Below are 144179 nucleotides of genomic sequence, written 5' to 3'. Positions count from 1 at the left end.
GGTCCTCCCAGGTGTACCCTGTACACCCTCCACGGCCCCTGCAGGCAGCCCACACCACAGGGGACTACCCTGCATCCCTGGTCATGTCCCGCAGGCAGCCCACCCACCATGGGCATGCCCCCCAGCAAAGGCACATGTCTCCTTGAACTAATGAACACCAACTCATGTCCCCTTGCACCCCCACCCCCCAGCACTGTGGGGCACCTGCCAGCAGGCCCCCACCCATGTCCAACTCATGTCTCCCACCCCCCCACACCCCAGCACTGTGGGGCACCTGCCAGCAGGCCCCCACCCATGTCCAACTCATGTCTCCCACCACCCCCACCCCCCAGCACTGTGGGGCACCTGCCAGCAGGCCCCCACCCATGTCCAACTCATGTCTCCCACCACCCCCACCCCCCAGCACTGTGGGGCACCTGCCAGCAGGCCCCCACCCATGTCCAACTCATGTCTCCCACCCCCCCACACCCCAGCCACCAGGGGCACCCTCCACCAGGCCCCCACTCATGTCACCCACCACCCCACCCCCCAGCAGTGCAGGGTCACCCTCCACCAGGCCCCCACCCATGTCCAACTCATGTCTCCCACCACCCCCACACCCCAGCACTGTGGGGCACCTGCCAGCAGGCCCCCACCCATGTCCAACTCATGTCTCCCACCACCCCCACCCCCCAGCACTGTGGGGCACCTGCCAGCAGGCCCCCACCCATGTCCAACTCATGTCTCCCACCACCCCCACCCCCCAGCACTGTGGGGCACCTGCCAGCAGGCCCCCACCCATGTCCAACTCATGTCTCCCACCACCCCCACACCCCAGCACTGTGGGGCACCTGCCAGCAGGCCCCCACCCATGTCCAACTCATGTCTCCCACCACCCCCACCCCCCAGCACTGTGGGGCACCTGCCAGCAGGCCCCCACCCATGTCCAACTCATGTCTCCCACCACCCCCACCCCCCAGCACTGTGGGGCACCTGCCAGCAGGCCCCCACCCATGTCCAACTCATGTCTCCCACCACCCCCACCCCCCAGCACTGTGGGGCACCTGCCAGCAGGCCCCCACCCATGTCCAACTCATGTCTCCCACCACCCCCACACCCCAGCACTGTGGGGCACCTGCCAGCAGGCCCCCACCCATGTCCAACTCATGTCTCCCACCACCCCCACCCCCCAGCACTGTGGGGCACCTGCCAGCAGGCCCCCACCCATGTCCAACACATGTCTCCCACCACCCCCACACCCCAGCCACCAGGGGCACCCTCCACCAGGCCCCCACTCATGTCACCCACCACCCCACCCCCCAGCAGTGCAGGGTCACCCTCCACCAGGCCCCCACCCATGTCCAACTCATGTCTCCCACCACCCCCACACCCCAGCACTGTGGGGCACCTGCCAGCAGGCCCCCACCCATGTCCAATCCATGCCCCCCTGCACCTGGGTCCCAACATTCCCCAATCATGTCCGTAATGCCCATCCTGCCCTGCCAAAAGGCCCAACCAACTATCACACCCACCCACATATCAAAGGCAATTACATGTTACACCCCCAATGTAAATAATGCAATTTAACACATGTCTGTCACACACAATGGCTGCAAGTGAATGACAAAACACCCAACATGACATGCCTGAAAGCAATGAGATGATACGACACATTGAAGAATAAAAAAATATAATGTATTGAACAGCAAACAAGAAAAAACACAAAGCAAATCAAACTAAACAAGAAGAATGTCCAAGAAAAAATTATGAATTATTAAAATAAGGAAATTAAGAAGATCATCCTGGGTCCATGAGCCCTACCAAATTAAACCTAACTGACTACTAACTAAAAAGTGAACTATATACAAAAAAGTGGTGCATTGTCCAATCGCAACCAAAAAAAATTCAAAAAAACAAAGGAAACCTAACCCTAACTATACAACTATATACAAAGGCAGCGGGCTATTCGGACGGCTCACTGGTTGTTGTCATGGGCCAGGGCATCATCGAACTCCTGGTCAATGGCTTGGAGGCAGGCATGTTCCCTGGCCCCGAGGTCCCGCAGGGATAACGCAGTGTCCAGCTCTAACTCCCTGCGAAGACCCTCGAGGCACTCAGCCCGCCTCAGCGCCCTCCGCATGGAGTCCTCCGCCCTGACCATCGTGAGCCGTTCCTCCTCTGCCCGCTGCCGCTCCGCACCTATCCGCTGGCACAACCTCTCCCACACGGAAGCCACTCCCATTCCAGGGTTCTCCTGCCCTCCGGCCGATGCCTGCACCCCCGATGTTGATGGCCCCGAGCCATGATGCCTCCCACGTTGAGCCTGCTGCTGCCTCCGACGCAACTGCCTGTGCCAGCACGACGGCATCCAGGCTGATGGAAACCACCGACGCCGTCGTGCACGTGCCCTGCCCGATGATGCCGTCACATCCTCCATCTGCTGGGGTCCAGTTGCTCTGGTGTCCACCCCTGCTGGATCTCTGACTCCCGACTGTGGCAGGGATGGGATCCCCACCGAGCTGGCTGCATTGGTCGGGGCAGGTCCACAGGGGGCCCTGGTGGCATCTGGGCTGGAAGACGGCAAGGAGAACGACTGGTGGATAGCCTGCACAGAGGAGGAGAGGGCCGCCACATTGGCCAACACATGCAGGAAACCCCCGAACATGGCCGATCCCAATTGGGCCACGTCTGCACGGTGCACTTCGTGATGACGTGCGTGCTCCTCCCGGGAAGCACGCACGGCATCACGAATCACAGCCGTGCGCATCGCGACCCCAATCAGGACCTTCTCCGCACGGCCAGGGGTTCCCACGTCCGCAGGTGGAGGGGAGTCAGGTGACATGGACATCCCCACTACCTGCGGACGGGCCTGGGACGGGGCATCCCTGCTGGTGCATGGTGGTGCACTCACAGGGTCAGGGACAGCGACATGCACAGGCCCCTCCATGGTGACCTGTGCTGCCTCCTGCCCCTGGCCCTGGACTGCACCACTTGCACCAGCAGGGATGCCCCCACCAGGCCCCATGTGTGCCCCAGTGGCGGTCTCCTCCTCCTCTGTGCAAACCACCAACCTGGATGGCTCCTCACCGTCTCCCACCGTAGCAGGCCCCTGTGGGGGCTCACCCACCCCTTCCGCTGCAGCCGTGGGGGCATCCCCGCCGCCTTGCTCCACAGCGCCGTCTCCGCCCTCTTCTTCACTAGCCGCTGCGTAGAGGGAGACAAAGAACACAAGCATCAGGGCACTGTACAATGGTCCCCTAGACAGGAAGCAATAGCAGATGAGCACCACTGTCAAAGTACACTTCCATCATGTCCCTCCACAACACATGGGTCAGTCCAGGCAAAACACACACAGTAACAGGCATGGTGCATGCCATGGACATTTCCATGGATGTCCAATGGACTCTTGAAACATTCAATGATATGTAACTCACATGCATCATGCCTCATGCCCATCACATGCACACACTTCACCTCAGTCACATCCATCTGGCCCCAAACACACCAAACACAGCGGTTACAAGGGTAATTTGGCTGCTTTACTGAATCTCTGCATTGTCACACACATGTGTCATGCATCCATGGCATGCACAAGTCACAGACACGCAGGTCAGGCACACAGACATGGCTACCATATATGTACCTGGCATCAGCACCCATCCCTCACCCCCACCCATGTCCACGTACAGAGACTGGCATGCTCTCATGTTCTAAATCTGAATAGGGCTCCCCATGCGGCATTTCAACACATGCAACAACCATGTGCATCACACATCACTGGTCGCACATGCATTACCATGATGTCCCTGCACACATACATGCATACATGGCCTATGGCACACATACAGGCAAGTATCATAGAACCAGCACACCGCAACATGCCCTGTCTCACACAGTAATGCATGGACACTTACCGCTCAACTCCAGACGGGCCTCCCTCTCAAGGATCTGGGCGTGGAGCGCTGGGCGTACGTGTTCCAGGACCCTCATCTGGATGAAACTCATGCGGCCCCAGCCCCCCTCCACGAGGCGCCGGGCCTTCACAAGGGTCCTGGACCTCAAGTCCTCCCAGCGCTTCTTGATCTTCAGGACGTCGCGGGTTGCCACCCCCTCCGCGTTGATGGCAACCACACAGTCGGCCCAGATCCTCTGCCGTCCTTCCTTGCTGGCGCGGGACGATCCAAAGAGGGCATCATACTGCCCCAGGACATGCTCCACCAGGACACCAACTTCGGTGACAGTGAAGCTGGTGCCCCTCTGCCCCTCTGGCCTGGGGTTGCCACTGGTGCCAGATGTTGAAGTGCCCGACATGGCAACCCCAGAGGCAGGTGTGGGTGGGCAACTGGGTCCTGGGGCTGGGCTGTGGAGCGATGTAATACCAGTCGGGAGTCTTCTGTTCCAGCAGGGGTGGACACAGCAACTGGACCCCTGCAGATGGCTGATGTGCAGGCACCAAATGGCAGGGCACGGTGGCAGCAGGCAGGCAGGCAGGCAGCAGCAGATGGCACGTGGGAGGCTGCTCGGGGCACTGGGGGGCAGTAACTCGGCCTTCTGGGCAGGAGCGTGGGCTTCCGTGTGTTTTCGCGTGGCCAGCTTGATACGGAGTGATTTGGCACGTGAAAATCCTGCACGTCAGCGTGAAATCCGAGGAAAGGCCCTTAGCGCGTAAGCGTGTCAGCACGCATACGCGATTCTATTGGACCAGAGTCCCTCAGCGCGTAAGCGCGTCTGTGACGTGACCCGCACGGGTGTTCCCCACTCAGCACGTGATGACGGGGCACACGTGGAGATACTGCACGTCAGAGTGTCATCGCGTGTAATTGGACAAAAGTGCGCGTACACGCGATTGGCCTATGTACGTGTATTTAATGGGTGCGCGGCCACTTACACACGCAAGTACGTCAGCGAACCTGTATGTCACACGCTGTATCCCGTGGTGCGTGTGAATTTCCACACGCTATTGGACTGGGAACTGGTTTCCAGGGGTGCGCGGGTCACTCGCTGTATCCCGTGGTGCGTGTGAATTTCCACACGCTATTGGACTGGGAACTGGTTTCCAGGGGTGCGCGGGTCACACGCTGTATCCCGTGGTGCGTGTGAATTTCCACACGCTATTGGACTGGGAACTGGTTTCCAGGGGTGCGCGGGTCACACGCTGTATCCCGTGGTGCGTGTGAATTTCCACACGCTATTGGACTGGGAACTGGTTTCCAGGGGTGCGCGGGTCACACGCTGTATCCCGTGGTGCGTGTGAATTTCCACACGCTATTGGACTGGGAACTGGATTCCAGGGGTGCGCGGGTCACACGCTGTATCCCGTGGTGCGTGTGAATTTCCACACGCTATTGGACTGGGAACTGGATTCCAGGGGTGCGCGGGTCACACGCTCGCCTAGAACACGCGCTAAGCATAAATTGCGGACTTTAACAATAACAAGCTCAGACGCCAGGATGAACATACCGTTCCTAGCAGCAGTGGCAGTGGGCTACCAAAGGAGGAGGAGGAGGATAGTCAGGGCCAGAATATTCACACCCAGAACCAGCCTTTTCGGGATGCCTGATGACCAGGTGTATGGGAGGTACAGGTTTCCACCACACATCATACTGGACCTGGTGAGTGAGTGGGAGGATGACCTCACATCACCCACCCTGTGCTCCCAAGCACTCAGCCCCCTGGAGAAGGTCCTCAATGTACTGCACTTCTTAGCCACTGGATCATTTCAGCGGACAAGTGCCATAGTGGGTGGGGTGTCACAGGCCACCCAGTCACGCTGCCTACACCAGGTCTTGAACATCATGACTGCACGCCCATCAGTCCGCAGGCACATATACCTGCCCAGAACACCTGCAGAAAGGCATGCTGCCGCCCTGGATTTTTACGCAGTGGCACGATTCCCCAAAGTGCTAGGTGCCATCGACTGCACCCATGTGGCTCTACGTCCCCCCAGGGCATCTGAGCACGCTCCCACCTGCCATCTGCTGCTGCCTGACTGCCTGCTGGCCACGTGCCCCACAGTGCTGGTGGGTGGGGGTGTTGGGAGACATGGGTGGGGGCCTGGTGGAGGGTGCCCCTGCACTGGTGGGGGTGGTGGGAGACATGGGTGGGGGCTTGGTGGAGAGTGCCCCTGGTGGCGGGGGGTGGGGGTGGTGGGAGACATGGGTGGGGGCCTGGTGGAGGCTGCCCCTGGTGGCGGGAGGGTGGGGGTGGTGGGAGACATGAGTGGGGGCCTGGTGGAGGCTGCCCCTGCACTGCTGGGGGGGTGGGGGTGCAGGGGGACATGAGCAGGTGTGCAGGGTAGTCCCCTGTTTTGTAGGCTGCCTGCAGGGGCCGTGGAGGGTGTACAGGGAACACCTGTGAGGACCCACCCAGCCTAATCGCGTGTGATGATTCCCACGCACCCCTGTAATACACGTACCCTGGCTAATCGCGTGTATAACTTCACGCGTACCCCTGTAATACACGTACCCTGGCCAATCGCGTGTTAAACTTCCCGCGTACCCCTGTAATACACGTACCCTAGCCAATCGCGTGTTAAACTTCCCACGTACCCCTGTAATACACGTACCCTAGCCAATCGCGTGTTAAACTTCCCGCGTACCCCTGTAATACACGTACCCTGGCCAATCGCGTGTTAAACTTCCCGCGTACCCCTGTAATACACGTACCCTAGCCAATCGCGTGTTAAACTTCCCGCGTACCCCTGTAATACACGTACCCTGGCCAATCGCGTGTTAAACTTCCCGCGTACCCCTGTAATACACGTACCCTAGCCAATCGCGTGTTAAACTTCCCGCGTACCCCTGTAATACACGTACCCTGGCTAATCGCGTGTTAAACTTCCCGCGTACCCCTGTAATACACTTACCCTGGCTAATCGCGTGTTAAACTTCCCGCGTACCCCTGTAATACACGTACCCTGGCCAATCGCGTGTTAAACTTCCCGCGTACCCCTGTAATACTCGTACCCTGGCTAATCGCGTGTATGACTTCACGTGTACCCCTGTAATACACGTACCCTAGCCAATCGCGTGTTAAACTTCCCGCGTACCCCTGTAATACACGTACCCTAGCCAATCGCGTGTTAAACTTCCCGCGTACCCCTGTAATACACGTACCCTGGCCAATCGCGTGTTAAACTTCCCGCGTACCCCTGTAATACACGTACCCTAGCCAATCGCGTGTTAAACTTCCCGCGTACCCCTGTAATACACGTACCCTGGCTAATCGCGTGTATGACTTCACGTGTACCCCTGTAATACACGTACCCTGGCCAATCGCGTGTTAAACTTCCCGCGTACCCCTGTAATACACGTACCCTGGCTAATCGCGTGTTGAACTTCCCGCGTACCCCTGTAATACACTTACCCTGGCTAATCGCGTGTTAAACTTCCCGCGTACCCCTGTAATACACTTACCCTGGCTAATCGCGTGTTAAACTTCCCGCGTACCCCTGTAATACACGTACCCTGGCTAATCGCGTGTTAAACTTCCCGCGTACCCCTGTAATACACGTACCCTGGCTAATCGCGTGTATGACTTCACGTGTACCCCTGATATGCACGTTACCCGCTTTGCGTTCCTTGTTTGGCTGCCCTGTAAACTGGTCCAGGGTTAGCGCAGCCCTTTGCGATGATTTAGCGATTTTGCAGGCTTTTCCTTGCGCGAGGGCGTTCTTGGGGGCGTTACTGGCGCTGCTGCAGGGTCGCTGCGATACTCTGCGCCACGGCTGGTTTGGGAGCATGAAATCCATGAATACGCTGTGCGCGGAAATCGGTTTTATCGCACGTGCCTGGCGCAGTCAATCGCACGCGGACACTCTGCGCCAGCCGCTTGCGACACTTTTCTGCGAAATTCTATGAATTACCCTGTTATTATTTTGTTGAACTGGTGAGAGGATTGAAGCTTGGGGAAGGGAACGCAGAGAAGCGTACAAAAGGAAATGTGTTACTATTTTCAATAGTGTTTTCAAACTTGATGAAGCTGAAGCTTGGGGAAGGGAACCCTGAGGGACTTAAACATACTGAAGGTAGTTGGGATAACTTCAAGGGACCTGTGAAGAAGGTCTCACGAACAGCTCTGCGGATTGAACTTATTTGTGACATTTACCCAGCAACAACTGGTGAGAAAACCACCTGACACCAACCCTGGTTTCCATTTTTGTTGAACCACTATTTTTTCTTATTTTTGAAAAGACTTCCTATCGCATTTTTTTATAGAGTGAGGGCAAGCATAGGTTTAGACACAGACGGACTTTCATTTTGCACTCTTAGACAGAGATGGCCCTTAGAAACATTAGTTGAGGGAATTGTCCCTTCAGAGTTAGGGCCAATCAGGTTTTAAACCAACCCTAGAATTTTAGTCAATAGTTTTCAAACAAACCCACTTGAGTCTGTGTCTCTCTTGATACCATGCCTATCTCACACCACCCAGATCCTCTGATGGCCAGACGTTCAAAGTTGCTTGTCCTTAACAATGAGGGCATTATAATTAGCCAGGACCTGATCAACCAGGACGCTAACTTCTGCAGCTGAGAAGTTGAAACCCCTCAGCCTCACCTTGGGGGCGCTGGTCAATGTTCCGCACATGGTATATCTGAGGCTTGGGGGGTTACGCTGGGCCCTGACTATGGGGACTTTGGAGCTGTGGTAGTGTTATAGAGATGTGGAAGTCCCAATATGGCAGATGAGGTGATCATAGAGCCTGACAGGACAGCCACAGAAGAACAGGCTGTGAAGAAATACCAAACACTCCAAGGCAGAGCTAGTGGTCAGCAGCCAGTGACACAGAACCAGGCAGCTGGTGATGTTGAGGTATGGAGGGAAGAACTGGCTGGAGGAGGCAAGATACTCCACAAGGCAGGAGCTACAGAAAGTCACAGTTGTCTACAATCCACACACACAATGCAGCAGTGACAAAATCAGAGGAAGGGCCCTATACGAATAATTTCTTTGCCACATGCAGCGCACCTATGCGCGTAATGCTGTATATGACATGCCTGCCATTGCATGCATGGCGGTGGGGATATTTAGGGGGAAAAAAAGGCGGATTTCCTGGTGTAGGCAGGGTCTACAATATCTAGGGAGAAGAACGCAGATCACCTGGCGTGAGCAGTGTCAGTGATATTTATGGGGTACAACGCAGAATTTGGTGCTGAGATTTACAGGTACCTTGCAGTGAACGCTGCTTGCACCATTAGTAGAAGGCTCCGTGAAGACGGAGAGGACGCGAATGGGGAAGAGGCCATAAGAAAGGTCCACCTGCTAAATGTGATGGTGAGCCTACAGGTGCCCCTGTACCACCAAGGCTCAAGAGAGGCCAGCCTGTAGAGAAGGAACACGCAGCAACCCACAAAGAGGCACATGTCAAGGAGAAGGGGCCAACAAGAAAGAGGTGCTTTACAGATGAGGATCTGACAATCCCCACTGATTACGTCGACAAACACCAGGTCGACCTGTGCTCTTGGGATGGCAGTACCATTACCTTGACCCAGCAGTGGAGGATGAGGCAGGAGGTCACACACAAGAGAATGGGGACCTCATGCGATGGACCAACCCCAGTCTGGATAGGTTTTCTTCTAACCCATCCAAGGGTGACAGTATTCGATTCTTTCCCCAATCCAAGAAGGATTGTGCATTTTTTATTTCTCCTCATCCAGGACGAACTTTGTTATTTTTTTTTGTCCTTGTCCAAGGTGGACTGTATTATTATATTTTTTTCCTAACCACAGGGCAATTTCTGCTCTCGAGGGCAGTGTGTCATCTGCTCATGATATTGTGCCCATTTTCGAGCTGCGGACTGGACATGGCTCAGGTGAGTCAACTAACTTGGTCTTGTGGACTGCTAGAGCCTCCCACATAGAGTTGAATTTTCCATTCCACATTGTTATGTTATTGTTATGGCTATTTGTATAGTGCACGGTCACCCGAAGGCATTTTGGCGCTGAGGAGATAGAAGCCACACAAAGAGGCACCGCAGGATTAGTAGCTGATAGCTCAGAAGAGATGAGTCTACGAAAAAACAAATGATTAGACAGAAGTTTTATAGCAGATGGAAGGCTGTTCCACAGCTTTGCCGCTATAAAAGAGAAGGTGCACCCCCCTAGGAAGGGGGGTACTCACAGCATACCAGCAGAGGCTGAACGCAGTGGGCGATTGGGGACGTATTGCTCAAATTTGACACGCAGATATTCTGCGCCCAGACCATGTAAAGCCCGGTGCACGATACAGAGGGCCTTAAATTGAATATACTGTGTCACAGGCAGACAGTGAAGAGAGAGTAACACAGTAGATATATGGGATCCATAAGGGATACCTGTTGCCACCCTCGCTGCCAGATTCTGGAGTTGCTGTAGCCTGCCAACCAGCCCCTTGGGTTGTGCCAGGTTTAGGGAATTGCAGTAGTCCAGCCTACTCAAAATCATAGCTGCCACTACAAGAGGACGCAATGGTAGTGGAATCAAATGGAGCACTTTCCTTAATATTTTAAGCTGAAAGTGCCCCTGCTGGCATACCGAGGACACTTGGGCCATTAGAGAGAGATCAGACGACATGATCACTCCAAGATTTTTAACCTTAGAAGAGGGTACTAGAAGAGGGCCAAGACAAGAGGGTCAGAAAGAGGAAATCCATAGTGAAGGGTCAGGAGGGGAACCCACCATCAACACCTCAGTCTTGTCCCCATTCAATTTCAGCCAGTTATGTACCATCCACTCTCCAATGGCAGCAGGCACTTATGCAGGCATGCGGACGTCCTGGCCTGATCCAGATCTAAACGGATCAGCAGCTGGGTTCATTCACATACGAGCATCACCTCTTGCAGAGGGAGTGGATGAAGCGAACCAGCAAAAAGATGTAAATATTGAAAAGAACGGGGGACGGAGCAGAACCCTGGGGGACACCACAACTGAGATGTGAAGGTTTAGAAAACAAGTGTGGCAGAGAGAAAGTTTGAGATCTATCAGCCAAGAAGGAGCCGAACCTGGTCAATACCTGGCCTGATACACCAATGTGGCCCAGGCGAGTGAGCAGGGTTGCGTGATCAATGGTGTCTATCAATTGATGTGTATATGTGCAGTCTGTCAGACAGACTCCTTTAGCTGGTCCAAAAGTCCAATGTAATTTCAGGTATCTTGCCTCATCCTGTTCCCACACACCCTTAGAGGACCCCAGCACCCCATTTCCACCCAAGTTCCCATTCCCTCTGCTGGACACTGGCCCACAAAGCACCAATGTGGAAGCCCAGTGTTAGGTGGAGGTGGTGAGGGATTGACAGGACCACAGCTGCACCACCAGGTAATGTTGTGCACTGTCATTCATTTTCATGGCTGGTGACATATGTATCCCAATAGTGACATGATGTGGCACACGTAGGATTTGCATGAGTGATGTAATATGGTGATGATTGGATGATGGTCACTGTTACTGAAGATGTGGGCTGTCCTACGTAATTGTATATGTGCATGTCTCATTGATTAGCTATGCATGAGCTTTGTGGTACTGGTTACATATCCACGATTTGCTGCTCGGATTCAATCTGCTTGGAATATTCCTGTGCACATGTTTTAGGTGGGGGCTGATGCAGTAGGCTCTTTCTCATGTGGCATTACAATTGCAATCCTGTCATGTCAGCTTTGCATGCTATCCGCTGAAATGTGCCATGTCGAGTAGCCACTCCATGATCAGGGGTGGACTGGCCTATGGAGAAGTCTGGTGATTTCACAGTACGCCTTTGCATCCTGGGCCTCTTTTGTGTGGTATTTCCACATTTTGTCATGGAAAAAGGGCTGGGCTTGTGGGAGTGTGATATGGGTCCCCTCTGAAAATTCTTTCCAGGGCCTCTTTTGGTTCCAAATCCACCTAACTCTCACTTTCCACATACGTGGATGATCCTATTATAATGCGCCTATACACAATGTGTTTCAAGAAGCAACAAGACAAGGGAGGAGGGGGGCAGGAATGACAAAACAAACAGTCCTACCAGGCCATGTGACATTCAGATTGTGCAAGTACAGAAAACAGAAGTGCAGGGGAGAGTTTAGGGGGGGAAGTGCCGGTGGGTTAAGCAAGTGCTAGGGGTGACCAGGTGGACAGAGCCTGTGGAAAGAATAGAGTGCAGGGGCAGGAGGTCCACCTGATGGGTAGGAAGAACAGGGCTGAAAGGGCACAAAGAGTGCATGCCCAGGCCAAAGCAATGCAGGGGAGGCTGCCCCGAAATGCAAGTGCAGGCAGGGAGTGGGGGGGCAGAGGAGACATCGTGCACGGATAGACTGGTCGAGGAGAGCCTGGTGCCATGTAAGAATCTGAAGGCACCAGGAAGCCAGTCAATAGGCAGAGGGGAACATTAGCAAGGGAGGGGGAGAGGGAAGGAGGAAGAGAAAGGAGAGTCTTGAGAAGATCTGGAACTTTAAGGCGATCAACTCTGAGAGGGGCACAGAGGCCATTTCAGAGGGAGGCACCTTCGGAGGAGAGAAATCTTCCCTCCACTCTCTGCTTGGAGAAGCTTCTGATCTGCAGAGAGTTGGAGCTAGAATACCAAAGTGCTCTAGCAGGGAGCTATTTAGGGAGAGCAAGTTGTATGTAGTGGGGTTCCATGCCCCAGAGAGCCTTTTGGACAATGCAGAGGGTCTTGAACTTCATCCTCGCAGCAACCGCGAGCCAGTGGAGATATTTTTTGGCTGGAGAGATATGGTCCCTGGGCTTGAGGCCAAGGACAATCTTGCAGTGCTATTCTGGATTAGTTGAAGGGGGCGAAGGGTGGAGTTAGGTAGGTTGAGGAAGAGGCTGAAGACATTGAGTTTCTGGGGGAAGGTGAGGGAAGGGAGGGGTGAGGGAAGGGAGAATGCTCCCTTCCCTCACCTTCCCCCAGAAACTCAATGTCTTCAGCCTCTTCCTCAACCTACCTAACTCCACCCTTCGCCCCCTTCAACTGTCCCTGGAAAGCTCACCGGTTGATTAGTTTTGGCGAGCACTCCCTCCTGCTGCTTCTGGCAGGGGCGCTTGTATGATCTGGACCGAGTTCCTTCACTGGTCCCTTGCATGTGGTAGTCTAGTCCTGCTGCGACTAAGCCACTATACTTCAGGTAAGTGTTCCTGTTTGCCTTTGTCTTTCCTCGTCTGTTTTTGTTGTATTGTAAAGTTTGTTGTTTTGTATTGCTGTTCATTCCACTTTTGATGTTTGCTCTTTTGCTTTCTTCCCTTGCAGGTGATGTTGCCGGCCTGGCAGAAGCTGCGGAGCTCGAGGCGGCAGCCTGAGGGAATGAGGAACGAAGCTGCAGCAGTACAGTTGCTGGTAAATTGTTAAATAGGGGGCGCGCGGGGTTCAAATGCGGCGCAGCCCTAGGACGGATGTTCTAACCTTGTCTTTGTCTGAGTTTGTGGTTGCGGTGTATGGTGCTGCGGCATCGGGTTCAAGATGACTGGATGTCAGGAGATGAGTTTGAAGATTAAGTGATGAATCCCAATCCCAATCTCACGGGTGTTCAGGAGTGCTGTTTCCATGCCTCCGGCAGCTCTGAAGCCAGGCTGGTGGTTGTGGAAGCAACCAACAGATTCATTGTGGTGGATAAGCTGGGAGATGGCCAGCTTCTCCAAGAGTTTGCCCAGGAAGGGTTGGCAGAAGGCTTTTTGAGGCGAGGGTGCACACGAAAGTGCTTGAGGGGTGAAGGGAAGGATCCAGTGGCAAAGATGTGATTTCATAAATCAGCTAAGGCTGGAGCAAGGGAGACAATGTTGTCCTTGATAGTTCTGGAGGAGCAGGGGAGCAACTGTTTGGATGAGCCTTTCATAGAACAGACTTTTCTAGAAACCTCATCAGGTGATATGGGAGAGAAGGAGGAGAGTAGAAGAGAAGGGGAGTCTTGAGGGTGGGTGAAGGGTGTGATCAGTAGAGTGAGGACAGGATGTCCTGAGTTTTGGTAGTGAAGTGAGAGGCCAGTGAAGTGCAGAGGGCCAGCAAAGGCAGAGGTAAACTGGAGACTGCAGCAGTATTGGCGAGATCCTTGCAGATTTTGAAAAGTTCAGCCGTGTTTCTAGTGGCACCAGAGATGCAGGCTTGGATATAGGGCCTCTTCTTCAAGCAGATGGGAAGTCTGTATTGACTTTGAAGCAGACGGCAGGCCAGTTTGTCAGAGGATGTGCTTGAAGCCAGTCACTTGTGCTCTTGCAATTCAGAGAGGCCAAATTGGAGTCATACCAGGAGTTGCGCTTGGAGGCAAGCTTTATGCAGATTCTCATGACCGGGGCAAGGATGCCCAAAGTGTTGGTGATGGAGAGTTAAGATAAGTAAGGGCTGTGTCAGAGTGAGGGTCAGTGGCAGGAGTAGGAGGGGTGATGAAGGTGGGGGCAAATGCAGCAACTGACACATGATTCATAGGTGGAATAACGGAGAAGGAGACTGGCAGTACAGGTGGTGGATTAGTCAGGGGCCCAGGAGGTCTAGGTGAGAGGACAAGAAGCATGATCAGACCAGGAGAGAGCATTAGTGAGAGGATTGGAGAGGGGGATGTCTGCAGAGATGAGAGCATCCAAGGCATGGCTGGCTCAGTGTATTGGACCAGAGGGAAGAATGGAGAGGGAAAGAGAGTCACATAAGTTGCAGCATGGTCCAGAGGCTGCATCAGGGGAGTCAAGGTGAATATTTAAGTCTCTGAGGATGAGAAGTGTGGAGGTGGAGACCAAGAGTGAAGAGGTGAGGTCAGCCCACTCTGAGAGGAAGAGGGAGATCTGGCCAGGGGTCCTGCAGATGGTGGCCAGAGTCTGCTATGAAGCATTTGAAGGAGGAATAGGCTTGAGTGGGTATGATAGTAGCAGGGACCCACTCAGGGAAGATCAGGGCCACTCCAGACCAGTTAGGCCTGGAATTAGAGAGGATCTCGTAGCACACAGGAAAGTGTCAAAACCTGGAACAGAGCTGGCAGTGAATCATGTCTTGGTGAGTGTGAGGATGTTGAGGTCTTAAAGGAGGTGGCAGATGTCAGAGGAGTGTTTGACGGCGGAGCAAGAGTTGACGATCGCTAAACGGAGCAGTTTGCCACTTTCGAAGGTCTTCCTAGGAGGGGTACATGAGTGTGAATCACCTGTCTGAGGGGTGGCAGAAGAAGGAGTGGCAGGAGAAGGGATGAAGTTGATGAGAGATGGAAGACCCCTGTCGAGAAGGAGGAGGTTGAGATAAAAGCCCTGGACCATGATAGTGCTATTTAGGTAGACATTATTGATGGCCCTAGAGGAAAGGAATGATGCCAAGAGTACTTCCCAATGGGTGCCACCATTAATGGGAGAGGAAGAGAAAGTGGAGAGCACTGGGACCATATCGGGAGTCCAAGGGTCCGGAGAGGGAATGACAAAGAGGATGACAGGGGAAGTCTGCCTGGAAGAAGAACTGACATAGGTGTCAGCAATGGGCAGGCCTGGATTGGAGGCCAGGAGGTCCTTCATGAAAACCTTTCTTTCAGACTGCGCCGGAGGGATAGGATAGGTAATATAGTAGCAGTTAGAAAAGATAGGGGAGATGGATAGAACCATTGAGGGAGAGTGCAGAGAGAAGGAAGAGTGGAGAGAGGGAAAAACTGCAGTACACAACACCGATCTAATACGCACAGCAATGCAACAATCTAGAATCAAGTGCCCAGGAAATGGAAAAAAAAGCCTGTTACATCATACAACATACAGCAGAAAGCAGGAACCCTAGAAACACGTTTTCTGGATAGAGGAAAATCCTAGATAGAGGGATAGAGAGGAAAAGCCTAATTTCTTTTAAATACAACAGCAATGCAAAACACAGATTCGAATTTCCTAGCTGGAAAAAGCCTCGTTTTATAAAGACAACAGCAATGTAAAACACACAGATTGACTTTCCTTGAAAGAGGGAAAGCCCCAATGGCTACCTAAGACAATTCACCAGATGCCAGATATGGATAACATACAACTGTGTGGTGGAGCAGACTACAACTCAGTTTATAGGAGTAATAAGAGAGGAGGGACAGTTAAAGAGAAAGCAGTAATGGCTGTTCCACCTGATGCACCTTTCTTACCTTGTCAGTCGCAGCTGGTTGACGGCTGCGCTGCATGCTCCTACAGTGAATCAGAAAGCAGGAAGGAGGTTGAGGACAAGATTGGGGCACAGGGTTTCTGTGAAAACGAACACAATGGGCCTCATGCTGAGTTTGCCGGTCTGGAAATAAGGGTGCCAGTAAGCTCACCAGCACCCTTCTTTCTGGACTGGCAAACTACATGTTTGCCTGCCGGAGATGCTGTGCCTGACAGGTCTAACCCTGTCGGGCACAGCGGTCACGGTAGGCAAAGCCGTCACGGAAGCACCGGCACCATTAACAACAGTGCCAGTGCTTCCATTTCATAAAATTACTGGCACCTGACTTCCCGGATGCCAGACTTGTAATAGCCTGGTGGCACCTGCAAGTCAGGCACCAGTACAATTTTACGGGTCCGGCGGCAACCCGACGGTAGCACCGTCAGGGTTACCGCCAGACACGTAATGAGGCCCAATGTTTAGGCCCCATTTCAGTAAAAATGGCTGCAGGTGGAAAAAACTTACCTTGGCTGGCGGTGATCAGAAATGCACGCTGAGCAAGGAAGCAGGCCTCACAATACTGGCCTTACTGACAACGAAGGTCAGACCAATCAGGGAAGGGGGCATGAGGGGAAGCAGGTGCAGACAATCAGAAAGCAGGAAGCGGGTCGAGGACAATATCAGTGCACAGAGGGTGCTCAGGAAAATTACCACAATGTTTGGGCACAAGTTCAATACAAAATGGCCGTAGGTGGAAAAAACTCAACTTACCCCGGCTGGCGCTGATCAGAAATGCATGCCGAGCAGGGAAGTAGGCCTCACAACGCTGGCCTTGTTTGTTTGTTTGTTTATTTGTATAGCATGACAAACCCGAGGATATCCGGGCGCTTTGCAATTACACAATAGTAAAACGTATGTTACAGAGTACAGAGTTACAAAGTAGAAAAGGTACCAGAGACTCATTACATCACATTCTGAATCAAATAGAACCGGTTACATTATAAAAACAATTCCATGAGAATATGTGAAGCCATTACATGAAAATAGTTTACAAGTCAATGTACAAGTTTGCGTTACATATGAGACGACAGGGTATTCTTACTGGAAAGTGTAAATAGGCACAACTTCGTGGACATATGATTAACACTTACAAGAGTGCAGTTTTATCTTACATATTGAGAAAGCAGGTATTCTTACTGAAAGTGTACATAGGTAGGCTAGTTACGATATATACAAGATGAACAGGTTGATGCAGATTATATATCAAGCAAGAAGAGCCAGCATTTAGTCTTTTTTCTGAAGCTGTGGAGGGATGGGTGAGATCTTAACGCTACAGGCATGGAATTCCACAGCTGGGCTGCCATGACCGGGAAGCTGCTTCCCCCTACTTTCTTCAGCTTGTATCTGGGGACCTTAAGGCAATGTAGGTGCAAAGTTCTGGTAGGACGTTCTGAGATATTTTTGGAAAATGTGTCCTCTAGATATTTAGGGGTGCAATGGAAAGACATTTTGTGAGCTAGGGTTAATGATTTAAACTTGATTTTGTCATTGACTGACAACCAGTAAGTGTTCCGTCTGACGTCCGAGATGTGCTGTCTTCTGGGAATACTGAAGGCAGTTCTTAATGTGTTGTTTTGCATTATTTGCAATTTGTTAATATTGTGTTTACTTGTCCCAAGAAAAAGTGCGTTGCAATAGTCTATTTTCGAGGTAATTAAAGCTCTTGCCAAGGTGGTACAGCTTTCCGAAGAGAGGAAAGGTTTACAAGAGTTAATTAATTTACAAGTATAGGCTGAAGCCGATGCTGTAGCATTGACCAGTCTGTTCAGGTTTAGTGCAGAGTCGAGCTAAAAACCTAATGTTTTTATTTCCTTGGCTACTTGAGTGTTTATGCCATTGATGCTGAATGATTTAATCTGATTGCTCAATTTCTTTATTTTTAATGGCGAGCCAATGAGAAGGAGCTCAGTTTTATCGTCATTAATGCACAGACCCTGAGTGGCCTTCCACGCTTGGATAATGAGATACATTTTATTCAATAGGATGGAGCCAGTGTGATAATCTCCAGAGATAGGAATGAGAATCTGAATGTCATCTGCATAGTTAGTGAAGGTGACACCCAGATTATCTAGGTCATCAAAGAGAGGATTTGTGAAAATGTTATACATCGTTGGAGAAACACAACGCAGGTTATAGGTGTGGGCTTAGCTGATGCAATGAGTGGGAAAACTCTCGTAGGCCAGTTATTCAAAAAGGATCACTAAATCAAAAGCAGCTGATAGGTCCAACAAGAGGAGAAGGGCCAGTTTCCCATTGTCCTTTATTTCATCCATTTGATTTTTCAGGTCAATGAGGGCTGATTCTGTGCCATGTTTAGGCCTAAAACCTGACTGGCGGAATCCTAGAAGATTATTTGTTTCAAGGTAGGTCTGTATCTGCAAGTAGGCCGCCTTGTCTAAAATGTTCAGCAAAAAGGGGACTGTAGTTATAAGTCTATAGTTAGTCGGATATTGGGATCTAGATTCGCTTTTTTTAGAAGGGGAGGACCCATGCATCCTTTAGATTGGTTGGGACAGTACCAGAGTTGAAAGATGAGTTGATTAGGGAGGTAATGAATGGGGCTAAGTCATTATCTGCCTCTTTGGTTAGTGAAGCTGGACATATGTCTCCCTGGCATCTGGAAGGTTTGAGGGAAGCTATTATGATTTCCACTTCATGGCTAGTAACAGGGGTACATTTGAATCAATTGCAAGATTTGTCTGTGGTTCTAGCACTAGCAGGTCGTTAGATAAATCCTGTTTTTTTGCTTTCATTTTATCTTGTAGGGTAGAGATTTTGTTAGACAGCGCAGATTGGATATTGCTACACCAATTCTTGTCCTTAATGCAGGTGTCGGTATTAGGGATAGGTCACTCTAGTTCTCTCAGGATAATAATGAGTTCTCTTGTACTTGAGCTGGCTTTATTAATTCTGTCATTGTAAGTGTCTTGCTTAGTTTGGAGGATCTCTAATTTGTATTTTAGGGCAATTTTAGTGAAATTATCCTTGTTTTTAGCGCAGTAGGATTGTTTTTCCAAGTGGATTCCACGCACCTTTTTTCATTACGTAAGGATTGAAGGTTTGGAGTGAACCATAAGTTCAGGTGAGCTTGGGGTTTGCCTTTAGGCAGTTTTAAAGGTACTATTTTGTCAATAGCTTGGTTTATCATTAGGTTGTAGAGCTCTACCAAAACCTCCGCATTTGAACTGATAGATAAGTGATTGGTGATAGATTTGAGTAATGTAAGTACGTTTTCTACTGTTATGTTACTCTTGTTCCTTGTAGGTAATGGAGGTGCCAGGAAGTTATGCAGGGAAGGTTTTAGACTATTTTGCAAAGTGAAAGAGATCAAGTGATGGTCGGTCCAAGAAAGGGTTCATTAGATGTTATCGTGATAGCACAACTGAAGTCAGCCACCCAATCTAAGGATCTTACTTTAGTATGTGTTGGTGTATTGATCCTCTGGATGAATCCTAGTTCAGTAATAGTGTGTGTGATTGCGGCAGCATGCGCGTCATTTGAGACATTTAGCCCAAGGTTAAAATCTCCAAGTACTATGATCTATGAGCTCGGTTTCATGTTGGAGGTGAGTAGAGAAGTAATATCTTCCTTGAATGTTGAAATGCAGGCAGGAGGTCTGTATAGCAGGAGCAAAGTTATAGTATGGGAAGCTGCGAGTTGCAGTTTAACTGTCAAAAATGTGCCTGAAGGGAAAGGTAGGTGTGTCGAAGCCCTGAGTCGTAGATTAGTTTTGGCAATAAATGCAATGCTGCCTCCTCTTGAAATGTCCCTATCTTTTCTTAGTATGGTGTAATCCTTGGGTATAGCAAGAGAAAGAGCTGGTCCTGCGCCCGCATGGAGCCAAGTCTCTCTGATAGCTAGAAAGTGAAGTTGGTTAGAAGTTATGATGCCGGCGATATCTAGGGCATAGTAATGGGTGTATTAGTGACTTGGTTAAGTGAAGGTAAGAATAATGTTGGTCTTATATGTTCTGGCTGAGGTAGCTGCTCAAGTTTGTGGGTAGCTAGATTTAAGGAAGGCAAGAATGTAGTAGGTCTAATGCGTATAGACAAAGACGGTGAGGTAGGCATGATGGAACGGAATATGATGGCTGTATTGGCAGTGTCCCAAAAGGTGAGTGGCGTGCTGCAGCAGATTATTCCTAGTAAAACTATGAGAATGTGTAGACAAGAGTGCATGGTTAGGCTGATGATGTGATGCAAAGGTAAATCGAAGTTTAGCTAGACGGTGAGGAAGGGCCTATCTACATTTAATGCAAACACTAGTAGCTAATGTGGGAGTATATACATTCGAAAAACTAGTCATAGGATGGCTAGATTTAGCACGCTGCAGTTTAAGGAGCTCTGCTGACTTTAACCAAGGACAGCAGTTGAGATTGAAAGTCGGGCCAATCAGGGAAGGGGGCAGGAGGCGAAGAGGGCGTGGTGAATCAGAAAGCAGGACAAGGACAAGATCAGCACACACAGGGTGCCCAAGAAAACCAACATAATGTTTGGGCACAATTTCAGTAAAAATTGGCAGCAGGTGGAAAAATCTCAACTTACCCCAGCTGGCGCTGATCAGAAATGCATGCCGAGCAGGGAAGCAGGCCTCACAACACTGGTCTTGCCGAGAATTAAGGTTGGGCCATTCAAGGAAGGGGGCATATGGGGAGGCAGGTGTGGGAAATCATAAAGCAGGAAACAGGCCGTGGACACAATCAGCATACACAAGGTGCTTAGGCGAACTAACACAATGTTTGGGCACAATTACCGTAAAAAAAGGCTGCAGGTGGAAAAAACTCAAGTTACCTTAGCTAGCACTGATCAGAAATACTCTTCGATCATGGAAGCCAGCCTCACAACACTGGCCATGCTGATAATGAAGGTTGGGCCAATCAGGGAAGGGAGGCGGGTGCAGGTAATCAGAAAGCAGGGAGTCGGTCGAGGGCAAGATCAGCACACCCAGGGTGCTTGGGAAAACTAAAACAATGTTTGGGCACAATTTCAGTAAAAAATAGCTGCAGATGGAAACAAACTCAACCTACCCTGGCTGACGCTGATCAGAAATGCATGCCGAGCAGGGAAGTATGCCTCACAGCACTGGCCTTGTCGATAACAAAGTTCAGGCCAATCAGGGAAGGGGGCGGGAGGAGAGGCGGTCGCGGGGAATCAGAAAGCAGGAAGCGGATTGAGGACAAGATCAGCACACACAGGGTGCTTGGGAAAACTAACACAATGTTTCGGCACAATTTCAGTAGAATATGGCTGCAGGTGGAAAAACTCAATTTACCCTGGCTAGGGGTGAATCCACGCCAAGCAGGGAAGCAGACCTCACAACACTGGCCTTTTCCGAGAATGATGGTCAGGCCAATCAAGGAAGTGGTCGGGAGGGGAGGCGGTCGCGGGAAATCAGAAAGCAGGAAGAGGGTTGAGGACAAGATCAGCACACAAAGCGTTTGGGCACAATTTCAGTAAAAATTGCAGCAGGTGGAAAAAATTCAACTTACTCCAGCTGGCGCTGATCAGAAATGCGCAATGACACTAATATTGCATCAATTCTGGAAAAGATTCTATGAACTTGTCAAAAGTGTGCATAATCCTTACAGGGACCATTTCTGAATCTCCAGATATCAATAAGTCCCATTTCCCTGAGAAGGTTAGTGAAAGCAACTGCATTTCTGTTATCGACTCATGTAGATGGGAGCGTCTTATCCATGTCTGGATCTGGAACAAGGTTAAAATCTTACCCCATCATTACTTTACCATTAGCAAAAGCCAGAGCCTGCGGCAAGAAGGTAGCCACAATCTGATCCTGTTTATCATTAGGTTCATATATAGAGAAAAGCGAGAACATATGACCCATCAAGCGGCCTTTGACTCCCAGGAACCTCCCCCCTAGATCACAAAAAGATTCTTAGGCTTAACAGATGGGGTTGTCCTAGTGATAAAGATAGCCACAACTTCTGACTTCTCTCCCCCTGTAGCAAAGAAACTGAGAAAACTCATACCCAGCAGATGAGTCTCCTGGAGGAAAACAGAGGCTGTCAAATCACACAATTTTGACAAGACTGATTTTTTCTTCATTGGTGAATTTAGACCCTGGATATTCCACATTAGCATACAGAGTGAGTCTGTCAACATACTTTCAGGAGGGTTTGCCATGTGGTTCCCTAATCACAACATCCTCATAAGGATCCTTCAGAGTAAATACAATATCTGTCCTCCACCCTGTGCCTGCTGTCTCTATCCCACTTTCATTTTCTCTAATGACATGTCCCAATGCCCACCACCTCATCCCACTTCCCAAAATGTGCTACACAACAACCCGTATAAACTGAGATTACTAATCAAACAATATAGAGGTTATACCGAAGTTAGGAGAACAATTGCCCTGTTATTACAATATACCAGACTCCGTAAACTCAAGATCATAATGCAAATCACCCAACATCACGCCTAACAGAAGTTATGCCCACAAATGTTATTTAAAGTTGAGAAGGTTATTCCCAGAACAATAGACAAGAAAGACTCATTGAGCATTCATGTCAGATTATTCAGGTTCCAAGAGAAATGTCTAGTTTTACTACTCCTTCCAACTCTGGTTCAGGTTCCCACCCTAGAGGCACCCCTTGCGGAGGATGACTCAAACTGCCTATCTGAGGAAGGGGTTCCCTGCTCGTCTGGCACCAAGAGTTGTTCTGCTTCCTTCATATTCTTAATTGCCCAGTTCTGTTTTCAGTAGTTGAACAAAAACGCTGTAGGAAAGCCCCATCTATAGAGAATCCGCCTCTCGAGCAGCCATTCTGTCATTGGCCACAGGTTTTTTTTTCCTGGACAGGGTTAAAGCAGCGATCGTTACACCCCTAAAACTGATCTCGGAAAGTTGCCTGGATGCTGCCATTATTTGTTCGTTGACAGTGTAGAAGTGAACCATAGTAAGTATATCCGGCACAAAACCTTTACAAAGCTGGCTAAGGGAGCAGGTTTGATGTGTTCTGTACAGTTCGACATCCACGTCATCAGCAAGTTTAAGGATAAAACAAAATATACCTTATTTGGGTTGGCATCCCTAGTATCTGCACATTATTTCTTCGGGAGAGCTCTTCCGTGTCCTCCTGTCTTGCTTCGAGAAGTTCACTGCAAGCCTCTAAAGCTTCAATTCAATTAGCCTATTCGCTAGTTTTGTTAAATTGATCACAGCGCGTATTTTCAGCTTCTTCCAGGCGCTTTTCCAAATCCTCCACACCTTTATGTAAGGAGGCTATTTTGTGTGAGTTCTTTGACATGCTACTCTTGATGTCTGATTTGATTTCGGTAAGCCTGTGTTGGAGGTCCGATTTAGTGGCTCAATTGGGAAATTCAGCTTAATCAAACTCCTCATGGACCAGTGCCATCATAGTTTCACTTTTATTCCCCCTATCCTGAGCCTGTAACAGAATAGCAACATCGGAGGTTTTGTGTTCTTTACTTGATTTCGTCATATTGAAAGCCTCAGGATCATGCAGCCAGAAAAAAAAAGCCAAAGTCTTATGACAGAGGGGTTAGGCCCAAGCAAATAGGAGGGGTCACCACAATATGTAGTGTGCCCAGGCAAATAATGTTCCATGTAGCTCAAAGTGTTGAAGGACACTCTAGCACATCCAAACCAGACTTCATTCAAGTTAAGAGAGCAGGGCAGATCACTTCCCAAATGGGGGATCAAGCATTTCATATGTCAAAGCTTGCAGAGTCTTTCCCAACAATAGGGGGATTCCACAGCCCCAGGTCAGGCAAAAACACCAAATTCAGGAAGGGCCCCACTCCAACTGCAGAGGTCCAGACAGCAACTAGGAGCAGCACCCACAGTCGCAGCACCTCACCTTGTCTCAAGAAGCAGTCAGGGACAGCCTCCCGATTCACTTCTGTATGAGACAAAAATGGGGCACCCTTAATGGCAAAGGCAGCCTAGTCAAGGAGGCCCAGAGGATGCCAGAGCTCAATGAGGGATCGTAGCACCGGTGAGGACACCAGGGAAAAGGGCTTGCCACCTCCAACATCACAGCTCGCCCCCAGAAAGCATGGGGCGTGGAAGCACGGGCCGATGTTCACAGAGACCCCTATCAAAGAGTGGGCAGCACCAGTTTGTTGTGTGCAGTCGGACAGGCAGCCTCTGCCTCATTGATTCAAACACAGTAGTCCTAAAATTATAATACAAACTGAAATATAAGTCCTGAAATTATAATACAAACTGAAATATACACATACAAAAATATAAATGCTTGATGGACTCCAATTGCCTGATAGGGGATAAAATAAGACCTTGAATTAATGTTGCATTGAATGCTAAAACATATACTAACCAATGTTAAAATTAATCATGGTGAATGGGTAAGGCAATTGGTTCCAAATGCAGTTTCATATGTATATTCATTTTAAATCTGCATACAGGACAAAGAACAGAGAGCACTTTGAAAAAAAAAATAATACTTGTGTGGAACTAAGCTTCTTATCATACAGATTACAATGAAAAGCTTAGAAAAATATAAAGTTTGCAAAATTACTAATTGGACAGTTAAATAGGGTCTGGAACTGTAAAAAAGACCTTGATATTTTATTTGATGTGACTTACGGATTTCAAATTACAGATGCAACTGCAATTTGTTAACCAAACTGTACAATCAAATTTTGCTGAAAACGTTTCTCTTTTTAAACCATTTCCCAAACAGAACTTTAATGGACTAGCATCTGATAGAGAATCATAGGAATTCAAGATGACATTGGATTAAGAAGTCCATTTGGATCTTCTCTGACAAGTGGGCAACAAAGTTTTTTTTTAGCCCTGTAGCTCCAGGAATCTGATAATTGACTCCAAATTGCAACTTTTTAAAATTCATAGACCGTGTAATAAATAATTATTATGGGGAACATATCTCATGACCTATTTCAGTTTGTCTCATATTGAGGTATTGAAATGCATCACAATTTCCACTAGCTCGCAACACCGACCTTGCTTTTAATTTTCAATGTAATGTTCTAATTCATGTGTTGCAAGGTCAGCACTGCATTCTAGTGGGCATTTTCGGACAAACATTTAAAAGGGAAATGTATTTCCTGAGGGGAGGAAATCAGATTAAATCAGATTTTAGTAAAATCCCAAAAGTCTAAGCAGACTATATACTGTTCAGCCTGAAATACCTCTATAAAAGCCTGCAAATAATGTTCTTATTGCAAGCTAGTTATGACAACCCTGCTGACCTGTAATAAAAAAAATCACATCACTACAGCTCTCTACTCAGTTATTACAGTAGAGTTGTGACATCACAATGCCTGCTGCTTGAGCCAACACAGAGTATATTTCCAACTGTCATTGTAGTACTTACTTGAAGACATGGAAAGCTTTTCAAACTTCTTTCTTGTACAATAGCTTTCTATGACACTTTACAGCCATCAAATGATAAGGAACTTGTTACGGTAGTGTGTTTATTTTGTGCACTGTTGAGTGTTAAACTCACAAGAGCAAGCATCTATCTTTATGTTATTACTTATTTTAAATAACAAAATGTTTTTAGATTCATTGCTTAACGTTTTGTGGGGTTCAATGCATCCCCGGATGTCATTTGATGCCATTTCCTTCCCTTAGGAAAGTGGTGGGGTAGGATTGCCTGATTTGTTATATTATTTTAGGCCTGTCTGATTTAGCCTGGTCCCAACCTAAGTGAAGAACATATATGAGAAGCAATGAGTACACCTGGAATATTGTGTGTTGTCCCTGTAAAGGTTGGGGTTGCTATGGGTGCCCAAGGAGGTGATTCCTTAAATAGTCAATGAACATCCAGTGTTGCTACAGTTTTGTAATGTATGAACGGACCATTGAATGGCAAGGCCCTGTCAATCTGCCCTTCTTTGCTTGTCGTTTCTGACGGGGAGGCATGGGAGGGGCTAATGTGCTATATAGTTAGTTTCAGGTCAGCCTGGAGCAAGCACCTCTCCTTTGGCCTCAACAGAGGTTCATAGACTTACAAACTGTGGAGAATTAGTTGGGACCAGGGACCTTGTCAGTGTATCGATACTTGCAACTGCAGGGAATATTAGCAGTGAATCATTGGAAGTGGAACGTTTTCTGAAAGTGTGGGGTCCTGCCAGAACAGGAGATGGAGGTTTCACTTTATCTCCAACATGTATATGATCTTTCTGGTGGTCAGGAGTTCAATATCAATCCTATCCAGGCTCAAATGGGAGAGTCAGTTAGGATTGGACATCTCTGTTAGCCCATTGTCTCTTCTTTGTGACAGGACCAATAACGTTTCACTTTCCAATCAATGTACGCTATGAAGGCTCAAGCTCTTACGCAGATGGCAACTTCCACTGCCAAGACTGGTGAAAATATACAGAAGTGTTATTGATACATGTTGGAGGAATTGTGGGGAAGGTGGACATTAGTGTGATGGACCCAGGCTTTCTGGTTGTAGTTACCATCGTGGATCAAGTGTTTTTATGGAATAGGATGCATCTTGGATCCAATTATGGCCATATTTTGTCGGCATGCAAGAGAATAGGTATCCATTGCCCTTCCCCATATGGGATATTAAATGCTCTAGCTCTGAGTTTTCTGTCAATAGCTTAAAAAGGGACTCATCCCCCATGCAAACAAGAGTGGTTGGGAAGATTTGTGAATTCTATAATATGGAAAGACTAACTCACTGGTTAGAAGAATCATGAAGGAATGCTGAGGCCGAATGCAGCTCAACAAATTTCCATGTTGGAACATCTCAATAAAGATCAGCGGGGTGAGTTCACCCTATACATCGATACTGAGTCAACCCTTTTGCAATACCTGTTGCATCTGGAACCAAACATAGCTACTTGGTTACCTTTTTGCAAGGGGAAGGGAGGGCTGCATTGGGCAGGGTGGGACACATTTGAAAATGTTGGTGTTTTGGTACTGGGAGGGAATTTGGTTGGGGGTTAATTTTGTTAGCCCGCTTATGTTGCTGAACTTGGATGGTCAGCTTAGTTGAGAGAGTCTTGGCCAGCATATTAGGAGACCCTCAGAAAAGGAAAAGACGAGACTCAGTTATGATTAGCCAAGAACGCCAAACTCATTTCTAATCGTATTTCTGTTGAGACATGACTGTGTTTTTTTGTATTTGAAAAAAACATTGAAATTCAATTAAAAGAAATACCTGCTATTTTTCTCTAACACATCACAAGCTGTGTATTCGTTTTTTTTATTTAATTAAAAAATATTACACATTGATTAGATGGATCAGCCACTGGAATATCTCTCACATTAAATTAGTTTAGGTGTTAAAGCAGATGACAGTGTATGGCCATGTATTTTAAGGGGTAAAATGACCCCTACCATATGTAAATATGACATTATAAGTCAACTCTGAGTACTGTCACCTTATAAAGGTACTCATCAGTCAGCCTTGTTTCTCTATTTGGTCACCAAACTCCTCAGTGACTTGCAATATCCTTACAAGTTATGGCCGCAGAAATGTTATATCAATATCAACTCCCTCACCACCTTCCGCAAAACACTAAAAACTACCCTCTTCACATAAGGACCGACACATCAGCACAAATACTTATCATTTAGGTTTGTAATTATAGCCCAAATGCTATATTTGTAACAACAGTATGATTTCCTGTACTACTCATAATATGTCAACAATCGCTATCATATGTACCATGTAACTAAGTTATTGCAAGTAACAGCGCCTCAATGCCCCTGGGCTGCTTGCGCGCTATATAAATTTAAATAAATAAATAAATAAATAAATAAATAAATAAATAAATAAATAATTTAGTCATTGGGTCATTAATACCAAACTTCAGTTTTGTTTTAATATAGTGCCAGTAGCTATATTCCCTGATACAATTCCTCATGTCCTTCTTTATTGATATTTCAACTGATTCACTGAGAGACTGGTAGCCCAATATTTGCAGGTCTATGGCCAGCTTAAAAAGGCCAGATGTGGCCTGCCGCTTCACTGTGCCTGGTGTTACATTACAATGGCTATATCTGCTTTTGTGTTAAGTTCTCAACATTTGCCTTTTTTTCTGAAACTCACTTTTCACACCCACTCTGGTTACAAATCTCTATAATGATCCAGTCCTGTTGTGCCTGCTAGGAAGCCGAGAAGACTGTATATTAAATGTGTGTCCTTCATGGGACTGAAGAATTGATGTTAGTGCTGGATTAGCCAGCTTCCTGATACCAAGGCTTTGTGGGTGCTCTGGACTGCTATGGTGCCTTAACTTCCTGCTTTCCTGGGTTGGTTGCCATGCCCACGTCCCTGGGGTCTTCGAGCATGCCTAGTTGGAGTAGTGTCCTATTGAAGAGTATTGCTGCCAGGAGCTTGAAGTAGCTCACTGAAGCCAAGAGCTTTACACTGTCATTTTCAACTACAGACTGGGTAAAGATGAGTTTTTGACATGGCCAAAAGCAGTCACCACATGGACAATAGTGCTACTGCTAACTTCGAATGTACCATAGTGATCCAATGGAAAAACCTTAACAAAGTCTGAAAACCATTGGGGTATTGGGTTGACACTCCAGCACCATTCTGGGAAAGACACACACTCCTGACAGGGTGTAGTAATTCTCCCCTGCAGATAATATTTAGTCCGGTACAACCTGTTATCATTTACTCTTGCAAATGCAATCCAGGCCAATGGACCTCTTTTAGGATCCACCCCTTAAGCATCCCTTGCCGGCTTTGATTAAGATCCAGAGAATCCTGAAAAAGATGAAATTACTGCAAAATGGCTGCAACTCATTTTTACTATCCTTTCACTGCCTTTTGGCCACCTAACCACACATTCTGCCACCAGAAGCTTTTTTCTTACTTGTTTCTTCTTCTGCTGTGGAAGTGTACGCCAGAAGCTTTCATGCTACACGTGACTCTTTCTTTGATAATTTCCTGCTCAAGTTGCAGGTGAAGACTGCACCCACGATCCTCTGTGAGTATCACCCATGGCTGTGATGAACTAATCATGCAAAAACTTCAGATGCCGGTAAGAGATATGAGACATACCCTAGCTCCTGAGCAACACATTCTGAAAGCATGAGTTAAATATCTATCCAGTGGTCTTCTTTACAGTATAAGTACTTCTTTCGCACATTGAATGTGGACTTTGAATCTTGGTGGCAATGTCTTAGATGTGCGAAAGAATTGTCAACATTTGTCGACCTTCAAGTTAGACTGGTATGAAATTGTTCAATGATCTGGGTTACCACTTTAAGCCATGCCCTACCCCCGGACATTCGGCAGAATCATAGCTCATGGATCCAATTCAATGTAACAGACTGTGCGGGTGTCAAGGCGCCTAACATTTGATGGAGTTCCCAGCGACTCATGCACAGTGTCCATTGCCAACTTCAAAACTGCACTGCACCCTCTCTTATGTGGGTCACAAGCTTGTTGGAAAATGCTGATGAAGAATTGGAGAAACAAATTCTTGGATATCACCTACATGAGATTACCACGCTATAATGGGCTGGGAAATATTATATAAAAACTCGATATGAGTTGGGCACAAAAGGGGCCATTTAAACAATGCTGAGAAAAAAAGTTTGAGCCCTGTTCACCTGAGCGTTGGGTTACTGATTTATTCAATATGTAGATATTGATGATATACATGGATTCAACCCAATTTGTTGGTGCTCTCTTTATTGTGAGATACCATACAAGCAGCCTGGCAATACTGACTGAGCCCTGCCGTAGGTCACCATCCTTGCGGAAACTGTTGTGGCTGCCAATTTACCTCACGGGCCACGAAGTTCATGTATCATAATTGTGTCTGGGAACTATGTAAATTCACCAACTGCCAAAGTCATAATGTGGTGTATGGCATCAAATGTCTCTGTAACCTATTGTATATAGGAATGATAAGCAGGAAGTGGTCACAAGAATTAATGAGCATCGATCACGGATTCACTAGTTTCACACTTCATGGAAGCCCAGCATACGGCTGATGACATCACTTGGAACGTAATCGATCAAATACAGCATGACAATTGCAATTTTTCGATCGCCAATAGATTACTAAAATTGGCACAAAGATGGATACATCGATTACAAGCACATATTAACGGGCCGAACAAGGAGTTACAGTGACCTTTGTTACTCAATTAACTTTCAGAATTACTGTAGAGAGATATCAAGTCCTCTCCCTACGCTCAACCAAGATGGCCGCCAGCATATTCCCACCACAGTTTTTGCCATCCTCTGTCTAATTACAGGCTGTAACATTGTTGTCCCTCTTTTAGGTCTAATTTTGTAATATCCATTGAACAACCATCAATCACATCGTGATTGGTACTACTCGATTGCCACTGCTGACTCGAGAGTGGTTTTCTCACCAGGAATTACGGTTGAACCATGAGGAAAATTGACAGATCGCCATTAACTGGCACAGCGCTCATTGATTCAAACAACACAGGCAACATACCTGTGCGCTCCGTACCACCATTGATATGACTGCAGTATGAATAGCCTAGTTTGGGTGTTTTTCCATTACAACAATGTAGTCTTTTGCATTCGACTCAGCAGTTATCAACCCCCGGTGGATGCTTTCCATCACCTTTACCGATACATACAGTGATGCCTTCCTGCAGCCAATTGTTAGATTGCATCCTGGGTGAGACGATTGCCCCATAAGTGCCTACTAAACAGGTACAAATTCACTTGTGCACTGTGGATGTTTTCATTATGATGCCTCTCAGATCAAGTGTATGACAATATGCACTCACAGCAATTCTTTTTTCCAGACAATTGAGCTCACCCGATAGACGAGCACTATAAACAAACACATGCTTTCAGTTCCAACCACAGGTGAATGTTACCCTTCCTATGACCCCTCGGTATACCACCTTGCATGGGTGATTTCGCCGCTTAGTTCTTTCATCTGACACCTACATCGTCAGGTTGTCTGTCTCGTGAGCATTCATTACACATTTTTTTATGACCGCGCCTCACACACCTCTTTCTCTCCTTGGGTGCCGAACGTGTCTCTTAACTCCACCTAACTATGACCCAGACACTGGTTTCGACCACCCTACACCAGCTTGGTCTTTCACACAGGACTGCATCCATTGGGGCACAGTGTCAATCAAACCGCTGTTTCCGACTACCCAATAAATTGTTAGAACAGGGTCAATTGGCCCCAGTTTGCTTCTTGTGCCTCTGTGTCCTTTCAATTAGTGCATGCAATTGCCCGGGTCAGGAGTTTGCACTGGCCACAGAGATGGTTAACTTTAGCTGCTGGATAACAACCTTCACTGTCGGGGTGATGTCTTGTTCTCCCTTCCCTTCTCTCCCCCGCCCCTTTTTTGCATGCCTTGGGTTAACATAAGTGGAGCTGCACAATTTACTATGGATGACCATTCTTCCATTCTTCTGTTTACCACAGCCCATTCCAGCTCTCTTCCCTACCATTTTCCATCCACTTCATCCTGATGAGGCTGATCCACGATTTTTCTTGAGAATCCTTGGTTGAAGCCGAAACTTGAGTCGACGAAGACACTGGATACCTGTACTTTTGCAAACAAAGACATTGCAATATATGAATGATGGTCACACGGTCTCTAGTTAGGTGTGTGTGTTTGTGGTATGTATGAGTGGTGTGAAAGTTGCGGTTGTGTATGTTGGGAGTATGCCAACATTTGAAATCCTATTTTTGTAACCAAGTTGGTGGTTTTTATCAGATGGCTGATGCATTGGGCCTCATTAAGAGTCCAGTGGTAACCGAGGCGGTAAAACCGCCTGGTTACCGCCGGACTCGTATTACCATTCCGCCTCCGTGATTCCTGGAATTACCGGGGCATTACAACCCCGGTTTCCTGGGAATCACAGAGGCGGAATGGTGTTAATCCCCATTCCCATTGAATCCTATGGGACTCAATGGGAATGGGGATCATGGAAACACTGGCAGCATCTCGTAATGCTGCCGGTGTTTCCTCGTCCGCCTGCAGGCAGGCAGTGTTAAACCCGCCAGGTCAGACCTGGCGGGAACATCACCTCCCTCCTGCAGGAGTTGTGATCGCCCGGCATGGAAACAACGGTGGCGGCGGGTTTACCGCCACCGTTGTTTCCATACCGGGCGATTTGTAATGAGGCCCATTGTCTGTCTTGTTTTGAAAAATCATATAAACTATAATAAAGAAATGTTGTTTTACATGTACCAACGATTGCTTCGAATTAACTGATTATATATTGCTGTAGGGCACTTTATCTCTTTGTGTGCACTAAGGTGACAGAGAAAGCTTCATCGACTGAGACCTGTGAACAGGTAAACATGAGCTGAAACTCTGTATTATCCACCAAATCTCCCCCTTGACATTTAAGTGATCCTGCCCTTACCGAGTCTTGCAAGGATCGGCTTTGCCTTGGAAACGTATGCTGGGTCTCTGTCCAGCATGAAGGCGATCATTTGATGCAAATATTCTATGATCAGGTCTGCAACATTCTGCAGAGTGTAAGGACTGGTCCACACTTACTGTTTGATGCTCAGCTTCCAATACCTTGGTCCAATTGCCCTGGGAAGCTCTCTGGCGCTTTCAGTTCTGCCGCTGTTCTTCCAATTATTTGATCAGTAACTGTTCATGGCCCTAGTGCTCAGCTTCTCAAACACTATCTGTGAAAGGCTCCCCGATGCAGTATGTTAGAGCTACAAACCTTATTACAGTTCCACAATTGTATACAATAATTGTTGAATTATAAAGGTACATTGTGAATCCTTAAGAAAATGATTAATTCTTTATACTTGTGCAAAATCCCTTGTCAGTCTTTTACTTTGTGAAGAATGTTTTTTGGAAGGAAATGTGAAATTCTTTTTCCCTTTGCTTTCTGCAATCTGACCACCTAAATTGTCCTTATTTTCCAACGATGCCAATTGAGAATAAATATGGTGTGTGTATTCAACACAGATCTGTTATGCAACATTCTTTGGTGATGAAACTTTTTAAAAAGAAAATGTGAATATTGTTGTGATATTTCCAACACCCCTTCTAGAAAAAAATATGATAGATCAACCAGCGACTGCTCCTCCGTCAAATAAAGAGAATGCAGTGAAAAGAAAACAGGCAGAGTGTAGTGACTTAGCTTTGTAGCACCAACGAACACGTCCTTCTTTCATTGGCTACTATTTACAAATGGGGGTGGCAGGGCCTCTGTCTCTAGTGACTAGAACTCAAGCTAGAAACAGTCAGATGCCAGAAAGCAGCTCCATAGAGTAGATGTGAAGATCCGTATAGAGGAGACTTATTTTTAATATGCATCTGGACCGTTTATCTAATTAGGTAAGCAGTAGCTCTTTGACTCACTAAACAGAAATAGACCAATTATCTGTTGCTAGTATGGAACACGCAGTGCTGGAAAGGGAAACAATGTAATACCCTCTCCTGTTTGTGGGAGATGAGGCTGTGAGGAGGAGATGGCGGGCCAAGGGGCGTGGCCCCTACGCTAGCTCACCAACACAGTGGGCCTCATTACAATTTTGGTGGTAGCCATGCCACTATTGGCGGCATGGCTGCCGTCAAAATCACCGGGTTCACAGAATGAGGAATTACCGGCCATTCCGAGTTCGTAGGGCCCGATAATTCCTCCCTCTGGGAACCCGGACTCGGGCCTTCCCCATTTCAGTCCCCATAGGGCTGAATGGGAATGGGAGAGGGAGCAAACAATGGGCCGATTACGAGTGGCCCGTTGTTTGCTCCCTCTTCATCTTGCGGGACCCGCTCTGCACGTCTGGTGAAACCAGACCTTCAGACCGAGTCCGGCGAGGGGACCTGGTAATCAGGCGGTACAGGGTTGAAGGCGCCGGCACCTTTACCAGCGCCGTTACCCCCTTACCGCCTCACTTGTAATGAGGCCCAGTATGTCTTCATAGAACACAGGCCTGGGCATTTGCATAAAAGCAACAAGCATTATGGGAAAATAAGAATAACCCACAATTTTAAATTTGAAACATGTCTGATAGTGATTCAGCAAGAAACCCTCTTGAGCAAGTAATGGACGTTGGACTCTGCTCTTTTCATTAGTCAAAATACTCACCCTAGCAAACAAATGTCTGCAAATTGCAAGACATAAATCCCAATTTGGACAATAGTTAGAAGTTATCTGTTCTGCATTCAGTCTTCTGCGTGGTTGTGTGAGGAGCTTTGCGCATTCTTGTCCCTACCCTCGGAAAATGCTTATGTCAGGGGATGTATGAAACGTCAATAACCAGAATAAAAGCTAAGCTGCTCAGGTCAAAGTGTCCATGAGTATTGAGGGAAGTAGTGTACCATTTCTTTATGGAAACAAGTTGTTGGCTAGCGCTTCTTCCACGAGTATCTCAAATGCTTGGACATGCAATTTTAAGGGCCTTCACGTGCCGCTCCTCATATATGGTTTGCAACAGTTAAGGGCCTTTGTCTCGTTTTCCGTACAAGAGTCACTCACAACGTCCCACTCATAGGTTATCCTTTCTGCTTCTTCTAGGGACCTGCCAAATGTGTTGAATTCTTTGTTAATGCATGCACAGATTTCATGTATGAGAGGAGGTAAAGCCTGGTTAACCCCTATTTCTTGTGTCCATGGGGATTTTGCAGGATTTACCATGGGCAGTAATTTTGTCTGTGGAACATCCACCATTTTTGGAAGTTAAGTGGAGTAGACCGGCAAACTCAGAATGAGGTCCATCAATGTCAATCTTTTGCATGGAAGCAGGGCTTGCTTGGGAGATTTCCCTCAACAGTCAAAGTAAAGCATTTTTTCTATTGGAAGAGTTTCTTGATCTGGTTCTTGGATATATTATTTGTATTTCTTGTTCGAGCTTTGAAGCGCTTGATTTGTGTATAAGTGCTTTACAAATAAACAATTACAATTACAATCCTCATGCTGAATACAGCATTACTGTTATTGCTGGCACTGGCTCCTAGTCGCAATGTGATTCTGTGATTGGATCCAGGAGCCAAAAGGGACTTTCAAATATTTGTGGGTCATCCAAACTTCATTGTGGTATTTCACAAATATACACAGTTGCTCTATAAGAAATATGCCCCAGCCCATTAGCTGATGAAATAAAATGCGCAAAATTGAATTCAGACAAAAACATGGTTGACAGAAGTCTAGTATGTCTGAATGGCACGTATTGTAGAATTCCAACCATATAGGTATGTCCCTCAGTACTGTAGTTTCCTCGTCACATTCAGACAAGGGAACCAGTTGCATTGTTATGTGAACATGTGTCTAGATTATATTACCTAACATCATACTTAGATCTCATATTTCTCTTTCAGCTCTGATATGAATAATGCACTTATGTCAGCCATGTGAGATACTTATAGTCTCATTTTAAACTGGGTGGAGTGGGAAAGTAAAGTGTAGAAACAAGGGTAATGCGTTTACGCCTCCATTTCCCACTCTGCCCAATTTTGCAGCAGTGGCAAGGTGGAGGAGGGGAACTGAGCGGAGATAAGATCTCTGTGCATTCCTCCTCTGTCTTGTCAGTGTGTTTAGTTGTACGCCTGCATTTGATTTTCATGAAAGGCGTATACCAATGGGGTTTCGTGTTGAATTTGTTTACGTTTTGCACCTCATCAAGAACAGGTAGATTCCGAAGGAATCCGTTAGAAAACACTGCCAGAAAAGTCTATTTGCAGGTGGCGTTTACATTTCTCATGAAACAATGAAAGAGAAAAAAATATTTTGAAAGCTTATTAATATCATTCCTGCTCATGGAATCTAAGCAAGCATTAATTAAATTGCTATACATGTCTATAATAATTAGAGGCAAAACCTGAAATAGGGTGTTACATTCCTCTGAAGTGTGTACCTCCTCCCGTAATAGGGAATTTGAATCCTTTCCAACACATGGGCCTATTATTTATAGTTATATTTTTATTACACTAAATGAAGGGAGATACAGCTTTTAAGGTTTCTTGGTTTGGTGAAAAAGGAAATCCCTTAAGTAAGAAATATTGAGGTATATTGATTTAGAGAACCCTACTTTGGATTAATGAAAGATATACATTGTTTCTTTAATATCAAATGGAAGTACTATATATTTTTCTACCATCAACCACTTTGGTATATATGTTTCTACCATCAACCACCTCTGCATATTTGCTTGTTCATTATGCAAAAACCAATTTTAAACCTGTTTCAGAAAAAAAGCTTCTATGATCATTTTTGAAGTCCAGGAATCCTACGCCACCACCAGGAATATGAACTATTTATAGGTGATATAATATTACTGTTATAAACATAATTTTAATGACCTCTAATCTTCCCCACCAAGATAAAAATAATGGTGACCATCAGGCAACAGAATCATGAATTTTTTATTGCAGGTTTTGCAAATGTACCCTGATTATTCCAAAAACCAAGGCAGTGAGACCCTATAAGATTGCATTACATAAATTCCCTTATTGATGTTAAAGCTTCCAATGTCTATACAATTCTTAAAGAAGGAAGATCTGATAATGTTAAATGGTCATCAGAATTCCAGTGGAAAGAAGACTGTTGGATGCAATTTGATGATGACATGTGGTCTACGATTTGGACCAAAATAACTATGATATCGGTCTCTGCAAATTTAACCCAAACTCTGTATCTCTTCACACATGGAGTCTTTATTGCTCCCTTAAAGCTTTTCAGTTACAAGATCTCCAATGATGATCTAGGTTGGTCTTGTCATTCAACTACTGTTCTATTAAACATATGTTTTTCAAAATGTGTTTATTAAAAATAAATTGGAATCAGATTTTGAATTTCCTCCAATGTATTTTTAAAATCTCGATTCCTTTAACTCTAACCGATATCCTATTTGGAAGTCATTTGTTTTATTTCAATTGTTCATTCTTCTTGCAATAGTTTTAATAAGATCTAATTGGAAGGAAAGACTTTACAAAAGTATCTATTAAAGGATTGCTAATTCAACTTCTCTTTCAATCAACCGTGAGAAGAAATGGCTTCTTTTTGTAAAGTATTTGAATGATATTAACACGAAACTAATTCAAGTTTCCTTTATTTTGAATGTGTCTACCTTTGTGTTAAAAAAGTTTAGCTCTCTCTCTCTATATATATATATATATGTCATCCATGTAACTGACTTGCCATCAGTCATTCGAGGAGCACTCGCCTTCGGATGTTACTTCAGAGATTAACATCACTCTCAGCATGTCTTTTATAACCTCTTTATTGGTTAAAAGTTGGCATCCACGTATATAATATACCTTGCATTTCGGCTTTCCCAACAAAAAGTGACGCGTTTCGCGGCGTTACTCGCCGCTTGCTCACAACACCAGTATCCTATCACCATAGTGTTTAAATACAAAACAACATAACTGTAGGCATAGAAACAGGAAATGCAGATCGGCATTTAGTGGAAACAAACAAGGGTCTTGCATGTTAGTAACTAGTTAGTTGTGTGCCGGCGGCCATCTTAAGATAGGCTTGGTTCCTATGATGTGTTTTATCCCATTTGAGTTTGTTCATGTGAAGTCAGTGATTGAATGATCATTACAGACTATCGTGATACCCAGTACTATCATTAGTGAACTATTAGTAACTTCTTAATGGTATGGTCTCTTCTACGGCACACTTTGTACTAGTCTTGCAGATGTCGGGTGTGTTAAATGGTTTCCACGTGATCAAAGTAGTGTGGTAATCTCTAATTAGCATGAGATGCCTAATTCTCTAAGTATGGAATGTTATATGCCTTCATGTAGAGTGCATGGTGCATTAACCATTTATGCAATAGAGAGCATAGTGCCTGCAACTTATTCGAATAATGTTCCACTTGATCCGAGTAATGTGGTACTATATAGCTTGCATCTAGTACCTTGTTTTCTTTATTTAAAGTGTCTTATGCCTTAATGTAAAGTGCACAGTGCATTCGACATTTGTCAAATAAAGTGCCTAGTGCAGTTTGTCAAAGTTCCAGGTGCTTGCGTGCATAAAGACTTAATTGTCCATAAAGTGCTTGGTGCTTAGTTCTTAGCAGCCTCAGATCAGATACATTTTTTGGGAATATCCCAATTGATGTTACCTGCATGTCTCTAGCCTACATTATGTGTCAGTTCATACTGGTCCAAATGTTAAAAATATACACCACTCCACAATCGTGGCTCTCCACAAAAAGCACACAAATACCCATCACCACGACACATGTGATCAACATTTAGTTAAAATCTGCAACAATTCTGGGTTCACACTTATTTGGAACTCAGTTAATGAAATCACTTCAAATCAGTTATATATCAGACATAACGACCATTGATCATAAAAATCAATGTCCTAGAAAGGTATAAAGTTCTTCGTCCCTGTTGTGGCCCCTTGGCTGTTTTGTTTCGAAATCTAAAATGCAACGGGTTTCTTGTTGTCATAGCTTTTTTTCTCGGTCTCCTCCTCTAGGGCCAATTTCAATGGCATGGATTCGGAAGAATGTGAAACTTTCCATGTTGTTCTCGTGGTATTCAGTAAAGTGTTTGGCCATTGGATAGTTTGCATCTTTGTTGTGTATAGCCCTGACATGTTGTTGCACTCTTGTTTTCAATTTGCACTTGGTGCTTCCCACGTACCACTTGTTGCACTTACATAACAGAATGTATACCACGTATACGGTGTTGCACGTGATTTTTTCGTTGATGTGCACAGTTACCCCTGTTACCGGGTGTTCCAAAGTGGCACAGTTTTTTGCAAACTTGCACATATTACACCTTGTGCATTTGTAGAAACCTTTCTTTCGATTCTTTAGCCAGGAGCTTGCATCATCGAGTATGTCTTTATCCATAAAGCTGTGAACTAAACTGTCTTTAATCGAAATGTTCCTTCTAAAGCTGATGTCTGGATGTTTCTTTAGTGACTTACCAATGTCCTTGTCAATAGTGAGCACGTTCCAATGTCTCTGCAACACTCGTTTTACTTCAGTTGTTCTACTATCATATGTTAGGATGAGACGTGTCTCTCCATTCTCTTTCTTGGTTGTCTTTTCTTTGTCCTCCAGGAGAATTTGTCTGTCATGACTTCTAGCTCTTAGGTACGCTCTTTCGATGACCTTCTTCGGATAACATTGCTGTAAGAATCCTCTCGCCGTGGTTTTACTCTCTGCATCATATGTGTCCAGAGTAGAGCTGTTTCTTCTTATCCTAACGAATTCTCCGTATGGTGCACTCCAAATTAAACTCTTCGGATGTCCACTTTTGGCATGAAGTGGCATGTTTGACCCTGTTGGTTTTCTGTGTAGTTCACACGTGAGTGATTGTTCCACTATTCGTAAGTTCACATCTAAGAAGGTGATAAACGAGAAGCTGTGGGTTTCAGTAAACCTAAGGTTGTGCTCATTTTGATTCAGCTGCTTCACAAAATCGACCCATCCATGTTCGGTCCCCTTCCAGATTATGAACAGATCATCTATGTACCTCAGCCAGATGACCACATTTTCGGTTGATTCTTGATATTGTTCCGTCCACACCTCAGAGGCTTCCCAAAAACCCATAGTTAGATTTGCATACGACGGGGCAAATGTAGTGCCCATTGCTGTGCCCTGTGTTTGCCTGAAGTATTCTTCATTGAAGACGAAAATGTTGTGGGTTAGGCAGAGGTCAATCATCTCTAAGATCATCTGCGTGTGTTCAAGATAATTGAGAGACCTTGTGTTAAGATATTTCTCACAAGCTTTTTTCCCATAGTCATGCTCAATTGATGTATATAGGGACACGACATCCATTGTTGCCATCATAAAATTTGATTCCCAAGGAATGTTGTTAATACGTGACAGAAAGTCTTTGGTGTCTTTTAGATAAGAAGGTAACGTAAAGACAAAAGGAAACAAAGTTTCATCTATAAATTTAGACATGTTCTCCAGAGCTGACCCTACTAAGGAAACAATCGGTCTTCCTGGTGGTTTTTTTACAATTTTTGTGTATTTTCGGAAGAAAATATATAGTGGGAGTGGTGGGGTTTGTCGTTTGTAAGAATTTACAGTTCTCTTCGTAAGAATCCCTTTCTGCTCACAACCTGCTACAAACTTCTTTGTTTTTTCTTCTAGCTCTTTTGTGGGATTTCCATCACATCTTTGGTAGCAGTTTTTAACATTCAACTGTCTGTATGCCTCTTTAATGTAATTATCACGAGTCATGAGTACAATATTACGTCCCTTATCAGAGGGCTTAATAACACAGTTGGTCAGGTTGCATAGTTCTTTGAGGGCCACTCTATCCTTCATGGTTAGATTGCTTTTCACTTGATGTCCTTTGTTACGCCTGAGTTTTTTGAGATCTTCTATTACCAGTGTTTGAAACGCCTCGATGTTGTTAGCGGTATTCATCATGGGATTGAACTTGGATTTTTGTTTAAGTTTGCTTTTGACCGTCCAATCTGTTCGTATCTCCAACTCTTGGAAATCAATTGGTTCCATCTCTTGATCAACATTGTTTTTTGTACCTTTCTGAAGCTCCACCAGATCGGAAAGGACCCCAATTTCTGCAATGGTTATCTCCATTCTGCCGTCTGGTACTACGGTTTTCCGTGCTTTGAAGTCAGTGGTGGAGAAAAATTTCTTCAAACGTAATTTTCTGACGAAATGGTCAAAGTCTATGCGGGTTTCTACATAGTCAAAACCCGATGTTGGACAGAATTTCAACCCCATACTTAATAGTTTTGTTTGGTCATCAGTCAAGATGTGGTTCGACAGGTTTAGACTTGTATTTTCTATTTTCCAGAGCGCAGCGATCTGCCCAGAGTACTGTTCGGGGCACTTGTTTCCCCTCTGCCCCCTCCTCGTTTTTTTCGGCCTCCTCTGCCTCTGCTGTTTGCTTGTGCTCCACCTCTTGCTTTTTTTTTTATTTTTGCCATCTTGGCAAAGCAGTCTCATTTCGTCTAAAAAATTAAGCCGTATGCTCGACTCTTCACTTTCACTACCAGTTGCATCTGATTCAGTTGCTGATGAAATGGATCCACTTTCTCCATTCTTTTCCGCTGATGTTGTCATTTCCCCTGGGATAGATCTCTGTCTTAGTTGTTCAAACCTTCTGGCAAACGTATATACTCTGCCTTGTTCGTAGTCTTCCTTATCTCTTAGGAATTTCCTTTGCTTCCTCTGTTTTATTTCCTCTTCATACTTAGTCATATTTTTTACCATACTGCATTTTAGTTTTGTCGCCTCCTCACTTATATATATATATATATATATATATATATATATATATATATATATATATATATATATACATATATATATATATATATATATATATATATTCAATGAAAAACTTTGTTAAAGTGATGTTATGGTTAAGTTTCACTAATAAAAACCTATGAAATTCAGTAAAAAAACATTGTTAAAAGGACGTTATGGTTACAAGTAAAATCGAAAAAACCCTGAAATTCACCAGTTATGGTAAGCTAAGCAACCATAACTCGTGCTACCACCGTGCACTGCTAAGACTAACACCCAGGACATCAAAGATGACATCACAAATATCATCACAAGGCATATGGCCCATTCTGAATTCTTTTTGCAAAGTTTGGTGAGGTTTGGTCCGGGGGGGGCAAGGTTATAGGGGGGTCCCACAATTTCTTTTTTTCCCATAGACTGAATGGGGAAAAAAATGTGCGCACACCTACAGCCCAAACCGCTGGATGGAGTTTCACCAAATTTGCGGCAGGAGCAGCGGCTTGGTCCCGAAAGCATGCTTTTGTAAATTAGGTGAAAATCCGTCCAGTAGTTTTTTTAAAACGACTAAAAAGTAGGTCACATAAAATTAGTGAAATCTATGTCCGCTCCTCAGACACACTTCCCTGTTCGCTCCGCGGACAGGACACCGATTGGCTAATCAGCTTGCGTCATGTCCGCGGATATGCAACATGTCTGCTGATTGGCTTGGGTGAAGCGTGTAGTGCGTCAGATTTTTGGAGACGCCTGCCATCTTGGATCCGCGTCCGGTGTCCGTGGACATCGCGGTAAAAACATATTATAAAACACAACATTGCACTTTTCAAACTTATCAACTAATCTTTGGGGAGGTGAGGGGTGATGAGGATGGGATGGGATATGGGTGCAAGAAGCAAAAAACTGGTGTTTTTTTGTCACAAAAGTCCGAACAGTTAGGATGTTCGTGAACAGTCCTGTGCAGGAACAGAAGAAGAAGTGATTGATTCCATCTTCACCTCCACACAAAGCACTTGAGAAGATTGTGTTTGATAAAACTCTATCAAGAGATCTGACGGGACTCACAGCATTCTGTCTCACGGTAGATTTGGAGGTGTTCTACAATATGTGCCTAAAGTAGAGGCCAAAGAGATTGCATTTCGGCATTCAAGGGATGGAGATGTATGATCATGGAATCGCGTGCACTTTTGTTTCCGAGTACACATACATTGTCAGAAAACATTGCCAACGTGCCCTGTCCACCTAAAACAGAGCCCGTGGAACAGTTCAAATCCAGGTACAAATGATTACCATCCGTTTTTTTTATCAACAATGTTTTTAAGAAGTGTCCAAATAAAGCATCCAATTTATCTGTTAAAATGTATCCTCTTTGTTTATTTTATTTTCAACTACTGCAGCTTTTACAAATGCCTTACAATCCCACAAAAGGGATGAGACCTAGGCTACATAGGTGAAGGAGTCTGTCACCTAAGCATAGATGGGGCTATTGCAAGAAACACTTTGACTCATTTTTGCGTACCCTCTACTCGAATGTTGGAGTAGGGTGCATTCTGTCATTGCAAAGTTTCCCTACCCCTCAGCAGCACCACGATCATCGAGCAAGGACAGCCCCCAAATTTTTCCTCCTGTGCCCGTGCATCACAATTACAGTTCTCACGGATGCAGTGAGCCAAGATGTTGCAAACTAAGAATGTGTGTTCATTCTGAGTGAAGGGCACCAGCTTTGAATTTTTGCTTGCGAGCTAAGGAAGCCCACGCATTGGACACACAGTATAAGGTTCAATTGTTTTTTGACCTTGATAGTAAGGAACCATTCCAAAAGGAATTGAATGAAAGGAGGGGTGTAATAATGTAAGATATGATAAGTTTATCCATTCCAAAACTGGACTAAGGAACATATAAATTCAGTTTATGAAAAATCGTTGGTGTGAACGGAGTCTGCGTTACAGTTTGAGTTATGCCAAGGGAATGGAAATGCCGAATATAATGTAAGTTTGACTTTCGACGATTTTATACCCGAACGAGCATCAATTTATCATTAGCTGACCATTATTTCTGGGTTACATTCTACTTGTTTGTTCTGTGTGGCATATTGCAACGAAACGCAAGTATAACCTTTGTGTGTAATGTTCTTTCTACCGCCCACATGGTCAGTCCAGCATTGAGATGCATGTAGACCACTATTCGGTTCTCCCAGGTTCAACACTAATATTTCATTAAAATGCCATCTATGTACACCTTGAATTGTAGCGTTAGCTTCTGTATCCCATTTAGAGTTGAACATACTACATAGCAATGTCCTCTGAAGCAAATTGTGTAGTACTTTCCACATTGTTTTCTATCTGTTGACATTGTTTCATGTCTGCTCTAATCGTTAGTTTAAACTCTATGCCAAATGAATAAGTCAATAGATAAATTGTAATAAAGATCAGCTACTGAGACACATTTCTATTATGTTTTTGAAACAGGTACATCCTGCCTTTCTGCGATTGTCATAGATTCCAGATGCCAACTGACGGTTTCTTCAGCCGGCAGCTGCATATACTTGTGAACAACTGGATATATATCTTTTTTGAGACGATCACCAAGGGCTGATATGCCCTTACGTTGTACTAGTGATTAGGAGCAACATAACCTCCTTTACGGTGGTCTAGCCCCAAGTTGATGCAGAAGCCCTGGAATTCACTGTGCGACCCTTTACCCAAAACGAACAACTTGTGTACCCAAAAAGAACAACGCGTGACTCACGATAAACATTTTCGGATCAAAAGCGAAGAAACAAATTTCCAATTTGATTGAATATGGCAATAGCCGGATGTTCTCAGAGCGTTTATTGTGAAATAAAAGTACTTTACAAATTGTACAGTCTTGCTGTTTCCTTTTAAAGTACGGTTTCATATTCTGAATTGTGACATGCTGTGTTATGAGACGATGTGTGTTGATTTCTGGGTTCTGCGTCACGTCACATAGGTGATGACTGGGCGCGTTTGGCTACGCTGCCCAGGAACGTCACTCAGAAAGGCGGAGAATATCACTAGGTTTGGTAATGTCAGGCTCAGGGGGGGCATATGATTTAGTGCCACCAGGGCAGTACACCTTAGGGTGATGCAGCAACTGATAAGATTAGCACAAGATGGCCACGCCCTGCTGCTAGATTTCGCATGTGTACAAAAGAGGAAAACTAAGGTACGGTGCATAAAAACGCATGCCCGAACCCTCGGGACAATAATATTTTCTGAGCATTGCATTTGTCAAACTTATCAAATAATCTCTGGGGAGGTGAGGGGTGATTAGGATGGGTTGGGATATTTCTGACCTGATTCCGAATGAGATTACAAAGTTTGGCAGGATTCTGTCAAGAGGGGGCAAAATTAGAGGGGTGTCCCAAAATAATGTAATGGCTTAAAATGAGGTGCCATTTGACAAATCCACACTTAATTTGGCAAACTGATAATATATCTAGATATAAATATTTTTGCGAAGTTTGGTGCGATTTGGTCAAGAGGGGGCAAAATTAGAGGGGGGGTGCCAAAATAATGTAAAGGCTTATAAATGAGGTGCCATTTGACGAATCTACACTTCATTTGGCAAACTGATAATAGATCTAGATATCCATTTTTTGCAAAGTTTGGTGGGATTCTGTCAAGAGGGAGCAACATTAGAGGGGGGGTCCCAAAATATGGAGCGATTTAACAAATCTACACAAAGGTTTGCAAAAAGATTATAAATCTAGATATAAATGTTTTCATAAGGTCTGAATGGATTTTGTTAAGTGGGGGCTAGGTTATATGACGATTGTATTTGCATACATTTGACACTTGAAAAAATAAAACATGGGTGGATTTCCAGCAAACTTGCGTAAGGAGCATTGGCAAGGACCTACAAGCATGGTTTTGGAAATGTGCCAGTGTTTTCTTTTTTGACAAGTGTCATAATGTATCTACAAAAAATAGCGGTATACCTTTAGTGACTGAGGGGTAGCCTGTGGCCATGGACAGTGGCCAGATTGTCTGGGTCATGGAATAAGGTCATGATCCGGACAATCTGGCTACTGGCCATGACCACAAGGGACAAAACATAGGATTAAAGTGGCCATGCCTACCTGGGACTGGCTTTGTGGTGAAGTTATTCGAAATTAGGATAGATTTGAAAGGGAAGAAACATGTGCTTGTGGTAATATGGTCATAGGGTTCTCTTTTTGCCTTCTGCAGACTGCCATTGAAAGCGAAGAGGGGCCCTGTATGCAACCCCCACCTTCCCTTTCCATGGTGGTCATCTTGGAAAAGGATTTTCCTTCCTACACCGGGACCCCGCTTTGGGAACCTAGGCTGCGAATGGCCGTCATCCCCCATTTCAGGGGCTGGAATGGGGGGATAATGATCCAGAGACCTCGTTATCCACCCTCGCTTCGCTTGGGCTGATAACTTGGGCTGCTCGGCCGGTATGCACTGTTCCAGTCCCTGGAACGGATGATGAACGCCACAATATTCCCATTAGCAGAACACAAAATGCAAATGGAAATGTTGGAAAATCTTATTGAGTCTATGTACTTTACTGAGAAACATAAAGTAGATGGAGTCTATACATTTTTTTTTTAGTTCTATTTTTTAACTGTGAAAGGTAATTCCTAAAGGAACATTTATTTTGTTTTTGGGTGCATTTCTTTTTTGGCAGGAGAGCTTAGAACGAAAGGGGAGGGAAATGAGGGAAGAGGCACCAAACACTAATATGGAGGGGCAGGTGGACAGGGGAAAATGTTGCGTGTGTGTTATTTCAAAGGTAGGGGGCAGTGTTTCTCATGCTCCTTGATTACAGCAGTGGTTGTGTCTCTTGGGGAGGAGGGGTGGCATTAGCTGATTCTATTTTAAGAAAAATAGTAGTTTTGCAAAAAGTATGTACTGTGTAATAGATTGTTAACGGATGAGTAGGAATAGGTGTTGGAGCTGTGCAAGGGAAATTTTGAAGTTGAAAGTTCCTAGATCAGTGGAAAATGCAGTTCCGAACTGTCCGCGAAGCACAGCTCTTACCGTGAAGTGCGTACGGGTTCTCGGACACGTTATCATTCCGCACGCCAGCATATGGTCATGTGGCACTCTCCGGAAGGTCTGCAATGAAGCCAGATGTTCATAGACATTATGGTTAAGTTGTACTAATAAAAACCAATAAAATTCAATGAAAAAACTTTGTTAAGAGGACGTTATGGTTAAGCTGCACTAATAAAAACCTATGAAATTCAATGAAAAATGTTTGTTAAGGGGACGTTATGGTTAAGTTGGACTCATAAAAACCTATGAAATTCAATGAAAGAATTTTGTTAAGGGGACGTTATGGTTAAATTGCACTAATAAAAACCTATGAAATTCAATGAAAAAACTTTTTTAAACGGATGTTATGGTTAAGTTGCGCTACTAAAAACCTATGAAATTCAGTGAAAAAACTTTGTTAAAGGGACGTTATGGTTCCAAGTAAAACCGAAAACCCCCTGAAATTCGCCTGTTATGGTAAACTAAGCAACCATAACTTGCGCCACCACCGTGCACTGCTAAGACTAACACCCAGGACATCAAAGATGACATCACAAATGTCATTGATGACATCACTGATGACATCACAAGTGCATTTACCTTTCATGAAAAGTCTGTACAAGGGATTCTTATTGTAATGTTAATAAATAACTGTCAAGGATCATTGGAATAAATATCATGAGGTACGTAGTGCATTCAGTAATGCATTAATCCAAATAGCATTGTATTATGAAGTTTTTTCCAATATACTAAGGTACACATGTAGTAACATAGGCATAGTGGGCAGCAGACATGATGGAGATGCAATATTAATAATCTTGCTATGTTAAATACTAAAATTATAAATGCTTTCTTATTAGAGTATTGCATACTGTGAAACATTTAATAAGTACCTAATCAAACCCACTTTCTACATTATTGCATTACTGCACACAAAACACAAACAGACAACAACACATACAAATAGAGCATATACAGAGAAAGTGAAGTAAACATAAAATAGCAGTATTACCCGACAATCTTCATAACCTAACTGATTATCTTCATGCACAGAAATTATTGCTCTGCTTCAAAGCTACTACTTCCCTATGTATAACTATCACATGTTGTGACTAGACCCTAAGGAAAGTAGTGTAACTGCAGTGTGTACAAATATGAGCATATCCAGGGAAAGTACAGTAATAAAAAAACAACAGAACTAAAAGACAGTGTTACTAATCATCTTCATACATAGAAAGCATTGCTTTCTTCCAAGTCTGTGTTTTCCCCTTTCTATATGTTTCATATGCTTTGAGTGGACCCTAAGTGAATTACTGTAAGAACATATTGGAAGTATAAGTCTACAAATATAGTACTTTGTACTATAGTATAGTGAATTTTTAGTTCCTGACTGTTACTCTCCTAGATATATCAGTAAAGGAAAAAAGAGTGAGCCAAACATGTGATGTCATCAATGACATTTGTGATGTCATCTTTGATGTCCTGGGTGTTAGTCTTAGCAGTGCACGGTGGTGGCGCGAGTTATGGTTGCTTAGCTTACCATTACTGGCGAATTTCAGGGTTTTTTGGTTTTACTTGGAACCATAACGTCCCTTTAACAACGTTTTTTCACTGAATTTCATAGGTTTTTAGTAGCGCAATTTAACCATAATGTCACTTTAACAAAGTTTTTTCATTGAATATATATATATATGTCTATAATCTTTAATTGAATATATATAAATATATATATATAAATATATATATATATAATTATTTTATAGATGCATGTATTATTTTTCTTTGCTTCCTTTATGAACCCTTAATGCCCAATTTATAAGGAACTTATATTGATCCTTTTTCAAAATGTGGACATAATTCGGTTTCATTAACTGTTATAAATGAGCTACAATATTATTGATTACATGCTGTTGTTTATGATCTATGGATTCTCTATTATTATATTAATAATTATTGGTTTGTTATTTGGAGCTGAATAAAATAAACTGCATACAATTTTTAAAAAAGCAAGTTTGCCTCACTTTCACTCTTTCCTTTTCCCCTCTGCCTTGTGAAGTTTTAAAAATGCATGCAGGGGCCCAACAACATGTAGGTCCTAATGTTGGTGGTCCAACATTGAACGCATTTACAGTTTTTTGTAATATTACCTGGTTAATGTTCTTTTAGGGAAACCATTTAGATTAAAATATCTTTGTTTCCTTTGGATATTGCTAATAAAGAGAGTTTATAACTTGAAATGTCTTGAGGTTATCTCCCTTTGTTGAAAGTCCCGAAGGAATAGTGTATGTATGGGGATAATTTTCAAATACCCTAGAGCTAGAAAAAGGGGTGTAAACACATGTCATGAATGGGTGACACTTTTTGAACTCCAGAAGTGTTTGGTCAATATGGCAGGGGATGTGGGGGTACCTGACTGGAATACATATGTATGATTGCTTGCCATGGTACCAGCTCAACTCACCACAGTCGTTTCTCCGAATTTTGTGCACAGCTGCTTTGTGCATTTTATTTTATGTTTAAGTATAGTTGGGGGGTTGGGGTGTGGAAGGTGATAAGGGGGTTCCCCCAACAAATTTGTATGAAAAAATGTGGATAAATAGCCAACTATGGGATATTCTAGATCCCCCATCTGCCCGTCAAAACTGAAAGTTTTTCCACCAGCATGTCATCATTTTCAAGCTGGCAGAAAATGATTGTAATCCTATGGAATCAGCTTGTTTTAGTACCTTCCCAAAGCAGGTGGATTTCTAATGGGGCTCCATTGCAAATGCCTGCCACACATGTACATCTTAGGAGGAATGTACACTTCTTTCCACTGCAAATTGCAAAATATGTTTTAACCTGGAAATACCAGGTTTAAAACACTTGTTTTACACTTCATAGTGCAAACAACGTAAACTGATGTAGGGTCTGCAACCTTTGGCTCTCTTGATGTTTTGGACTACAACTCCCATGATTACTCACCATTGACTGTGCTGTCTAGGAATGATGGGAGTTGATGTCCAAAACATGTGGAGAGCCAAAGGTTGCAGACCCGAGCAAAGGATTCCAAAGTGCACATGTTCACGGCCACCTCAATGCGATTTACACATCTTAGAAAAATAGGCCCTATGTGCCTTGAAGATACAAAATAGTGTGAAAAACAGATTTATTTTATAGTGAATGCAACCTAAAGTCCACCTACGTGTTCTAGGACGTCATCACAAATGTCTAATTTTCTTATAGGCCTGTGAACAAATGTAACGGAAAATTGCAAGAAAAAAAATACAATCTATTCTATAATGTGGACACATGGAATAATCAAATATATAATTATGATCATTAGAGTCAAAGACACATTTCTCGGTAGGATACATTATCTGCTATTTCATGTTGGGACACCTCTGAAGCAGATGTGAATGTAAAGTCATTAGCATCCAATAATACCTCTGCTACAGAGACAAGTGAAAGCTCGTTAACTGGATCAAACACACACTGCACTTACTTTATTATACTTTAAGTGTTCAAGGTTGATTTCTGGAAAAGGCAGCCTTGTTTTTGTTTCCTGAAATAGTACATCATCTCAGGGAGAAGGTGAGGTGTGTTAATGAGGGAGTAATGTATGGCAAGGTTTGCGGCAGTTAAATGTCCCCACGCTTTCTCCAGTACGTGCACGTATTCTTTATGCTATGAGTTGCTTGGGAGACGTCCATGCTCACAATCAGTGGAACACATCCATAATGGCAGGTGGGGGCTGCCTACCGTCCAATAGGAAGAGGTGAGACTGGGAAAAGCAGAGCAAATCCCTCAACCAGCCTCAGACTTAATCTGCCCTCAGGTTTGCTAACGGGGTGGCGTGTCGCACAAGTCTGTGCTTTTATGACCAGCACCTGCCCCTAATCTCCTATGTGGCGCATAGAAGTCCTTTCTCCCAAACTCATATGGGAGCCTGCAGGGCCGCTGACCCTGTAGATTTCGGGTGGCGCAGAATAGTACAGGCACATAGAAGGCCTTGGCGGCATTGAAAGTGTGCTCTGCTATAGCCAAAGCTGGGAAAGGTAGGTGCTAAGCATATGGGCAATTCATTTCTTCTTTCTGTATCCCATTATTCGGTGTCTCTTTCAGGAAGGGTATGTTTCCCCGAATCACAACTCTGCAGTTACTGCAAATAAGAAAACCGTTCCTGAATTGATTGATCTCAAATGTTTGCCTCATCACTTCTATATCATTTACGAGCACCTTTTGTGACCCACGTGCATAAGATTAGTTATCTTTCACTTTTCTATTGGCAACATTCCCAGAGACTGGTTGCCATCCTTGGTGCAGCATAGGGACTGGATGGTGGATGACACCTTGTGCATCCTGGATGGTGCAGGGCTCTGTCTGTTGGTGATTCGTGATCTCTCAGTGGGTTGTGATATAGTCAATCATGACATACTGATTAATATCTTAGTCACCTGCATGGTTATTGGCTGGGCATGTGTGAGCATTGCTTTGCCTCATTCCATGACGATTGCACAGACTTTGTGAAGCTAGTTACTGCAAGGTTAGGTCCCATTCCCATGCAGTGGGATGTTCCCCAGGGTTCCATGTTGTCAATGTCGCTCTCTATGGTGCTGATGAGAAACAATGGCTGCTGACACCCTTCTCTCCATACACCAGTATGCCAGCAGCACTCAATTATATCTTAAAGTGTCATCTTGAGCCAACATTTTCTGCTTCTCATAGTGTAAGAAACACGTATGCCCTCCCCTTTGTTAAAACTACCACTAAGACTGAGATTCTTCTCTTTTTCTCCATTTCGTTGGCTTGTTCCGATCAAGAAAGTTTCTCTTATGTTCTTTTTCTTGGGCGTCACTACTGTACTGGTGTCCTCTGCTAAATCTTTGGGTTTCCATCTTAACTCAAATCTCATGTTCAAAGATCATATTGCACAAATGAAAAGACCTTGTTTTTTTAAAACTATCATTGTTAAAAACTATCAAAGAATATTTTTTTTCACTTGCCCTTTAATACCACCATGGAAGTCTGAGTTTAGCAAGTAGTACCAAGGCCTGGTGGAGGTAATGCAATCATAACAGTCTCCGGATCTCTTCTTTGGCCCCTTTAAAAAAAAATCTTCTATAGTCTTCAGGCCGATTGATAAATGGAGTATTGAGGTTTTACCATATTGTTCCCATTCTGATCTCTCGTGGCTGGTTACCAATTCACATGCACACTCTTTTCAAGGTCTGTTGCATCACCCTCAAGGTTGTGGTGTTGCCAACCTGTGTATGTGGCATCTAAACCTCAGATCAAATCTATTAGATCTTAGGCATGCAAGATGTTTGGAAATTGTATGCCTGAAAACTTAAAGTTGCACAACTCCAGGTTTTCTGCAGCTCCATCAATAGCCTCAACATTTCCTCGTATTACCATCATCCTTCTTCCTTCTCTACCCATCTTTCAAAATGGTGTGCAACTGATTTTGTTCTTTTCTTGTATACTTCTTCTTGGATCATTCATTTAAGATGTGTTAAGATGTTGTATAATATCATAATTACGGTATTTGCTTTATACGTTTCACATGTATTTCCAACACCCCAGTAATGTTGGGTCAAGATTTCACTACATGAGATTAAAAATTAAAAAAAAATGAAAATAAGCCTACTTCATGATTGGCCATGCAGTGGAGGAGAAAAAAGAAATAAATACTTTGTTTTAGAAAATTGTGTATATGTGTGAGTGCTCGATTGCACCAGAATGTGTGGTAAATCTGGGGGATATAAGTGGGGTCTGGATTTGGGTAGACTGCACACAATGAGGCAGTTCAGGGGGTACTTTGAGTGATATGTGGCAAAACTGAAGCCAGTGAGAGCATTGAGGGGCAATTTAGAAATCAATGGAACCTATTTGACAATTATAGTGAGGTGCGGCAAAAGCGGGGGCAAGTGTAAAATTCTGGATATAATATGAGTGATGTGGAAATCAATAAATGGTAATGGTAATTTTTTGCCGGGTTATGTGTGACATTGTACAAAAATATGGCAATGGGGCAGTTCTGGGGCAATTAGGGCGACATGTAGAAAATAAAAAGTATTGGTATTGAGAGTGGCATCATAAGAGTTAATCAGATGTCAGTGGGGTTGTTCTGGGGCATGGAACATAATCATGGACACAATGCAGCAGTTTTATCGATAATGGGTGCCATGCGGCATGCCAGAGGGCAATGAAAGTGACCTAGTGCAAATCAGTGAACAACGGGACTTGACTTCTGAAATATTGTCTGTTTCCTTATGCTTGCATCAAATAACAATTCACCAGCTGCCACTGTTGACAACAATATCAAGTTCTGACTCATTAAAATGCATGTAATCAGTGCTCCAGATAAGATTTTGAGGTAGGAGTATTTTACTCCCTATTTTTAAACTTTGAGAGTAAATGTGATTTTAAGAGAGTAAAAATCACTTTTCTCCTTTGCAAGAGAGTAACATGTATGTGACATGAAGCCAACGTGTGAAAAAACTGTATGGAAATCATTACTATGTGGCAGCTTTCTGTATTGTGACAGAATACACCTTTCATTATTTCTCTAAGGTCTGGCCATTTGATCTCTCCTGTATATATTTAAATGTTGAAAACAGAAAAACCTAGACAATTACATAGTAAGGCAAACATGAATTGTCTTGTGTGTTTTGAGTTTTGATTGCAGAATTGTCTTCTGATGTTTAATGAAGGGCTTCATTTCCTGGAGCTATTACTACCTTATGGTTGCTAATGTTATGATACAACTGTGCAGAGAGGCAAGGACTCCATGCTAAATTCTATATCTAATATTTTCAATGGTTATTTATATAGTGCTTTTGGCAAAGCGCTGTACATTGAACATATTTATCACAATTATCACCAAACCAAAGTTGGTACTCCTTTATCGACCTTGAAAGGATGAAAGGCTGAGTTGGCCTTGCTGGGATTCAAACCTGCAACCTACAGATCACAGCAATGCGGGCTCAACCGGCGGAGCTATCTTATTGGCTAACATCCTTTGGAGGTCGGTTAACTGAGGATCGACTGAGGTATAATAATCACAGTGCCTAGGATGTTGGACGAACCATGTATGAAGCGCTACATAAAGTTAAACACCTATCTGGTTTTGCTAACTGAGTTTCTATTTCAAATGTGACTTTCATTTTGAACAACACTTGCACTTCCTCGATAGTCAGGTTTTGGATGTTTTAAATTTCTTGAAGATTTGAGAGGCTAGAACACCTGTGATTGGTGTAATGACAATCACTCACCCTTGAACAAAGCCTCTGCTGCCACTGACCATTTATAGTAATGTACCCCATTGATTGCAAGGTTGAATGGATGTGAACTAGACCGTGCATAGTCATCATTTTACACACTGTTTTTATAATTAGAGTGTAAATTAAATTATAAGTGTAAAAATGATCTGCCTCTGCATGATTATGCAATCAGCACAGGAACTCTCAAAAATACAATTGTGGAATACTGGTTTGGTTTTACTGGAGAAAAAAAATGCATAATTTGTTACAAAATATTAGCTCTCAATTGCAACTTAGTTTTCCATCTTAATTTTACAATCCTAAAATGCTAGGAAAATAAATATGCACAGTGATTCTATTTGCTCCATCGGCATCAACAAAGCAGCGGCTGAATGGGAAGAAACCATTCTTTTTATCACACTGTGAAGTTTCTTTTTTTTTTAAAGGCTTCAGAGAAATACATTCTGTTTGAGAGGCAATTAACCATGGTTTGCACTAACATCCATGTAGATAAAAATCAAAAGAAGCGTTCTGGTTTCTATCAAGTAACCTGACCTTTGCACTGCCCTCTACTCTAAACTTGTGTGTAAATGTATACAGGAAAATAATAAAGCCGCTTATTTACAAGATTTTCATGCTTAAAAAGGACTATTATGCACCTTATCTGGAGGCCTGAATGTAATTGATCCTGTAGGATTAGTCATCAGTATCGGATACTATCAACAACTGCAATCTCATTTAGGGTTTCATCACCTGGTTCAATGTACCATGCTTTCCTGTGAAATGGGTCAGGTCCTTCTTAAAAAGTAAATCACAAGAATTCAAACTCAGTCTATACTTCTCTCATACCCACATTACTGATTGCAGAGTAAATGCAGAGGCATGCCTCTCTTCCCCTTACTTAGCAATGCTTGCAAGTGATGACTGGCAGTTCTCATTAGAAGCTTCAGCATGAACCTTTGTATGTTCACTGATGATATTCAATTGGTAATCAATTCATTAACCCAAACTATCAGACAAGCATCACCCCACTTCTTTTTCTTCAAATATATTGTTCCAGATTACCTAAAAGCTATGCAGGGATGGATGAATAACAAGGAGTTGACCCGCAATGATAATAAATCTGACTTTCTTCTCATTGGAAGTTTGCCTCATCCATATTGCCATAGGTGGCACAAAGGGAGAAACCACAACGTCCGTTGAAAGGTAGGTCTTCTCTATTAAAATATAACACTAACAATTAGTTCAACAATAATTAAGAATAATAGTTTTGGTATGTAAACATATTTACATTTTTTTAGACGATAGTAAGTAACTCATTCACACTTATGGGACAACGGGCATTCATTCTTATCTCCTAACAAAGTCCCTAAACCTGGAAGGACTTCTTCTGATACATCTAGGTCTCATTGCTCCAATTTCATTTCTGTATAGGACATTCCCTCTCCACCATCCCTGCACTCCTACAATCATTAGGTAACACACTAAAATTAATTGTATTTTCAAGAGCATCAGCATATATATCCTGAAGTATCCACTCCTTATACAACCCTATTCTTCCTTCCTTAAATTCCATGAACATTACTTTGTCTACCATCATAAAGAGCCGTCTTCCAATCTTACTGCAGTAGAAAAACCATCTATCACCTCTGTAGATTCAAAAAAACTTCGATCTTCACTTCAGGTTATTGGTACCTTCTTTAATACTCAACCACAATCCTGCAGACGATTTCACCTTTCATATTTTCACCTTCCCAACATTTTATCATAATCCTTCTTATATTTTATCTGAGCTCTTGACACTTTCTCTTTAACTTGTCCATCGTCTCCCACTCCTTCTTTTGGAGCAGCTTATTCACCGAACTAGGATTAAGATCTGTGTTGACTTCTCTCCCTCGCCTTAATTGATAAGGTGAACACCCTGTAACTCCATTGGGTGCCACTCTAGTATTCCACAACAATTTCTTCAATGTCTCCATTAGAGCATACCATTGCTCACAGCTCGTTCAAACATATCTACGATGCCTCGATTGAACCACTCCACAAGCCCATTGGCCTGTGGATGGTAATTTGACATAAACTTCCACTTCATTCCTCTCTTCCTAGCATACTCTGCCATCTCAGTACATCTAAATTGAGAACCATTGTCACTCACAATCTCAGATGGTTACCCTTCTCATTTAAACACATGCTCCATGAAACTCATGAATTCGTTGTTAGATATTTGCTTCACCAACTTGATTTAGTCCATTATTGCTATCATAAACTTTTTCTCACTCCCAAGATTGTGATATGAATCAAATATGTCCATTCCTAATCACACTCACACACCTTCTGGCGACACCATAAGTGTATGTTCTGTTTTCTCTACCTTCATACTTTTATCACAGTTCTGACATGGGCAACACTCCCTTACTTTCCTTTCCACCATTACATCAACTCCACACCATCAATATTCATCTTGCAGCTTCTGCTTCATAACGGTCATTCCTGGATGCCCCTCATGTGCTTCATCGATTAATCTTTCTCTGACATGCACTGGAGTCACTAACACTTGTCTTCTCAGAAGCAACCCCTCTTCTGTTGATAATTGTTCTTTCACTTCCCAGAATGAATTAAATTCCTCCCTTACATCTTTCTTCAAAGGCCACCCTTCCCCTGTCCACTTCATAATTTCCACTAACAAGCAATCAGGAGCCAAACTCTCCTCCCATTCTTCCTTAGTAATTACTGCATGTTGATCCAAAAAGATGTTGGTCATATATGCTGCTACTTCCTCCTTCTCCTGCCTCTTTCCATCATCTTCTATTTTATCTGTTTTCAAAGATAATCTTGACAAGAAGTCTGCCACCTTGTTTTGAACCCCAGGAACATCCACCACTAGAAAATCCTACTCTTGCATACTGCAAGGATGGAGAAGGAGGGGACTAACACACGGGTGGCATGCTTGTTGTCATACACATTTATTTAGTAAAAATAAAGAGGAACCTTTATCTCTCTAACTTTAAGAGGGGGGGGGGTTCCATATCTCCAAGAAGGAACTAAGTATTCTGCCAGAATGTCCAAGTAAATGAAAAGACTCCACCGTTGCGTGTCAAAATGCTTACTTCTGTCCCTCACACTTCTAACTAATACTAACGAGGTAAAGTATCTACTTGTTCCAGAGGAACGGCCCCCTTCCTGTGGACAATTGTCTATAGGTCTAATTGTAGGTGGGTAGTTCACCTGAGAGAATGACTCCCTTCCCCAGGTCTCAATTCCTTTCCCAAGATACAAAACAAAGTTCCAGCTTGTGGTGTTGTAAAGTTCCCAATACAAACTAAAGAACAGGTAAAGTTCCAACTGAAACATCATCACTTAATGGCCTTAGTTTTCTCCACTATTGGGCCCCTGGAGAAACCCTCCCTGTTCATGTATCTCATTACTTTCAGAGTGCCAGAGGAATGACTCTGTTTCACGGTACACATGATCATGGTGTATGGCTTTGTTCCCCTGATCTCTCCTGGCTACATGTACATAACAGCAGGGTGACTGTCTCCCTTCCCCAGGTCCTCCTTAGGCTTTCTGTGGCAGCTCGCAATGTCAGGGGAAATGACTCCCTTACCCTGGCTTTGGTGTACCAAGAAAATCTCTATCTTTTCTTGGTACAGTGTTCGTACAGTTCTATTCCACCAAGGGGCATGCTTTTCTTCCCATGGTCTTCCTTTCACCTTTTTTCTACTGGTTTGTAAGTGTGGTTGCCAGACCCCTAGGATTCTGCTGCTTTTCCTTGGCAGACCTGGTTCACTTTCCAGCCAGGTGCTGCACTAAAGAAGAAGATCATTTGTGCTGCTCTTCACAATTGGGTGCACGTCCCAGAACTGTATTTCTCTTTCTGGTTGCTCTGGATGGCTTGGTGCACCCCTCTGCTAGGCACTATGCGAAGATGAGGATTTGTGATGCTCTTCTCAATTGGGTGCTGGTCCCAGCCCGAACTTTCATATTCCTTGAACCCTTCAAAAGCCCCACCAAGCTTTCCAGCAACCCTGCTACCTGTGAGGGTCTTGCCTATGCTCTGCGGGTGGTGTGTGGCTTTGTTGTGCCTCTTGTCAGGTTTCTGCATTCTTTGTTCACCTTCTCGTATGCTCCGGAGGTTCTGCAGCACTCTGTACCTCTCTGGCACATGTCTGCCTCAGACCATGTCGGCAAGCGGTCTTTGTGGTCTGGAGGCTGGGTGGTGGGATTGCGTGCCCTTCCACGTTGTCTGATGTCAGCAAACAGTGAGTGAGCTGCACAGCAGGTCGTTAAGAGTCCCAGATGCCTTCTTCGAGTCCGTCTGCTTTCCTGCTCTCACGTCCCAGTAATTAGATGGTCAATCTCTACTGGGTTTGTTGTACGCCTATATGTCCCAGTCTTCCAGTGTGCTTCAGGTGGGCAGTGCCTGCTCTTCCTCATCTCAGTTTTTCTCATGAGGGTTGCATTTTCTACCCTACATAAATACATCGAAGTGAGGGGAACTAGGATAGGAGGATGAGGGAGGTTGTGGAGCAGTGTGAACATACAGCATTCTCCCTGGAGAGTCGTCCCTAGTCCCGTATTGGAGGTCCCTCCCTATGCGATCCAACCGCTGAGTACCACCCACAGGTCGACAATCGGGTAGCGGCCTCACTTCCCTGGCCTCATGGGAAGGGGCTCCCCTAAGGAAGAAGGGAAGACATCCAAGGATTTGTCACAATATGCATGCATAAACTAGCAATTCTTAGTGTAGCTGTCAAAATTCCCTTCAATGTGACCACTCCCACTAATGGTTTATGTTCCTTACATACCATAAAATGACGGCCCAAGATAAACCTTTGAAATACTCTATTCCCCACATGCCCACCAATAGTTCTTGTTAAATCACAGAATATCTACTTTTACAACCAGTCACTGTCCTTTCTGCATGGCAAATAACATTTTAATTACTTCCATTTCATTGAGATAAACCGCTCCCAACCCTTTCTCACTGACATCCACTGTCATCACTTACATTTTGTCCACATCGAATCCCCCCCGGTTCCTGCGCTTTACAAATTATTTCTTTCATTTCCTCTGCTCCTCTTTTGCACTCTTCGTTCCACTGAAATTCACTTTTTTCTTCCAAGAGTTTCTGATTGCTTGACTTTTATTCACAAAGTTCTTTATACATTTTTTGCAGAACTTCACCCTCCCAAAGAAGGCTTGTACTTCATCTTTGTTTAGAGTAGGTGCTTCCTTAATAGCCTTCATTGTCTCCTCCCTTGTCTTATAGCCTTCTCCACTAATCACATGGCTAAGATGTTCCACCTCGTCTGCTCTAAATCTGCACTTGCTTGCTTCTATAGTCAGGCCTTTATTTCTCAACGTACTCAACACTTCATGTAAGCATTTCTTTCATGTTCCATCACAACTCTTCCATACACTAATATGTCGGATTGTTAAACTAACGTACAGAAACTCTTTTAAATATGTGACTCATGACTCTCTGGAAGATCGATTCTGCTGAAGCCAATTCAAATGGCATTCTGCAGTATTGGAATAGCCCAAACAGCAGGATAATTGAACTCCACAGTCAGTGGTATCTGGTGGTAACCAGCAGAAAGTTTTAAAGATGTTAACAATTTGGCATCCTGATACAATTCAGCATTTCTATTATCAGAAGAATTGGGTACCTATCCACTATGATATTTTTATTGTGATCTCTCAAATCCACGCACCACCTGATCTTACCATTCTTCTTCTTTGTGAATCCATTGCGCTGATTTGATCTCCTCTGTTACCTCCTGCTTTACAAGTCATTCCAATTCCTTTTCTACATCAACCTTAATTGCAATGGGAATATGACATAGTTTGTTGTTACTTGGCCCCACTCCATCTTTCAACATTAATTTGAGTACATATCCTCACAAACAACCAATTGTCTCTGTGAATACTTCAGGAAATTGCTCTTCGTTGCTGTTCCCTTTCACAAACATTACAGGCTCCTCTCAATTCAGGTCTAGACAGATTTCGAAAGTCTCCTATCCCTACCACTCTAGGACTTTGATTACCTTCTTTCATATGAAATAGATCGTTTCCACAGCCATTCTGCTTTTGAATTCGACCACTGCTTGGAATATCCCTATCATGTTTATCCTAGATCCTTCAAATACTCCAGGATCTCTGATGTCTGACTTCTGTAGGCTTCCCTTCAATTCTTCTTCTTGTAATCTTCTCCATTTCTTTTCCGTTACGATTGAATATGGTGAACAACTAACTGTCCACCATCACTTTAATTGGATGGTTGTCAATACTTATCATGCATCTGGGGCATTTCATATTTGAAGAATCCTTTTTGGCCTTTAGCACCGTTACTACTCATTCATAACCAGAACGACTTTCTTTTTCTTTCTGTATACCTTAGTTCAACGCAGGGCACATTTTCGATTTAGCAAAATTACACAGCTTCCCAGAACAAAAACATATATTCTTCTCGTATTCTATTGTGTCTCTCCTTTTCTCCCTTCCCTTTGCCCCCCTTCAAAGCTGTATTCTCATTATCTCCCATCTTATGCTTCTTCAATGCACTCACTTGAGCAAATTCATGTCCGTCTTTTTATTCTCTCTCCTTGATGGCCTTCGAGCATAATTCTGTGTGCTACACCATTTTCGCTATAGCATCATCTAATGTGGGGTGTCCACACATCCACAGTCTCTCTTGAGTAACTGGATTACCGGGGTGGATTATGATTTGATCCTTTCATCTGTTCCCATCCTCCCATTAAATCACATGAAACTGCTAGGTTTCATAAGGCACTCACATACACACCTATGGTTTCATTTTGCTCTTTTCTTCTAGTGTAAAAATTATACCTGTTGATGACTATGTTTGTCTTCAGAGTTTGGTCATGTTCCAGTTATTTTGAGTGCTTTCTCATATATGTTCATGTCTCCTCCACCCTTACCGTCCATAATAGGGGCATCTCTCTATGTTTCTTTCGTCCCTCTGGGCCTAAGACATGCAGCAATAATGATTTCTTTTTCTTGGGATTGAGGGTTTCAAGTTCTACTGAATTTAAGAAATTGCTCCAGTATTGCTTCCAATCATGCCAAGGTATTGTTGGTACTCCTGGATTAGTCAGAAAGGCGTTTGGTGGATGCACATGGTTGATTGTCAGTACTGCTACAATATGTCTCTATTATGCCACTTTTTGGATCAATGCCCAATAAGTTTAATATTAAAAATGTCTTTCCAACATGGCTTCCATATTCTCCACTGTAATTAAAGTCCTTTGTTTCAAAATGCCCCCCACATGCTTTCTTCTAAGCTCCTCTCTTGCGTCGGGGTAATCGTCTCATGCTTCGTTATATATATATTTTGTCCTGGCTAGCGCTGCGCTCTCTCTCACCTTTGTTCCCTTCCTTGAGCCTTCAGACAAACACTGAATCACCTGAGTGTTCACTGTATTTGGTACTTGCAGAACTTGTAAGAGGTTTTGGCAATTGAGGTAAGGCAGTTAAATTTGGATCACTTTATGAGGGGGTATGATCTGGACTATGTGAAAGCACACGCACCAGATCATCACCCACCAAAAGAGCACAGTAAAGAGCATGACGAGTCAAAACCTTATTGAACCAGCAATATGCCCATGTACGCTCAATACAAGCAAAAGTTGGCAACATAGGCATGCAAGCAGTTTAAATTGGTCACTGCAGAAACACCATGTAAAGTTATATTTCAGGAGAGAAGTATTTTCGGCGGGAAAACCACCTGACAGAAAACATGGAGCAATGGAAAAGTCCTGCTTGTGGGGTTCTTCATCAGACACTGGGAACCCTCATTACAAAGGGAAGGGCAGTGTCTTTTCCGAATTGTGAAAGCTTATTAAGGAGGAAGCGTGATTTTACGAAAGTACCTTTTTACTTTAGACGAGACTTTAATTGCGGTTAATATTCTTACAGAGCTAAGGAGAGATAGGACCTCATTACACGGTAGGCGGTAAGGGTTTACCGGTACCGGTAAGGGCACCGGTACCGGTAAACCCTTACCGCCTTACTACGAGGTCCCTTTGCGGCACCTGACCTTAACGGCTGGTGTAGACCAGCTGTTAAAGTTGGGACCCGCAAAGGGACCTTGGTGCTAATTACGGTACCGCAATTTGCGGTACCGTAATTAGCTCCTTCCCCATTCCCATTATGCCCTATTGGGCAAAAATGGGAATGGGGAAGGGCCATGGAGGAAGGGGGAATTACCGCCCCCCGCCAACCTTGGAATGGGGTGGTAATTCCTCTTTCCTCCATGGTGGTACCGGTATGGTACTGGCGGCAACCATGGTGCTAATAGCACCATGGTTTACCGCCTTCCGTGTAATGAGGCCCATAGTGTGCGATATTGCAGCGAGGTGGAATTGCTTGGAACACATCTTTTCTTTAAAGGTTTAGTAGGGTGAATTTAGACACGTTTTAACAGAATGTAAATTATTTTATTTCATACAGTGCTCAGGGAATTTCATTTAAAGGGAATGTTCTGTAAATCATAGAAAGGCAAGCTAGCGTAGAACCTCTGGGATCCTGTTTGAGGCCGATTTACATTACTCAGCAAGAAGTGTTCCCACCAACTTGCCTTAGTGTTTCATGATAGGTGCATAGATTGAGAAAGAATTTGTGTAATGTACCGTTACCGAGTAATCTAAATAGCTTAGCAAACCCGCCCATGCCAGCTCTTGAATTCAATTGCCACTAAACATTTGCTTGGAAGGTGGGGGATGGCAGTCAGTCAAGGCATTGATATCGATCATTTGATTGTGTACGTGAAACAACTTCCTGCTTGAGAAAAAATGTGCAGCAGAGGCCTTGACTGAAAACCTTCTCAAGCGACTACTAAACTGCACTAGCTCAGGCAAACACTGACATGCAATACTTTTGGGAAACAGATAAATGATTTGGAGTGCGGTGGGCAGTGGTCAGGTAGTGGCATTAATAGTGCCAGGCTGTGTCATGCAATATCATCTTCCTGCTTTAGTCTGAGCTTGTGGCTGTCATCTTAATTCAATATGTGCTCACGCAATTAAGTACCTTCAGTTGCCACTGCCTTTGGAATACCCCTCCAGCAGGGTGTCTAAGGCAAACGGCTAAACCAATGAACATGTTATCAACGACCAAATATGGCAGGGTTAGAGGAAGCTACACAGTGTACTGCAGAAACGACTGACGCTGCACTTGTGTGTGCATGAATCATGCATGGTTTCATACCGTACCAGCCAGAAATGACATGGAGCATATCAACACCAGCTAAAAGCACAGAAAGGCTTAACACACTGGTCATGGTGGCTGGTTCTGTTCATTGTGTCACTGATTTGGCTGTCTGACACGTCTTTCCAGCCAGACGAAATCCAACCTGTCCTAATATCTGGCTTCTTGGGGATGGACTAGGATGCAGCATTTGAACCCCAGTTGTTTGCGAAGCGTTTTGGAGATAATCACGCCAACTAACCCCAGGTTCACGGCTCCTCCATTTGGTCCTTTTACAGAACCTTAGATCGGGATACAGCATGTTTGCTTCCCATGCCCAGAAGCTCTGGAATACTCTTCCTTTAAAATGTAGGGCAGGAGAAAACCTGCCCTCATTCCAAAGGGCACCAAAGACCCATTTGTTAATGCCAACCAGTTGCATGTCATCCTTCCTGTTTTGCCCATTTCTCGTCATCAGTTCCTTCTTCTTTCTGAGCTTCTGCATCCAATTTCGCCACCCGTTCTGCTTCAATCAGTCACTACTACTGCTCTTCCATTGTTGGCATTCTGATGTCGATCTTTGTTTATGCGAGCATACAATAAATAAATAAATAAATAAATACACCAAAACTGATTAACGGATGTTTGGCCGTCACATAGAAACAACACATAGGTTTAGCATTTTATAAATGACGGATGTGTATTTGCAAAGTACTCACTTAGACTGACCTGGATAACAGGCACACAACTTAACTCCTATCTTTCATCTTGGCAGCCTATAACTGAACGTGTCACTCTCTCATAATTAAATAAGCATGCTCAATTGTCTACCATAGTGTACTGCCAACAGACAAAGGAGCATGTCAGTTACAGTGTCATTGGTTTCAAAAGGAATCTTGGCAGCTCAGACACCTTAATAAAATGGAAGCCCACGGTATAGTACAACTACTAGAAGTTCCCTCTTGCCGTAGGAATTTCAGAGGGACGCTCCACAAGTTAAGCCATCAAATGATGAGAGAGCTAGCCTTTGAATTCCATTCTACAGCTCAACCTGTGTACATCCAGGCTCATTCTTTTGATCCAAACTGAGAGCTTTATTTAAAAATATCCTTGCATGTTCCACATTCTAGGATGGCATTCAACTCCACAGTCACCCTCCAAATCCGATTTGGTGCCTATCAGCGAAGTGTGTACATATTATGTTTTTTATTGGGTAAATCAGCCACGTTAATCAAACATCTCAACACAATTTTTTTCTGCAATGCATCTATACATACTTGTTGCACACAGCCTTTGTGATGCTGTTTGCCACTTCAACAATGGGTGACTCCATGCCATTCAACGGGGTGGAGGCACCTGCACCTTCATATAGTAGCGTGGCCACATAGATATGACGCCATAGGCATCCTTTCAAGTACATCAGCACTCAGTGACCCTCAAAATAACGGAATCCCAGGATACAAACCACATCGCCATTGTCAGTGATTTAATTTACAAGTGCAGCATTTATCTAGTGTGTGTTCATTGATTTGGCCTTGAATAATGCAATGGATCTTTGTGTACTCTTGAGACAAAAGCACTGCAAATAAGCACTGGAAGATGTGTGCAGTGTGTATTGTTACTGGTTTATTATTTATTGTTCGTATGTATCCCCACCTCTTTCACAACCAATCCCATGACACTGAAGCCAGGAAAAGCACGAGGAGCTTCAGCCCATCCCCATATGTCACAATGCACTCAGCTACAAAGTGTCAACACATTCAAGGCTCACTGTCACTCCAAGTGTGTCTGTTTATGTTCTGTTTCTGTTTTCTTTACACTATTACTGAACTAGCAATGCATTAATTCAGGCAAAATCTTGTACTGGGCAACATGGTTTTCCACCTGCATGTTGGCTGAGGCCACAGACCAGAGGACAGGTACTTACTGAGCCACATGTCTTGTATCAGGGCAAAGGGTGCACTGGATGCTGGCTGATAGTTCACACATCAATGATAGTAACTATGGTTTTGGTGATTTTGCATTACAATGTACACCCTCCACACCCTTCCCCTGGCAATACATTCAGTGCTGTTCTTGTACATGATTATTTAATGACAGCATGACTGAGCAGGTGGCACACACTCTGTGACTATTGTCTCTTGTTATTCTGCACTTCACCCTATGGCACACTTGAAATCTATTGCCTCCACATCTCTTAATTGCTCTTACATCAAGGAAGGGGATTCACACGTGACCTGACCTTAATCTGCCGCTTTGGTAAGGCCCCTTTAACAGGTTCTAGTTAGTGAGGCAAGCAAATAGACGTTTCCCTTTCCCCTGGCACTGGCTGCTTTCAGACTAGAACCTTCATTTTGGTGTTCGATGAAAGAGATCATTAACATTTCTACTATTGTTCTGGCCCTAAAATCATGAACGTACCCAATGAATTCCAATTAGATTGCTAATGGATGTTTGATGGCTGCACTCAGCTACAGTATTATCTAAGCTCTGAGATGGTGTGAGGTTAGAGTCGGGGGTACAGGGGTGCCAAGGCTGTTGCTATTTTGTTACACTGCAAAGACAGCTACTATACTACAACATATGTCCATGTACGCTCAAAACAAAATTAAAAGTCGATTAATTATAGACCAGCTATGCTCACAGCGCCTGGTGGTTGTTGTGTCCAAAGACAAAATGAGCAGGGTCACTCCCATCGGCATATTTAGTATAACTGTATAGTGGAATAAATTGCTGCTCGCTGTTATCAAGTCACGGATTCGGAGACTTGTTGAGCATACCTGAAACCAGCAACACACAGCCGAGCAGTAGGGTCCTTTTTGCCAATTTTTTTCATGATCCAGTATAATGCATACGTGTTACACTCAGGGATCTGCAACTGCGGGCTCTCTAGATATTTTGGCCTACAACTCCCATGAACCCTAGCCAGCATTGTCAATGGTGAGGGATTATGGAAGTTGCAGTCCAAGAAATCAGGAGAGTTGCAGATTTCATTCCTCAATCTCTTAATTCTATGGTGTGTGCTCGCTGTACAGTATTGTAAATAATTCAGCTACAGAGCTTGAACTCCTGGTCTCGGCCTCTGCACACCCATTTTGGGATTTTTGGTATCCAGAGCTGCTGTCTGCAGTATTTATGCAGCATTTCTACACTGATTCTGGGAAAGGGATGTAGCAGCACATCCTGTCTCATGAATGGCCAGACATACCATAGGAATAGCTACAGTTCTGTAGAGCAATGTTCTGAGACCTACCTCTGAGTAGGAGCAGCAAATAGTGAACAATGTACACTAAGGACAGTGATTGCCATTGCTGGCTGGAAGCCAAATGTGGCAAGCTCTAGAATTTTAAACAATGAAAATATTGTGTCTGGTTGTGAGGCAGAATCCACCACATGCAGCTCATGACATTTTCAAGTGTGTATCATCAAAGACACAGAAGCTGTGGTGATGGTTTGAATGTCCTTCCTCAGGCAAGAAGGCCACGTCACAGTGCCTCCTCTGCCTTGCAATAAAAATGGTCAAGCAATGTCTACACTCACTGGGGCACAGGCAGGTGTGGATCAAAACTAAAGAGGTCCAATACAACAGATTTGGAATACAGATAAACAGGATACAATTATTGTACGAGCACTTCTCACTTTGGCCCTACCGACTGTTTGCCCCCTGACTTTGTCATTTCCCTCCTGTAGGGTGTCAGGCGACACTGTAATTAGCATGCACATATGACAGCAGACAAAACAATGTCCCATGTTCACTTAAAAGCACAGTCAACATTCTGGTCTACCACCATTGCTCTGTCACTTGAACTATTCACTGACTTGGGCAGCAATGAAATTCTACAAGCCCTGCACCCTAGTACGGAAACACAGGTTTGATAACCAGAGTTCAGTAGGCCACTTCCAACCCCAAAGCGGGAAACACGATCCCAACATGCCCAGAATAGCTACCCACCAATTCGGCATGAGCTTGTCCTCTTGCCAATGGAGGTGAACATTCTCTTTCCATTAAATATGTTACAATGAAGTCAGGAGAATCTTAAATAAGGGCTACTTCATCACCATTCTTCACAATGCACTCAGTTCAGGAAAATGCGTGTGAAACAGCAGTGCTGTTACTCTCTAGTGCCACACTGTGGATAAAGGGGGAGGTGCATTTCGTTTTTTATTGGGCTTAGGGACAATGGGAAAAATCAATAAATCAAGCATTGGAGGGTATTACAAATCTCGATAACCTATACTGAGCATCTTCTCTGTGGATGCAGCCAGCACATGTATTAAAAACTAACCCCATAACATCAAAAATAAGCAAGTCATAACAGTAAACTACCCTAAAACCAAGATCACACAATTATTGCATTCAGGTCCTTTAACCTAGACAACAAGATTAGCACCCATTCAATGCGTTCTTTATATAGCCTTCATAACGTGCTGAATCTTGTATTATTATTTTACACCAGCTACATCTCCTTCACTTAGATGAGGCCTACATTTAATTTTGAAATGTATTTTCATGGGTCAACCAATAGAACATATATGGGAATTGTGGAACTCCTACGGTAATAGGAACCACCTATACTCTGAGAGATCCAATATTTAACTCATTTCTATGTCATTTTCCTATTTTCTGAAGGTCGCATTTCAAAAGGACCGATTTTTTTCGGTCGATTTCGTGCGACACCCAGAAAACGACAAAGGGACGTCACCACTGTTTTCTTTGTTTTAATTAGCGGGGGTCTCACCGCCCTAAACCCCCCTTTGATGCCTGCCACCCCCCGCCATCCTCCCCATACACACACCTTTTCTTAGGCGTGCAGAAACAGACACACACACACTCACACACACACACACACACACACCACACATACACTTTGACCCACGCAGCTCGTCCTCTCCCTCTTGCTGTGCCTGCCAGCCCCTGCACACACTCATGTGCGGCACAGGGGCTGACAGTTCGATTTAGAGGACAATTCGATCACGGAGCAGTCTTTCTAAATAGGTCTTTTTTTCCTTTCAGAAAAAAGAAAAAAGTTATCTTACCTAATACCATTTTTTGTGTGGCCCTATTACTCTTTCAAACATTGCTCTAGAGAGAGTAACCGACTATGATCCGGCAATCATACATTCATATACCAATACAGTAAGTTGCTCAACCAAGCGCCATATCCTGCAAGCTTATTCATTAGTTATTCTTTACAAATAATGTCTTTTAGAGGCCCTTCATGTGCATTATCTATGATTGGCCCTATTAGTAATAACTATGCAATTACTAAACAGTTACAGATGGGTCTCCCAATTCAAACCAAATATATAGTATTTTACAAAATTTCCAAACACCCACTATTCCCTTCCCTATATTTCTCTCTATATTTATTATTCAACAACTGATTGTCCTGTTGGCAGAAATCTCACACTCAAACCACAGCATAGGTATAAGCTTCGCTCCATATAATTTAACTAGCAGGTGTCCGTGCTTCGCATGGAACTTCCTAGGACTGAAGCGTGTATGCTTGAAGTGCCATACCCGTATGTGTATGGCTTTAGCAAGTATGCTTCGTACTGTTGAGGTGGCATACATTCATCAAATTCAATGGAAAATGAAGTTCCTGTAATTATCATGAGATATTTGCCACAGTGAGATGGACAGCGTCATTGCGGACACTATTGAAGAGATGTGTACTGTTTCCTGTCACTCGCATTACTACAAAAGCACCTTTCTGTGTCACACGCATGACTTCAAAAGTAAGTGCCGCTAATGTCAGCTAGGATGCTGATAGTCTGGAAAGTTTACAAACAATGAACTGCTGAAGTTTTCATGAACTGCTGAACCTTCAGGAATAATGAAGTTAGGACTATGGCAGGACTACGGTGCAAAGAGCCATATGACACATAATTCCCATGTGAACGCACGTGATATGCTCATTCTGTGGGACAACGTGCCTCTGGCCAAGGTGTGCGGTACCCATTGAATGACCCATAACTTTGTATGGCCTGTAGGCCACGAGACTCCATTTTGTTTAGTTACTGACTCCATTTTTACTAGACCACACTTGAAACATTAAAAGTCAGCCTGCATCTCTCCCCTCCAGTGTTCGCGCACAGCCAGCAATCCAACCCCCACCTCCTCCCATCTGCCATCTCTGCGGCTGTCCTGTTCTCACAGAAGCCTGGGCACGAGAAGTATCAAACTAAACACTGTATCTCTCGCCTTCCCTTTCACATCACTGACCTCTGAATGACCGGGCCGGAGCCTGGTACTGGAAAAAACCATTTGTCTTCACAAACCTGCCTCACACACACAGACCACATTCAAAGAAATATAGACCACAAGGCCCCTCACCCCAAAGCCTTTTGATGTAACAGTTGCATGCCCCTCGCCTGTGTGCTACCCCAGTTCACCCCGTAGTACTAATCCCATGTGTGCCAATATATTCTTTTCGTACTAATAATAAACCATCCTCTCATGAGATTTAAAGGGATACTTGATGAATGTGTCAATGAAATATTGTGGCTAGATTAGGTACCTGGACCCATGTAGTCTCACTTTTATTGTCCAGGTCACACGTCTAGTAATATAATGCTTGTATGTCAAAACGTTTAATTAATGTGCAAGGTATGTGTGGCCACAAGGGCAAATGTCAGATAGTCTACATCAACGCAACTTGGACATCGCCTGGCCCTGCATCCCTCCCAGACGAGCCCAGCTGACCCGCGTGATCCACGAAGTAACCAGTTCAACATCAGCCAATCCGGGAGCACCATCCCTAAAGCTTGGATATGGTCCTGTCACCTTCGTCCAAAGACCACAATTCTATGTATCCCCTATAGCACATGTCAGGGATGACGTGTTTTTGTAATATAATGTGTATTTTTGGATATTTGGGCAGAGCGCTCTCCGAGTAAGCAGTCCTCTGCGTGCCCCATTTTACTTTATATAAAGGCTTGTCTTTTACTTCACCTGCACTTGGTCCTGGTCTCATTCCCTACTGGGGTGTGTCCATTAGTGTCTCTTATTTGGTTATTTCATTATATTTGTGGGGCATACCAGTTTTCACTACCTGGGGTTGGGGGTGGAGGTCAGTGGAGGTAGTGGGTGGAAGGCGGACTAGCAGGGGGCTTGAGGGGATTGAGGTGGAGGTCAGTGGTGGAAATGGGAGAAGGGAAAACTAGCAGGGGGCTCTAGGGGGTTGGGGCAGAGGTCAGTGGGTGGCAGGACTTGAGGGGGCTGCCTCGGGTTGGGGCAGATGTCAGAGGGAGTAGTGAAAGGTGGCAGAACTTGAGGGGGCTGCCTGGGGTAGGGGCAGTGGTTCACAGGGGGAGTAGGAGGAAGGCAGACTAGCAGTGGGACTGAGGAGGTTGTGGCGGAGGTCAGTGGGGGTAGTGGGAGGAGGGCAGACTAGCAGGGGACTTGAGGGGGTTGCGTAAAGATCAGTGGGGGTAGTGGGAGAAGGCAGGACTTGAGTAGACTGCCATAGGGTTGGGGCAGAGGTCAGTGGGGTAGTGAGAGGAGGCAGTTCTTGAGGGGACTGCCTGGGGTTGGAGGCTGATGTCAGTGGGGGTAGAGGGAGGAGGGAAGACTACCAAGGGGCTTGAGGGGGTGGGGTGGAGGTCAGTGGGGATAGTGGGAGGAGGGCAGACTAGCAGGGGGCTTGAGGGGTTGTGGCAGATGTCAGTGGGAGTAGTGGGGGAGGACAGACTAGCAGGGGGCTTGAGGGGTTTGGGCAGAGAGGGTAGTGGGGGGAGGTAGTGGGAGGAGGCAGGACTTGAGGGTGCTGCCTGGGTTGGGGTGGAGGTCAGTGGGGTAGTGGGAGGAGGCAGAACTTGAGGGTGCTGCCTGGGGTTGGGGTGGAGGTCAGTGAGGGTGGTGGGAGGAGGCAGTACTTGAATGGTGTAGAGGAGGTCCCAGATATGGCCTGCACCCCTTGCCCTCATTTCGAGGTACCAGGAGCATACTCGAAAAGGTATGTGACGTATGAGGAGCAAATGAACCTACAAAGAGCTGCACTGGTACTCTGCCCAGTATACATCAGAAGATCCATACTGGTTGAAGCACACATAACCAGACAACCCTGGGCAGCATGGTACCCTATCAGACAGCCATACCAGCCGCTGATACGGAACGATGAGTACCTACATACGGTCCACGAAGAGACCCCAAAAGCCTTAATGGAAGGCCAGTGGAAATGAATTAAGGGCCTGAACAGACTCGTTAATGAACAAAAGCAGCTATCAAAGACAAGCACGCCAGTGCGGGTAACTACAAAATAAATGTAATGGACACAGAGAAGAGACAATGGTAAAACGTGAGGAAACGGTGCTACATGACAAGATGGAAGCAACTGACCTGTTAAACGTGTGTAAATAGGCTTGAAACGCAAGATGCTAAGAAATCGATACTGCTTGCAATGCTTAGTGGAAGATAGAGCGGCAAGCGCCAACCATATATCTACCTCAATAAGGCACATTATACAAGTGCAACTCCATTTTGTAAAAGCAGAAATGTACCCAGGCGGCCAGAGGCCTGAAAGGCAAAGTTTCTAAACCCAGTCAAAGGCAAGAGAAGGAGCGGAATCGAAACTCATCAAAGAGCGGCTCATGCCTAGGAAACCGAGGTCAACCAGAGAAGGGGAGGAGAGCGTCAGCTAACAAGACTCAAACTTCAGAGCATACCAGCCTGCCTCATGAAGGTCAAGATAAGGGGGGCCCATGCAGGTGGTGAGGCTGACACAGAATTAAATGCACTAAAAGCTAGAAACTGAAGCAGATTCATGGTGAACTAACACGTGATCGGCCAGGCGCGAAGAAGTACCATCGCCTGATGTCATCCAGGACACGGGGATACCAAAACTTTTCCCGATAAGAGACTACAGTTTCGGGGCCATCCTTAGCCAAATAATTGACACATCACCCTAAACCGCTGATTGATGGAAGGGTGGCAGGGTGAAACTTGAGACACCAGGCACAGGGGTGTCCATTCTGCATGCTGCTAATTAAAAGTGGAAATGTATGTCTAGGGGTGTAACCTGCCCAATCACAATGGACCAAGTTATCTGGAGTCCTATAGATATTGTAACCAATAGAACGTCGTAGTTGTAGTGACATCTATCACGGGTGATGTGGACGGATGGGCGTGGACGCCCAACCGATAAGAGGTATCCAATCCGCATGCCCTATTATCATATACAGATATAACACCTATACTTAAGTTACCTTTCCTAACCAATTATATTGCATGATGATTTTTTATAGAAATTAGACGTCAGTGATGACGATTTTTGTCTATAAGAATTGCTGTTCGACTGAGGTTTGAGGAAGTCAGAGCGAGACAGGTGATCGCAATGCTGCTGATTTCCATTTGTTTCTCTGTTTTTATGTACTTGTCATTAAACGGACTTCCCTTTGCCAACTTATTGAGTCCGCATTATTGAGTCGTGTTGGAGTAAGTGAATCCTGCACCCCCTGTCCTCACATGGTGCAGCTATCTTGTCTTACAAATTCTAGAGGGTGAGCGCTGACCTATGGGCCCGTCAGCGATTTCCTCTCCCCCAGAACAAGGGGCTGCCTGGGATTGGGGGTGGAAGCCAGTGAGGGTAGTGGGAAGAAGGCGGACTAGCAGGAGGCTTGAGGGGGTTGGAGCAGTGATCAGTGGGGGTACAGGGAAGCTGCAGGACTTGAGGAGGATGCCCGGGTTTGGGGGCAGAGGTCAGTGGGGGTAGTGGGAGGAGGGTAGATTAGCAGGGTGATTGAGGGGGTTGGGACAGATGTCAGCAGGGGTAGTGGGATAGACAGGACTTGAGGAGGCTGTCTGTGGTTGGGTTAAATGCCAGTGGGGTAGCGGGAGGATGCATGAATTGAGGGGACTGCCTGGGGTTGGGGGCGGAGGCCAGTGGACATAGTGGGAGGAGAGCCTACTAGCATGGAGTTTCAGGGGTTGGGGCAGTAGTCAGTGGAGGTAGTGGGATGAGGCAGGACTTGAGTGGGTAGCCTGGGTTTAGGGGTGGTGGTCAGTGTGTCTAGTGGGGGAAGCAGAACTTGCGTGGGCTTGCATGGGGCTAGGGTGGAGGTCAGTGGTGGTAGTGGGAGGAGGCAGGACTTGAAGGGCTGCCTGGGGTTGGGGGCAGAGGTCAGTTTGGGTAGTGGGAGGAGGGTGGACTAGCAGGGGACTTGAAGGGGTTGTGGGGGAGGTCAGTGGGGGTAGTGAGAGAAGGGCAGACTAGCAGGAGGCTTGAGGGTGTTGGGCAGAGGCCAGTGGGGGTAGTGTGAGTAGGGCAGACTAGAAGGGGGCTTCAGGGGGTTAGGGCAGAGGTCAGTGGGGGTAGTGGGAGGAGGGAGGACATGAAGGGGCTGCCTGGGGTTGGGGGCAGAGGTAATTGGCGTAGTCGAGGAGGCATGACTTGAGGGGTCTGCCTGGGGTTTGGGGCCAAGGACAGTGGTGGTACTGGGAGGAGGCAGGACTTGAGGGGCTGCTTGGGGTTGGGGGCAGAGGTCAGTTTGGGTAGTTAGAGTAGGTGGAACTAGCAGGGAGCTGGACGGGGTTGATGCAGAGGTCAGTAGAGATAGTGGTCAGCGATTTCCTCTCCCCCAGAACACTTGGTAGCGTGAGGATGGTTTCGGCCATTAATTATTGATTATTAATACTAAGACACCTTTAGACCGACGACACAAAGTAACTCTAGGCCTTCGGTAAGATCACAAGTCCTTTCGCCATTCCGGCTGAGTAGACTGAGTAGCTCCCCGTGGACAATAATAGAGTAAAATTTTGAAAATCTGCAGTGGGTCTGAAGGAACCCGCCTTTCCAAGCATAACCCTTCTCATTCCCACGGGCAGCGGATCGGGCGAAAACCTTCAAAGCGGGACGAGGAAGGGGCGGTGATCCCGAAGTTCCAGATAGGAAAAGATGCGATCAGTGAGTGAAACAGTAAACTCGTTACTTTGGCAAATGTCTTGTAGGCATTAGAGTAAGTAAGGGAAAGGTAACGGAGGGTGGCGGAGAAAAAATAAAGTAGTTAGAAGTAGAGAAGACTGTGTATATATAGGGGGTAATGACTCGTAAGGATTACCAGGGGGGCACCTGAGACAAAACTGTTGTATCCTGCACATGTATGAATGAGGTCTGAGTCAGTGAAAGAGCTGAGTGGAATGTTAGGGGAGCTTGGAGTGTTGAGGCTCTTGGGGATTCCAAGGGAGACGGTTGAGGGACTGGGAGCTGGGCAGGGAACCAGGGCAGAAGCTATGGATCTTATCTCTCCTATTTTCTATTCTATACCTGTAACTAAGAGAATAAAGCTTGTTTCCTTTTCTACATACCTGGGTCAGCCTGGTTCCTGCTCCTTGTTGTTACTGGCCCAGGGTAGATCCTGCAGGAGGCAGGATAAATCAAAAACGTAAAGATTCCCAGGGGGGCACCTGAGACAAAACGTAAGGATAACCAGGGGGGGCACCTGAGATAGAAACGTAAGGATTTGCCTTATTCCTGTGCTTTAAAGAGTGGTCAGAAGAATGTCAAATGTAAATTAATTGTATTAATGATTGGTTAAAATGCATTTTGGCTTTACTCTATTCTGTAACTAAGAGGGAATCACCATTGAATTGATGGGTTTTGAGTAAATTGTTGGTATACATTTTGGTGGGAAAAGATTGGCTTGGAGCTTGCGTATGTGGTGCTCGCTCATACCATTGAAAGGTTAAAGAATTGCATAAATACTGTTAGTGATGAAATTAAAAATGGAGGCAGTTACCCCACTTGCGCATTTGTGCAAGCAGCTACCCAAGCATGCACCAAAACTAAAGAAATTCAGCACGGAATGGGTGAAGGGTACCGCCAATAAGATGTTTATGCCGTGGCCCCAGAAAGGGTCACTCTCTAAGGCTGTTTTACAGCATATGACTACCTTCCTCCATGCCACATATACAGGCAAGAAGCTAGAGAAACGTCTTGCTGTTCTAGAATTGTGTAAAATGTTCGAAGAAACGAAGGTGGAAGAACCACCCACAGACTGGATACTAAATGTATGTACGGATGGGGGTGAGACGCCTACCACGCCACCAGCCCCGCCTGAACCAGTCATTGAAGGAAGCAAGTCAGAGGGTCTTTACCCACTAAGAGAACTCAAGGCAGCCATGGGGTATAGCAACGCCTCATATGAGTCGCCTACGTACAGTAGTGACGATAATAAGGGAAAAGAACAGGAAATCGATATCGCCTCCGCAGTCTCAAGGGACAAATAGAGATGCGAAGATGAAGGGAAAGATTGGGCACGGAGTTGTGCACCTCCAGATAAGGAGAAAGAGGGAAATAAACATTAAGGACATGAGGGTAGAGGTGATGAGAAAGCATTCGTGAAAGACGAATAGATGGGAGGTCAAATATTACTGAAGTTGGATGGAAAAGGAAGTGATGATTTGAGGCCAAGGGAGAGGTCTGATGAGACACAAAGGAGAGAGAGAGAGAGAGAAAGGGATGGAAGAAAGGGATGAAAGGACAAGAAAGAATAATAGGCTAAGGCGAGAACAACTATATCGCAAAGAGCAAGGAATACCGCTCAGTCGCACACACTACGCAGCCTATAAAAAGTACAGGCAGAACATGTTAAGGTTAGAGGAAGAAAGGAGAGTGCACGAAAGGAAAGTAAAAAAGCAGGAACATGAGGAAAGTAGAAGGGCAAAAGAACATAGAAATGAATGGATGAGGGAAGTAGATAAGGCTAGAGAAGAAGCAAAGAAGCGAAAGAAAATAGACGAGGAAATAGAACGTAAGCACAGACAGAGGGCACAGGATCTTGAATATTTGGAGCGGGAAGTGTTAAACCCAATCCTACAGTAGGATGGGAAGACATAAAAGAATTCTTTCCTACAAGCGATGCGGTACAAGGTACAAGCGGGACAAATATTGAAGATGACTTCGACACCAGAAGCATCGGGGAAACGATTGATAAAATATAAGATGAGATGGGGCTAGAGCAGATATCCGATGGGGGAAGGGAAGATGAGCGCTTAGAGAGCACTCAGCTATATGACACTGGGGATGTCACCCGAAGTAGTGGGAGCAGGGGAATGTCCCTAGACAGGCTGGAGATTGGGCAGAACGAAGAAGATGCAAGGAGTTGTGTAAACTGGGAGTATTCAGAATCTGACTCCGTGGGGAAACGGAGGATGTGGCACATGAAGAAGGGAGATGGTGCGAAAAACAGCTCCCAGGGGACCGAGGGGTACGAAGGTCAGACGCTAGCGGGTCCACAAGTAGGGCACCGAAGTCTGCCGGACAGTCCGGCCGACATGAAGGAACACCCCGTGGTCAGAGGGGGGCGTCAGCACCTGCCTATGCAGACAGATTAAGGCAAGGCGGGAATGCCACCCCGTCGATAGACCGGAGAGCTATGGGGAAAGAGAAGGAGGACTGTGCATTCCAATTCCCGTTGCTAGAAAAGGGGGAGCAAGGCCACAGTGTATTCCATGGCCACACATGGACAGAGAGAACCTTAAAAATAAGCTTCCAATGCTGACATCGGGAGCTGGAAAGTGGATACACGAGTTAGAGAAAATGACGGGGCGGTGTCACCTTAGCTATAGGGGAAATTAAGGGCCTCCTAATTGCCATACTTGGTGAAAGAGCAGATGATGTATGGAAACGGGCCTGCTATCCTAGGGTAACCCTAACTAACACCTCCCATGACAGAGCGCAATTTAATAACTGTAGGGCAGCAGTGTGGAAAGTGCTGCGAACACTATATCCAGACACTTCTGATATGAGGGCTATAATGACTCGGAAAATGAAAGAGTCAGAGGACCCATTGATTTATATCCAGAATTTTCAGGATGCGTGGGTGCTCGAAACGCATGAGTCTTGGACGAAATCTATCCCTGTATTCTACCACATATTATGAAGGGGTTGCCTGAATCGGTGCAGAAGCAGCTCAAAAAATTGGTAGGAGTAGAAGCAAAACCATGGGCAGAAATACAGTTGACAATTGCACACTACTGTAGATTGTTGCAAGAAAAGAACCGAAAAAAGGAGGCAACTCATAAGGGCGAGGAGGCGAAGCTGGTGCAAAAGAAGCTCTCGAAGTATGCTCTCGAGGGAGCCATGCTCACCAGCCCAGCCGAACCAAGCACACAACAAGCGACCGACCCATCTCAGAATAATCAGGGTAACGCAGGATTTTACCCAAGAGGAAGGGGTTTTGGAGGAAGCGTATGGCAGAGTAATCAAGGAGGGTTTCGAGGTAAGCAGGGAGGCTTTCAGAATAATCAAAATGGCTTTCAGAACGCGCAGATGGGCGGTCCAGCTATGCCAGACGGACAGAAGGCCCGACCACCGCCAGTATGTTGGCTGTGTGGAATGACAGGACACGTGGCGCGCATGTGTAGAAGCCAAGGCATGTGACAAAACAGCCAAGGGATGGGGGCAGGCATGGTGAATCAGCCTGCCATCCCGCAACAGGGCGGTGCACAAAATTACACAGTGCAGCCGCAGGCGTCATGCGTGCAGCAAGGTGCACAGCAAGTGGTTCAACCACCGAACATAGGGAACTTGCCACAGGGACAATCCCAGCAGGCACCACTGCAAATGTCACAGGGCGCTAGCTCCGGAGGGGGAGTCAACCCTGGGGCTGAGGGAAATCAACAAGTATACAGTGGGCCGAACTCATACATGAAATAGGACAGCTCACGGGGGACTCTGATGTGCTCTATCCTATCAGTGACACCAGACCCTAACAGGGAACCAAGGGTGAATGTCACCATAGGGGGTAAAGAATATTCCTTCTTAGTTGACACGGGTGCAACGCGCTCGTGCATACGAGAGGGCACATTTTCCTTGTCCGGCGAGACTATAGATACTCAGAGTTTCACTGGAGCTCATAGTAGAGTTCCCTTTACAGACGCACTCCCAGTCTCAGTGGGAGAGCGCGAAATGAATGTACCCCTATTATATTCACGTCAGACCCCAGTAAATATTCTGGGCCGAGACCCGATGACTAAATTAAAAATGACCATCTCGTTTACCGGGAATGGTATAGTGTGCTCCACTCCAGGAATGCATTATTCAAACGTGTGCGAAATGATAAGAGCATACTCAGGACTCATAGCCATGAGAGCTGTAACGTTCGAGCCAGAAGTCTTTGCATATGGCGTGCGGGTGCTTATGGCGGGACTGCCAGGCCTCGCAGACAAAACTACGAGAACCCCTGATGAGTTTCTGTTCAGACCAAGAATACCCATGCACGAAGAGGAGGGACCAGTATTTCCCTTAATGATACAATCTGCTGTAGTACGAGGGAAAGTGGTATTGGTCGAAGGATATGATGACGAAGGCAGACAATGGTGTGCGATTATCGCCATCGAAGAAGGGTATCGAGTGACTGACGTCACCGATGACGATCTGTTCGAAGAGCACCCTGACCTAGATGAGACAAGAGTGGAAGTAAGTCTCACATTTTGGGTCAAAATGATCAGACGGGAGGTGCCACAGAGAATGATGCTGGCGCTGGTACGTCCAGAATACTTTGATGACGACATAGCCCAAGTGCCTGCCGCAGTATGGACTACACGGCCCTATGACGTAGGTCTCCTGAAGGGGGCAGGTGGAGTGAAAATTAAACTGAAACTAGGAGCAATTTTACCATGAGTGCAACAATATCCCATGTCCAGAGAAGCGGATGAAGGGATCGCGAAGACAATTTCCGCCATGATGGAGCAGGGCATTTTAGTGACGTCAGAATCACCTTGCAACACAGTGATTTACCCTGTCAAAAAATCAAAGGGAGGGTCTTGGCGTTTAATCCAAGATTTACAAGCATTAAACGATATAGTTGAAGCCGAGTTCCCTCTAGTACCTAATCCATCCACAATACTGTGTAATATACCCACTGAGGCCAAATATTTCACGGTGATCGATTTGAAAAATGCGTTTTTCTCAATCCCGTTGCACCGTGACTCTCAAGAGCTGACGTCTTTCACCTTCAGGCAAATGCACCTGAAAAGTACGAGGTTGCCACAGGGGTATTGTGAGTCCCTGTCTATTTTCAACAGAGCCCTGCAAATGGACCTAAGCAATATTGCGGTGGACAGTCTTGTTTTGCAGCATGTAGATGACATTCTGATCTGCAGCACCACTGAAGAGCAATGCAGGTGCGACTCAGTCCAGCTATTGACTATACTGGCTGAAAAGGGATACAAAGTTGATAAGGAAAAGTTGCAGTACTGTCAACAGGAGGTGTTGCACATAGGGTAACTAATCTCTCATGAGGGAAAAAAAGGTATCCCCAGAAAGGGCTGAAGCCATCATGAACACAGCTAAGCCGCGCACGTTACAACAAATGCAGAGCTTCTTAGGCCTGTGCAGTTATGTCAGAACATGAGTCTTCAACTACAGCTCGTATACCAAGCCCTTGCTTCAGGCTTTGAAGAAAGCTGAGGCAACAAAAGCAGAAATTGAATGGAATGAGGCAATGGAGAATGGGTTTGCAGAACTCAAGGGGGCAATTTGTAAGGCTCCAGTTCTCGGGATTCCTAATTATGCAGAGGAATTCTACCTGTTCTCACACTCCCGTGGTCATTTTATGACAGCAGTGCTCGCGCAGTGAACCTCGCTGGGGTACAAGCTCCTAGCATATTACAGCGGGAGTCTGGACCCAGTTATGAAGGGACACTTCCCATGCGAACAAAATCTAGCTGCTGCCACATTTGCTATCGAAAAGGCGTCATCCATCGTGATGGGGTGCTCCATGACATTGTATGTTGAACATTCGCTGTTCGCCATACTAGAAAAGCCAAAGGGCACACTGACGTCTCAGAGAGCATCTACCTATGAGGTGATTACCTCTAACCCATCTATCAAAATAGTTTGATGTAAAACTGTGAACCCTGCTACATTCATAGCTGAGCCAGTCACAGAGGGAGAACCTATACACGACTGTGCGAACTATGAGGAATTCTATGATGAGATCCCCAGGGTAAAGGAAAACGCCCTGGCAAGTGGACAGATTGGGCCTCATTACAACTCAGGCGTTAAGGGTTAGCGCCACCGTTAACCCTTAACGCCTGATTCTGATTTTAACGCCTGCTTTTAGCAGGCGTTAAAATCCATGGCGCTAACCTGCCATGGTGCTAATTACGCCGCCGTAATTTACGGCGGCGTAATTAGCGCCTTCCCCACTCCCATTATGCCCTATGGGGCAAAAATGGGAATGGGGAAGGGAAAATGGGAAATGGGGATTTACCGCCCCACTCACCTTGGAATGGGGCGGTAAATCCGCCATCCACCATGGTGTAAACAGAGTTTACACCATGGTGGTAAAGTTGGTGCACTTAGCACCAAGGTTGTAATGAGGCCCATTGTCTTTATTGACGGTTCTTCGAGAATCAACCAAGAAGACGGACAAAGGTATACAGGCGTGGCCGTGGTAAAACACCTAGCAAATGGAGAGTTTCGAGTACTCATCAGTGCGCGAATGCCCTCTCACTATTCTGCACAAGCTGCAGAACTGCTGGCACTGATACTCGCCATTGAGAATCATGCAAACCAGGAAGTAACTGTGTACAGTGACTCAACCTATGTGACGTCCACAGTACATGCAGGTCTAGAGCGCTGGGAAAGGAGGGGCTACCTCCGAGCAGACCGTACGCCAGTGCAACATGCAGCCTTATTGGACAGGCTGATAAAAGCACTACAGCTCCCAGTGGGCATAGCGGTCGTGAAATGCACCGCTCATACCAAGGGGACGGATTTTGTGTCACGTGGAAATCATGAAGCGGACACGGAAGCCAAGCGCATGGCATCCAAAACTGAAACAATCATGGATGTGGAGGTGGCACCTACCCATGAGAGGATGATGGTAGAGCGAGCCACACCAGAAGCCTATAGCAATACGGGGCAGACTTAGCTAATGGAGCTGCAGGGGGAGGCACCTCAGGAGGAGAAAAATTTGTGGAAGAGTCAAAAGTGTTGTTTAAACCCCTCTGATGGGTTGTGGAGGCAAGACAGCACTGGTAAACCAGTAATGCCTGTCGCCCTTCTAAAAGTAGCATTAGAACAACTACACTACCCCATCAATATGACAAAATAAAATCTTGTTGCAACGCTCGCAGAAGACTGGTTCACACCGAATTTGGCAGCGCATTTTGCATTTTTCATGGTGAACTGCATTATCTGCCAGCAATTCACCGCTGAGCACACATTAAAAGTAGTGAGAGGAATCATTCCCAGACCAAACAACCATTCCAGCACTTGCATATTGACTACGTCGACATGATCCAAGTGTGCAACGGGTACAGGTATTTAATTGTGGTGGTGTGTCCATTCTCTAGATGGATAGAAGCAGGTCCCTGTACACACCAATATGCTACCTGTGCTGCCAAGTTCTTAGTGAGGGAGGTGTTCCCTAGGTGGGGGGGTGAGAAGTAATGAGATCAGATAACTGAGCTCACTTTGTAAATTCAGTTTTCGAACAGATTAGCTTGTTGCTTGGTATAAAGCACAAGTTCTCAACGGCGTATCATCCTGAGGGGAACGGGATATGTGAACGGATCAACGGCTTGCTTAAGGAGAGGATAGCCAAGTTGAAGCTCACATTAAAGAAGGGATGGCTGCACTGTCTACCATTGGCATTGTATGGACTTCGGAACCAACCCGGCTCCAACCATCATCTTACGCCGCACAAGATAGTTACAGGCAGAAGGATGAGAAACCCCCTTGCCCCCTGAGATAGAGCTAGTTGTGATGCCCAGCCGACTAGAGAGGTCCTGGGAACAGAGATGCAAAAGTACCTTAACTGTATGACATCTAACGCCTCTGTCATTAGAGGCCAGCTGCAGCAACAGTGAAAAGGGGACGGCACAGCACGAAACACAGCAGGAAGTGCTGAAGCAGACACCGAGCAAGGTGTACATGCGCCCCTCGTCTTCCCTGGTGACAGCGTGCCTGTGAAGAACTTTACCAGGAAAAGGTTGGACAAGCCAAGATTTAATGGCCCTTTCATCGTAGAGGACTGCACCCCCTCCGCCGTCAAGCTCCAGGGCAGAAGTGCATGGATCTTCCTGAATGACATTAAACCCTATATAGAGGAGAGCCCTCCTGTTGCATCCAACTGAAAAGAAACCACAGACAACGGGGAAGAACCTTAGCACGTGCAGACAAGATCCATGGCGAGGAAGAAGGACGCATGAGCAGAAAACCAAGACAAAGAACCCGGATGCAAGGTGTGGCATAGAACTGGACAGGTTCCCCAAGCAACGGGAAATAAGGCCATAACGGACACTCTGTACATCCCAGTTGCAGGGTAAAGAGAAGCACATCCAAAGCCACAACAAAATTGATAAAAATGAACTTTCGAAAGCACGACATGCTCTATTAGTACAAAGAATCGAGACTCTGATAGACTGCAAATAAGACATTGCCTTAGAGTGTAACACAGTATCCTGAAGCAATCAGTCTTGAGACTTTGTTCACAAAACCTATGGTATCCCCTGTAGAAACATCACAGAGGATGTGCTTTCCTGTTTCTGGCTAGTATTAGAGACATATCCATCACTTGTAGGGAGAGTTACCAGTATCACAGACTTTATTCAAGATCCGGCCAACAAGAAAATAATCTGGCAACTACTGACTGTCATCACGGAAGCCCTCATTGTACTGCCCGAGTACAGTGATAAGGGTACAGATGCTTCCACCACAAGTGATCATTGATAAACTGACATACACACTCTTCTTCCGCATCATTGAGGAATGCCCAGGACTCGTCGGGAGAACCACAGATACCTTAACATTTATCAGAGATCCAAGAAACAACAAATTCCTAAAGCGAGTGTGGTACAAACTGAACTACGTGATTGCAATACACGCAGCAGGAAAGTGTAAAGACTATTCACGTCACAAGAAAGGCCTATGATCTAGAGACCAGAAAATCAGAACGAATGTCATTGCCACCAGAAGACAGCAGATATGCATACCATGTCTTCTTTCACCTCATTGAGAACTTTCCAGAACTAGTGGGTAGACCAACCAATGTTGACGTACCCGCATTCCTCAGAGGCCCAGTAAAGAACGCACAATTAAACAAGCTCCTGAGAGCCATCATAGCGCAGCTGAGAAGTAATTATGTTCATCAACTACTGAGGAGAGTCTTGTGAAGAGGAAAATCCCAATAAACTTTCCGCCGTGGAGCAGATCGAGGGGAGAGACACTGTTCTTCAACTTGTCGCCGAGAGACAGAGTGAAAGGAGCGGACACAAGAACTTCACCATCTTATTTTCATTTTCCTTAAATTTTTCTCATTTTTTCCTATTTTTTCATATGTTCACTCTTATTTTTATTTTTGTTTTTATTTTTACAACATTTTATTTTGTGTGATTTTTAGCAGTTCCATTTTTTCATCCTTTCGCATTGAGCAAGTGCCAGCATGTCCTCAGGACCAAGGCAAATTCAAGGCGTGCATTGGGACCTCACCTATTATCAATATGCATAATGAATGTGATGTACCAAAGTTGCTAGCCTAACCATTTTCCATAGTCTAGCACAGGAACTGTACTGAGTACCCAGAGACTACCATCATCACTCACATGAGGGGGGACATTTGGAGAAGCACTCGTCCCCCTAATAGTAACGAACTCTCAAAATACGAGACCAGAGCAAAAGAAGGAATATATAATTGACTATGAACTGATTTGAAATGGGGGCCCAAAACAGTAACTTGGTTTTACCCCCAACAGAAGGGGCCCTCACTTCCCTGGAAGAAAATGCTGCAAATTGTCGTTCCAAACGATTATGTGTATATGTATAGTTATTATTATTATTGTTTTTCTGTCATTAACAATCAGAATTGCTTTCTTTATTGGTGTGCAAAGTGCCCCAATCTCAGTGCACCCACCAGATAATAAACATCTGGGGCCTACGAAAGCACCCAGACCCTATATAGTCATTCCAGTCCCAAGAAAACCTGATGATAAAAATGATGACTGAATTTAAATGTAATAAGCAATGATTTAGACACATTTGAGGTAACAAATGAAGAGAAAAGCTGGAGACAGGGTCAGCACAGAATGAATGAAAATGCTGCACTGACCACTGCACGCACCCACACACAGGATGCACACAGACAAGGGCAAGTGTCAATGGCTACAGGGCCTCCAACGAAGGCAGCAGAGAAGAGGAGACTGCCTGCCGAACAAGCAGGTCCAGAAAACAGTGGAAGTACCCAAGAGGAGCCAAGTGAAACACTAGAGAGAGAGGGCATAGCAAAATCCCTCAAAAGAACAGAAGTAGCCACAAAGGAATTCACAGAGAAAACACAAATGCTTACAGACTATTTGTTCCCTTTCATAATCAGAGAAAGAAACTGCACGAGGAGCTGGAACATAGAACTGCAGAGACTATAACGATAAACACGCCAGTTCGAGCACTGCAAACAATCACGAGATCTATAACTCAGCCTCATGCTAAGGAGATGGTGAGCCAATGGCAGCCAGAGAACCACAATGAAAAACAACAAGAGGAGAGGAAGAGAAACACAAAACCTTCTCCTACCACAGCGATGCAGTCAAGGCAGCCTGCTCCACCGAGACACCCAGAGAGGAAAAGCAGCAGAGACGCATTTAGAGACATAGTCATAGCCAACTACAGAAGAACGCTGAGAATCAAGAGAAGCCCACACGAAGATAACAATGAACGGGACAGCACAGCCCCCCATCTTGCAAACAACATATGGTACCAGCACATGAAGGGAGTAGGACGAAGGCAGTCGGAAGGAGAATGCTTCGTCTGTGCTCTCCTACCATACAGCATGGGAAAATCCAAGATCTTCGTGGCTGTAGAAATTGATGTCCCTACAGCACACTGTATGTCACATGCAGCAATGTGTAACACCAGAGGACAATTTATGGGAAAAGACGCTTCGTTGATATGGGCCAACGAAAAGGATTACCCGGATGAAGATGGCTATGTCCAGGACATTAAAACAAGAAACCGAGCGCACACCAGAAATCATGTGATCAGGTACGAGAACCCTGGCATCAAAGGATCAGGGATAGATGGGAAGTTAACCCGAGACTGAACATTCAAGGGAAGACTGCAGAAGAGGCTCAAACCCAGAAGAACAGAGGCCAAATGCAGATCTGGGGGACAGTGGTCTCCCCAGATGAATGGGAGGACAGAGTAGTAATCTGCCGAGCATCGATGGTCCTTGGAGCCTGCAAGGAAGCAATAGAGAATTTGCAGAGTTTATGCAAACCTTTGTGGCCAAAGCTAGTAAAGCTACTAACATGGGTCGAAGATAGAGGAGGACCCCTGCAGATAGTGCCACTGGAGAACCTGAAACTATGTTTCAGAAACAATGGCACAAGGAAGCTGGGAGAGAATCAAAACTGCGGACGAATCTTTGAAGCTCCGGGAATGACACAAGGAACTGCAGTTATTATGGACGATTACTGGACGTGTGTCAGGTTGACATATACTTATATACTGTGGGTCAGGTGTTACATACTGTGATCGGAGGGATGTGGACGACATGAAAGAGAAGAGGCGAGAGGAGGGACCACATGAGAGAGAGCACCCGGTCGAAGGAAGACCACCTGAGAGGGGGTACCAACCAGCCAAGCTACGAGGTCGGGAGAGCACAGTCCAGATAATTAACAGTCTTGGGACCCCGGAAGACAGCATTAAGAGAGACATGGACGAAAGGACTACGGCTGACACCGCTTACATGAGTATAGGATACGTGGAAAGAGTTTGTTCCAGCGAACAGAAAAACCAGAACGGTTTCACTCCGAGTGCAGAATGGACCGTGGCAAGCCGAACGCCTTCACAGGCAGAAGCCGGCTTCCCACACGGATCCTTTCACAACACGGTCGAGGCCGTACCCAGTGACATGGAAGGCAGAGACCCGCTTCCGAGTTCACCGCCAACACTCACCTTCAGAAAGCGTCACAGAGACGCAAGGGTGCCAGACCTCTTCAAGACGGGGGTTCCTTGCGGGGACCCGGACTTGGCGGGCCGGGCAGGCAACCCTCCTTCAAACCAAGAGAAAGGGGGCGGGGCTTACGGGGATATTTATAGAGAACCAAGCCAAGTCAGTGCTGATTAGCTACCTAGACCCCAACCCCTATATAAGGTAAAAACAAATGATGGACTGGGTGTCCCTTTGCCATTTTCTTCTAGGACTTTGAGAGAGAGAGAGCTATGCCTGAGACGCTGTGGGCTTACGAGGACTAGCTGCAAGGTCGAGAAGCCACATCAATATTCCAAGAAAAAGAAGAAGCATTCTTGAACTTTTTGTTCCTTTTGAATTCCTGTATCCTGAATAAAGGTTTTACTTAAGTTCCACTCCTGGCTGCCTGTCCCTCAATCACAAAAGTGGTGGCAGCGGTAGGATGTCACAGCACGCCATGGAAGGAATCATTAAAACCCTGGCAGAAGGACAGCAGCAACTTCAGCAGATCATACAGGTCCAGTCACATCAGGCGCAGACTGACCGCCAAAACATCCAACAAACCCTTCAGTTGCATGCAGCAAACCAAGATTCACTAAAGAAAATGACGGAGGATGTGGTAACCAGTAGAGGCAATCCGATGTCTCCTACAGCTGTGTTATAAAAATACCAAGAGTGGAGAGTAGGACCCACAGGCACACCCTAGTAACAGGAGTAACAAATTTGAGAAGATGGGGTTGGTTTCAAGTTTGTTAGGAAACTAAGTAAAAAGAGGTAAGAGGTGCAGAGGAGAGAACGGCAACCTTGACACCTAGGTTGCTCTATATATAACAGGACAAAAATAAGTTCCCAAGATAGGAACTTACGTCCCCTGCACACTATCTAGTATCTGGATGACCAGACCAACATTTATAGAAAGAGTAGTAAAGTAACTCTATGTAATAAAGTCTTAATACAAGTCGTGTTGGTATGAAAACAACAAATTCTTAATAAAGGACAACATTCAATCGTTTAAGGTCACAAGAAACAATCTTCATTATTTATTCTTGGTGGTGGAGCTGTGGTAGGCCCAACGCGTTTCGAGTGAAACAGACACTCTTCATCAGGGGCAAAAACAATGATTCTAGGAAAAAATATGCACAATATTTAGTTTAGAGTGATGTATAAATCCAAATGAAAACATTAACCAAATGTCTTATCTGACTCGACAAAGCAAGTGGTCCCACGATTTTGTACAGTAATTCAATCCCTAGGACATTTAACATGTATGAGATTTGCTGGGTGCAGAAGAATAACTAACAACAAATGTATACTTATTCATATATTTTGGAAAAAAGCAGACATTAGTTATTTAGATAATATATTGCATAATTTAGTGTTTATGTGGATCACAAAACAAATAAGTCACAAAAGTATGAAAGATAAAAGTATGAAAGATAAAAAAAGGGGGAAAGAGAAGAATCTAACCTTGTGTGTTATATAAAAAAAGGGACTGGACGGGGACTGTGACAGGAAACCCAGTCGTTCATGTATGCAAGGAACCCTTTATCTGAAAAAGTAGAGCAAAACAGAACTCAGTTCAGTCAAAAGTGAGTTAGAGGTCTGAAGAAAATCAAAACATGGAGATTCACTTACATGCTTAATTGGTCATCCGAATGGGAGAACCCATCAATTGAAAAAATAAGCGGATAAGTAAGCAGAGGGTCTTGTAGTAGTGCAGGGCTTGAACACTATGGATGAAAGTCCAAAGACAGAAAGTCAGGGTGAGGAAAACTATATGGAAGGAGAAAACAGAACCCAAGGGTAATATAACTTACCTAACTTAATGCAGCGTTGCAGGCAGAGGGCAGGAGACCGGCAGGTAATCCTATTCCTCCTACAACGCCGCCGCCATTATGTACTATTCGTTTGTATGACGTCACCACGCGCATGCGCGTGATCCGTCATTATTAGAGCTGCTGTGAAAGCGCAATGAAATTATGCGCAAATAGATGGCATTGCCCCGTGTACGGAACGGATAATGCCTTTGTATAGAAAGAGCTAAAAATAGGTATAGGTGAGTGACTACCAGCCTGGGAGTGTTTACACTCTGACGTCATCACGCAAAACGTGTGCATGACGCCACTTGTAAACACACAGTTGGTATAGGAAAGGACAACTTAGAGGAAAGGAGGTGCTATGTTCAACAATGCCTAGAAGTTGTCCACGAAGTGGCATGGAACGATCAAATGTCAAAATAATGTACTCAAGGAATCGCTAAAGGTTAACTGTTTCTACTAAGTCATCAGATTGCAGTGAGCTCCTCTTAAATTCCTCGACGCACACTTCTACGCCTCCTTCGGCTTTTGCCCTTCCTTAGGTGCTGCTCTATTCATACCTTACCTTTAGCGATTCCTTGAGTACATTATTTTGACATTTGATCGTTCCATGCCACTTCGTGGACAACTTCTAGGCATTGTTGAACATAGCACCTCCTTTCCTCTAAGTTGTCCTTTCCTATACCAACTGTCAGGGTAATTCATAGAATTCAGCGCACAAGTAGCGCACGCGGCTGGCGCACAGCGTGCGCGTGCGATAGTCTGCGCCAGCCGCGTGCGCCAAAACCGAATCCGGCGCACAGCGTATTCATGGATTTTAGGCTCCCAAACCAGCCGTGGCGCAGAGTATCGCAGCGACCCTGCAGCAGCGCCAGTAACGCCCCCAAGAACGCCCTCGCGCAAGGAAAAGCCATCAAAATCGCTAAATCATCGCAAAGGGCTGCGCTAACCCTGGACCAGTTTACAGGGCTGCCAAACAAGGAACGCAAAGCGGGTAACGTGCATATCAGGGGTACGCGTGAAGTTATACACGCGATTAGCCAGGGTACGTGTATTACAGGGGTACGCGGGAAGTATAACACGCGATTAGCCAGGGTACGTGTATTACAGGGGTATGCGGTAAGTTTAACATGCGATTAGCCAGGGTACGTGTATTACAGGGGTACGCGGGAAGTTCAACACGCGATTAGCCAGGGTACGTGTATTACAGGGGTATGCGGGAAGTTTAACATGCGATTAGCCAGGGTACGTGTATTACAGGGGTACGCGGGAAGTTTAACACGTGATTAGCCAGGGTACGTGTATTACAGGGGTACGCGGGAAGTTTAACACGCGATTGGCCAGGGTACGTGTATTACAGGGGTATGCGGGAAGTTTAACACGCGATTAGCCAGGGTACGTGTATTACAGGGGTGCGCAGGAATTATCACACGCGATTTGGCTGGGTACGTGTATTACAGGGGTGCGTGGGAATCATCACACGCGATTTGGCTGGGTACGTGTATTACAGGGGTGCGTGGGAAGTCACACGCGATTAGGCTGGGTGGGTCCTCACAGGTGTTCCCTGTACACCCTCCACGGCCCCTGCAGGCAGCCTACAAAACAGGGGACTACACTGCACACCTGCTCATGTCCCCCTGCACCCCCACCCCCCAGCAGTGCAGGGGCAGCCTCCACCAGGCCCCCACCCATGCCTCCCACCACCCCCAACCCCCAGCAGTGCAGGGGCAGCCTCCACCAGGCCCCCACCCATGCCTCCCACCACCCCCAACCCCCAGCAGTGCAGGGGCAGCCTCCACTACGCCCCCACCCATGTCTACAACCACCCCCACCCCTCCGCCACCAGGGGCAGCCTCCACCAGGCCCCCACCCATGTCTCCCACCACCCCCACCCCCCCGCCACCAGGGGCAGCCTCCACCAGGCCCCCACCCATGCCTCCCACCACCCCCAACCCCCAGCAGTGCAGGGGCAGCCTCCACCAGGCCCCCACCCATGCCTCCCACCACCCCCAACCCCCAGCAGTGCAGGGGCAGCCTCCACCAGGCCCCCACCCATGTCTCCCACCACCCCCACCCCCCCGCCACCAGGGGCACTCTCCACCAGGCCCCCACCCATGTCTCCCACCACCCCCACCCTCCCGCCACCAGGGGCAGCCTCCACCAGGCCCCCACCCATGCCTCCCACCACCCCCAACCCCCAGCAGTGCAGGGGCAGCCTCCACCAGGCCCCCACCCATGCCTCCCACCACCCCCAACCCCCAGCAGTGCAGGGGCAGCCTCCACCACGCCCCCACCCATGTCTCCCACCACCCCCACCCCCCCGCCACCAGGGGCACCCTCCACCAGGCCCCCACCCATGTCTCCCACCACCCCCAACCCCCAGCAGTGCACGGGCAGCCTCCACCAGGCCCCCACCCATGTCTCCCACCACCCCCACCCCCCCGCCACCAGGGGCAGCCTCCACCAGGCCCCCACCCATGTCTCCCACCACCCCCAACCCCCAGCAGTGCAGGGGCAGCCTCCACCAGGCCCCCACGCATGCCTCCCACCACCCCCAACCCCCAGCAGTGCAGGGGCAGCCTCCACCACGCCCCCACCCATGTCTACAACCACCCCCACCCCCCCGCCACCAGGGGCAGCCTCCACCAGGCCCCCACCCATGTCTCCCACCACCCCCACCCCCCCGCCACCAGGGGCAGCCTCCACCAGGCCCCCACCCATGCCTCCCACAACCCCCAACCCCCAGCAGTGCAGGGGCAGCCTCCACCAGGCCCCCACCCATGCCTCCCACCACCCCCAACCCCCAGCAGTGCAGGGGCAGCCTCCACCAGGCCCCCACCCATGTCTCCCACCACCCCCACCCCCCCGCCACCAGGGGCAGCCTCCACCAGGCCCCCGCCCATGTCTCCCACCACCCCCACCCTCCCGCCACCAGGGGCAGCCTCCACCAGGCCCCCACCCATGCCTCCCACCACCCCCAACCCCCAGCAGTGCAGGGGCAGCCTCCACCAGGCCCCCACCCATGTCTCCCACCACCCCCACCCCCCCGCCACCAGGGGCACTCTCCACCAGGCCCCCACCCATGTCTCCCACCACCCCCACCCTCCCACCACCAGGGGCAGCCTCCACCAGGCCCCCACCCATGCCTCCCACCACCCCCAACCCCCAGCAGTGCAGGGGCAGCCTCCACCAGGCCCCCACCCATGCCTCCCACCACCCCCAACCCCCAGCAGTGCAGGGGCAGCCTCCACCAGGCCCCCACCCATGTCTCCCACCACCCCCACCCCCCCGCCACCAGGGGCACTCTCCACCAGGCCCCCACCCATGTCTCCCACCACCCCCACCCTCCCGCCACCAGGGGCAGCCTCCACCAGGCCCCCACCCATGCCTCCCACCACCCCCAACCCCCAGCAGTGCAGGGGCAGCCTCCACCAGGCCCCCACCCATGCCTCCCACCACCCCCACCCCCCCGCCACCAGGGGCACTCTCCACCAGGCCCCCACCCATGTCTCCCACCACCCCCACCCTCCCGCCACCAGGGGCAGCCTCCACCAGGCCCCCACCCATGCCTCCCACCACCCCCAACCCCCAGCAGTGCAGGGGCAGCCTCCACCAGGCCCCCACCCATGCCTCCCACCACCCCCAACCCCCAGCAGTGCAGGGGCAGCCTCCACCAGGCCCCCACCCATATCTCCCACCACCCCCACCCCCCCGCCACCAGGGGCACTCTCCACCAGGCCCCCACCCATGTCTCCCACCACCCCCACCCTCCCGCCACCAGGGGCAGCCTCCACCAGGCCCCCACCCATGCCTCCCACCACCCCCAACCCCCAGCAGTGCAGGGGCAGCCTCCACCAGGCCCCCACCCATGTCTCCCACCACCCCCACCCCCCCGCCACCAGGGGCAGCCTCCACCAGGCCCCCACCCATGTCTCCCACCACCCCCACCCTCCCGCCACCAGGGGCAGCCTCCACCAGGCCCCCACCCATGCCTCCCACAACCCCCAACCCCCAGCAGTGCAGGGGCAGCCTCCACCAGGCCCCCACCCATGCCTCCCACCACCCCCAACCCCCAGCAGTGCAGGGGCAGCCTCCACCAGGCCCCCACCCATGTCTCCCACCACCCCCACCCCCCCGCCACCAGGGGCAGCCTCCACCAGGCCCCCACCCATGTCTCCCACCACCCCCACCCCCCCGCCACCAGGGGCAGCCTCCACCAGGCCCCCACCCATGCCTCCCACCACCCCCAACCCCCAGCAGTGCAGGGGCAGCCTCCACCAGGCCCCCACCCATGTCTCCCACCACCCCCACCCCCCCGCCACCAGGGGCACTCTCCACCAGGCCCCCACCCATGTCTCCCACCACCCCCACCCTCCCGCCACCAGGGGCAGCCTCCACCAGGCCCCCACCCATGCCTCCCACCACCCCCAACCCCCAGCAGTGCAGGGGCAGCCTCCACCAGGCCCCCACCCATGCCTCCCACCACCCCCAACCCCCAGCAGTGCAGGGGCAGCCTCCACCAGGCCCCCACCCATGTCTCCCACCACCCCCACCCCCCCGCCACCAGGGGCACTCTCCACCAGGCCCCCACCCATGTCTCCCACCACCCCCACCCTCCCGCCACCAGGGGCAGCCTCCACCAGGCCCCCACCCATGCCTCCCACCACCCCCAACCCCCAGCAGTGCAGGGGCAGCCTCCACCAGGCCCCCACCCATGCCTCCCACCACCCCCACCCCCCCGCCACCAGGGGCACTCTCCACCAGGCCCCCACCCATGTCTCCCACCACCCCCACCCTCCCGCCACCAGGGGCAGCCTCCACCAGGCCCCCACCCATGCCTCCCACCACCCCCAACCCCCAGCAGTGCAGGGGCAGCCTCCACCAGGCCCCCACCCATGCCTCCCACCACCCCCAACCCCCAGCAGTGCAGGGGCAGCCTCCACCAGGCCCCCACCCATATCTCCCACCACCCCCACCCCCCCGCCACCAGGGGCACTCTCCACCAGGCCCCCACCCATGTCTCCCACCACCCCCACCCTCCCGCCACCAGGGGCAGCCTCCACCAGGCCCCCACCCATGCCTCCCACCACCCCCAACCCCCAGCAGTGCAGGGGCAGCCTCCACCAGGCCCCCACCCATGTCTCCCACCACCCCCACCCCCCCGCCACCAGGGGCAGCCTCCACCAGGCCCCCACCCATGTCTCCCACCACCCCCACCCTCCCGCCACCAGGGGCAGCCTCCACCAGGCCCCCACCCATGCCTCCCACCACCCCCAACCCCCAGCAGTGCAGGGGCAGCCTCCACCAGGCCCCCACCCATGCCTCCCACCACCCCCAACCCCCAGCAGTGCAGGGGCAGCCTCCACCAGGCCCCCACCCATGTCTCCCACCACCCCCACCCCCCCGCCACCAGGGACAGCCTCCACCAGGCCCCCACCCATGCCTCCCACCACCCCCAACCCCCAGCAGTGCACGGGCAGCCTCCACCAGGCCCCCACCCATGCCTCCCACCACCCCCAACCCCCAGCAGTGCAGGGGCAGCCTCCACCAGGCCCCCACCCATTTCTCCCACCACCCCCACCCCCCCGCCACCAGGGGCACCCTCCACCAGGCCCCCACCCATGTCTCCCACCACCCCCAACCCCCAGCAGTGCACGGGCAGCCTCCACCAGGCCCCCACCCATGTCTCCCACCACCCCCACCCCCCCGCCACCAGGGGCAGCCTCCACCAGGCCCCCACCCATGTCTCCCACCACCCCCAGCCCCCACCATCCAGGGGCACCCTCCACCAGGCCCCCACTCATGTCTCCCACCACCCCCACCCCCCCGCCACCAGGGGCAGCCTCCACCAGGCCCCCACCCATGTCTCCCACCACCCCCAGCCCCCACCATCCAGGGGCACCCTCCACCAGGCCCCCACTCATGTCTCCCACCACCCCCACCCCCCCGCCACCAGGGGCAGCCTCCACCAGGCCCCCACCCATGCCTCCCACCACCCCCAACCCCCAGCAGTGCAGGGGCAGCCTCCACCAGGCCCCCACCCATGTCTCCCACCACCCCCACCCCCCCGCCACCAGGGGCAGCCTCCACCAGGCCCCCACCCATGTCTCCCACCACCCCCAGCCCCCACCATCCAGGGGCACCCTCCACCAGGCCCCCACTCATGTCTCCCACCACCCCCACCCCCCCGCCACCAGGGGCAGCCTCCACCAGGCCCCCACCCATGTCTCCCACCACCCCCAGCCCCCACCATCCAGGGGCACCCTCCACCAGGCCCCCACTCATGTCTCCCACCACCCCCACCCCCCCGCCACCAGGGGCAGCCTCCACCAGGCCCCCACCCATGCCTCCCACCACCCCCAACCCCCAGCAGTGCAGGGGCAGCCTCCACCAGGCCCCCACCCATGTCTCCCACCACCCCCACCCCCCCGCCACCAGGGGCACTCTCCACCAGGCCCCCACCCATGTCTCCCACCACCCCCACCCCCCCCGCCACCAGGGGCAGCCTCCACCAGGCCCCCACCCATGTCTCCCACCACCCCCAGCCCCCACCATCCAGGGGCACCCTCCACCAGGCCCCCACTCATGTCTCCCACCACCCCCAGCCCCCACCATCCAGGGGCACCCTCCACCAGGCCCCCACCCATGTCTCCCACCACCCCCAGCCCCCACCATCCAGGGGCACCCTCCACCAGGCCCCCACTCATGTCTCCCACCACCCCCACCCCCCCGCCACCAGGGGCAGCCTCCACCAGGCCCCCACCCATGCCTCCCACCACCCCCACCCCCCCGCCACCAGGGGCTGCCTCCCCCCGTGCCCTTTCCCCTCCCATGCGCAGCGGCTGTGCATGTGGTTGGGGATGTGGGGCCACCACCATGTCCACGGCCAGGCCCCGGCGTGTTGCAACGTTGTGCAGGACACATGCTGCCACTATGATCCTGCACACTACTGGGGGAGCGTATAACAGCTGCCCGCCAGAACGGTCAAGGGAGCGAAAGCGTGACTTTAGCACTCCGAATGTGCGCTCCACTATGCCCCTGGTTGTAATGTGGGCTGTGTTATATCTTACCTGGGGTGGCGTGGTGGGGTTCCGAATTGGCGTCATCATGTGGGGGCTGAGAGGGTAGGCACTGTCCCCTGTGGAGGTGGTGATTGGTATCATTGGTGGGGTTGTGACCTTGCTCAGTATCCAACATGCATGCATGTGCAGTGGCATACATACTCACCAAGCAGCCATGTATCGCCATGCCGCCCAGCATCTATGTCCCGGCATAGGGTGGACATTCGGTAAATGAAGCTGTCGTGGGTGGACCCGGGATAGTTGGCATATACTGAGGTGATGATTCCCTTGGCATTACATACTACCTGCACGTTGATGGAATGCCAGTGCTTGCGGTTCCTATAGATGTGCTCTGATGCCCTGGGGGGACGTAGAGCCACATGGGTGCAGTCGATGGCACCTAGCACTTTGGGGAATCGTGCCACTCCGTAAAAATCCAGGGCGGCAGCATGCCTTTCTGCAGGTGTTCTGGGCAGGTATATGTGCCTGCGGACTGATGGGCGTGCAGTCATGATGTTCAAGACCTGGTGTAGGCAGCTTGACTGGGTGGCCTGTGACACCCCACCCACTATGGCACTTGTCCGCTGAAATGATCCAGTGGCTAAGAAGTGCAGTACATTGAGGACCTTCTCCAGGGGGCTGAGTGCTTGGGAGCACAGGGTGGGTGATGTGAGGTCATCCTCCCACTCAGTCACCAGGTCCAGTATGATGTGTGGTGGAAACCTGTACCTCCCATACACCTGGTCATCAGGCATCCCGAAAAGGCTGGTTCTGGGTGTGAATATTCTGGCCCTGACTATCCTCCTCCTCCTCCTTTGGTAGCCCACTGCCACTGCTGCTAGGAACGGTATGTTCATCCTGGCGTCTGAGCTTGTTATTGTTAAAGTCCGCAATTTTATGCTTTGCGCGTGTTCTAGGCGAGCGTGTGACCCGCGCACCCCTGGAATCCAGTTCCCAGTCCAATAGCGTGTGGAAATTCACACGCACCACGGGATACAGCGTGTGACCCGCGCACCCCTGGAATCCAGTTCCCAGTCCAATAGCGTGTGGAAATTCACACGCACCACGGGATACAGCGTGTGACCCGCGCACCCCTGGAATCCAGTTCCCAGTCCAATAGCGTGTGGAAATTCACACGCACCACGGGATACAGGTTCGCTGACGTACTTGCGTGTGTAAGTGGCCGCGCACCCATTAAATACACGTACATAGGCCAATCGCGTGTACGCGCACTTTTGTCCAATTACACGCAATGAAATACACGTACATAGGCCAATCACGCGATGACACTCTGACGTGCAGTATTTCCACGTGTGTTCCGTCATCACGTGCTGAGTGGGGAACGCCCGTGCGGGTCACGTCAGACGCGCTTACGCGCTGAGGGACTCTGGTCCAATAGAATCGCTTATGCGTGCTGACGCGCTTACGCGCTAAGGGCCTTTCCTCGGATTTCACGCTGACGTGCAGGATTTTCACGTGCCAAATCACTCCGTATCAAGCTGGCCACCCGAAAACACACGGAACACCACGCTCCTGCCCAGAAGGCCGAGTTACTGCCCCCCAGTGCCCCGAGCAGCCTCCCACGTGCTATCTGCTGCTGCCTGCCTGCCTGCCTGCCTGCTGCCACCGTGCCCTGCCATTTGGTGCCTGCACATCAGCCATCTGCAGGGGTCCAGTTGCTGTGTCCACCCCTGCTGGAACTGAAGACTCCCAACTGGGATTACATCGCTCCACAGCCCAGCCCCAGGACCCAGTTGCCCACCCACACCTGCCTCTGGGGTTGCCATGTCGGGCACTTCCACATCTGGCACCAGTGGCAACCCCAGGCCAGAGGGGCAGAGGGGCACCAGCTTCACTGCCACCGAAGTTGGTGTCCTGGTGGAGCATGTCCTGGGGCAGTATGATGCCCTCTTTGGATCGTCCCGCGCCAGCAAGGAAGGACGGGAGAGGATCTGGGCCGACTGTGTGGTTGCCATCAACGCGGAGGGGGTGGCAACCCGCAACGTCCAGAAGATCAAGAAGCGCTGGGAGGACTTGAGGTCCAGGACCCTTGTGAAGGCCCGGCGCCTCGTGGAGGGGGGCCGGGGCCGCATGAGTTCCATCCAGAAGAGGGTCCTGGAACGCGTACGCCCAGCGCTCCACGCCCAGGTCCTTGAGAGGGAGGCCCGTCTGGAGTTGAGCGGTATGTGTCCAAGCATTACTGTGTGAGACAGGGCATGTTGCGGTGTGCTGGTTCTATGATACTTGCCTGTATGTGTGCCATGGGCCATGTATGCATGTATGTGTGCAGGGACATCATGGTAATGCATGTGCGACCAGTGATGTGTGACCCACATGGTTGTTGCATGTGTTGAAATGCGGCATGGGGAGCCCTATGCAGATTTTGGACATGAGAGCATGCCAGTCTCTGTACCTGGACATGGATGGGGGTGAAGGATGGGTGCTGATGCCAGGTACATATATGGTAGCCATGTCTGTGTGCCTGACCTGCGTGTCTGTGACTTGTGCATGCCATGGATGCATGACACATGTGTGTGACAATGCACAGATTCAGTGACGCACCCAACTTACCCTTGTTTCGCCTGTGTTCGGTGTGTTTGGGGCCAGATGGATGTGACTGAGGTGAAGTGTGTGCATGTGATATGCATGAGCCATGATGCATGTGAGTTACATATCATTGAATGTTTCTAGAGTCCATTGGACATGCATGGAAATGTCCATGGCATGCACCATGCCTGTTACTGTGTGTGTTTTGCCTGGACTGACCCATGTGTTGTGGAGGGACATGATGGAAGTGTACTTTGACAGTGGTGCTCATCTGCTATTGCTTCCTGTTTAGGGGACCATTGTACAGTAGCCTGATGCTTGTGTCCTTTGTCTCCCTCTACGCAGCGGCTAGTGAAGAAGAGGGCGGAGACGGCGCTGTGGAGCAAGGCGGCGGGGATGCCCCCACGGCTGCAGCGGAAGGGGTGGGTGAGCCCCCACAGGGGCCTGCTACGGCGGGAGACGGTGAGGAGCCATCCAGGTTGGTGGTTTGCACAGAGGAGGAGGAGGCCGACACTGGTGCACACATGGGGCCTGGTGGGAGCATCCCTGCTGGTGCAAGTGGTGCAGTCCAGGGCCAGGGGCAGGAGGCAGCACAGGTCACCGTGGAGGGGCCTGTGCATGTCACTGTCCCTGACCCTGTGAGTGCACCACCATGCACCAGCAGGGATGCCCCGTCCCAGGCCCGTCCGCAGGTAGAGGGGATGTCCATGTCACCTGACTCCCCTCCACCTGCGGACGTGGTAACCCCTGGCCGCGTGGAGAAGGTCCTGATTGGGGTCGCGATGCGCACGGCTGTGATTCGTGATGACGTGCGTGCTTCCCGGGAGGAGCACGCACGTCATCACGAAGTGCACCGTGCCGACGTGGCCCAATTGGGATCGGCCATGTTCGGGGGTTTCCTGCATGTGTTGGCCAATCTGACGGCCCTCTCCTCCTCTGTGCAGGCTATCCACCGGTCGTTCTCCTTGCCGTCTTCCGGCCCAGATGCCACCAGGGCCCCCTGTGGACCTGCCCCGACCAATGCAGCCAGCTCGGTGGAGATCCCATCCCTGCCACAGTTGGGAGTCGGAGGTCCAGCAGGGGTGGACAACACAGCAAGTGGACCCCAGCAGATGGAAGATGTGACGGCATCATCGGGCAGGGCACGTGCACGACGGCGTCGGTGGTTTCCATCAGCCTGGATGCCGTCGTGCTGGCAGAGGCAGTGGCGTCGGAGGCAGCAGCGGGCTCGACGTGGGAGGCATCATGGCTCGGGGCCATCAAGATCCGAGGGGCAGGCATCGGCCGGAGGGCAGGGCAACCCTGGGATGGTGGTGTGTTCCGTGTGGGAGGAGTTTGGCCAGCGGATAGGTGCGGAGCGGCAGCGGGCGGAAGAGGAGCGGCTCGCCATGGTCAGGGCGGAGTTCTCCATGCGTCGGGCATTGAGGCGGGCTGAGTGCCTCGAGGAAGCTCGCAGGGAGTTTGAGGTGGACATGGGGTTGTCCCTGCGAGACCTCGGGGCCAGGACAGAGTCCCGCCTCCAGGACATCGACATGGAGTTCGATGATGCCCTGGCCAGCAACATCACCAAGTGAGCCGCAGGACTTGCCCGCTGCCTTTGTATATAGTTATTTAGTTAGTTAGTGCTAGGTTTCCTTTATTTATTTTTATTATTTTGGACCGCTCGGACAATGGCCACTTTTTTGTACATATATTTTTCATTAGTTAGTGGTAGGTTTCATTTTTGGTGTTGGGCTCATGGACCCTGGAACATTCCTGTATATAGTTTGTTTTTTTGGGAGATACATTTTTTTAATTTCTTATTGTTTTCACCATGACGTAATGGTTTTTCATTAATTTCCTATTACATGATATTGCTTTGGACAAATTCATTTTAATTTTTTTTTCCTTTGTTTTTTTGTTTATCACTTTTGTTCTCGGACATGGACCATTTATTTACTTAGCCACATCGTTGTATGTTTGAAAATTTCACTTATTTTTGGTATTTAATACATTTTTTATATTTTCTTACACTTGTGTTATTTTCTCATTGGTTTGTTACATGTCATGATATGGGTTTTGACATTCACTTGCACCCATTGTGTATGTGTGTGTGACGGACATGTGTTCTTTTGCATACTTGGCATTGGGGTTGTGTCATGTGATTGCATTCACTATGTGGGTGGATGCAATCCTTGCCTGGGTGTTTGTGCTGGGTATGCTGGCCATTACTGCCATGATTGTGTATCGTCAGGACCTGGGGCCAGGGGGACATGTGTGGGGGCCTGCTGGCAGGTTCCCCACAGTGCTGGGGGGTGGGGGTGGTGGGAGACATGAGTGGGGGCCTGGTGGAGGGTGCCCCTGGTGGCGGGGGGGTGGGGGTGGTGGGTGACATGAGTGGGGGCCTGGTGGAGGGTGCCCGTGGTGGCGGGGGGGTGGGGGTGGTGGGAGGCATGGGTGGGGGCCTGGTGGAGGGTGCCCCTGCACTGCTGGGGGGTGGGGGTGGTGGGAGACATGAGTGGGGGCCTGGTGGAGGGTGCCCCTGGTGACTGGGGGGGTGGGGGTGGTGGGTGACATGAGTGGGGGCCTGGTGGAGGGTGCCCCTGGTGACTGGGGGGGTGGGGGTGGTGGGAGACATGGTTGGGGGCCTGGTGGAGGGTGCCCCTGGTGACTGGGGGGGTGGGGGTGGTGGGAGACATGAGTGTGGGCCTGGTGGAGGGTGCCCGTGGTGGCGGGGGGTGGGGGTGATAGGGGACATGAGTGGGGGCCTGGTGGAGGGTGCCCCTGCACTGCTGGGGGGTGGGGGTGGTGGGAGACATGAGTGGGGGCCTGGTGGAGGGTGCCCCTGGTGACTGGGGGGGTGGGGGTGGTGGGTGACATGAGTGGGGGCCTGGTGGAGGGTGCCCTTGGTGACTGGGGGGTGGGGGTGGTGGGAGACATGGTTGGGGGCCTGGTGGAGGGTGCCCCTGGTGACTGGGGGGGTGGGGGTGGTGGGTGACATGAGTGGGGGCCTGGTGGAGGGTGCCCCTGGTGACTGGGGGGGTGGGGGTGGTGGGAGACATGGTTGGGGCCTGGTGGAGGGTGCCCCTGGTGACTGGGGGGGTGGGGGTGGTGGGTGACATGAGTGGGGGCCTGGTGGAGGGTGCCCCTGGATGGTGGGGGGTGGGGGTGGTGGGAGACATGAGTGGGGGCCTGGTGGAGGGTGCCCCTGGATGGTGGGGGGTGGGGGTGGTGGGAGACATGGTTGGGGGCCTGGTGGAGGGTGCCCCTGCACTGCTGGGGGGTGGGGATGGTGGGAGACATGAGTGGGGGCCTGGTGGAGGGTGCCCCTGGTGACTGGGGGGGTGGGGGTGGTGGGTGACATGAGTGGGGGCCTGGTGGAGGGTGCCCCTGGTGACTGGGGGGGTGGGGGTGGTGGGTGACATGAGTGGGGGCCTGGTGGAGGGTGCCCCTGGATGGTGGGGGTGGTGGGAGACATGAGTGTGGGCCTGGTGGAGGCTGCCCCTGCACTGCTGGGGGGTGGGGGTGGTGGGAGACATGGTTGGGGGCCTGGTGGAGGCTGCCCCTGCACTGCTGGGGGGTAGGGGTGGTGGGAGACATGAGTGGGGGCCTGGTGGAGGGTGCCCCTGGTGACTGGGGGGGTGGGGGTGGTGGGTGACATGAGTGGGGGCCTGGTGGAGGGTGCCCCTGGTGACTGGGGGGGTGGGGGTGGTGGGTGACATGAGTGGGGGCCTGGTGGAGGGTGCCCCTGGATGGTGGGGGGTGGGGGTGGTGGGAGACATGAGTGTGGGCATGGTGGAGGCTGCCCCTGCACTGCTGGGGGGTGGGGGTGGTGGGAGACATGAGTGGGGGCCTGGTGGAGGGTGCCCCTGGTGACTGGGGGGGTGGGGGTGGTGGGTGACATGAGTGGGGGCCTGGTGGAGGGTGCCCCTGGTGACTGGGGGGGTGGGGGTGGTGGGTGACATGAGTGGGGGCCTGGTGGAGGGTGCCCCTGGATGGTGGGGGGTGGGGGTGGTGGGAGACATGAGTGGGGGCCTGGTGGAGGGTGCCCCTGGATGGTGGGGGGTGGGGGTGGTGGGAGACATGGTTGGGGGCCTGGTGGAGGGTGCCCCTGCACTGCTGGGGGGTGGGGGTGGTGGGAGACATGAGTGGGGGCCTGGTGGAGGGTGCCCCTGGTGACTGGGGGGGTGGGGGTGGTGGGTGACATGAGTGGGGGCCTGGTGGAGGGTGCCCCTGGTGACTGGGGGGGTGGGGGTGGTGGGTGACATGAGTGGGGGCCTGGTGGAGGGTGCCCCTGGATGGTGGGGGGTGGGGGTGGTGGGAGACATGAGTGTGGGCCTGGTGGAGGCTGCCCCTGCACTGCTGGGGGGTGGGGGTGGTGGGAGACATGAGTGGGGGCCTGGTGGAGGGTGCCCCTGGTGACTGGGGGGGTGGGGGTGGTGGGTGACATGAGTGGGGGCCTGGTGGAGGGTGCCCCTGGTGACTGGGGGGGTGGGGGTGGTGGGTGACATGAGTGGGGGCCTGGTGGAGGGTGCCCCTGGATGGTGGGGGGTGGGGGTGGTGGGAGACATGGGTGGGGGCCTGGTGGAGGGTGCCCCTGGATGGTGGGGGGTGGGGGTGGTGGGAGACATGGTTGGGGGCCTGGTGGAGGGTGCCCCTGGTGACTGGGGGGGTGTGGGTGGTGGGAGACATGGTTGGGGGCCTGGTGGAGGGTGCCCCTGGTGACTGGGGGGGTGGGGGTGGTGGGAGACATGAGTGGGGGCCTGGTGGAGGGTACCCCTGGTGACTGGGGGGGTGGGGGTGGTGGGAGACATGAGCAGGTGTGCAGGGTAGTCCCCTGTTTTGTGGGCTGCCTGCAGGGGCCGTCGAGGGTGACAGGACCCACCCAGCCTAATCGCGTGTGTAACTTCGCACGCACCCCTGTAATACACGTACCAAGCCAAATCGCGTGTGATAATTCCCGCGCACCCCTGAAATACACGCGCCCAGCCTATTCGCGTGTGGAAATTCCCGCGCACCCCTGAAATACACACGCCCAGCCTATTCGCGTGTGGAACTTCCCGCGCACCCCTGAAATACACGCGCCCAGGCTATTCGCGTGTGGAACTTCCCGCGCACCCCTGAAATACACGCGCCCAGGCTATTCGCGTGTGGAACTTCCCGCGCACCCCTGAAATACACGCGCCCAGCCTATTCGCGTGTGGAAATTCCCGCGCACCCCTGAAATACACGCGCCCAGCCTATTCGCGTGTGGAAATTCCCGCGCACCCCTGAAATACACGCGCCCAGGCTATTCGCGTGTGGAACTTCCCGCGCACCCCTGTAAATGACGTACCCTAGTTTTTCGCGTGTAGGATTTCACGCGCACCCCTGGAATTCCCGTAGCCTAGCTTTTCGCGTGTGAAACTTCCCGCGCACCCCTGTAAATGACGTACCCTGGCTTTTCGCGTGTGGAACTTCACACGCACCCCTGGTATCGACGTGGCCAGGGCAATCGCGTGTGGGACTTCCCCGCACCCCGGGATACACGTACCCAGGGCAATCGCGCGAGTGACTTCTCGCGCAACCCGTTGTACACACACGCGCGAATTTTTGAACAGTGGGTGTCCGTGTAAATGGCGTACACCTTTGCACATCATTAGTCCTTTGGGGTCACGGTATGGCCCATTGCTGTATGTGGGTGGTATTTGTTGGCGCAGGTTTTGGCGCACTTTCGTTGAGTGCGTCGGGACGCTACCGCCTGCTTACTTGTGGCGTACGTTTTTGGGCCTGTGCGCTGGTTTGATCGAGCGCTGTTTTGCCCTGTTCGAATCCATGAATACGTGTTGCCGGAGAGCGTGTGGGCGTTCCGCGCACTTGCCTCCTGTACTTCCCCGTGCCGCCCACATTCTTCCCCATTCCGAGTGTTGTGCCCCATTTTATTCCCCATTCCGAGTGTCCCGCCCTGTGTTCCGCCTACTTTAGAGCCGTGCGCTGCGCTCGGAGTGATAGCGCAGTGGCCGTGGCGCACGCCGTTGGTTGACCTGTGCGGCGGCGTGCGCCGCGCACTTTTTCAGCGCACGTCCTATGCTTTTCTTACGCACAGACTTCCATGAATCGACGTGCGCTGGTTTCCCTGCGCTTTTTGCTATTTTTCGGCGCAGCGCACGTATAGGCCCCTCTGCGCCGGAATTTTCGGCGCACATTTATTCCATGAATCGGCCTATGTGTGTTTACAAGTGGCGTCATGCACACGTTTTGCGTGATGACGTCAGAGTGTAAACACTCCCAGGCTGGTAGTCACTCACCTATACCTATTTTTAGCTCTTTCTATACAAAGGCATTATCCGTTCCGTACACGGGGCAATGCCATCTATTTGCGCATAATTTCATTGCGCTTTCACAGCAGCTCTAATAATGACGGATCACGCGCATGCGCGTGGTGACGTCATACAAACGAATAGTACATAATGGCGGCGGCGTTGTAGGAGGAATAGGATTACCTGCCGGTCTCCTGCCCTCTGCCTGCAACGCTGCATTAAGTTAGGTAAGTTATATTACCGTTGGGTTCTGTTTTCTCCTTCCATATAGTTTTCCTCACCCTGACTTTCTGTCTTTGGACTTTCATCCATAGTGTTCAAGCCCTGCACTACTACAAGACCCTCTGCTTACTTATCCGCTTATTTTTTCAATTGATGGGTTCTCCCATTCGGATGACCAATTAAGCATGTAAGTGAATCTCCATGTTTTGATTTTCTTCAGACCTCTAACTCACTTTTGACTGAACTGAGTTCTGTTTTGCTCTACTTTTTCAGATAAAGGGTTCCTTGCATACATGAACGACTGGGTTTCCTGTCACAGTCCCCGTCCAGTCCCTTTTTTTATATAACACACAAGGTTAGATTCTTCTCTTTCCCCCTTTTTTTATCTTTCATACTTTTATCTTTCATACATTTGTGACTTATTTGTTTTGTGATCCACATAAACACTAAATTATGCAATATATTATCTAAATAACTAATGTCTGCTTTTTTCCAAAATATATGAATAAGTATACATTTGTTGTTAGTTATTCTTCTGCACCCAGCAAATCTCATACATGTTAAATGTCCTAGGGATTGAATTACTGTACAAAATCGTGGGACCACTTGCTTTGTCGAGTCAGATAAGACATTTGGTTAATGTTTTCATTTGGATTTATACATCACTCTAAACTAAATATTGTGCATATTTTTTCCTAGAATCATTGTTTTTGCCCCTGATGAAGAGTGTCTGTTTCACTCGAAACGCGTTGGGCCTACCACAGCTCCACCACCAAGAATAAATAATGAAGATTGTTTCTTGTGACCTTAAACGATTGAATGTTGTCCTTTATTAAGAATTTGTTGTTTTCATACCAACACGACTTGTATTAAGACTTTATTACATAGAGTTACTTTACTACTCTTTCTATAAATGTTGGTCTGGTCATCCAGATACTAGATAGTGTGCAGGGGACGTAAGTTCCTATCTTGGGAACTTATTTTTATAAAAATACCAAACCGGTGAAGACCCCTGTTACTTCTTCACCAATTTCGAAAGAGTGGCACGCAATGCACAATGGCCCATGGAGAAGTGGGGTCACTTCATTGCACCCTTGCTGACCGGCAGCATGCAAGGAGCATACCAAGCGGCCAACCCAGCGGGGGACACTGCATACTCAGACATCAAGAGAGCCATACTTGAACGTATGGGAATGGATGATGAGTCATACCGGATCCGGCTGAGGGGTGCTAAACTAAAGACGGGGGAGACACCTCGTCAGCTGTATTATCGGATCCACGACTTGACAGAAAAGTGGCTGAAGCCTTCCACCAGCAGCATTCAGGAGATGGTGGACAAGATTAAGCTGGAACAGTTCACAGAGGCACTCCCCTCAGCGATGCAGAGATGGGTGAGGCAACACCACCGGCCCACACTGACCGAAGCCATCGACATCGCTTCTGCCTTTCAGAAAGCAGGTTCAGTCCGAGCATCCATGGTTGACCCCTTTCCCAGAACTGCAGCGATGAAACCACAAGGAACGGTTGAACAAAGGACGGCACGAGGGGAAGCCAAAAACATAACATGGCCCACTGTAACCAGACAGCCCCAATGCTTTGATTGTGGTGAATGGGGCCATATAGCGAGGATTTGTCCAAAGAAACCTAAACCAGCGGAGCCCATGGAAATCGGGTTCGTTCAAGGAAGGGAATACCGGAGGAGTCGTGAACCATACTTGCTAGATGTCCGGGTGGACGGAACTACCCAAAAGGCTCTGCTGGACAGCGGAAGCGAACAGACCGCAGTCAGACCGGAAGTAAGTGGGGAGAAGGTCGGGCTGGATATTCCGATACCTATAAAATGCGTGCATGGCGACACTGTTTCCCATCCTTCTAAGGTAGTTAACATAGAAGTAAAAGGGGTGGAGTCCAGAATGAAGGTTGCCATCATGCCCCACCTGCCAACCCCGGTTCTCCTGGGAACTGATCTCCCTTCTTTTCCCGAATGTGTAAGGGACACAGAGTGGTTGCAAACAGCCCCTTTTTCCCGGATGGACATAAGGCCTCCCATCCCAAAACCCCCCAAGAAAAGCCGAAGCGAAGTAAGAAGGGAAAAGATGAAGTGGGAAAAAGAAAAGAAGTTTGCGGGGGTCATAGATTGGTTACCCTATGACAAACAACCTACATTTCGAGGTGAACTGGCCTTAGATCGTACCCTAAAAACTGCTTGGAACCAGGCCATTGATTACCCAGAGAAGGGAACACCATATCCTTGGTTCAAATCATCGAAGGGATTGATATATCGGATAACCAAGGACACGGCTGATCGGGAACTGGAACAACTGTTGGTACCCCAAAGTTTCAGACCCACCGTCCTGAAGCTAGCACATGACGCTACCACAGGAGGACATTTGGCGAGGGAAAAAATGCAGGATAAGGTGCTGAAAAGGTTTTATTGGCCCGGGGTGTTCCGGGACGTGACTAAGTATTGTGAGGAATGTGAGGTTTGCCAGAAAACCAATCCCCGTTACCACCGAAGGCCCAGCTACAACTGTTACCTTTGATAAAAGAGCCATTTTCCCGGATAGGAATGGACATAGTGGGACCATTAGAATCCAACAGCCACGGATATCAGTACGTCCCAGTCATCGTAGACTACGCAACACATTACCCCAAGGCTTTCCCCATGAAGGGAACAACCGCCACACAAGTCTGTAATTTGTTAGTCCCTTTCTTTTGTCGAGTGGGACTCCCAGACGAGATACTGACCGACCAGGGGCGGAATTTCATATCCAGGGTAATGCGGAGAGTCTGCCAACAGCTGAACATAAAACAGATCCGTACCACCGTCTATCATCCACAGATGGATGGGTTGGTAGAACGTTATAACAAGACTATCAAACAAATGTTAAAAAAGGCAACTGAGCCCATGGGCACTAACTGGGACCGGGTATTACCCTGGGTACTCATGGTGTTACGTGATACCCCACAATCGTCCACCGGGTTCTCCCCTTTTGAGTTGTTGTTTGGTCACAAACCACGAACAGTACTTGATCTAGCACGCAGCGAATGGGAAAACCAAGAGGAAGAAACCCAACTCACAGATTATGTGATTAATCTTTGAGATACTCTAACACACATGAGAGAGCTGGCTAGGGAGAACCTGAGCCGGTCACAATGGACACAAGAAAAATATTACAATCGCAACACCCGAGTAAGGTCCTATCAGAAAGGTGACAAAGTACTGGTACTATTGCCCACGTCTTACAATAAGATGCTGGCCCAATGGAGGGGTCCCTATACCGTACTGGATGTACTCGGGCCGGTCAACTACTTGATAGAACAACCAGACTGAAACGAGAAAACCAAGAACTATCACATCAACCTACTGAAAGCTTGGAAAGAACCAAGCACAGCTCCAAGTGGAATGAATGTAATGTGTCCCGATACACCAGACAGTAGATCCGAGGTCTCCGCCTTGCAGGCAGTGCAATGGGGACCGAACCTGTCGGAAAAAGAAAAAACAGAACTCCTAGAAGTCCTTAACCCTCTAAGAGAGGTCTTCTCATTCTTTCCAGGCAGAACTCAACTAGCAGAACACCGAATTGAGACCCTACCGAACCAGTTCGTCCGGTTAAGACCCTACCGACTTCCTGAGGCTAAAAGAGCACTGGTGCAAGCTGAAGTCGAAGAAATGCTGAAACTGGGAATAATCGAAAGATCGACAAGTCATTGGTCTTCCCCGATAGTCCTGGTGGCCAAACCTGATGGCACGACTCGATTTTGTATGGACTATCGGAAACTTAATGAGATCTCAACCTATCAGGCTTACCCTGCTTACTCGGATAGACGAGTTACTGGAACGACTTGGAGCCGCCCAGTACCTAACCACCATAGACCTTACTAAGGGATACTGGCAGATACCCTTACGGGAAGAAGATAAGATTAAAACTGCTTTCTCTACCCCGTCAGGGTTGTACCAGTTCACAGTTTTACCATTTGGTCTCCATGGGGCTCCTGCTACGTTCCAAGCATTGATGAACCAAGTACTGATGTCACACAACGAATACACCTCAGCCTACTTAGACGACATTATAGTGTTCAGCAAGAGCTGGGAAGAACACATTGAACATCTTGGAAGAGTTATAAAAGAACTGGAGAGGGCCAGACTGAAAATCAACCCAAGGAAGACAACCATCGGGGCCCAACAGACACGTTTCCTAGGTCATTTAGTAGGCATGGGAAGGATCAGGCCCCAACTTGACAAAGTCGAAGTCATTCCGAAATTACCCATGCCTAGCAATCACAAACAAATACAGGCTTATTTGGGGTTTGTGGGTTACTACAGAAGATTTATACCCATGTTTTCCTCAGTGGCAGCCCCCCTGACAGAGGCCTTGAAAAGCACCTATAAGAAGGACGTCTGTTCCGATCCTGACGCAGTCAGGGCATTTAACCATCTGAAGAATTCAATCTCAGCCCTACCTGTCCTATGTTGTCCGGACTTCAATAAAGAATTCTTCCTACAGACTGATGCGTCTGGTTCTGGTTTAGGCGCGGTGCTCTCACAAGGAACAGAGGTGGATCTATATCCCAACGCCTTTATCAGCCATAAACTGCTTCCCCACGAAGAGCCGTACTCAACGGTAGAAAAAGAGTGTTTAGCGATCAAGTGGGCAATCGAATCTCTGAGATACTATCTCCTGGGTCGAACATTTACTGTATTTACTGACCATGCACCTTTACAGTGGTTGGCCATACAGAAAGATTTGAATCAGCGTGTGCTAAGATGGTTCCTCAATCTACAAGAATATCGCTTTAAAACGTTACACAAGCCCGCATCCTTCCAGGTGGTTCCGGACTACCTCTCCAGGAGCCTTGATCGGCCCGAGCGGCTCGATTCCTTGGGGGGAGTATGTGATCGGAGGGATGTGGACGGCATGCAAGAGAAGAGGTGAGAGGAGGGACCACATGAGAGAGAGCACCCGGTCGAAGGAAGACCACCTGAGAGGGGGTACCAACCAGCCAAGCTACGAGGTCGGGAGAGCACAGTCCAGATAATTAACAGTCTTGGCCCCCGGAAGACAGTATTAAGAGAGACATGGACGAAAGGACTACGGCTGACACCGCTTACATGAGTATAGGATACGTGGAAAGAGTTTGTTCCAGCGAACAGAAAAAACAGAACAGAGGTGATTGGGCCGTCCTTCCCGGACAACCGCTGGCTTACTGGGGCGGGGTTCCGCTCCGAGTGTAGCATGGACCGTGGCAAGCCGAACGCCTTCACAGGCAGAAGCCGGCTTCCCACGCGGTTCCTTTCACAACACGGTCGAGGCCCTACCCAGTGACATGGAAGGCAGAGACCCACTTCCGAGTTCACCGCCAACACTCACCTTCAGAAAGCGTCACAGAGACCTCGAGGGTGCCAGACCTCTTCAAGACGGGGGTTCCTCGTGGGGACCCGGACTTGGCGGGCCGGGCAGGCAACCCTGCTTCAAACCAAGAGAAAGGGGGCGGGGCTTACGGGGATATTTATAGAGAACCCAGCGAAGTCGGTGCTGATTGGCTACCTAGACCCCAACCCCTATATAAGGTAAAAACAAATGATGGACTGGGTGTCTCTTTGCCATTTTCTTCTAGGACTTTGAGAGAGAGAGAGAGCTGTGCCTGAGACGCTGTGGGCTTACGAGGACTAGCTGCAAGGTCGAGAAGCCACATCCATATTCCAAGAATTGCAGACTATGGAAAATGCCCAAGCCAAGATGGAAGTTCTCAGGCTAAGTTTTGATTGGCTGGTGATTGTTTATAGCGAGGACAGTGAACATTCTAAACTGCCTTTCATAATTGTAGCCCAGCTGAGAGGACGTGTGCTAAGCTGCTCCTGCTTAACTTGATCAGGGGCTTCAAGTTTCAAGCGGTCGAGCGGCTTATTTGAGAAAATAACAGGAATTGAGTTTGGAGTTGTTTGGGACACAGGACAGGAGTGTGAAAATTCCATTTTCCTGAGAGAAGAACTTATTCAAGACTCTTTCAAGAGATAAGTGCCTTTAAATTATTTCAAAGTGGAAGATTACTTTAGTTCTGAACTCGCTTTCTACTAATTTTTTGTAAAAAGGTTAAAATGTGTTTAAGGGTTCAAGAGCGCGAACACCATCTTCTTATGAATGCATAAACTGAAGCGCGAGTGCATGTTTTTCATAAACTACGTGTCTTTTCAAAGCTAGCGCATGTTCGAGTCGTTAATAAGCTGCGAGAACATTGCTACGTGAACTAACCGCGTGTGCGCACGTATTTTGCTATGTGGATTCTACTGCGCGTGTGCGAGAATATTGCTACGTGAAACTAAAGCACGTGTGCGTGTTTTATCTACGTGGGACTTTTGCGCGTGTGCGTGTTTTCCGCGTCTTGGATTAGTAGCGCGTGTGCATGTTTTTTCCCGACTTGGATTTTAGCGCTTGTGCGTGAATTTCGCCACGTGAATTTTTCATCGCAAGTTTCAAGCTCTTCATTTTTTAAAGACAAGCTTTACATTAAAAAAAAAAGAAGAAGAAACTACAAAATTGGTTTTCATTGAAACTTCTTTACTTCATAGAAAACTTTAAGACTTTGTTTAAGTAAATAGAAGAAAAAGAAGTTACAGGAAAAGACTTCTAATGCATTCAAGGACCTAACAAAGAAGGCAGAATGATCAATGATCATTGAGTTTCATGGAAACTAGTAAGGAAGTCTATTCTACTAAATCACTTCTCTGGGCATTTTGAAGAGAAGTACCAGGTATGGTCTTTACAACTTTTTAGTAAAGGATATAGTATTTAAAGGTCAGTGACTCAATGAGAAATTGAGTTTTTTTATATGCTTATGTTTCAACTACAGGTGATGAACCAGCTAGTCGATAGCTTCCAGCCTGGAGTTTGTTAATTTGTCCCTTTCCCCCTTTCCCCTTGAAGTGTGGCGAACTGAACAGTAAAAGCTCTGAGTGCCACATTTTAGGTGGATTGTCGGGGGTTCAGCAGCTTCCGCAGACGCAAGACCAGAATCTCAGCATGACAGCTTGTGGATCCAAGGCATACATAAGGCTGCCGAAAAACTGGGGAGGCATATGCACACTAGTGAACGTCCACGTTCCCGCGCTAGTGATCCCTAAGAATGATCTGAAGTTGGACAGTTTCCCGAAAGCAGATGCTCATCTAAGAAGAAGGAGATCTGTGGAACTGGTATCCAGGTTGAAGAGGGAACATTACTTTTCTCCTAAATCAGAAGAGGCATTCCATGCAATCCCGTATGAACACAGGCTGTTCAGCCTCACCTCAACAGTATTCACAACACTACTTTTGCCCCACATCCAAGTTGGAGTGAATGCTGAATGGTTGCAGATAACCAGATGGGAGTTATTGCAGACCATCAATACCACGATAAAAGGGTTCAACGCAATCAAAGAAGAGCTGAGAGCAATCAGACTGATGACCCTCCAGAACAGATATGTGCTTGACATGATCACGGCAATGGATGGAGGTGTTTGTGCAAAAATCGGAGAATCATGTTGCACATTTGTACCATCACACGAGGAAGAAAACGGAACCCTAACAGAGGCGATAAGCATGTTGACAAGCCTAAAAAACCAGATGATCAATGAAAGTGATGAAGTGGATGATGACAGCTGGTTTGGAGACCTGTTCTCGTGGGTCCCACAATGGATGGCAGATATATTCAAGTTTCTGGGAGCTCTACAAGCGATGGTATTGCTAGGATTCTGTGTTATCAAGATAATCATTACACAGTGCCAGAAAACTGCGAAGAAAGCCATAGGGATGAATATGATGGTTGATGTCGAGCCAGGGTGGAAGCCCAGAGACCTGACTGATGAAGAAATAAGAGACTTTGTGAAAAAGCCAGCAAATTTGCGCCAGAGGGAACAAAGTTCACATACCCTAAGAAACAAAGAAGGTATGAAGGAAAATGGATCTACTGCAGCCCAAATCGACAATGTCAGCTAATGACATGGAACAAAGACGAACATGTGAAAACAGCAGGGAGTTTGAAGGGAGTGATAAAAATATGGACTCCAAAGGCTCACACATTCACACCATCATGTACAAACGCTGAAGACGATGAAGCTGACACCGAAGTTTCAAAAGAAATGAATGCAAAGGAGGTTGCAGAAGTGGTCGATGAACCGACCAAAGGGGGGTGTGTAGAGGAGGTCCCAGACATGGCCTGCACCCCTTCCCCTTATTTCGAGGTACCAGGAGCATACTCGCCAAGGGATGTGACGTATGAAGAGCAAATGAACCTACAAAGAGCTGCACTGGGACTCTGCCCAGTATACATCAGAAGATCCATACCTGTTGACGCACCCGTAACCAGACAACCCTGGGCAGCATGGTACCCTATTAGACAGCCATACCAGCCTCTGATACGGAACAAAGAGTACCTACATACAGTCCATGAAGAGACCCCAAAAGCCTTAATGGAAGGCCAGTGGAAATGAACTAAGGGCCTGAACAGACTCGTGAATGAACAAAAGCGGCTATCAAAGACAAGCACGCCATTGCGAGTAACTACGAAATTAATGTAATGGACAGAGAGAAGAGACAATGGTAAAATGTGAGGAAACGGTGCTACGTGACAAGATGGAAGCAACCGACCTGTTAAACCTGTTTAAATAGGCTTGAAACGCAAGATGGTAAGAAATCGGTACTGCTTGCAATGCTTAGTAGAAGATAGAGCGGCAAGCGCCAACCATATATCTACCTCAATAAGGCACATTATACAAGTGCGGCTCCATTTTGTAAAAGCAGAAATGTACCCAGGCGGCCAGAGGCCTGACAGGCCAAGTTTCTAAACCCAGCCAAAGGCCATAGAATGAGCGGAATCGAAACTCAACAAAGAGCGGCTCATGCCTAGGAAACCGAGGCCAACCAGAGAAGGGGAGGAGAGTGTCAGCTAACAAGACTGAAACTTCGCGGCATACCAGCCTGCCTCATGAAGGTCAAGATAAGGGGGGCCCATGCAGATGGAGAGGCTGACACAGAATTAAATGCACTAAAAGCTGGAAACTGAAGCAGATTCATGGTAAAATAACACGTGATTGGCCAGGCGTGAAGAAGTACCATCGCCTGATGTCATCCAGGACACGAGGATGCCATAACTTTTCCCAATAAGAGACTACAGTTTCGGGGCCATCCTTAGCCAAATAATTGACACATCTCCCTAAACCGCTGATTGATGGAAGGGAGGCAGGGTGAAACTTGGGACACCAGGCACAGGGGTGTCCATTCTGCATGCTGCTAATTAAAAGTGGATATTTATGTCTGGGGGTGTAACCTGCCCAATCACAATGGACCAAGTTATCTGGAGTCCTATAGATATTGTAACCAATAGAACGTCGTAGTTGTAGTGACGTCTATCACGCGTGATTTAGAGGGATGGGCGTAGACGCCCACCTGATAAGAGGTATCCAATCTGCATGCCCTATTATCATATACAGATATAACACCTATACTTAAGTTACCTTTCCTAACCAATTATATTGCATGATGATTTTTTATAGAAAGTAGACGTCAGTGATGACGATTTTCGCCTATAAGAATTGCTGTTCGACTGAGGTTCGAGGAAGTCGGAGCGAGACAGGTGATCGCAATGCTGCTGATTTCCATTTGTTTCTTTGTTTGATGTACTTGTCATTAAATGGACTTCCCTTTGCCAACTTACTCATTATTGAGTCATGTTGGAGTAAGTGAATCCTGCACCCCCTGTCCTCACATGGTGCAGTTATCTTGTCTTACAAGTTCTAGAGGATGAGCGCTGACCTATGGGCCCGTCAGCGATTTCCTCTCCCCCAGAACAAGGGGCTGCCTGTGATTGGGGGTGGAAGCCAGTGAGGGTAGTGGGAAGAAGGCGGACTAGCAGGAGGCTTGAGGGGGTTGGAGCAGTGATCAGTGGGGGTACAGGGAAGCTGCAGGACTTGAGGAGGATGCCCGGGTTTGGGGGCAGAGGTCAGTGGGGGTAGTGGTAGGAGGGTAGATTAGCAGGGTGATTGAGGGGGTTGGGCAGATGTCAGCAGGGGTAGTGGGATAGACAGGACTTGAGGAGGCTGTCTGTGGTTGGGGTAAATGCCAGTGGGGTAGCGGGAGGATGCAGGAATTGAGGGGACTGCCTGGGGTTGGGGGCGGAGGCCAGTGGACATAGTGGGAAGAGAGCCTACTAGCATGGAGTTTCAGGGGTTGGGGCAGTAGTCAGTGCAGGTAGTGGGATGAGGCAGGACTTGAGTGGGTAGCCTGGGTTTAGGGGTGGTGGTCAGTGTGTCTAGTGGGGGAAGCAGAACTTGCGTGGGCTTGCATGGGGCTAGGGTGGAGGTCAGTGGTGGTAGTGGGAGGAGGCATGACTTGAAGGGCTGCCTGGGGTTGGGGGCAGAGGTCAGTTTGGGTAGTGGGAGGAGGGTGGACTAGCAGGGGACTTGAAGGGGTTATGGGGGAGGTCAGTGGGGGTAGTGAGAGAAGGGCAGACTAGCAGGGGGCTTGAGGGTGTTGGGCAGAGGCCAGTGGGGGTAGTGTGAGTAGGGCAGACTAGAAGGGGGCTTCAGGGGTTAGGGCAGAGGTCAGTGGGGGTAGTGGGAGGAGGGAGGACATGAAGGGGCTGCCTGGGGTTGGGGGCAGAGGTAATTGGCGTAGTCGAGGAGGCATGACTTGAGGGGTCTGCCTGGGGTTTGGGGCCAAGGACAGTGGTGGTACTGGGAGGAGGCAGGACTTGAGGGGCTGCTTGGGGTTGGGGGCAGAGGTCAGTTTGGGTAGTTGGAGCAGGTGGAACTAGCAGGGAGCTGGACGGGGTTGATGCAGAGGTCAGTAGAGATAGTGGGAGGTGGGCGGACTAGCAGGGGGCTTGAGGTGGTTAGGGCAGAGGTCAGTCAGGAAAGTGGGAGGTGGCAGTATTGGAGGGGGCTGCATGGGGTTGGGGGCATAGATCAGTGGGGATAGTGGCCGGAGGTTGAACTTGAGGGGGCTGCTTTCAGTTATGGGGTACATGTCGCAGTTTCGCTGGGGTGTTGCTTTGAGTTAGGGGGGATGATGTGCAGTTTCGCCGGGTGTTGGTATGAGTTAGGGTGTACGGGCCACATTTTTGCTGGGGTGTTGCTTTGAATTAGGGAGTACAGGCCACAGTTTTGCTGGGGTTTTGGTTTGAGGTATGGGGTATGGGCCACAGTTTCATCAAGGTGTTACTTTGAGTTAGGAGGAACGATGCACAGTTTCTCCAGGGTGCTGATTTGAGTTAGGGGATATGGGGTGCAGTTTCGCTGAGGTGTTGGTTTGAGTTACAGGGGCTGGGCCGTAGATTTGCCGGCCTGTTGGTTTGAATTACTGGGGATCGGCCTCAGTTTCCCTGAGGTGCTGCTCCGAGTTAGGGGGTATGGGTGACCATTTCACTGGTGTGTTGGTTTGAGTTAGGCGGGACAGGCCTCTGTTTCTCTGGGGTGATGCTTTGAGTTAGGGGCATGGGGCAAAGTTTTACTGGAGTGTTGGTTCGAGTCAGGGGGATGGGCCAGAGTTTTGACGGGTTACTTGTTTGAGTTAGTGGGTCCAGGCTGCAGTTTCGCTGAGGTGTTGCATTAAGTTAGGGTGGACAATGCACAGTTTCACTGGGTGATGTCATCAGTGATGTCATCAATGACATTTGTGATGTCATCTTTTATGTCCTGGGTGTTAATCTTAGCAGTGCACGGTGGCGCAAGTTATGGTTGCTTAGCAAGGGTTTTTCGGTTTTTACTTTGAACCATAACGTCCCTTTAACAAAGTTTTTTTACTGAATTTGATAGGTTTTTAGTAGCGCAACTTAACCATAACGTCCCTTTAACAAAGTGTTTTAACGAATTTCATAGGTTTTTAGAAGTGCAACTTAACCATAATATCTCTGACCTTATATATATGTAACATAGAACATACTGAACCCCCAGCTGGAGATTTTGATGTCCGCGGACTGTGCAAATGTCCACCGACGGACGTGGACAAAAGCAACACTGCCCAAAAACTCAGGGGTATCTTAAATTGTTATATCATGCCATATGAACACTGCACAAGTTGAAAAACCAACACACAAACACATTATATGTAGTAATAAATAAGAAGTAGCACCTTTATATATATAACACATCAACCATCCATTTAAATACCATATATACTAAATGGAATATACCAAACCAAGAAAGATATTCTTCTAACACAATTACCTCACAGAAACTGCACAACTAGGAGCAACAGCAGACCTATAGACCAGTGAGAAGACAACTTAACACAATCTAGTAAGTAAACTTCTTTTTTCTTATATATTTCTAAAATGTCTATATTAGATACAATAAAAGTATTATATATTTTTGTTGTCCTCACAGAAATGTCAAATACTTTAGAATGGCTTGAGGAGAATTTCCCACATGGTGAAATGTCTGTAGATAGTGAAAATAATGGTAGACACTTCTCTATATAACCAAATTTATAAGCATTACTTAATGTGCACTTAATTACATGGCCGCGGTAGCGGCCATGTAGTTATGGTTAAATTGGTGTTTCCATTGGAAGAGCACTTTTTGGGCGGCTCATAACTTCGCTCCCCCTGGACGAATCCTCACCAAACTTTGCAAAAAAAGTGTATGGCCCACTCTGCAAAGTTTGGTGAGGATTCGTCCAGGGGGGGAAAAGTTATAGGGGGGGTCCCAAAACTTTTGTTTTTCCCATAGACTGAATGGTAAAAAAACTTTGCATACGACTACAGCCTGAACTGCTGGATGGATTTACACCAAATTTGCGGCAGGAGCGGCGGCTTGGTCCCGAAAGCGTGCTTTTGCAAATTTGGTGTAAATCCGTCCAGTAGTTTTTTTTAAAATGACCAAAATGTAAGGCAAAAAAATTAGTGATATCTGTGTTCGCTTTGTGGACGGACTTCCCTGTTATCTCCGCGGACAACACACCGATTGGCCCATGGCCTTGCGTCATCTCCGCGGACATGCAACGTGTTCGCTGATTGGACGGCGAGGGGCGTGGAGCGCATCAGATTTTCTGTGGCGCCCGCCATCTTGTATTCGCCGTCGACCACGTACAGCATGGTGAAACATGGATAGAAAATTGTATTTAGTGCCGTGTGTTGGTGTGCAAGAGTGTTTGGGGAGGGTGGGGGAGTATGAGATAGGTTCAATGTTTTGTTTTTTTATGTGCTAGACGTTTTTGTTGCGTTCGATTTGTCTGCGGAGAACACGGCTGTTCTGACATTTTGTAAATAAACTAAATGGTGGGGTGTTTAGAGGACGGAGTATGTGTCATTTTTGTTCGCAAGGAAGGTAAAAATGAGCTATGAACACTCGCGGTGTACTTAATTGTTCGTAAATACACAAACTGGGGGTGTCCTCGGGACACTGTCCGTATTGTAATCTGTCTAGTTGAATGTGTTCTAAGAACACACGGGTTGTCCCGAAATGTTTGCAATTACACAAAATGGGGGTGTTCTGAGAACGTTGTTTGTATTGTTCGTTGTCAGGGTGAAAGTGTTTTAAGACCACTCCTTTTGTCCGCTAATAGTACAATTTCCTATGGGCGTCAACCGACTTTTTGTCCACTAAAGAAACGATAAATCCGGCTGGTGTGCGCCGACATTATGTGATAATCCTATGACTGGCGCTATTGACCTGGCTGACTTGCTTTTGCGACACTAAATCATATCTCCCGCCCCTAAGCCTGATATTATCAAAGCATTCATATTCCCCGCCTCTCTCCGTGACGTTACAGGGTGCGTCATCAAACGGGCCCAGTTCTCTGCAGTCCTAAGTGACTTTACACAGAACCCGGAAGACAACACATATTATGTCACAACACTGCGCACCACAATTCGGAATATGAAACAGTGATTTTAAAGCAAACAGCAAGATTGTAAATTTTGTAAAGTACATTTATTTGACATCAACTGTTTAGAGAATATTCAGCAATTTGCATTTGTCTTTGTTGTCGATCCGCAAAAGTTCATGTTGAGGCATGCAATGTTCCTTTGCAGTACAGAGGGTGTTAGATCAGCTTACAACTCCGTGCGCCACAATTCGGAATATGAAACTGTGGTTTAAAAGTAAACAGCAGGATTGTACATTTGGTAAAGTACATTTATTTCACATGAAATGTTTAGTGAATATTCAGCGATTTGCTGTCGATCAGGAAAAGTTTATTTGGAGCCATGCGTTGTTCCTTTGCGGTAGATAGGCTGTTGGTTTATGATAAAAGCAGTAAATGGTCCCTCTGATAATCGGAAGGTTGCTCCAACAACGAGCCATTAGATCACCCTATTGGTTGGTATGTTGTTTGTAGCCGCTAGTACTGCGTAAGGGCATATTGGTCCTTGGCGATTGTCCCATAAAATGGTGAGGGTCATGAAGTTGCATATTTGGACCTGCACCTGGCAGTTGAAGACCCCATCCGCTGGAGTCTGTAAATCGTGACATAGGCAAAATGGGGCCACGTACCTGTTTTAAAAAACATAAATTAGCCTCACCAGCCGATCTTCATTAAAAATCATCATTTTATTTATTAGGGCGTGAAACTATTTGCTATCGAAGATAGTGCAACGGAGTATGTTAATAATAAAATAATAATATTTTCCCATTCATATAGCGCTAAGAACCGTGAGGTATCTAAGCGGTGCTTATTATTATCCACGGTGTGTGGTGCTCATTTATCGACCACAGAAGGATAAAAGGCTGAGTTTGGCCTTGCCGGGATTCGAACTTGCGTTAGCAAGCTGTGCACGGATGTCAAAGCGAGCGTTGTACTCGCTGTGCCACTTGACAGGCTACAGTGAAATGGCACAGCGAGTAGAGTGCTTGACCGCCTATAGACCGGTTAAATTATTTCTATTAACCCACCCTGTGTCATTTGCCTTTTTCAGAGCCCTCTAAACGACAGGGGATCAATTCAGCGGTGATAGTGCGTGGTAGAAAACATTATGCCACTTTCAACGAACAAGTTCAACTTGAGCGGTCTTTAATGCTACGCTATTGTAATTATATTTGGTATAAAATAATCTAAAGGGTTACTTACAGTACAATTGCAATTTCCATTGTCTACGAGTGGTGCAGTCCCAAAATACGACTCTGCGTGTGCGAACGATCTTTCGCATAGTGATATAATATATAAAAGTGGTTTCATTTCAGAAATGTCATCTTTACCTTCTCTTACGTTTTCGCAACACTTCTTCAAGAGAAGTCTTTCATCACAATCTCTGTCTGTCAAGGTCAAAACACAATACAACCTTATAGTCCGCTTCGTGATCCTCTACGGGGCCCGAGAAAAAAATGGAAGCAGCTGACCTTCACTGTGAACGAGCATAAATTCTTACTTTGCAACATTCTGTGTAAAGCCATCTGTGAGAAGTTGGTTTTTGCACGCCATGTTTGTATATTATTTGCGTGATATTAAAAAAAGTTTGTTTAAGGGACGTTATGGTTCTAAGTACAGCCGAAAGACCCCTGAAAATCGCAAGTTATGGTAAGCTATGAAAAATAACTTGCGCCACCACCGTGCACTGCTAAGACTAACACCCAGGACATCAAAGATGACATCGCAAATGTCATTGATGAAATCACTGATGACATCACATGTGTATGTACTTTTCATGGAATTTGTGTACTAGGGATTTTTATTATAATGTTGCGAAAAAAGTGTCAAGGATATTGCAATAAATAGCATACCGTTATTAGTGCTTTGAACAATGCATTGATATAAATAGCATTGTATTATGGGACTCTATCTAGTATACTGAGCTACTAATGGAGAAACATAGCATTGTGTGCAGAGTACAAGATGAAAGTATAATATTTGTAATGTTAATATGTTGAATAATTAAATGATAATTGTCCTGAAATGTTCGAAAATTCACATAATGGGGGTGTTTTGAGGACGTTATTCGTATTGTGTGACTGCTTAGCTGTATGCAATGAGGGAATGGCACAGAGAGTAAAGTGGACGCCGTCCGTGGACACCGCGGCTGTTCGTGGACAGGGCGTGCTACATCCGGGTTTTTCCTGGAAATCCAACATGGAAAGAAGACTGTACGGATCAGCCAATCAGATATCGAGGTTGTGGATTTGTGCTGAAAGAGACTGTGTGTGGTGAAGATGGCAGAAGTAGAGAAAGTCAGGGTGTTGGTGCTTGGAGATAGGTTTGTGCATGGATTACAACAGTACGCTCAATGCAGGCATGTTGCAAAGAACTTTGATGTGAAAGGAGTGGAGGTGGTGTGGAGCACTGTGCCTGATTGCAATGTACAGGGAATTGTACAAGTTTGTGAGGATATGGCCACGATGAACAGTCCGACTGTGGTAGTTTTTCACTATGGTGCTTTCCATTTGGGCAACGTCAGTGCCCCTACTTTGTTGGCTGATTTGGAACGCTTGGTTCAAGCCGTAATGAAGATCCTTCCAAATGCGAAAGTAATTTTTTCTGGATTACTACCAAGGGCAATATGGGACAATAGTTCCATTTTTTGTCCTCAGCAAAACATTGCTAGATGTGTCATCAACCGAGGCATGTGTGCCTTCATGCTTGGAGCTGGTATGTTCTTTTGTAATAATGAGAATATTGATGCCAGTAATGCTGTTAATTTTAAAGAAGATGGCATTTCTTTATCTTTTATGGGAAATGCCTTTCTATTTTGGAATGTAAGGGTTGCTTTGGAGAAGGTTATGTGAAGATTTTAGGAGTAAAGTAAGAAAAAAAAAACAAGAAAAAAAATACAAAATAACAGGTGTCTGTCAAGCATCTGTAAAAAAACAAAAAAAAACGTCTCTTTTCAGAGCCAACTTCAAAGGGGAAATGGGGCACACTATTTAAATTTACCTTCACCACGCTCAGATTTTCGATATGTCCGCGGACATGGCGGTAGTCCGCAGACATGAAAATCACTACGAGGGGGTTAGTATGTTCTATGTTACATGTATATGAAATCAGGGATATTATGGTTAAGTTGTGCTAATAAAAACCTATGAAATTCAGTAAAAAAAACTTTGTTAAAGGGACGTTATGGTTAAATTGCGCTACTAAAAACCTATGAAATTCAGTGAAAAAACTTTGTTAAAGGGACGTTATGGTTCAAAGTAAAACCGAAAAACCCCTGAAATTCGGCAGTTATGGTAACATAAGCAACCATAACTCGCGCCACCGTGCACTGCTAACACTAACACCCAGGACATCAAAGATGACATCACAAATGTCATTGATGACATCACTGATGACATCACATGGCTGGCTCTCCCATTTTATCCTTTACTGACATATCGAAGCCACATAGTTTTCTTCAGTAACAGTCAGGAAGTAAAAATTGAAAAGGTACTATATTTGTAGACTTAGGGTCAACTCACATCATATGAAACATATACATAGCGGAAGACACAGACTTCAAAGAGAGCAATCCTTTCTGTGCATGAAGATAATCATTAGGGTTATCAGCACTTTCTCATAGTTTTATTTTTATTACTCTACCTTCCCTGTATATGCTCATATTTGTATACATTATACTCACTCTCCTTTCCTTTGGGTGCAGTCACATCATGTGATACACATACATATGGTAAGTAGCAGCTTTGAAACAGAGCAATAGTTTCTCTGTATAAAGACAATCAGTTAGGTTATGAACTCTTTCTGCTACTACTCCTTTTTTGTTTACTTCACTGTCCCTGTATATACTCGTATTTGTATGTTTTGTTGTCTCTTTGTGTTTTGTCTGTAATAATTATGTATTAAGTGGGTTTTATTATCTACTTATTATATGTTTCACAGTACGCAAAACTCTAATAAGAAAGTAGTTATCATTTCAGTATTCAACATGGCAAGATTATGAATATGGCACCTTCATCATGTATGCTGCACACACTGCCTATGTTTCTGCATGAGTAGCTTAGTATACTGGATAGAACTTCATAATAGAATGCTATTTATATCAATGTATTGCTTAATGCACTAATTAGCTCATGATATTTATCCCAATGATCCTTGACAGTTTTTGGTCAGCATTATAAGAATCCCTTGTACAGAGTTTTTATGAAAAGTAAATGCACATGTGATGTCATCAGTGATGTCATCAATGACATTTGTGATGTCATCTTTGATGATGTCCTGGGTGTTAGTGTTAGCAGTGCACGGTGGCGCGAGTTATGGTTGCTTATGTTAACATAACTGCCGAATTTCAGGGGTTTTTCGGTTTTACTTTGAACTATAACGTCCCTTTAACAAAGTTTTTTCACTGAATTTCATAGGTTTTTAGTAGCGCAACTTAACCATAACGTCCCTTCAACAAAGTTTTTTTACTGATATATATATATATATTTTTAACAGACCATACAAACATTGAAAACAATATACAACAAGATACTTTAGAACAAACTCTCCAGCGCATGGAAGAAAAAATGAACAAGCTCATGACAAATTTCCACCTTTTGAAAGATTTTGTGGAGGACCATATAAAAGAAAAAATTAGATACCATTGTGCAACATGTACCTGTCCCCCCCTCTCCATATCCCAGTCAATTATTCCCAAACCCTCCCCACATAGAAAAACGTTTTGATGAGACTTCCATCCCTTCATTTTCTCCTGTCCATCCTCTTGAAAACCCCAATTCCCCTGTGTTTGTGTCAGTTTCTGCTTCCGCTTCTTTATCATAAATTGTGCATGTATATAATATAATGAAAAATAAATGTTATGTGTGTGTTAATTTAGTCCTTTGTGCTTTTTTTTAAAAGAAGTCAGTTCTGGTGTCCGCGAACAACACGAGTGTCCGGAATGTTCGTAAATAAACAAAATAGGGGTGTCCTGAGAACACCACGCCTGTCCGTATTGTCCGCAGGCAAGTCGAAACTGTTCTGAGAACTCACGCAGTGTCCTGAAATGTTCGTAAGTAAACAAAATGTGGGTGTCCTGAGGACACTATACCGGTCCGTACTGTTCGTAGGCAGGTTTAAACTGTTCTAAGAACACGTCAAGTGTCCTGGGATGTTGATAAATAAACAAAATGGGGATGTCCTGAGGACACTATGTCTGTCTGTATTGTTCGTATGCAAGTTGAAACTGTTCTAAGAACACACGCAGTGTCCTGAAATGTTCGTAAGTAAACAAAATGGCGGTGTCCTGAGGACACTATACCTGTCCGTACTGTTCGTAGGCAGGTTGAAACTATTCCAAGAAGACATCAAGTGTCCTGGAATGTTTGTAAATAAACAAAATAGGGGTGTCCTGAGGACGCTATCACTGTCCGTATTGTTCATAGGCAAGTTGAAATTGTTCTAAGAACAACCGCCTGTCTGTAAATGTTAGTTTCACTTGTGTCGCACTTTTAATTAGTTTCAGGACCCGAACACTGTCCGTAGACTATCTACGCACATGCGCACCACACCCATAAGCCCTACGAACACCCCGCCTGTCCGCAGCTGTCCGGCACACTTGTGTCGCACTTTTCATTATTTTGAGGACCCGAACACTGTCCGTAAAACACCAACGCGCGTGCACAAAACAGTTCCCGTGCATTTGGTGTCCTGCGGACACCCGTTCTCTTCGCGGACATGTTCGCAACGCCATCATGTGACCACGCCCACGCTAAGCATGTGTTCTGATTGCGGACACTGTTTGTGTCCCCGAACAATTTAAAAGTACCTTTTCAGGCAATCTACAAAATTTTATAATAATAAATCACCATAGCACATGTCCCAGACAATGATCCTGACTTTCTACATACTTTTTGGGACTTTTTGAGCCTTTTTTTGGTGTTCGATCTGTCCACGGACAGCGCGGGTGTCCGCGAAGCGCGCACCAGCACCCCTATAAAAGGCCACACCCCAGAGCTCATTCTCATGGTGTTTCTGGCTACCTGACAGAACACTGTACTTTGGCTGCCAATCTTCCTGATTTTTCAGAAACCTGATGGCAACCATGGATCCTCTGCTTCCACCTGGTGCTACATCTGCCTCAGCACCACCCACACCCCCACCACCACCACCACCTCCCCAAGGGCCTGAAGAGGGAACAGGAGTGAGGATGTAGAGGAGGATGAAGAGGATGACGTAGTGGAAGTCCCTACTACCAGCACTCGCCGTGACTCTTGGGTGTGGCGGTTATTTACCATTCATGTTAATGTACCCAAGGCACGTGCAGACAAAGTCACCTGCAAAGAGTGCAAAATGGTGCACAGTCGCGGGAGGCTTGGTTCGTACAGCTTTGGTACAATAACTATGAATCGACACCTAAGGTCGTTCCACGGTGGGGCCATTCGCAAGGTTGTACCTTGCAAGGAGCGTAGTAGGTTGACTTCCTCTACTACATCCTCCGTTTCCGATCCTGTCACCACAAGGAACACTCCTGTGGGAGAGCGTATCCCTCCAGCTGCCTCACAGGCCTATCACAATGCTGATGACCCTTACCTTTCGAGGGTCACAGTTGTGTGTATGTACTGTGACACAGTACTCTGCAGGGGGGAGAGACTTCGTAGTGCTTTTGAGGCTACGGTCTCAGAGCACGAGAAACCTGCCCACTACCTAAGTAAGGCCCACCCTACATCTTCCTCTCTCCACCTGCCCTTTCTTATCCCCGTAGTTGGTGTCCCCCACTTACCCTCCTTTCCCCTCCTGTCCTAGTGTGTCGCGTGTAAAAAAACCCAAAAAATATAAAACAAGAAAAATCCAAAAAAAAGGCTCTTTTCAGAGCCGCCTTTCACAGTTTAAAAATAGAAGTGGCAAATAAATGGAGCAGGGCCCTGTGTATTTTTTAGAAGTCCGCAGACAGTTCGCGGACATCTAAAATTTTGTGGTGCTGCCCTATCCTAACCATTGCACTTTTCTCTGAGAGGAAGTGGTGGCTCTGAAAAGAGCCTTTTAGTGGTGTTTGTTTGTGTTTGAAAAACCTGAAATGGTCAACACCTACTGCAAAATGGATGGCTGTAATTCCAAAAAAGGTTGAAATGCATTTTGTACATTTCTCAGAAAAATCTGATTGCCAGCATAAGTAAGATGGACTCCATCTCTGCGAAAAATGTATGTGCTACGAAACATAATATTTTCATTGTGAAAAGAGGACATGCCAACATCTCTTAGAAAGGCACAAACAGCCTTATTGACATTGCGCCTCGCTTTCTCCATTTATGGACCAAATGAAGAAGAACGCAGCCACATTTGTCTCTGCGCAATCCGAGAAAAAATTACTTGAGAACTGGAAACATGTCCATGACCTTCCCAAGTCTTTCTTTCATTGCAAATTGCAAAGAAATTCCAGACACATGTCCTAAACTATTCCCTCCACAATGAATTATCATTATGTCTGGATGATGCTCTGTCTCCAAAGTAGCACAGAGAGGTACCAAGTCCAGCCACTTCATTCCATGCACTCCATGCCAGTGCACTTTCACATGTGGGAATCCAAGATCTACAGCTACTCGACAGCTTTCTGCATGCACCTTCAACCAATGTATCCACAAATCTCCCAAAATCCAGACAATCTGTTTTCTGAAATACGCAGCCATAGCTATCTGTTCTTCTCTCAGGAAAAGACTTTCTGACAAACTCTCTCCTGACACAACATACCCACTAAACTTTACTGACCAATCCCTTGCTCTGATCATTCTCATTTGCATACCTCCCCACCCCAAAATCCCCGTATGTAACACGCGATGTCCGTGGACTACCGCCATGTCCACGGACATATTGTAACATGGACAGCCCTTCTACCATTTCCACTTCACTCTCTGTGCCATTTCCTGATTGGCTACAGCTAAGCAGTCACACAACCATCCACCAATCAGATCCATGACCTCTACATCTAACTCCATCATCATAGATCAGCACTTCAAATGTACTGTTAATCACTCTGAGTACAAGTGTCATATCATTGTAAAGCACCTACTACAAGAACTACTGTACAAGTCTCCACTTTCTACTTGCAGCTGCATGCATATCCATATGCATGAACACAAACTACAGGTATGCATATTTTCTGTATAGTACATGTACAATTCTAATAAATGCATATAAACAGATCAACTGCCTTTTAACCTGTATGACCTATAAAATGAACTTACTGTCATTTTTCCCATCTGCTATAATCAACTGTCACTTCCAAAGCTATCTGCTATTTAATTTCTTTTTACACACATTTGCAAAGCATGTTGAACTAACATATTTAAAGTAAAATATAAAGACTGCACATAGTCAAACAAAATTGCATGCACACACTATGTTCAGATATCAAACAAGAATACTTCTACAAAAACATAAAAAATCAATGTCTAAATTAACATCAGTGCTATAAACACACACAATTACTAACTTCTTTCCTTTACAATTGCAGTGAAGACCACTCTTCTGAAAAGCAGCAGCAGAATCTGCAGTACAAACAACAACTCAGAAGTAACCTGCTCATTCCACACAAAAAAGTAAGTTAAATACCACCATAATATTTTTACTGTTACTCAAACACACTGTGGGGTTCATTCATGGTATTTCTGCTCCAAAAAACAGAGATTGTGCACCATTCTGCCCACAAATCCCCATATGTTAAACAGGGATTTGCAGGCAGAATGGCACACAAATCCCCGTTTTTCAGCACACAAATGACATAACTCAGCCCCTAGAATGTTATCATTGTAGAACAAAGAACTGTTTTAATTCTATACCATTAGATTTACTATTTGTGCTTCTCCTCACCACTAGCTTACTTTCTACTGTCATCTGAACCCCAGTATAGTAACACACAAATTCAAGAATAGCCATCCCAACTAATTGTAGTTGCCCACTGCACAATCACACACCATCACATACATCTTTACCATCATACTCAGACACTCATGCACACAGCACACATACATTGCAAAACAGCCCAACCCATACCTTCTTTATTTTTTTCAACAGACCCCAAAGAATGCCTACCAAAAAGCAAGTCCATAGAAAGCAACACAGAAGTAGAGCACATGGAAATAGAAGTGTCCAAAATAAGCATCCATCTCTAGCAGAATTTGTACAAAAAGTTCAAACAAAACAGCTAATACAGTCATTTCGCGAAACAAAACAAGCTTCAAGTACAGAAACTTTGCCTCCTCTATCAAAATGTAAAACGAAACAGAAAACAATAAACAAGAATTCAGCTACTACTACTGCTAAAACTGCTCCTATAAATCTTGATATAGTGCCAAGTAAGCATACCAAAAAAAGTATTTTAGCAAAAATGTTCTGCCACAAAGTCCTTCAAAATCTTATAAAAACAGGAGAGAAATCATGCACAACCCTTAAAACCTACCATAGAAAATTAATCTTAGAAGCTTTGATAGACAGTGCAATCCTTCTCAAAGAAAGTTATTTATTTTAGTGTTAAACAAAATGAAACCACTAACAAAACTAATGACTAAATTACAAAAAAGACTACTCAATAAACGAAATGTCAACAAAAATAACGTCTTAAATATCTGTGGAGGTGAATGGAGTCACACCACAAGCACAGAACCTTATTTTATTGAAGAAGCATACAAACAAAAGCAAACAAATACAATTGCCATACATAGCAGTGGTCGAGGTTATGAAAAAGTTAATAATACCATAAAGGAACAAGAAATACTGCTTACAAAATTATCCCCAGAAAACTCAGAATTACCTCTACATTTGACTGAAACAGAACGTCCAGTATACAAATGGCCATGCACGTCAATGTGTAACATTCCCAAAACATCTTTCAAGTCTTTACGCCAATTTCTCAATCAGTATGTGAAAGGCAAAGACAAAATCAAAATGAAACTACTGCAAAATATGGATACCTGTCCAGTGCGCAAATACACAGAACTACAAGGACATTCATTAGCCTGCATTTCAGGACCTATTTGCAAAACCACCTTTGATCATATCAAAATGATATCAACACATCATTCAACTATAAAAAATCTAGTCTATAAACTGTACTATGCTAAAAGTCCTGCTTTAGCACTAGCCAATTTAAATAAGATTATTCTACATGGTACAACCAAAGACCTACTCGAAGAAATCGACTATATCCAGAAAACATATTTTGGAAGTGAAAGCCACTTACAAAATGCAATAGCTTTACAACAGACTAGCAACAATTCTACGCATGGCAACCTTCTACTACACACATACAAAAAAGAAATACTGAAATTTAAAAGTACATCTGCTGAAGTACCAAACCATGTGTGTGTGTGTTGCCGCAGAACTTTTCATAAAAGTAACACAAAAACTGTAGATCTAACATACAAAATAGAAGATAATGAAGATTCTAAATGGTTTGAATTAGCTCTCTACCTTATAGCAGAAAACAAATACGAAATAATTGACCCCTTAATACTTTGCAGTTACTGCACTATAAAACTTGACAACAACCAAACTCCTTCACGTGTTATCACAAATAATTTGGAATTATTTCCACTACCAAAACCCCTACAACAACTCAATTTATACGAGAGCATCATAATTCAAACAGTGCACCCCTTTCAAGCAATAATACACCTTCAACCAAAAACAGCAAAATTACCTGCCTCTGAATTGGTGAAAGGCATTTGTGGCAAAGTAGTGTATTTACCATTAGATCTAAATCAAAATATGCACACTCTGGGAGTGCAACGTCCAATAGAGCAATCTTTAATTATCTTAGTAAATGGTGTACCTACAAAAGACAAAAAAGAATTGGCAACAACTGGTAGAATTTAATAAAGTTAGACAAGGTTTGCAATATCTAAAAGATAACAATGAATACTACAAAGAAATGAATATTGAAGAAAACTTGAAGGAAACCACTGAAATAATTCAAGCGTCACCAAAAACTGGTCAATTTGAGCTTCTAGATCCTGCTACAGTATCCAATATTTTAGACCATTATACAATTCATCCATTGCACTCTAATGACACCATAAAAGATGCACTAGAAACATACCAAATGCAACAAAGGAAAGGATCACCAATCAGCATATGGGAAAAAAGTATAGAAGCACGTGCTTTTCCTCTACTCTTTCCTACTGGCAAAGGAGGAAGGTAGGATGATAGACCTATTGTCACGCTCACCTGATTCCCACGGAGGCGCAGGTCGCTGATGCTTCTTCTATGGTGAAGCGCAGGACTCTGAAGATGGACTCACTGGCTTGCAGGAATATTCCCCTGTGCGTGAAAAGGGAGTATTACCTACTGACGGAATAATGCTCAAGCCTCCCACTCCCTTCCAACCCTCCACGATACCCTTCCTCGATTCCCCGTGAAGTCTCACCTTAGGGTCTGGAAGGATGAGTTCTCCATCCTGCTTCTGATGCAGGGGCGCGTTGAAACCCAGTTACTTCACTGGATTGAGGTTTGATGGGAGTTCAAATAAGCTTGACTATTCAGGTAAGGCGCTGTAAGAGTTCTGTAGCAAGTTCAAAAGTTCAAGCTTAATAATAATGTTCATTGTCTTATTGCAGTAAGCGCTAACGCTTATGTCTTTTTCCCTTTAGGGGCCGGGGTTCGGAATGCCGGAGATATGGCGCCGACCCGAAGTGAAACGTGCAGTTCCAGTAAATGACAGGTAAGTTCTGGATGAGCGTTCGGGTAATGTCTTTGCATTCGCTCATTCAATGTCTTTGTCTTTTTTCCCCATAGGGGCCGGGGTCCGGAATGCCAGGAAGCGGCAGGACCCGAAATGAAATGGGAATGACCCAACAGGTAAGTCTTAGAAGGGAACTGAGCTTTTCCTATTCCCTTCTTTCCCTCGCCTTGTGTTCTAGTCTTTTTCTCTCTAGGCTCTGGGAAGTGGCTGCGGATCCGGATGATCGCTGCTGAAGATGGAGGTGCCCAGGAAAGATGAGTGAAATGCAGCGCTGCAACGATCGAAGCGAAATGCTTTTAAAATGATGTCTTCCCTTTCAGGATCGTCGGTGTGAAGACTCCGTGATGCAGCTTTAGCAGGTAAGGTCTTCTTTCTCTCCAATTCTCTCTTAGCAGGTGACCCAGGATGCTGACAGGCGTGGCTGAAGTCCAGATGCAGGAGCTGACACGGTGAGCGTCCAGCTGCGAGGAGCAGAACAACGCGAAGCGTGAGTTGCTGATCGGGCGTGGTTTAAATAGCTTTGGAAGAAGTTCCAGGTATGTATCCTTCCACCGATCAGGTATGTATCCTTCCCCGACTACACCCAGGGGAAAGTAGTTCCACAGTTAAAGTAGTTCCATTCAGGCCTCAAGAGGGCCTGGATGTAGCAGCATGGTCTGCATCAGGTAAGTGCACCTTAAAACACTTGAACACATGTCTAGCTTTATGAGCCTGGCGCCTAAGGCGCCAGGACAGGGGTCCAACATGAGCCTGACGCCTAAGGCGCCAGGACTGTGTCCTAAGGGCCCCAGCTTGGGCCCGCTGGCCCTTCCCTGGGGGAAATGATGCCTGCCTCTGGGGTTGCTGGGTCGGACCTGGCTCCTTGGAGGTAGGCATCATGACAGTACCCCCCCTCAAGGCCCCTCCCAAGGTTGTTCCCTCCGGGGGTTTTGGCTTGTTCGGAAATCTCCGGTGGAACCTTTGTATTAATCGAGGTGCGTGAACATGGTTGCTAGGCTCCCACGATCTCTCCTGAGGTCCATATCCCTTCCAGTCAACCAGATAGAAGAGTTTGGACTTTAACACCTTGGAGTCTAAAATGTCTTTAACTTCGAATTCTAATTCCCCTTCAATTTGAACTGGGTCTGGAGGCCTGGACAGTCGGGTCCCTGGTTGTACTGGCTTCAAAAGTGATGCATGAAAAACTTGATGAATACGCATGTTAGACGGTAAATCCAGTTTAAAGGCCACGGGATTGATTATAGCCTTGATGGGATAAGGTCCTATGAATCTGGGATTGAAGGTTCGCGGGCCCTTGAGGGGTAAATGTTTCGTTGCTAGCCATACCTGATCTCCTACTTGGTAAGGAGGAGTTTTACTTCAGTGCAAATCAGCGTTTTCTTTATACTTTTTCTTGGCTTGCTGTAAATGAGTTGCAGCTTCTTTGAAGGCTTGGGTTATTGTGGAATGCAGATGATTTACTGCGGGCATTTCCAGGGTCAGAGGTGGATCTAGATCAGAGGTCCGAGGATGGTGACCATACAAAGTATAAAAAGGAGTTTGTCCGGTTCCAGAATGCACTGAATTGTTGTATGCATATTCTGCGATCCAAAGGATGTCTTTCCAATTTAACTCGGATTGGTGTAACATGCACCGAAGATATTGCTCGAGAGTCTGATTGGTTCTCTCGGTTTGTCCGTCGGTCTGGGGGTGGTGGCTGGTGGATAGCCGCACATCTATTTGTGCTAGTTGGCAACACTTCTTCCAAAAATGGGAGATAAATTGACTTCCACGATCCGAGACTAGTATGGAAGGGAAACCATGTATGCGAACTATATTCTCCAGAAATTCCTTGGCCAAGGTGGAAGCTGAAGGCAAACCTTTTAAAGGGATAAAGTGGGACATTTTGGAGAATAGATCCACAATTACAAGGATAGTGTTGTAACCAGCACAAGGAAGCAGGTCAGTTATAAAGTCCATTGACAAGGTGTGCCATGGTGCCGGTGGAATATCCAAGGGTTGAAGTAGGCCGGCTGGCCTTTTCTTTTGACCCTTGTTTTGGGCGCAAATTCCGCAAGACAATACAAAAGACTTTATGTCTTTTCTCCAAGAAGGCCACCAGAAGTGGCGTTTGATTTTTTCCTCCGTTTTAGCGATACCAGGGTGTCCTTCCATTAATGATTCATGATGATGGGCAATAACAAGTTCTTGCAATTCTTTACTAGGCAGAAACAACCGCTCCTGGAAGTAGGGTAAGTCATCCTTAACGGTGTAATGAGGACCCTTTTGACTCCATTCCAGTAAGGCTGAAGAGTCTAGAAGTTGTTTTACTTGCGTTTGGATGTCCTCAATAGTTTGCAATGAAGTTAGGCCTAAGATTCTTTGTTCAGGTATGATTAACACAGGTTCTAAACTCGAATTGGGTTCTTCCATGCCAATCCGGGATAAGGCGTCCGCTTTACCATTCTTGCAGCCAGGGCGATAGGTAATTACAAAATCAAATTCCGCAAAGAATAGAGCCCATCAGAGTTGTCGTGAAGATTGAGCCTTGGCCGTCTTTAAATACTGTACATTTCTGTGGTCCGTAATTACGGTGATGGTGTGTCTTGCCCCGAGAAGGTAGTGACGCCAAGCCTTGAAAGCAGATTTAATAGCCAGTAACTCTTTGTCGGTAATTGCGTAGTTGATTTCAGGAGGAGAAAATTTCCTGGACCAAAAGGCCACCGGGTGTAGTTGGTTAGTTTGTGGGTCTCTTTGCGACATGACAGCTCCCATGGCCGAACTGGATGCATCGGTTTCCACAATGTAAGGGAGATCTGGGTGCGGGTGCTTCAATATAGGTGCAGAGGTGAATTTGGTTTTCAGGTCCTGAAAGGCTTGTTCGGCCTCAAGAGTCCATTCAAAGCCTTTGTTTTTCTTTAGGAGAGCTGTGATGGGTTGGACTGTTCGGGAAAATTCCGGGATGAATCTTCGATAGAAATTGGCAAAGCCGAGCATGCTCTGAACTCCCTTCACTGAGCTAGGAGATGGCCATTTGAGGATGGCATCCACCTTTCGCGAGTCCATTCGGACTCCTTGAGGTGTCAGGATGAATCCGAGAAACTCCACTTCTGTGGTATGAAAAACACATTTTTCGAGCTTTGCAAATAGTCTGTGCTGGCACAATTTCTCAAGAACTGCCCAAACATGTTTTCTGTGATCGGATTCTGAAGAGGAGTACACCAGGATGTCGTCAATATAAACAATGACACAGACGTCGATAAGTTCCCGAAGAACATCATTCATAAAGTACTGAAAGGCGGCAGGTGCATTGCACAAACCGAAGGGCATCACCTGATATTCGAAGAGCCCAAATTTGGTGCGGAATGCAGTCTTCCATTCGTCGCCTTCTTTTATACGCACCAGGTGATAAGCTCCTCGGAGATCTAACTTGGTGTACAAACAAGCGTCTTTCACCTGGTCGATAAGCTCAGGGATCAGGGGCAGAGGATAACGATTCTTAATCGTTATTTGATTTGGGGCGCGATAGTCTATACATGTTCTAAGGTCGCCCTCTTTTTTCGGCACGAAGAACAGAGCTGAGGAGACAGGAGACTTGGACGGGCAAATAAAACCATTGGCTAGGTACTGATCTAAATACTGACGCAAATGTAGGTTCTCAGGTTCCGTAAGAGCATAAATCCTACTACAAGGTAGTTGAGCATTGTGTACCAGATCGATTTGGCAGTCATAAGACCGATGGGGAGGTAAAGTGTTAGCCTGTTCCTTCTGAAAAACGTCTTGGAATTCTTGGTATTCTGACGGTAGCTTTACAGGGGTGGAAGTTGCTGAGGCTAGACCCATAACTGGATTTCTTGGGTAACAAGTTGGTTCACAATCAGGAAAACTTATTTTCTTTGCTCGCCAGTCAATTCTGGGATTATGTGTTTCTAACCAAGGAATTCCAAGAATTACTTGAAATTGTGGGGCCTTGATCACATCAAACACGATTGCTTCCCGATGTCCATCCTGACCCACCAGTGTCATTTCAACAGTGGAATGCGTTACAGGCCCTGAGGCTATTTCGGTTCCATCTACTGTAGTAATGACATCTTGGGTTACTTTCGGGCGGAGAGGGAGCTTAATCCTGGACGCCAATTCACGGTCTATGTAATTTCCAATAGCTCCACTGTCGATATATGCTTTTATAGCATGCAACAGCTGAGGCTGTTTTGGGTCCACGAGCACCATTGGCATGACAAAATGCGAGGTCAAAGAGTTTGTTTTCAAGCTCGGCAAGCGGACCCCTACGCTTGTCGGGCTAGGTCGTTTCCCGAATCAGGTGTCAATAAATCGTTATCAGTGGCTCCAAACACCTTCTTAGGTGGTTTAACCGGACAATTTCGAAGAAAGTGACCGAAAGTCCCGCAATACAGGCAAAGTTGCATTTGCCGCCTTCTCTCTCGTTCCTTCTGTGTTAATGGTCCTTTAACTCCGCCGATTTGCATAGGTTCGGATACGTCGGTACTCTTGGAGTTAGCGTGGGTTTTGATCAGTACTCGGGTTTCGTACTTGAACCGATCTGCTTTTCTATTTTGAAGTCTGTGATCAAGTTGAACCACCAAGTCTATGCAGTCTGCGCAGACCTGGGGTGGATCTACTATCTGAGCTAGAACATCCTTAAGCTCTCCGCGCAGGCCTCGATGAAACAATGTGATCCTTTTGTTTTCTGGCCATCCAGTTTCCACAACCAGTCTATTAAAGGTGGCAACGTAGGACAGAAGATCCTGATTACCTTGTCGTAAGGATAGCAGTTCGCTATCAAGGGCCTGTCCTTGAGAGGGTCGAGCAAACAATCTTTCCATGCTGGCCTGGAAACCCTGAAAATTCTGGAGAATGGGATCATCCTGATTTACCAATGGAATAGACCAATCGGCAGCACTGCCACTGAGGTAAGATAGTATAAAGGCTACCTTGGTCTGGTCGTTAGGGAAGGCCCCGGGTCTGCATAGAAAGTGTAAACGACATTGGTTCATAAAGACGGCATATTTCTTGGGATCCCCCGCAAAATGTTCAGGCGGGGCCAAAGGCATGTGTCCAGGTCGATTGATTTGTACCGGGTTATTCAAACCCATTGATGTGGAAGTATCTCCGGAATTAGGTAAAGGAGTATGCCCTGCCTGGGCCTGAAATAACCTTTTGGCCAGGTCATCTGTTCTTTCCTTGGATAGGATCAGTTCTCTTTTGAGAGCGTTAGTCTCCTGGCGGGCTGAGTGCACTTCTGCCCGTAATTCCCCCAAAAGCTGGGCCAGCTGATCTGTCTCGGAAGTCTCCATAGCGCCCGGGTGGGAAATTGTGGGTAGGCTTTGCGTTCTGTCACGCTCACCTGATTCCCACGGAGGCGCAGGTCTGGCTTCGAGTGCTGATGCTTCTTCTATGGTGAAGCGCAGGACTCTGAAGATGGACTCACTGGCTCGCAGGAATATTCCCCTGTGCGTGAAAAGGGAGTATTACCTACTGACGGAATAATGCTCAAGCCTCCCACTCCCTTCCAACCCTCCACGATACCCTTCCTCGATTCCCCGTGAAGTCTCACCTTAGGGTCTGGAAGGATGAGTTCTCCATCCTGCTTCTGATGCAGGGGCACGTTGAAACCCAGTTACTTCACTGGATTGAGGTTTGATGGGAGTTCAAATAAGCTTGACTATTCAGGTAAGGCGCTATAAGAGTTCTGTAGCAAGTTCAAAAGTTCAAGCTTAATAATAATGTTCATTGTCTTATTGCAGCAAGCGCTCACGCTTATGTCTTTTTCCCCTTAGGGGCCGGGGTTCGGAATGCCGGAGATATGATGCCGACCCGAAGTGAAACGTGCAGTTCCAGTAAATGACAGGTAAGTTCTGGATGAGCGTTCGGGTAATGTCTTTGCATTCGCTCATTCAATGTCTTTGTCTTTTTTCCCCATAGGGGCCGGGGTCCGGAATGCCAGGAAGCGGCAGGACCCGAAATGAAATGGGAATGACCCAACAGGTAAGTCTTAGAAGGAAACTGAGCTTTTCCTATTCCCTTCCTTCCCTCACCTTGTGTTCTAGTCTTTTTCTCTCTAGGCTCTGGGAAGTGGCTGCGGATCCGGATGATCGCTGCTGAAGATGGAGGTGCCCAGGAAAGGTGAGTGAAATGCAGCGCTGCAGTGATCGAAGCGAAATGCTTTTAAAATGATGTCTTCCCTTTCAGGATCGTCGGTGTGAAGACTCTGTGATGCAGCTTTAGCAGGTAAGGTCTTCTTTCTCTCCAATTCTCTCTTAGCAGGTGACCCAGGATGCTGACAGGCGTGGCTGAAGTCCAGATGCAGGAGGTGACACGGTGAGCGTCCAGCTGCGAGGAGCAGAACAACGCGAAGCGTGAGTTGCTGATCGGGCGTGGTTTAAATAGCTTTGGAAGAAGTTCCAGGTATGTATCCTTCCACCGATCAGGTATGTATCCTTCCCCGACTACACCGAGGGGAAAGTAGTTCCACAGGTAAAGTAGTTCCATTCAGGCCTCAAGAGGGCCTGGATGTAGCAGCATGGTCTGCATCAGGTAAGTGCACCTTAAAACACTTGAACACATGTCTAGCTTTATGAGCCTGGCGCCTAAGGCGCCAGGACAGGGGTCCAACATGAGCCTGGCGCCTAAGGCGCCAGGACTGTGTCCAAAGGGCCCCAGCTTGGGCCCGCTGGCCCTTCCCTGGGGGAAATGATGCCTGCCTCTGGGGTTGCTGGGTCGGACCTGGCTCCTTGGAGGTAGGCATCATGACACCTATTTAAATAACAGCATCAGAATATCGCTCGTTATGGATGTATTCTGAAGATCCCAGATTTAGACAAAATGTGGAATACATATTCCACCTACTCTTTGAAAGTGAACTAGCAACTCTATGTTACGGAGTTGCACACACATTAAAATCAGGAACCCACTTTCAAAATATGTCAGCTATGCAATTATTACAAAAAGTGCAAGAAAAAGATGAGATTTTACAATCAAGTATTACAAATCTATTAGCAAACATGCGTGGTACTAAAGAGTACTGGTTCTGACGTCATGGAGATGTACGTTGTATGATAAGAAACCTTGGCCCACCCACTTGGTTTCTTACATTAAGTTGTGCAGAATATGCATGGGAAGATTTACATGATTTCCAACGCATATGAAACAAAAACAAAACAAACATAGATATACTAAACCTGGAGAACTTTGTTCTCTAGATCCTGTTAATGTTTCAAGATATTTTCATCATCGCATCATTGCTACGCTACACTTTATTTGTAATAAAACTGTTCCTCCCCTAGGAGAAGTGCAACACTTCTTTTGGAGAAAAGAATACCAAGCCAGAGGAGCACCACATATCCACATGCTTTTATGGATTAAAGATGCTCTTAAATTTGGTCAAGACAATGATGCCACTGTGTTACAATTTATCGAAAAATATGTCACTTGTGTAATTCCATCGGAAGCAACAAATAGTGATCTTTATGCACAAATTTTACAATTTCAAAGACACAAATGTGGCAAATATTGTCGTCGCAAATACAAAAACAAAGGGAAATACTACACCAAATGCTGCTTTGGTTTCCCTAGACCAGTTACAAAAACAGGTCAAGTGAACAACTTCATGTCTTCAGTTAGACATAGGGCCTCAATACGACCCTTGCGTTAACCATGGCGCTATTAGCTCCATGGTTGACGCCGCTATTTTACCAACTTCGCCATGGTGAATGGCGGAATTACTGCCCCATTCCAAGGTTGGCGGGGCGGTAATTCCCCATTCATCATTGGCCCTTCCCCATTCCCATTTTTGCCCCCATAGGGATCAATGGGAATGGGGAAGGCGGTAATTACGGTACCGCAAATTGCGGTACCGTAATTACCTCGAAAGTCCCTGATAAAACCAGCCGTTAAGGTCGGGACCCGCAAAGGGACCTCATAATTAGGCGGTAAGGGTTTAACGGCGCCAACACCTTTTACGGCACCGTTAACCCCTTACCAACTGGGTCGTAATGAGGCCCATAGTGTTAAAGGTAAATCACCTAAAAATACATATTACATAAAAAGAACAGAAGAAGCAAAATATATCAATGATTACAATGCAATCATTGCCCTCTTATGGAATGCAAACATAGATGTGCAGCACATTGCAGACACTTGCACTGCAGTTGCACGATATGTTACAGCATACTTAACCAAAGCAGACAAAACAGAGCTTCAAAACCTCTGGAATCACCTGTCATCAGACAAAACACTGTCTCAGACATTGTACAGCTTGGGCATAAAAATGCTCTCCCATAGAGAATGTGGCTCCTATGAAGCAGCAGATCGTTTAATCGGTACTGCTCTGTATACAAAATCTGAAAATATAGTATGGCTAAGTCCTGGTCCTGCTAAATCTAGAAAAAGAGTTCTCAAATCATACGACGACATAGAAACAATAGCCAAAAATGATCCCAACAGCGAAGACATTTTGAAAAACAATTAGCTGGACACATACTACCCAAACAGTAGTACCACTTTGGAAACCATGTGTCTATACCACATAGCCCAAAACTTCACATACAAAAATAATATAAAACCTGATGAAAAAAAAGTAGATACAGAGTGACAAATTGTGAAGGCAGCTTAGTAAAACTCACCAAACCAAGTTGAATTAATCATATCAAATTGTCATTAAAGACTCCTCAACATAAAGAACTATATGCCATGTCCCTGCTACAACTCTTTAAACCATGGAGAAAAGAAGAAGAAATACAAGATAACTATGACTCCTACGAAGATGCTTTCAAAGCAAATGAAAGCACTATAATCAATGTAAACTGTACACACTACAAAACAATGTTGCACAATGAACAGCAACACAAAGAAGAACTCCAGGCCCAACTAGATAAGGACACTCCTGACAGTAGTCAACCTTCTGTAACAGGAAGCCAAAAACCACTGGGACAGCCACTAATAGCAAATGAGGCAGAATTAGCTATGACAGAAGTAGAAAACACCATGTGTCAGTATGAAGATAAAGAAGACTTAACTATACTACAATCAAAACTAAAAAATGAGCAGAGTCGCATTTTTCAAGAAGTAACAAAAGAAATTGCACATGGTGTACAACATGAAAATAAAGAATGCACCTGCCAAAATTACAAACCTATACTACTGTACATCAGTGGTGAAGCTGGTTCAGGCAAAACATTCTTAATTAAAATCATCAGCAAGTTCCTTCAACAATTGACAAACAACAAACTGTCAGCTGTTGTCACTGCCCCCACAGGTTTAGCTGCCTCCAACATAGGCGGTGTCACTTTACACCGATTACTACTCCTGCCAGTAGAACACCAAAACAAATTAGACTATTACAAACTTTCCACAGAAGCTGCAATGGAACTATGCAGAGTGTTAAAACAAATGAAAATGCTACTAATAGATGAAGTGAGCATGGTCTCCAACCTAATGTTGGCTTTGATTCACCTAAGATTACAAGAAGTACTCAAAACAAACTACGAAGAGCTCTTTGGAGGAAAACACATTATTGTTTTCGGAGATCCTCTTCAATTGACACCAGTGAAAGGTGAACCTATTTTTAAAATCTTAGGACACAAACTCTGCCGTAAAACTGTTGGCAGCATAGGAAATGTCAATGTTTGGCAACATTTCCAATACAGAGAATTAACAGAAAACATGCAGCAATCTGCAGATCTCACTTATGCCAACATCTTAAAAAGTATTAGAGTTGGTATACTATCTCAAGAAGCACAAGCAATGTTAAAAACCCGGCACATTCATGCACCTTATGGCGATAATGCTTGTGCTACTGATGTTATGGAACAATTAGCGCACAAAAATGTCAATTGTATGGCCTTAATGCCAACTCTTGCAAGCTGTTTCAAATTCAATGAAAGATTGTTAAATAAAGAAATGCAACCAATAATGGAAATTAGCACCACAGACAAACTAGACGTACATGGTATGACACTATCCATGTGTAAGCAAGCCACAAGACTAAATAGTTTAGAAAATTCAATCTCCAACACAGCAGGGTTGGAAAAAATATTAAAATTATCCTAAAATTGTAGAGTAATGCTTAAACGTAACCTTGACGTGGACCAATGACTAGTTAATGGAGCACTGGGTACAGTTGTTGGCTTTCAAACATACCCACGTGACAACAACATTCAGTTTGTCAACATTATCTTTGACAAACTTTCAGAAGTGAAAAGGATAGGACGCTCAACAGCTCGATTCCTTCTCTTCAAAGACATGCATGTACGCGGAGAACAATTTGCTCTAACTCTTGTATACGCAGTCACCATTCATAAATCACAAGGTGTTACCCTAGAAAAAACATTGATAGATATTGGTAACACAGTCTTTAAAGAAGGCATGAGCTACGTAGCACTATCACGCTTACGTACACTTCACAGTCTATTTCTAATCAACTTTGATGCAAGTAAAGTAAACACTGATATTCCTTGCATTTTAGAATACAATAGACTACGTTCACTATATACCCCAATCTAAAAACATATCCTGTTCCACAAAAAGTAAAACATTGTAAAAGAAAACTAATTCAAACAGAAATGCAACAGGATGTCACTGCAAATCCTCCAAAGAGAGTAAAAGAAGCTAATGCTTCATCAATTACCAAAACCAAAGAAGGGCCTATTACTCAAAGTAACTCGGGTACTTCTTCAAAGAAACAACACACATTCAGAAAAAATGACTTGGACACAGACCTATCTGGTCCATTTAAATGTTCAAATATAACTGGTGTATGTTGCTATGCAAATGTAGCAATGAATATTCTATTTCAATTGCCACCAATTGTTGACAACATTTACTTACACAGTACAGACCAATTGTGTTTGCAAATGTTAGTACTTCATAGAAACGCAGCAAATAATCCTGACAACACGTATAGTGTTCATGGAATAAGACAAGAATTGGACTACTGTGCTGGAATGGTGAAATTCACTATAAACTCACAGGAAGATCCATAAGAATTTCTAATGTACTTACTACAAGTACTGAAAAACAAAAACATACCTATAAATGAAATCTTCCAGATTTCATACATGTGGAAACATACATGCACTCTCTGCAACAATGTGACACAGGAACAAATCCCTAATGAGCGCTTTGTGTATGTATCCATACCTAATTGGGAATCCGTTCCATTTCAGCAACTTGTACAAAATGCAAACCATGGTAGATTATGTACTACCTGCAATTTGGATAATCGCTCCTGTTAAGTGACTTCAAGTCAGCAATCCCACTAAGTCAATGCCTTTGTCTGGGATGCCCAAAGGAAGCCCTTATTTATATATTTTTATGACAAGTTATAATCTGGATGATGAACCCTTGTATAACGCCCCTCTCTTAGAATCCCCCTGACCTCACTGAGCCAAGAAGTAGGTTTGTTTTGCAATTTAAACGATTTATTGGAAAATTTAAACAATATATATATAACACACTTTTATAATAAATTAATATTTGATATCACACTTATGAGTATAATGTCGATCAACAATGGATAATGTTATACTAGCACACTTATTTTATTACTTAGGAGTTGGTACGGAAAGAACACGGTAGCTGGGAATGCTTTATGGTTTCAAGCAGATGCAAAGATGAATAAAAGGCAGTACAGAAATAAACTTAATATGATTTCAGCAAAAGATAATATGATCACCTTTTCCCTGACAATTCACTCCCCCCCCCTATGCAATGTAAGGAGATGGAAGTAACACACACAGTCTTCAGGAATACAATCACAGTACAATACGAATTCAGTTCCCCCCTAGCAAGCTTAGAGAAACAGGGATGATTTTAAACACAGGCAAAGTACTTTAAAGGTGGTATGCAAAGAAGGGAAAAATATGCTAAAAATGATTCTAATTCCCTATAAGAGATTCAGGGTGGGTGATAGCTACTTTACCTTTGTTCAGGATCACTTTAGCAATGCTCTATGAATGATTGTCAGGTTGCAAACGAATTTCAGCAAAGGAAAGCAAGAAGCTGCTATTTTGACAAGTGAAGAAATGTGAGCCAAATCGCAAATCGTGGCACTTTTTCTGAGTGCGTCGAGCATGATTCCGGTAGAAGTATAATGAATAGAAAGTCGGTTCTGTATTCGTTGGAAAGCCTAGATTCTTAGCTTTAAAATGAAAGTTAAAACACCCTCCTAGAACAAACGGTTCAAGAGATACGGACGATTTTGTGAAGGTAGTTTTTCAGAAATTAAATAATGATTCAAAATGGCAAATGACACTTTTACAGGCTTAAAATCGGAGAAGGGAGACACGATTCTCCAATAAATTTCCATGTCTCTAGCTTAAACCCAGTGTCTGCAACATGAATAAATTGCAGGGTTCGGTCCCAGAACATCGTACACAATTGAGTTCAGACTCAAATTGTAGGTACATATTCCATTTTAAGGCTCTCCAAATTGTACATTCCTGTCATCTGGTTACAATTAGTTATCAGTGTTTTTATAAAACATAAATTTGCCTTCAATTCAATTCACAAAAAGTGTCTGGACCACCCCTAGGAACTGGGTGAGTCAGGGATCACATGTCTCTTCTTCCAGGCAGAGCTCTGTTTACAGTCCACACCCAAATCAGCATATCCCATTCAAGTGAAAGAGACTATTGTGTTGTGTCCTGCAGGCTGGAGGAGAAACTCCTCCCTCTCAATCAACAGGGCTATGTGATATCCTGCCTTCTTGGGTGGAGTTCTGAGGTGAGAAGGTTTCCCAGCATCTTGGACTGTTAATTGAATCAGCCTGTCTTCTGGGAACAGCCGGTGTTTAAGAATTTTAATTAACCAAAAGGCTTTGAAGTTTCCAGCTGGCTCAGGATCCTTTTGCAACACCTGTCAGAGTTTAGACCGCTAGCGCCGGTTTGTGTCCAATGCCGGTACTGCACCTATTTTTGGGATCTGTCTTGAATTAATACATTTCCAAAAGAAAGGATTTTACTAGTATATGATCCTTGCTTAACATGGCATTGGTGTTTTTCCTTTGGCACCACCTTTTACCCATGGCGCTTCCGGTCCATCACGCTCGCACTGGTGGGTGGCAGGTTAGGCGACAATTTTGGTGTGCGCAAAACTGTGCGGTTCTCCTGGATTCTGGCGCAATTGTGGGCTTTTCCGCCATCTTGGATTTCCTAAGCCCACAGCACCAAATGTTGCAGCTTAATGACTCAAACGTGGGTCAATACCCCTGACACTCCACCTTACTAATACAAACACATAGTAAATACGTAATACTAATGCTTCTACTTTACAATGCAGATGGTACCAAAAACAACTGCAAGCTGACTGAATTCACACATGGTCAAGTATCACTTGGTAAGAAAACCTTCACAACAATAGGTATAATCTACCACACAGGAGCCACAACCAATGCAGGTCACTACACTGCATATATAAAAAAAAATGTGGATGGTTCGAATGTAATGATAGTACCATTACTCTAAAGCAGAGATTACCAGCAAATCTTATCAACGCTTATTTAATCTTCTTAAAAACAAAATTTAATAACTAATCTGTACTTAAACATTAACAAAACTTCAATTAAAAAACTATAAACTGTTAGAATATGCCAACAAGTATCTAACTGCCCCAAGATTCTACAACAACTAAACAGATAAATGAATACCACTAAATTATATAAAAAAATAAACAGTTAGAATACGCCAACTGGTATCTAACTGCCCCAAGATTTTTCAATAAACAAACAGATAAATCAATACCACTACATTACAACAAAAAATAGACAGTTTTAATATGCCAACTGGTATCTAACTGCCCCAAGATTTTGCAATAACCAAACAGATAAATCAATTCCACTACATTATAACAAAAAATAGACAGTTAGAATACGCCAACTGGTATCTAACTGCCCCAAGATTTTGCAATAACCAAACAGATAAATCAATACCACTACATTATAACAAAAAATAGACAGTTAGAATATGCCAACAGGTATCTAACTGCTCCAAAAATCTGCAACAAGCCAACAGATAGAACATTAGCCAGAAACAACACGTGAACACTGAAAACAAACAAACAAATAGACTGTAGCATAACAAAAAAAGTTTTTTTTAATCTGACATGGATTTTTTTTTCCCACAGACCCAATGATTTTAGCAACAAACACAGAAACTGAGCAAATTGCACAGTACACTTGTTTGTAATCTACTAAATATGAGGGTAAAAATAAATAAAAAATGTCTATTATTCAATGTTATAAGTCGTTAAAAACTACCAATACTAACATGATCTTTTCTTTTATCACAGAAATTGACAAGGAATATATTTACTCCAGTTACCAAACCAAACAGCAAGTATATTATAATAAGTACAACCACCGCAGCATATCACACCCATAGTGGCTTATAACTTCGGTGCTTATAAATTTGGTCTTGGCCATGCACCCAAGACTCTAGGCCCTGGCCACAAACACTACAGCATATCACACCCATAGTGGCTTATAACTTCGGTGCTTATAAATTTGGTCTTGGGTGCATGGCCTTTGGCTGTAGGCCCTGGCCACAACCACTGCAGCATATCACACCCATAGTGACTTATAACTTTGGTCTTCGGTGCTTATAAATTTGGTCTTGGGTGCCAAAGTTATAAGCCACTATGGGTGTGATATGCTGCGGTGGTTGTGGCCAGGGCCTACGGCCTACGGCCTACGGCCATGCACCCAATACTCTAGGCCCTGGCCACAACCACCGCAGCATATCACACCCATAGATCACACCCATAGAATCAAACATTTTAACTATGCCATATGGGCACTTTTTATGTCCACGAACAATATGAGTGTTCTTAGAACAGTTTCAACTTGCCTACGAACAGTACAGACAGGTATAGTGTCCTTAGGTCATTTGCATTTCGTTTATCAACGAACATTTCAGGATACCGCGTGTGTTCTTAGAACAGTTTCAACTTGCTTACGAACAATACAGACAGGCATAGTGTCCTCAGGACACCCCCATTTTGTTTATTTACGAACATCCCAGGACCCTTGATGGCCCTCATTACGAGTTTGGCGGTAACCATGCCGCTATTGGCCGATATCGCGTCGGGTCCGGGTCCTCGGAATGAGGACTTACCGGGCCATTCCGAGT

Source organism: Ambystoma mexicanum, chromosome 6p (genome assembly GCF_040938575.1).
Source record: "Ambystoma mexicanum isolate Mex_15411 chromosome 6p, UKY_AmexF1_1, whole genome shotgun sequence".
In the NCBI taxonomy this organism is placed as follows: Eukaryota; Metazoa; Chordata; class Amphibia; order Caudata; family Ambystomatidae; genus Ambystoma; species Ambystoma mexicanum.
Note: the sequence above shows the minus strand (reverse complement) of the source record.